We start from the raw sequence: 144,179 nt of genomic DNA, 5'->3' as shown, positions 1-144,179 counted from the left end.
ATAATTAGGTATCAAAGAGGGAATTAAGTAAAAAGAAGAAGGTGAAAAGAGAGTTTTATCAGAAATTCCTCTTCTATATAATGTCAGGAGAACTTAAACACAACACACTCTTTACCACCAAGTAAGGAAGACTTATCTATGCTTGATCCAGTGCAATCACATAGTGTTTGAATGATGAATGGATGGATTATGATATAAAGTTTCTGTGCAAAATGAGAGGAAACTATTAGATAATGGTAAAATTCATAAATTATGAGTCAAACTACATGGGTCTAGTGTCACTCTGACACCCATATGGCCTTGGGAAAATCGTTTGGTGTTCCTGAGTCTCATGTTCTTCACCTGTAAATTAAAGTCTTATTTCCCTTGAATACGTCGTATGGTTGTTCTTCAAGTTGCCTAGTAAAGTGAATAAAATGTTTTGTAAATTGTAATAGTTTGGCTACCATCCCCTTACTCATGGCAGCGTAAGATTTGGACTAATCTTCTTCCTCATTGGCCTTTCTTTTGGAACAATGTGAAGGGACCCTATGGTTCCAATCCCTTGAAGCCATCAATTCAATTTTTCTAGACTTGGAAGAAATGCAACCTCTCTGGAATGAATGGGAAATTCTGAAATTCACTGCTCATACATCACAGCTTAAATGTAGAGGCAGCAAAACGTGGGAGACGCCGGGGATAAGAGCCATCTCTGATCTTCATCAGAGCAGTAGCTCCTTTTTCTTTCTTTTGCTCAGCTATCATCTCATACTGTGGAGTTTGTGCTAGACAGAAAGTGACTTCCAATCTGGGTTGGAAGAGCTCTCTTCCCTTCAGTTTGCCTTCCTTCTTCCCTTCCTAAGATAGATGCTGAGCATCGAATATTGACATGCCATGGCTCAGCATTGAGCTCTATAATCAATGTCCAATTAAAGCTTAGTTTTACTTTACATGTTATATTCACTGATTTAATTTTTTATGAGTTATTAATTGATAACTTTTTTTGTCATCTTCTGGAAAAGTGCTAGCAAAAAATTGGAACAAGCCATGCCTGTTCTGCTTCCAAATCTCTCGGTAAGAGAGATGACTATGCCCACAACAACTATTTCCCAGGAGTCTAATAATCTGATGAATTCACAAAAGTTTCACTTAGTTTACAGAGTGGGACCAAACTCTTTTCCCTTATGAAGTCCAGCAGCTTGTGACACATGCAAGACTCTTGATTTTTATCACTAGAGTTTCCCCAGCCTTCCTTCCTTCTTTCCTACCGCTGAGCTAATAAATATGGAAAGAAGCATACAAAAATATTTAAGCTTTTGCTTCACTGCTGTAGGATCAGACTTGTCCTCTGTAAAATATTTTTTGCAACTTACTGTTGATAATAATTTCATTAGAAAGAAGGGCAATCTGAGAAATAGCTAAAAAATAACTATAGAATCGAATATTTTATTAAATTTTTATATCCAAAGTTAAAAAGTTAAGGAGGATGAGTGAGTAGAAATAACAGTGGCCTGAAGCAGAAGGTCTCAATTCTCTTCTTGACTCTGCTAATTATGATCTTTTCAATATAAAACAAGATATTTATAACTGTCTTACCTTATTTACTGGTGGATGATGCTTATGATATTAAGTATTACGTAAGAAAGTGCTTTGTACACTTTAAAATGTCAAACAAATGTGAGAAATAATTATTAACGAGGAGCTTAGAATACTGTAGGATTGGTCTGCTCCCCTTCCCCAGCCAGGAAAATTTTTGTGGACTTCAAATTTCACATCCATAAAAAAGATGCTTGTAGAAAGTGAAACTAAGGTCCCTTCTAGTTCTAACATTAGATCATTCTAAGTGGGTTGGACATTTCATCCAAGATATTTTAAGGGAATAAAGCACTTTCCTAATCAAAGAACTTTTCAAAAGAGAACACTTTGAACCTTCTTTATGAGTCATTTCACAGTTAGGGGACACCTTCTAATTTTATTTTCAACCATCACCAATCAATCTCTGAAGGAAGGGAAATAACCTCAGTTAGAACTTTTAAAAAGCCTTAACAATTCAGCCTAGCAGAAAAATGTCCATGGCTTAAGGAAATCACACATTTCCATAACATTTGGATGTTCAGACTGTTCACTAAGTTGAGAGCATTTAAGAGGCAAATGCAGCTGAATAATTTGCCAGAAAAGTATGTAAAAGGGATATTAAGCTGCTTCCTTTAAGAGGTCGCAATCAGCCCTGGTTACAGTAGAACTGGCCTCATCTTTGTCCTGAGGCAGCTTTAAAGAAGCCATAAGACTCCCAAGGACACAGTTGAACTGTAACCCCACCCCTAACTTCATAGATAAGGAATGAGAGATGGAAAAGTGATATGATTTGACCAAGGTCATACTGCAATTTGGCAAGAGAAACAAAATTACATATAGGTTATAACTTCAATTCTAGTATTATTTTTCTATACAGCCTTTTTAATAAGAAACTGCATTTCTGGAAGATTCGTATTCTCCACGCATCAAGAATTTGAAAAGTCGTGATAGCTCGGCATCTTAGTGCCTACTGAGCAGTGCTTTTTGAATCATGTGATTTCTATTAAAAACTTTGATTATATCGCCTTTCCTTATATGAATTTGGGGATAATTATAAATTATAATTAGCTGACTGACAGATCACTGTGTTTATAGCAGAATTAAAGAGAACTGTCATCTTTTGGGCATTAGGCCACCATTAGAGCGAGGACATAGGCTCTGCCACCAACCAGCTGTGAAGTCTAATATAAATTGGAAACTCTCCCATTTCCAGTTCTCATTTTCGGTCACCTGTACTTGATATAGAAAGTTCAAATATTAGAAGGGACCCCAGAACTTTCCATCAGTCTGCTGACTCATGAGCCCCTATTTAGTCTTTCAAATCCTATAATTATATTGACACAATTTATCTCTGACTGCAAGGGTTCTTGAGAGACCCAATTCAGGACAGTGCTCAGTCTCCAAGGTTCTTCAATGGCCATAGTGAAAGGATGATTTCTATTCGTGCCCTCCCAGTCTTTCTCCAGAATATTAGACCTGAGGAATGAGGGGATTACACTCTATCAAGGGTCATTAACCTTGCTTTTGGACACCTTTTTCAGAAAGCAAATGTGTACCAAATAAGTTACATTTATTCTATAATGCTTAACTCTTTTTATTTCCATTTGTTATTGGGCAAAGAAATATGTAACTGACTATAATAGCTTCCTATTAGCATGTGCTTTCCAGTCCTAGTCATTGCAGCCAACATGATGTTCCAGTAAATCTGTAGAATCTTGTGGAGAAGTAATGCATAATATCTATTTTAGTATTAGACATATTGAAAATTTCTGTAGGGTCTCCAATATTAGCATTAATGAACCAGGAGAATTCCTGCTCAAAATTATCCCTATGGCCCCCTGGAATTGAGAAATCTATCTCCTGATACTCAATACTCAATGAAAATGCCAAAGTAGATAATTGGACTATCCTCAGAATAGAAGAGAAAATAAGTATCAGGAAGAAACTGAGATATTCAGGTTTTATTCATTTTTAATTAGACTACACACCTCCAGGTGAAATACATTTTCTTGGTTACATTTTGTGTGGGTGTTAATGCATTCTTAACTCATGATGAGTCAAGTGTATATTTCAGAGAAATGTTGAAGTTCTCCCCAGTAAAACTTGAAAACTTAGAGAACCCTGTGGTTTGAAGAGTCTTCTTTTAGAACTCCAGCCTCTAACCATATGGGTTGCTGAGTAATGTATATTTTTAGGAAGATAGCACATACCATATACCATTGCAATTCTGATAAAAAGAAGTAACTAGCTCTTCAGTGTCATACAGCAACAGTAATTAAAAACCCTGTGCTCTAGCTCTGAGGGGCTGCTTCTGCGACTTCAGGAAGCCCTGAACTTCTTCAGGATTCAGTTTCAGCAACTATCATTGAAGAAGTTGGACAAGATTCGTTTGGACAACTTAGGGAATCTCTGAGGTCCTTTCTAGAAGTAAAATTGTAAGAATCACAGGTCTATATAACACATCATCTAGATTTGGTTTTTCTGACATCACAACCTTTGCTTTCTGAAGCAGAGAATCCTTTGATAGACATTACCAGTTCTACACTATTTGCTCCATTTGATTTTATTTCATGTTTTATTTATTCATTCCTTCCCTCAATCATTCAACAGAGTTTTACTAAATACCTACTCCCTGCCAGTCACAGAGCCAGAAACCACAGATAAAGGAATTACAATGACATAGGATCTGTCTTCAAAGCTTTAGGAGTAGTGGTTAAAAATTCCAGTAATTGGGTAATTGTAATTGAATGTGGTTTAACCGTTGTGGTAGAGAGGCCCTGGTGCAGTGGACACACATAGGAGACACACAGCAGAAAGGAATTCCCAGGGGCAACAATGATGCTCAGAGGACACACACGTTAGTTAGATGAAGAAAGGATATGGTGTCATGTGCTCAGCCATGAAGATCTTTAAGAACATGGTATGGAGTTTATTAAAGCTGGAGGGTAAGGAGTGTGATGGGCAGGGTAGGACAGATCGGCTAAAAGTAGAGCTAAAGAATCAGGCAATACATCATCACAAAAAGGGAGGCTTTATGAGTTTGGCAATGAATTCGGATTTCGGCTTGAAGGAGAGAAGTCACTGGAGAATTTAAGTACTGGGTGATGCAGTCAGATTTGTAGTGTAGATGGATCACGTGGGCTGCAGAAGAAAGGTGAAGGATAGGAGAGCAGGAGGAGAAGGCAGAGAGGCTGGCAGCAGAGAAATCAGTTAGGAGCCTTCTACTAAACTTGAAGAGAAGGCCTGAACTACAAAAGCTACGGGAAAAATAAGGCCTTGAAGAAATTTCAGAAATATGAAAGAAAATTGATGATAGGATGTAAGGATGCAAAGGGATGAATGTTATGGTTGAACTCTTTGAATCCAAAATTCAGTCTCAAATCACCTTATAAATTAGAGCAGAAATAATTGACCACATGTTAAGCCTGTAGACATCCACAGGCTGCACTTTGCATCTTTCCCTATAGACCCTCTACTGAGTTTTAATGATTGGGAAAAAGCAGCATGACAAAAATCCTTTACCAGACAAAAATATCCCAAAACCCCATTAAACAGTGTGTAATGAAATGTTACAAATGGAGGATTACAAGGGAAAAACATAAATGACCATAAATCCGGGGGGAATCAACTCTTCTTTCCAGATTATGTTCAACTTTAATAAAGAAACTTAATAAGCTCATGTATTCCTGCCAGCTTTTGATATGGCCACTGCTGATCAATGACATTTATTTCTAGAGAGAAAGAGGGACTGGGGAGGGATGTCAGAGCAGCATGTTGATGCTAAACCTTGTGAGTAATGACACAGTGTGGCGGGTAATGAAGATTTGATGGAGGAAACAGACCAGCAAGCTTGTCTTTGTCTGCATATCAAACTGTGTGCCTCTCCTCCAGATCCTATTAACACCTCTTATTCTACAGTTGGGTTCTGGGCTTCATGTCATCTCAAAGGAAAACAAAAAAGAAAATGCTGTTTATTTTTCCCTGTGTTTATGAACCTAAATAAAATGTGAAGCTTTGAATTTGGAAATGAAATTTTTGTCAGAAGCTGATTTCACCTAAGAGAAGGATGACTTTACAGATAATCAGAGCTCTCCCACAACGGTGTGGGCTGTCTTGGAAGGAGGGGGGGCCAGTGATAGTCTTATCTATAAAAATGTACAAGAGAAAAACAAATGAACATCACTTAGTAACACTGGTAATAGTATTCCTGCATTGGGGCAAATCTTGGCTAAATTAATTCTGAAAGTTCCTTATAAATCCAAAAATCTCTCTTCCTCTTCTCTTTATCTTCCCTTTTTCTCCCCTTCACTCATTCTCTGTTTTAAATATATATCTTGTGGGCTTTTTTCAGAAAAATACTTAAACATAGCTTACAGAGATGTTGACAATAAAACACAACAGAAAGAAAATAAAGAAATGGACGCAAAGTAAAATAGGAAAATATGATGATATTATGAGAAGGATTATAATCCAAAATATGAACCATAAAATGGTACGTAATTCCTGGAGGGGAGCCACAGATTTTAATTGGTGCTTCTTAGCGGCCAAAGCAATTTGACTCTAAGACTAATAAATTAAAGGTAGTAGTATAAACACAATGGCAAAATTCAGTCCTATTGTGAAAAGAATAGCTAGTTACTTAGAAGAAACAACATATGTTCTTGGTTCTAATCTCTGAAATTTCTCTTCGGAGTTCTCATAAAAACAGGACTTTGTGATATCACATCCTCAAAATATTGCTACAACTATTATTACATAATTTTTCTTATGATACAGGATTCTAAATTAAGTTCAACCTTTCAAGACATAATTAACTCCTAAAAACAGGGTTCGTCATTGAGTTATCTTTGTAGTCCATTCAGGACCAACATTTATCCAGCTCATAGCAGTTTGTTTTTTGAACAAGTTGTTTCTTGGATAAACGAATGAATGCAGAAACTAATGAACGAATGCATGAGTAAATATTCATGATGGATCTAGTTGTCCTGCTGTAGTGTGCAATATTTTCCTCTTCCCGCATTAATAGGAAATATTTCCTTTGCATTTTAATCACATACCCCCATTGCTTTTTATTATATTTCAATATTTTACATTATAATGCTACAGCAATAATCTGAATTATCAGTAATTTGAAATGCTTGATGTATATATTTTTAGGAGACAACTACTCAATCTAATTTTTCTTTAGAATGGGCCCCAGATGAGCTGAGATGTAATAACCCTATAGCAAAATACAGCAAAAATGTTTTAGAAGAGAAGTAAGAGGAGGATAAAGAAAGCACCATTGTGAAGAAAATACTAAGTGAAAAAGTTCTAAATTCAAGTATTTCTAGTATTGCTGTTTACCACTTTTGTACTTTTGAATAAGAAAATCAGTCTGAGCTCCAGTCTTCTCATCTCCGCAAAGAAAATGTCAACACTGATTCCCAATTTTGTTGTGAGGCTTAAATGAAATAATGCAAACCAAAACATTTGTAATTTGCTATGCCTCATATAAAGGTAAAGAGTTACGACTGCTATAGCTTTGGTAAGGAAAACAATTTAAAAGTCACTGAAATTCTCATAATCAAGCTAACATTGGACTCCAAAGGGTACATTGACTTTGGAATACAGACAACTTTTTGCTTATCCAGAGGCACTCCATAGTTGTTTCAGGGATGCAGTGGAAAGATAAATTATAGAGGAGAACAAGGGAGTGGTTAGTTTTTCTAGACTTTTCTGAGGATTTCCAAAAAATAAAAAAGTAGTATTTCTCTAGGACTAAATAATCACTGGAAAAGACAATGGGAATTCTGGTTTCACATACTAGTAAAGTAAACACCTTCTATTATGTTCTAGGCCCCATGCTTAGATATACAAAAGAAGTAGAATGCAGGGGAAGATAAAGGCATAAACACATTTGTTCAATAGATATAAAGGTGCACTGATAAATGCATAGATTATGGTGGAGGAATAAGATCAATTCTACCTGAAGTCATAAGAGATCATGAAATGTGATGCAGAAAAGATGATATATAAGCTATATGAGGTGTCATGAAAATTGAACATTAGCCAAGAGGATTGGTATAGGGGTAGATTATTTCTGGTAGAAAAAAATCAACATTAGCACAAGCATTGGATGGAAAACACTGACATGTAATCAGAAACTACAAGCAATTGGATAGGACTGATAAATGAGAGGAGGCTAGAAATGGGGCATGGGGCATATCATGGGGTACTCTGAATGTCATGTTCAAGATTTAGGTGATGTGTGTAAACAATGAGACACCGGAATAGAATTAACCAGGGATGTGATCGGGTTTGTGTTATAAACAGGTCAACTTATGCCAGATGGATGAAAGAGAGAGCAAGAATGATGTGAGTGTGGATGTGTGTGTGTGAAAGACAGAGACAGAGAGATACCAGTTAGAAGGCTATGACAATACGGAAGCAAGAGATGGTCATACTTGTATACAAGAACTAGTAAATAGAATCTCTAGAGCTGGGTGACTTCTTGGACTGATTATAGAGGAGTGTAAGAGAGAGGAAGAATGCCAGGACAACTCCTGAGTCTCTGGTGAGGTGCTTGATGACAGTCACTAAAGAGAAAAAGATACAGAAGGAGGAGTGGGCCTGAGGAGGAGCAGATATTCCATCTGACTGAGCAGATATGAGGTGCTGTGAAGCGCCGAAATGGAGTCATCTCCTAAGCAGCTGGACATACAGGTCTGGAGCTCAAAGAGTCTAGGCTGAGAAAACAGATTTGAGAATCATCAGCATTTGGCTGAATTTCAAGCTATAGTAGAAGGGTCAGTTAGGAGATTGGGGAGGGGGGAATAAATGCCAAGACAGAGCCTTATATAATATATCAAAATAAAAGAGAAGACTCAGCAAAGGAGCCTACAAACAGCAGCAGAGAGAGGAGGAGAATCAATCAAAAGAGATGTGCAAGCTATAGACGGACTGGATCAACAAGGGTAGCCAATGGTATCAAGGCCATTAGAGAGGAGAAGAGATACAAACCAAAAAGAGTCCTATGAGTTCGGCAGTTACAAAACAACTGATAACATTTTTATAAAGGTGTTTCATTGGAGGCAAAGCCATACTGCAGATAAATAAAAAGATTGAGTAGGAGTTCAGGAAGTGGAGACAATTGTTTGGTGGAGGAGCTTGTATCCAAAGGGAAGGAATACAATGGAATGGTGTCTCAGAGAGAATGGAATGCTAAGCAAGAGATCTTTTAAGAGAGATTTATGATTGTTCCTGGTCTGCAAACAAGGAGCAAGCTACAGGGAGAGTTTAAAATAAAGGAGAGAAATATAATAACTCAGGTCATTCAATATTCCAAAGGAATTCAATCTAAACGTAGACGTTGTAGCCTTGAATAGTGTCATTGCCTTATTTTCACAATCAGGCTTTAAGATTTTGGAATCATTCAACTCTTTTTACCTTCATTTATCAGAAACATTTCTTAGTCCATAGTATGTATTCACAAAAAATTCAACAAGAATATTTTACCATTTAATGAAAATTATACTTAAAAATAAATATAAATGAGACATTTAAATTAATAAAGAGAATTTTTATGTCACTCTTATTTAATTGAATGGAATAGGAAATTGTATCTACAATTTTTAGAAAGCCCCCATTCGCATATCAGTTTCTCTAGTGATAGCTCTATTGTAGTTATTGTAGCCACAGCAAGTCTGTAATTGGAAAGTTTGTCCACAGATGAAATTGTATCATTGACCAAATATGTGGACCCTCTTGGTGAGCATTTTCACATGTCTGAAAGGAATCTGTTTGGGTAGAAGGCCATATAGCCAACGTATTCCCAGCTACACTTTCACAGTCATTTGTATTTTGGAACAGTGTTGTCCTTTTACTTAATTCGAACAGTTGCAGAGGAATCATATTTGTCCCTTTGTTGGCATCATGGTGAAACCTGTGATACTTGAATGAAAGAAAAATTAAAAAGCTGACATCATCAGGAAAACTTTTATCAGTGTTTTCTAGTCTTCTTTTTTCCCATACTTCAATAAATTACTGGGTTAGCACTTTGGGTGCACACAATGCCTCATTTACTCTCCTTGGAAGCAACATAACCTAGGGCAGGAATCTACATGCAAATCTGACATCAGAGACTGATGGGATGAAGCGGGTGTTGTGCAAATTCAGGAATCCTGGAAGCAAGTGACCTGAGAAAACAAAGCAGACAGTTGAGAAGGCAAGAGAAAGCATCTGGACTTTGAGAGGAGTCAGCTCTTTGCAGAAGTCTCAAGTGCAAATAAGTTTCTTTCCCTCTACCAGGATTAGCTAAATTAGTAGGAACCCCGTGAGAGTCAGAAGACTGCTCTTTAGCATTTGCTTGGCATTAACCACCAGTGTCACCTTGGCCAAAGTCTTCTCTTTTATAGGTCTATATAGCTAAATAATTGATGTAGAATAAAAACATATAAAGAGATTATATATCCATGCTTTTATTATCAGCCTAAGTTTATAGCACTTTAATTAATGTAGATCAGTACAGGCCATTTAAAGTTCCAAAATTCTCACATCAACAATACATTTCTCCTGGACTTAAATATTGTTATGGACTAAATTGTGTCCCCTCAAAATTCATATGTTGAAGCTCTAACTCCCAATGTGACTATATTTGGAAATAGGACCTTTAAAGAAGTAATTAAAGTTAAATGATGTCATAAGGGTGGGACTATAACCCAACAGGACTGGGGTCCTTATAAGAAAAGGAAGAGACACCAGACAGCTCTCTCTCTCTCTCCACACTATGCACAAAGAAAGAGTCACTTGAGGACACAGAAAGAAAGTAGCTGTCTGCAAGCCAGGAAGAGAGGACTCACCAGAAACTGAGTCTTCCAGCCTCTTGATGGAGCACTTCTTGCCTCCAGGACTGTGAGAAAATAAATTTTTGGTCTTTACGCCACCGAGCGTGTGGTAATCTGTTATGGCAGCCTGAGCAGACTGAGACAAATACCATTACTAGATGCCACCTAATCAATTTAGACATTGATTCATGTTTTGTATGTCAACCATCTTAGCATATTTTAAAAGACCTTTCATGAACTAGACCCATTCTTTCCAGTTTCCTAGGCTCATCTCCTGCCATTGCTCATCCTCTTTATAACTTTTCACCCAATAATATCAAATTGTTTACATATTAAACTGTCCCATGTTTCTGTGGCTTTGCATAAGTTGTTCCCTAAATTTGGACCTTATACCTAGAAAAACATAGAACGTAGCATGCCTTGTTTTAAGTCATAGGTCCCCCTTCTTAGTAAATGTGTGATTGAAAGAGTTACTACTTATCTCCGTGTCTCAGTTTTATCTTCTGAAAATAGAGATAATAATAGCCTATACTTCATAAGGCTTGTATTCTTAAATATTTCTACAAAATAAACACCAATGTCTCAGTAGCTTACTACAACAAAAATTTATTTCTTGCTCATATCATGCTTTCATCTGTGGATCAGTTGCAGTTTTGCTTGCCTCTACCGGATTCTGCACGGCTCTGCCCCACATGTCTTCTCATTCCAGGACCCAGGCTGAAGGAGCAGACAAGATGTTGGACACACCTATTCTCACTGCAGAGAGGAAGGACAAAAAACTAATCAAAACACACTATTGCTCTCAAAGAGTTTTCTTGGATGGGCATAGTTACATCTGTTCATATTCTGGTGGCCAATGCAAGTCACATGGCTAGGCGTAAAGTCAATGGGATGGGGCACTAATTCCAGAAGAGGTGGGCAAGATACATGGTAATGGACAGGAATGTAGGGTGCTCTTACAGGGAGAGGGAGAGTGAATAACTGTGAATAATAATACAATCTACCACAGGGTTCTGACAAGGATTAGCAGAGATGATATTTGCTCATGGTAGGTGCTAAATTATCATTATTATTTTAATTAAAGTCCAGATCAGATGCTATCTCTTCTCATAAGTCTCCTGGACAGATCTCCACCTACTCACAATCACTAAAACTGTCAGTTATTCCCTCTGCACTAAAGTTTTGCATCATACACACACTGCTTTGTAATTCTTTCCTGTCCATGTTTTATTTCTCTTCCAAGATCGAGGGACTCTGTCATCATTCAGTAATTGAATCAACACTGTTGAATGGCTACTATTGTGCTAAGTGTTGAGAGTAAGAGAAGGGGTATAGTCTTCAATGATAAGCCTTGGAATCTAGAGGCAGCAATACACAAGTACACAGATATTCCAAATATAACATAATAAGTGCAATAATAAGGCAGGTACCTGGCAGGAAATATTGATCTAATCTGAATTAATCATATTTCCTCTGTGCTGAGCTGATTCAACTTTAGCTTCTGGGAACCAAATCTCCTCTGTAAGACTCTTTATAACTTTTCCCATTCTTGGTACAAACAAATGGTTCCTGGTACTTTCTGATGTCAAAAATAGGCAGGAGAGACCAAGCTGGGCCGGAGTTGCCGGTACTGGGATTTGAAGGTAATGGCCTTGACTGAAGGCCTTGTGGTGGCGTCTCTTGCTGTTCCTGCAGCCACTGCCGAGGTGTCGGTCCGCTCATCATGAGAGGAGACAGAACCCTAAAGCAAAGAAATCTGGATCACAGAAAAAGTATTCAAAGGTCATGCAAGCCAACTGTAGCCAACTGCACAGTCCTCCAGGAGCTGCAGGCAGTGAGGATGCCTCAGCCTCCCAGTGTGCCCATACAAGATTGACAGAAGGTTCTTGTCTTCATTCTGGAGATGTTCATATCCAGATAAACTCCATCCCTAAAGAATGTACTGAAAATCCAGGCTCCAGAAATATAAGGTCAGGTGTCCATAGCCGTACCCATGGATGTGTACATAGTCGCTTACGGAGTCACTCCCACAATGAAGCCAGGCAGCCTGATGAGACTGCCACGGAGTCTGGAGATCATGGTATTAGCTCCGTCTCAGAATTCCAGTATCTCTTCAAGTGATTGCAAAAAAGTCTTCCATATATTTTGATTCTGAGTGTCAAACTTGTTATGCAGCATATACCAGGAATTTCTCTTGGAATTGGGCTGCTTACAACTTTTATGTATGCAAACAAACGCATTGTAAATCAGGTTTTTCTAAGAGAAAGGTGCTCAAAGATTCAATGTGCTTGGTTACTGGTATTCTTAGCAGGATCTTCTGTTCTTTTATATTACACCTTTCATTCTCAGTCACTTTATCACAACTTAATTTTTTTGAATCCTACTTTGGACCATTCGAACTTCTGGGAAGTACTCTGGATTGTTGGAATTACAGCCTTCATTCTCAAATTCCTCTTCATGGGCTTAAAATGCCTTATTTTATTGGTGCCTTCTTTCATCATGCCTTTTAAATCCAAGGGTTACTGGTATATGCTTTTAGAAGAATTATGTCAGTATTACCGAACTTTTGTTCCCATACCAGTTTGGTTTCGTTACCTTATAAGCTATGGGGAGTTTGGTAATGTAACTAGATGGAGTCTTGGGATATTGCTGGCTTTACTCTACCTCATACTAAAACTTTTGGACTTTTTTGGACATCTAAGAACTTTCAGACGGGTTTTGAGAATATTTTTTACACGACCAATTTATGGAGTGGCTGCCAGCAAGAGACAGTGTTCAGATGTGGATGATATTTGTTCAATATGTCAAGCTGAATTTCAAAAGCCAATTCTTCTCATCTGTCAGCATATATTTTGTGAAGAATGCATTACGTTACGGTTTAACAGAGAGAAAACATGTCCGCTGTGCAGAACTGTGATTTCAGACCATATAAACAAATGGAAAGATGGAGCCACTTCATCACACACCTTCAAATATATTAAGTTGTACAAACTATTAAGACCACAAAACACTAATTTCTTTTGGTTAAAGTAACTGTTGTTAAAGACATTACAATGGATTTTCAGTGCTAGAAATTAAGGAAAATGTTTCCAAATGGTTTTAGAATATTATAATAAGACATAAGTGTATAGTCCAATTTATCAAAAGATTAAATGAAAGAATCCTATGTTTAAAAAAATATATAAGTAATCTTCAACCTAATACATATGCAACAACATTTATTCTATCCTGTTTAACAGGTCATTGCAGTGTTAAATTGTAAATGTGTTTTCTTGTTAATCTTACCAAAACAGCAATTGGCTAACTAGAACTAGTGGTTTTAGAGGAACTCAGGTATTCCTTCCTGACATTGTTTTCACATTAAAGAATATTTTTCATAGTATTTTAAGATACACATAATCTGAAAGTAGAATTTTCTTTAGCATTGACTTTTATAATTCCTATTCTTAAAATTTTCATAAAATTTCTATTTTTAAATGAAAGTTCTAAATGCTATATTTTACCTGTAACAATCAGATTTCTAAGTGAAGATTAATTTACTGAGGATGATATATTTTAATATTGTATTATTCTCTGTAGTGTGATTAGCAATCAATGAGAATAGATGAATTAAATTCATTGTGTTTGTGGACCTCATACGCACAATCCTGCTGTCAGCTTTAATGTTCATGATCTTGCTTTTTGTTTAGTGCCATGGACTATCTTGATGTAACTATTAAAATAATTCGCATGGATTACCAAAAAAAAAAAAAATAGGCAGGAGAGTCTCTTGAGACTGAGGTCAGAGGTAGAAAACCAAAATGTAAACAACAAGCAGTACAAAAATAGGAGTGTACTTTCGAAGGCTTAATGTGAGTTCAGCAGTGCTGCAGGCCTCAGACAAGGGAAAGGGTGAACATTTCAGGAATTCCCTAGCAGCGGATATAACAGAAGGAAATAAGGAGTCTTCTCCCAACAAAGAAGCGGGGAATGTTATGGTGCCTCAGGATAGAAGAGTGATTTTTCAAACTTACTATCAGCAGAAGAAGACATTTTTAAGTGAATAAAATATTAAAGGAATAAAATATATAAAACAGAAGATAAGCATGTTTTTGCTCTTCTTCAGATGGAAGTGAAGGGTCTAGAATCTGAATCACAAAGCTTATCCATCATTCCACGTGGCAGCTACACATGAATGAAAACTGCAACAAACACTTGTTGAGTACCTAATAACTATATGTTTACCTGATTTAATCATCACAACAACCCTAGGGGTTAAATCAGTCAACATTCCCACTTTACTAATGAGGACGGTAAGGCTTAAAAAGGCCAAATAACTAGGCAAAGAAGTGGTGGAGGCGAAGTGGGCACACAGCATTGGTTTTCAGAGTACGTAAATCTACTTATTTTGTGCCTCTCAGGAGCACAGTCTGAAACTACCGTTTGAGAAGAAACCACAGTAGAACTGGATGAGAATCTAGAAAACTTCACTTCTAGTTCAGCTCTGTCAACTGTGTGCAATATAACTTTCAAAAAAATTAAACCCATACCTTGGGTTTCAGCTCTTTCATCGATCAAAAGAGGAGATTAGATCAGAATCACGACTCTCAACATTCTTCCCACCTTAATATAGGTGATGAATATGACATGTTCTCATCAACAGCAGCAGAGCGTCACTATGCCAGTGATTCTCAGGAAAGTCAAGAACGCAAAGCTGTACCAGAAGCACGTGCCGAGGAGTTGGAAAAAGTCACATTTGTTATCGTATGGCTTGCTGATCAAGAATAGCTGGACTAGAATTTCTCCAAGGCTTTTTCAGCCCTAACGTCTGATGACTCTGTCATGTTTTTTTCTGGATGTTTAAACTTTTAGGAAATTATAGGTGATATCAAAGAGAAATTAGGTTACTCTTTATAACATTCCTTCTCCAAACACTGACATGTCCACCAATTATACTATCAGGTTTCAAGTGTCCTGAGGAGATAGGATAGAAGGAAAATAAATGAATATTTTAGAATGTACAAGGTATGGGCATATCCCAGCAAGGTTGATGGCCAAAACCTTCTGATAACCTTTGTTTTAAAACCAGTTTCAAATATGCAATCTCTAAGGATTTGGCGATTTACTAAAGAGGCAGAATTTAGGCCCGGAGACTCTGGAGTGAACAAGCTGTAAACAGCTTGAGTATCCTTCTCAATCTTTATGGAGAAACCACAGGTAGTCGATACTTTCACACCCGCTTAATCTTTCCTAAGGGTTTTCTGACTGTGTTAGGAATGAAACAGATGCGCCATTTGTTTTCTTTTTTCAATAAACTTTTTATTTGGGAGGACTTTGGATTTACAGAAAAATTACAAAGTTAGTACAGAGTTGTTGTGTACCCTTTACTCAGTTTCCTCTCATGTTCACGTCTTGCATAACCATGGTATATATAATCAAAACTAATAAATTAACATTGCTGCATTACCAGTAACAATTAAAATGCAGGCTCTTTGGATTTCACCAGTTAAATTTTATTTTGACTCCAAAATACTGTTCTAAAATATCAAGATGTCTGATTTCTTTTGTTTACTTGTTTTTATTAACTAGAATTTGTATTTTATGCAGATTTCCATAGTTTTACCTAATGTGCCTTTTCTCTTCTATAATTATATCTGGAATATCACCTTACATTTAGTCATCCTATCTCCTTAAGTGCCTTTTGGCTGAGACAATTTCTCAGACTTTCCTAGTTTTTGATGATCTTGACAATATTGAGGAGTGCTGCTCAGGTGTTTTGTAGATTGCCCCTCAGATGAGATTTACAGGATGTTTTTCTCATGATAAGGCTGAAGTTATGAGTTTTCTAGAGGAAGACTACAGAAGGAAAGTGTCATTCTTATCACATCATATCAAGGATATATACTATCTACATGACATCTCTGCTGATGTTGACCTTGATCACCCGTTGAGGTAACATTTGTCAAGTTTCTCCACCGTAAAGTTATTTCTCCTCTTTCAATATTGTATTCATTGGAAGGAAGTCACTATGCACAGTCTACTCTTAATGAATGGGGAGTTGTGTTCCACCTCCTTGAGAGTGGAGTATTTACATATTGTATTTGGAATTCTTCTGCAAAGTGCCAGGTTTTTAAAGAAATAAAATGGAATGAAAATATGTAATTTAAAAAGGAATGGTCCTTACTGTTTTAAGCAGAATAATATTAAATAATCATCTGACAAGAAAGCACAGTAGGTCACAACATTTGGGGAAGAGGCTGAAAACCACAGTAAGCAATAAAGATGTGCCGAGTCCCTTCTATATGGGTGGTGTCACATCACATGCACTGCTGGAGAAACAAAAACATGTACAATGGGATGTCTGTCCTCAAGAAGATTTCCACCCACCACATTTGGCTGAGAAGCAGTATTCTCCATGGGATTAACGCCATTTCATGATAGCATTTGGTCAGTCCCAAAGGAGTAGTTTATGTTGGAAGAACTCAGATGAGGAAGAAATCAATGTAGCCCAGTTCTATTAGAAAAGATTTCTTGAAGGAAAAAGGCTCTAAATGATATTGTGTGTGTGTGTTTGTGTGTGAGTCAGTGTGTGCGAAAGTGCAACAATTCAACCAGTGTATCCCTAATAGTGGGCGTGAGGCTGTACAGCCAGCTAAGACTTTGGAGGGAAGGATAATTTCTTCTTCACTTTGTAAAATGTGTGTTTTTTGTTTTCAGTTTTATACTGAAACAAGAGTGATCTCGAGGCCAGTAACTAAGAACCCCACTTCATTATACTCTTCGAGTCTCAAGACAATCCAGTGAGAGGTAGGGGAGACCCCCAATTTACAGCTGAAAAAATTGATGATGCTCATTGTTAACATTTTTGCCAAAAGCCATGCAGAGGGTAGGCAGCAGAATCAAAGTGCAAGGCTGGACTTCACCATCTCTCTTTCCATCTTACCATTTATCTACCTACAGAACGCAAGATGCGAGACACTATTCCTTCATTAGAGTTGGGCTCAATTCATATTTCCCAGTGGAAGAGAAACTCCATTTGAAAAACCAAGAAAAAAGCACTTAGCTTCCAAAAGAGCTCCCAGCGACATCTGTTTAGCATGATGCTCAACTATACTCACAAACTCTATGCTGTGGGCATCTACTTCTTGATGTTTTCTACTACAGCCTTGGCTAGTTGTAATATCTCATGTTGCTTGTTAGGAAATAAATGAAATAGGGAAGAATTTAACTGAAATGCTAGAGAACATGCACTTCATGCATTTCTTGGGATGAGTCAAAGAAATAATAACTATAAGGCACTTAGCATGGTCCTTGGTCATGGTGAGAGTAAAATAACTATGACTCATCTCCAAAACTCTGCTGTCATTTTGAAGCCTTACCCAACACTCCTGCACTCAATCTGATAGTAAAGCTGAGTGTTGGACACAAACTGTGCTATGATTCTTTTTTCTTGCACACAATTCATTTCTCCTATATGTGTGAGGGATGTGTCTTTATTTGATCATTAATTCAACATTCATTGAGTGCCTAGTACTGTCCTAAGTGCCTGGGAGGGTGAATGAGGAATATTTTTGACTACAGGTCTCACAGTCCCATGAGGGCAACCAATGAGTACATAGATACTCCAAATAGTAAATCTAACGGCAATGATAGACGAAAATACAGTACTCTCAATGCTCCTTCTGGACAGCTTTCCTCTGGTTTCTATGAAGTGGGATTGAAAATAAGGAAGGAAGTCTGTCTGGAAATATAAACACTTCAAGAAAGTTCTCTTAATGTTCATCTCCTCCAAAGTATTGACCACTTCCTTCAGTGCACCCCTTATTGTCTTACACGGCCATCCCTCAAATGGTGACACCCTCTCGGGCAGGCGCTATATTAGCCCTGATACCCTGCTCCTTGTCTAGAATATCAAATCACTCAGGAAACAATGGGTAGATGAATGGATGGATGAATCAATGGGCGACTTAATCTTCTCTGTCTTCTTTCTCCTACAAAGTTTACTGTTTTTGTTGTTGTTCTTGTTTTAGTGAGTGAGCCATACTTATACTCATGTTTTCCACAAAAAAACTCTCATGAATTTTTTAAACTTTTTTTGAAATAATTATAAATTTCCATGCAGTGTAAGAAATAATACAGGTCCAGCCCAGTGGAGTAGTGGTTAAGTTCCCACACTCCGATTCAATGCCCCCAGGTTCACTGGTTCAGATCTTGGTGCAGACCTACACACTGCTCATCAGGCCATGCTGTGGTGGGGTCCTACATGCAAAACAGAGGAGGATTGGCACAGATGTTAGTTCAGTGACCATCTTCCTCAAGCAAAAAGAAGATTGGCAACAGGTGTTCAGTCAAGGCCAATCTTCCTCACCAAAAAAAGGAGAGAAAGAAAGAAAGAAGAACTAATACAGAGAGATCCTGTAAAACCTCTTTCCACGTTTCCCCACAGTGGTAACATCTTGCATGACTATAGCACAATAATGCACCCAGGAAATTGATGTTGATACAACCCACCAACATTTTCAGGTCTCATCAATTTGAGGTGCATTCATGTGTGTATATGTATATTTAGTTGCATGAAAGTTATTGCATGTGCATATTTGTGTGACCACCACTGCAGTCAAGATGCAGAACAATTCCATCACAAAAACTCTTATGTTTTTGTAGACTTCGGTCTCTCCCTCAGTCTAGTCATTCAATTCCTTTTCTTTTCATACTTCCCAATGCTCCCATTCTTTAGAACCATGTGTATCACATCCTGAAAATTTCTCTTGTACATTCCCCTCATAAAGTCTAATACCAAACCAACCTTAGGAAAAATGGAAATAGGTAAAGTGTGTCATGATCGTGGATTCACACCCCTTTTTACCCCTCTACTGAAGTTTTTATCACTACGATACATTTTCTGCTCTAAAAAGAAAAGAAAATCTCAAAGGCTGATATTGATAAGGCATACTAACACAGAACTCATCCCATACATGTTTGCAATGCCTACGTGAGGTTGGGCACTCAGCTAATTCCTGCCCTCATGGTGTTGCAGAAAATTAACTCTCATTTTTATACATTTCTAATACTTCATTCTTTATCCTGTCTCTTTCTATAAGAAAACAATTCCAGCTCTCCTCAGCACACATGCAAATTTTCCAAACTAATTAATTGACCAATGACTTTACTCAGATATGAAAGAAAACCCCAAACTAGCTTTACAGTATGTGTTTGTTTAAAATTGGACTTCACTCAAAAAACAATTGAAACATACTTTAAAAGAAAGTTGTTCATAAAAATTTATCTTTTGAGGTGAAAATGCTGAAAAGTTCTTTAAAATATTTTCAACAGATCTACATATAAAGGTATTTATATATAAAGAGGTATAGAGGTATACAGAAAGTAATTTTTGAGATCATCTTAAGCACCTATATATAACTTTACCTTGAAATCCTTATAAATTGTATGTAAAATCAATGTTTTGAGTCTTAACTTACATATAGTTAGGAATAAAATATTTTAAGAAACCCCAGCACAATTCCTTTCTATAATAAAGAACCCTTTAGTATATTCAGAAGCAGTCATGCTTTTATGCAACAAGATATTTAGTGGGTGCCTTCCATGTGCCAGCAACTGTGAAACGTTTTAGGAATAAAGAGATAATTGAGAGACAGTTGCTATCCTCAAGGAGTTCATAATCCAGCGAGGAAACAAATATGTGCATGATAATGATAATAAACTTTTATGCATAGTAACATAAAAAATACACCAAGGAGAGTGAGGATGGAAATAAGGAGCGGGTACATCTATTTTGTGGATGTTAGGCAAGGAGTCATCGATGTGTCACAAGTTGCAACTTGAATTTTGCTTGGCTACATAATAACTACAGATTTCTCTACAGAGGAAGGAAACCATAAATTGTATTTTTTGGATTTACTTGAATATTTTTGAATCAGGAAGAATTATTGGTTAAAAATGAAAAACGAATTCACCATCACCACCTTCTAGGACTATGTTTTGCAAACTTCTAATAACAATAAAGTTGATATTTATAATGTTTTATAACATATTGATGACTTCCATATATTTTTATCTTATTTAATCATCACAACAATACTGTAAGTTAGATGTCATTATCTCCCCATTAAAGAAAATTTCTTTCTAGCCATAAGCCTTCCAGCAAAAAATAGAGGAGGTTTTGACAGCAGGTCTGCATGATTCTTCAGTGTACACTATCTCTCCAGTCTTATATAATGCTTCTCAGTCAGCTTCTACTGGTGCATCTTCAGGACTAGAGATGAGAATTATTAAAACTTCCAAATTTGAAATAGAAGCAAAAATACAATCCCTCAGTTTCTGAGAGAAGAAGGTAAATAGTAAATTTCATTGGATTTGCAGTTAATGAGCACTGATAGGTTCATTAACTTATTTACATGATCTTTTAAAAATATCAGTGATAATCATAGTAATAGTAAGATGTTATCAACAATATATTAACATTAAATATTTTATCATACTTTGGAGTTTGCAAGTTGCCCTTACATACATTATCTTATTTGATCTCAGTTTTGAGAAGTTGTCCGTATGAGCATTTATATTTTCCATTTGACAGATAAACTCAGAAGGTAAAGTAATTCAGAGACATATATCCAGTTAACACGGCAGAGCTAAGATGGAACTATGATGCTTCCTAAACCTCTGAAATAACTAGCACATGATCATCTTGAATGTAAAACACACAACTTCTTTAAGACATGGAGAAGGTCGAAGACTCACAAATGCAGGGACCGCCCCCTTACCTGCTTATTCTCAGTGCATAATGCAAGGCCTAGCAGGCACCTAGTATTGGTGGATGACTAATAAGGGATTGAGTGATGAACAATGAAAAAAGGCATAAATGCATGCTCCACTCTCTCTTTTAACTAGATATACAAAAATTCTATGATATCCAGCAGTAGTGTAAGCTAAAAGTCAGCAACCTGACGTCTATTCATAATTCATAACTCTTAGCTGGTAATAAGTCCAGTATCTAAAACACACACACACACAAACATATACACACACACACAAATAATCAGGTCACCTTGCACCAAATTCCATTGTTATCAAATCCTCGCTCACGTAAGAGTTTACTGTACCTTCCCGATAATGTGCCTTCCTCTTCAGCATATCACTTTGAAAACAGAAGAGAAACTGGAACCAGAGAGATCTAGGTAGTAATAAAAAGCTCCTAATTAATGGTTGTGTCATTTTGAAAATATCAGTTATACTTTCTGAACCTTAGTTTCTTCATCTGTAAAGTGTTGCTTAACATCTGTTTTGAAGGATTGTTGTAAAGAAAATGTTTTAAAAGCAGTTAGCACAGGGTCTACATATAGTAAGAGCTCAGGCAATGCTGGTTCTTATTAAGCTACAGTTCCTAGAATAGGCTTTTTCGGGAAAAAATAAATAGCCAGTCTTTCCTCCCAGAAGCGTTTGGAAACAGAAGTGCCCGTTACCCATCATAAGGAGAACCAACATACTGCTCAAGAGAGCCAGCACTGGGAATCACTTAGAACATGTGTGCAGTATCAGAAATGATGCCCACTTTACAGGGTGACATCATGCACCAAAAAGTGAAGCCACACCGTCCTGCTAACTGAGACCATTTGCAGCCACCATCAGCCTCAATTTGAGCACATTTCTCAGGCAGGATGGGAACAGACGGTGATATTTCTCAATTACAATCCCACGGCCATGAAACTTGGCATATTCAGGCATCGTTTTCACCCTGAAGAAAAGTGACTTTTAAGGAAATGGAATACCAGCTGTATGAATCCCAACCAAGAGATGAAAGAGGGAAAGAAAGGAGAAAGAATCCATGCCCTGGAGAATCATTTGTAGCCACCACCTCAGACCAGAGCCAGTGCATGTTAAAGACAAGACAGGTGGGTGTTGGAGGGTCATAATACAGGCACTGGAGGGCAGGGTCAAAACGCTGAGAAAGGAAAGGAAAGTTTCAGTACTTAACACATATTGATCCTTTCGAAGGAGGAATCTAATGTGTAAAACCACTTCAGATGAGTAACTGGAATAAATCTGCCTTCCAGACGAGGATTAACACAAAAACGGTGATTCCAAAAAATAATTACTATAAATAACATTCAGAAAGAGAGGAGGAAGCAACGAGGACAAAATTATATTCCTAATAAATGACAAAAACTAAGCTAAGTGCTTTATAAATAGTTGCTCACTAATCTTCACTAGGTAAGTGTTTTATCACCAATAACCAGGCTTTTCTTAACTATAAAGAAGCTCAGAAAGGTGTATTACCTCAACCAAGGTCACACTGTTAAACTTTAGATTTCTGATATTTCTATTGCTGTGGTTCTCAAACTCGAGTGTGCATCAGAATCCCCTGGAGGGCCCGTGGAAACACAGATGGCTCAGCCCCACCCCCAGGGTTTCTGATTCAGGGAGTCTGGGGTGAGGCCCAGGAGTTGACATTTCTCACCTGTCCCTAGGTGATGCAGCTGCTACTGCTGGTTCAAGGACAACACTTTGAGAACCCTTGCATGGTGCTGTAAAAGACCAAGATTCGTTATTTGGTTATAGGCTCTTATTCTACCCCAGATCCAACTAGTCAAGGGAGGAACAGACTGGAATTATGACTGGAATAATTAATCTCTTAAAAAAATTGCTGGAGGGTTTTGGCAAGTCTAATGCATACATTGCAAAGTGTATTAAACAGCTTGCACTCAAACGTATGCACCACTCTTTATGGCTCAGTAAAGACTCTCAGAAGACAATGAAGGAGGCATTCAAAGATCTGATGGAAAAGGGCTGGGGACAGAGGAAATAGAGACAAGGAGGAGGAGCTGGGGAGGAGGCAACTGAGTGCCTGGGCGCATGCACAGCCACAGGTAAGTTGGAGGGAGCCAAAGACACAGGTGCTACAATATAATCAGGGAGCCAGTGATGGCCCAGGGAGGTTCCGGCAGTAAAGCAGGACAGTGAGGATTTCGGAATCAGACTCAAAAGCATTCAAAGAATTAGGTAGGTCACCTGTTGGGTCAAGTAGCTGTCTTTCTATTCTGGAGCCAAACTGTCAGGGTATGGAGGAGAGTGTTGATACTCACCTGACATCTAGTCCCCTCTGCTGTCTTACCACCTGAATCCTGATTCTATTCAGGTGGGACTATACCCAACCTCCACGCATAAATCACGGTTTGTCTAAACAGTTACTTTTCTAGGGGTAAAAATGTAGTACAATTCAAGCCCAAGAGACATAAAACATCTACTAGGTGACTTCCAGAATTTATTTTCCTTTCTGATAAAAGAGATAGTCACATGAGGAGAAGACGCTGTTCCTGTTTCAGAGTGTTGTGTGAGGGCTTGACGCTAGATTTTCAGACACCGTCGTGTAGACCTGAGGGGAGAGACCACTGACATGCTGAAGATGGCAGTTCCAAAGGAAAAAGACAGTTGGGTTCTTGAACTGCCTATCTCCATATTTCATGTAAAATGGAATCATTAAATGCTGTGTGTGAGTTTTTTTTTAATGTTTAAGAAACTAATGATACAAGTGGGAAATGAGATATGATCTTTAACAGAACTTAGCAAAACTAAGACCCAGTCTCTCAACAACTGCAGAGTTTAGGTAGCTAAGACAGATGCTTTTTTTCACAGAACATTTGAGGACACAGTAAGCTTTCTAAATTATTAATCTCACGATACCAGTCCCCTAGTTAAAAGCCTTTAATGAAGCTCCTTTCTCTGTAAGATTGGGTTTAGGTTCCTATGGGGTCCTTCATATTCCCTCCTAGGTCTCCAGTGTATTTTCCTACCACTGGCTCTTCCCCCTTTATGCTTTAGTTATTCCAAATGTCTTGTTTTGGGAGGAGGTCACCAAGTGATTATGCACCTCAGTGTCCTGTGATGCTGTGCCCTCTCCTCTGCCTACGTTATACTCTCCTTCCCCTCACTTGTGCATCCGCACCTAAATAACTTCTAATCACCCAAGACTCAGGTGAGGTAATGCCTCCTCCAGGAATTCTTCCCAGATACTTCTCATGCTGGCCCAGGAGCCCTTCTCTGTGTTCCCACCATATGTCTGCTATACCTGTCATTGAGTTCACTCATCACACCGTACCAAGGTAATCAGACAATGTGTGCATCTCCCCAGTTAGACCACAAGATCTTTTTTTAAAGATTGGTGCCTGAGCTAACAACTGTTGCCAATCTTCTTTTCTTTTTTCCTCTGCTTTTTCTCCCCCAATCCCCCCAGTACACAGTTGTGTATTTTCAGTTGTGGGTTCTCCTAGTGGTGGCATGTGGGACGCTGCCTCAACGTGGGCTGATGAGCGGTGCCATGTCCATGGCCAGGATCCAAACCAGTGAAACCCTGAGTCACTGAGGGCGGAGCACGCGAACTTAACCACTCAGCGACGGGGCCGGCCCCAGACCACAAGATCTTTAAGGGACGGAACTGTATGTTTTCATTTTGTTTTTCTAGTGCCTAGACACATAATTGGATCTTATTACAATTTTTTGAGTGAAAATAAACTAGATTAAAATTGTAAACTATCATGAAACTAAGTTTTACTTCTAATAGCTTGCAATAACAGACACCTTTCAAGCCATAGGGAAATATACTATGATATTTGAGTGTTACATCCTAGGCTGTCACTAACTGAATAATCTCCAGAAGCAGAAGAAAACCATGAGGTTGTTTTCAGCTGTTTCCACTGGGAGTCAAAATCTTTGACCCTTCCAAAATAAACGTTAATAAGAATAATATCATCTGTTATTATAATGTGTATTGTCATTCACAAAGCACTTTGTAAGTGTTTTATATCATATACTCTTCACAAGAAGCCCAGAAGATAAGTATCATCATTCTCTTTTGGCAAATATGAAAGCTCAGGACCTTTACACTCTTAAAAATTATTGAGGACCCCTGAAAGATTTTTTCTATGGTTTATATCTATCAATATGTCTATTAGTAATTATTACCAATAATTACTCTATTAGAAACTAAAACATAGAAAAAATCTTAATGTCATTTATTGCCATTTCAAATTATCATAAAACCATTTCATGTTAAAGTGGTTTTCATAAAAATTAGTGTGTTTTACAAAACAAAAATGTAGGGAGAAGACTACCATTACTTTGCACTTGGGTAGATCTCTTTAATGCCTGGCTTAATAGAAGACAGCTGGGTTCGTACATCAGCTTCTGCAATCCTTTTGCAATATCACATGTCATGTAGATTCTGGGAAACTCCACTGTACGCTCATGAAAGACTGATTGTGAAACAGAAAATAAGGTCAGTGTTGGTGTGGATATGGTTTTGACTTTACCTATGAATCCCAGGGCAATTCAGGGACTCCTCCCCTCCCTAGACCCCCAAATCACACTTTGAGATCTGCTGGATTAGACTGAGAGAGATTAAATGACTTGGGGGAGATCAAATCACTAATCAATGCCTGACCCAGGATTTGAACCTGAGCCATTTAACAAGTCAGCACAGAAATGTGTGGTAGAGTCAGTGATTTCAGTGGGCCACAGGGCTTGTATTATTGTGTTCAATGAAGCGTGTGTATATAGCTGAGATGATGATTACGTAATTACTAACCAATAACTAACACAGGACAAACTGCGCCGCTTTGCTGTTTTACCAATACATCAGCTAAGATAATAACACGGCAGGAGAATCACCTGGGCTTGGTCAGCTGCAGCTGAGGCATTCTTGACGTGTCCGGGATTGGCTGTATCACGCAGGCACAGCTAGGCAGAGCTTAAGTGCACTCTTTCCTGTGAGGTTGAGGACTTTGGGGGACCCATTGGTCTGTTTCTAGGAAATTGGAGCTTATAATGAGATTAACTATGAGGTTCTTGGAAGAAAAAGATGATTGAAAATCCAAGAAATTCCACATACACCGATTATGCAGCTATTTTAATTGTGTGTGTGTCAAACACAAGGAGATGATCCCAAAGCAATAAGATCTGAGAAGAAATCTCTCTAAAACAGCCCCCAGGGCATTATGCTGACTTGTGTGTGATGCCTCTGATGAAGCAGAAAACCCCACATTCATTCTAAGCTTGAGAGCTGGTCTGGGAAATGAAAACATCACTAAAACAGACATGTGTGGGCCAGAGAGCTTAGATGAGGATATTTGATTTCTGCTTATATTTAATTAGACTTGGATATGACCTTAAGTTGAAATATATAAACTTTTTAATTAAGTGGGCTCACTAATAGAATCAATACCCATTATGCAATAAATATTTGAGTAACAAATACAGGCAGCAACAGAGACATTCCCTGGGGATTTTGGGATAAGACAGACACAGTCCCTCTAGTCAAGACCAACAGTTATAATATAATGTCAGTTATAACATGATGAGATAATTATGATGGGATTAAATAGGCATAAGTAGCAGTTAACTCTGGCTGGGTGGGAGAGACATAAGGAATGAAGGCTTGCTTTGGGAAAGTGGGAAGCCTTCATTAATCCTTGAAAGATGAATAGGAGTTATCCAGATGCAGAACAAAGGGACATTTATAAACAACCCATATATTTCAAGGCAAGTACTGAGTGTTCAAATTAACTTGATCTCATTGAAATTTAACATCATAAGCTTGACATCATTTTCCTCATTTTATACATGGTAAGAAATGAGGTACATAGAATTTACCAGCATGACCTAAGGTCGTGCCCTTAGTAAATGGTATAATGAGCATTTGAACATAATGTGTTTGAATTCAAGGCACTTTTCACTGTAGCACAGCAGGATGGCATAGCACAGATACAAAGATATGAGGATGCATGGTGTATTCATTGCCATGAGATGAGTATGTATTCAGGGACAATTGTACATGGAGAAGCAGTGGAAGACACAAATGTAGACCCATGTAGGAGTAGATCCCAGAGGTAATGGGACCTTTCTTCTGTAGGAATGTGGGTGTCCATGTTTACATTTTAGAAAGGCTCTTCATGTAGAATGCAACCCATTTTTAGAATACTTGTTTTACGAGGGCAGTTATCCACTATTTATTATTTATTTGAAACTAAGATTAAAAGCTACAAAAGGCTTAGAGATTTCAAAAGTAACATACAAGGTTTGTAAACACAAACAAGTCAAAGATGATTCCGATGCTCTTTCAAGTTTCAAGAACACAACAGAGAAAACTGTTCTGATCCAAGCTGTAGTTTATAAACTTTCATGATTATGGTTGGAATGGAGATATAAAAAGTTTAAAGAGACTCTCAGCTATTTGTCTGAGCTTTCCCTTTAAAATGAGCTCTCTGCTCACAAGCTTAGGCTTATAAAACTGGCCCGTCCTTGCTGTAACCTTTTTAGGAGGGCAAAGCCACATGGCAAAAGGAGATAAGAAAAGAAACCAGTGGGGTATTCATACGCAGAATAAGGCAAAGAAGCTTAATAACAAGAAATGGGGTCTAGCCAAGCTGCAAATTATGGGTACAAAGTTGTAAGCAAAGAGGAAATAGTCAAAGATCAAAGAAGCAAATACTTCGGGTTGTCAAATTGGAATTGTAACAAATGACAGCTCAGAATAGTGTAAAGGAAGCCAGTACTGAACATGAAGAAATGAATAAAAGTGTGTGGAAAATCCCAATGCAGCTACATAAGATATCCTGAGGAAGGCTGATTTCTGGCATTTTGTATTTTGTTATCCTTTGGGCAGATTCTGAATGGAAAGGGCAAAGCTGTATATCACCCTGAATTTAAAGAGACCAAGCCCACATACTGAGCATTAATTTGGCTGCAGTCAGCTTTGTGCAAAAGGCAGACTACACAAATGTTCACAATCCCAGAATTGGATTATTTTCTCATCCGTTAACCACATACAAATTATTTACACATGAAAAGTAAGTTCTTTCACTCATACAAGAGAGGATAGAAACATTACCCCAACAGCAAAGAGCATACGAAGCAGCCAGATCTGGTTTCTACTACTGTTCCCCAACAAAAGGAGTCAGAACTCCATGGAGAAATGGCTGACTCTAGGACGGGGATAGGAAATACACAAGATGAGCCTGGACTATCTTGCAAGTGCCACAAAGTCAGTGCTAAAAAGAAAAGAAAGAAAACCCACAGTGATGGGAGTATATCAAAGGGACACAGAACCCAACTGAGAAAGCTTTTAGTTTCCAAAGTTGGAATAACTTGAGCAACAAAATAAAGTAGTACTGGATTGTAGCCCAAAGTATAAAACAAATACACATGGAAGGTTCTGGGAAGATGGCACAATAGGAAGCACCAAGAATCTGTCTCCCAACCTAGACAATAATTACACTGGCAGAATCTGTCTGATGTAACTATTTTGGAACTCTGGAGTCTGTTGAAAGCTTGCAACTTCCAAGGGAAGGCTTGGATGGTAAACGGTGGCTAATTTGGGTCAGTTTCAACTTTTAGCACAGCAGCAGTTACCAATCTGCCACCCTCAGCCCCAAGAAAGTCCGCTGTGCACCTTTTCCTGGAGTAGCTTGCACACAGCTTGCGGGACCCAGGGTAGGCAAAAAGGATCCTGTCCTCTAAATATTGGGGATCTGTGCTCTGATCACTGATTGCTGCTTGCTATTTCTGTTTCCAGAGGTGCAGACAAAGAGGTGGGTGGCCATTGTTGCACACCCACCTCCTTAAGGCAAGTCTGTCTCCGTCCAGCCAAAATAACTGCCAGGAGATTTAAAGAGCCAGTGCCCTTTTCCCCCCCTCTTCATTTTTCTTTTTCCTCTTGGTAGCCAGACATTAGAGACATGGACACTCAAAAGCAACTGAATAGAGACCTGTCCAGTGGCATAGTGCTTAAGTTCGTGTGCTCTGCTTCGGCAGCCCAGGGTTCACCAGTTCAGATCCTGGGCGCAGACCTATACGGCTCATCTAAGCCGTGCTGTGGCAGGCGTCTCACATATAAAATAGAGGAAGATGGGCACAGATGTTAGCTCAGGGCCAATCTTCCTCAGCAAAAAGAGAAGGATTGGCAGGAGATGTTAGCTCAGGGCTAACCTTCCTCAAAAAAAAAAGAAAAAGAAAAAGCAACTGCATATATGGGGAAGATTAGAAAGTAACCACTTCTAGTTTCTAATTGAAAGCATGGACTGTGCTGCACACCCTGTGATACATCCGGAAACAAGGCCTACAGCCTAAATTCCAAATATCAGAGACTGAAACCTTCAGCCTTGCCCAAGGGAACTCCTCAACCTTTGGACCTTTATTGTGTTACTTTTTACAGGGCATCCTCTATACTAATTTTTGTGGTTATAAAACAATTAGCAAAACAGCTTCCATTTGTATTTGTTTTCTGTTCCATACCTCCCTGCCCCATGTTTTTTTCTCCTCAAAATCCATTCCTTTAAAAAACAAATAAACCTTTTGGAGAAGTGCTTGTTAAAAAATGTGGTTAGGGGCCAGCCCCGTGGCTAAGTGATTAAGTTTGCACGCTCTGCTTTGGCTGGCCAGGGTTTCGCTGGTTCAGATCCTGGGCGTGGACATGGCACCACTCATTAGGCCATGCTGAGGTGGCATCCCACATGCCACAACTGGAAGGACCCACAACTAAAATATACAGCTATGTACTGGGGGGATTTAAGGAGAAAAAAAAGCAGAAATAAAAGATTGGCAACAGTTGTTAGCTCAGTTGCCAATCTAAAACACCAAAAAAATTGGTTAAATGATTTATGATAAAGGTGCAAAGACCATTCAATGGGGAAAGGACAGTCTTTTCAACAAATGGTGGTGGGAAAACTGGATATCCACATGCAAAAGAATGAAGTTAAGCCCTTATCTAACATCATATATGAAAATTGACTCAAAATAGATCAAAGATTTAAATGTAAGACCTAAAACTATAAAACTCTTAGAAGGAAACACTGCAAAATTTTCATAACATTAGATTTCACAGTCGTTTCTTGGATATGACACCAAAGGCATAGGCAACAAAAGAAAAAATACACAAATTGGACTTTATAAAAATTTCAAAATTTTGTGCATGAAAAGACACTATCAACAGAGCAAAAAGGGAACCCAGAGAATGGGAGAAAATGTTTGAAAATCCTGTATCTGATAAGGGATTAATATCCAGAATAAAGAGAACTCATAAAACTCAACAACAACAACAAAGACAACCTGGCTAAAAGAATGGGCAAGAGACTTAAATAGACATTTCTCCAAAGAAGATATATGAAAGGCCAATAAAGATGTGAAAAGATTCTCAACAGCACTAATCATCAGAGAAATGCAAAATAAAACTACAATGCGCTACAACTCATACCCATTAGGATGCCTACTGTCAAAGAAAATGTTGGGGAGGTTGTGGAGATGTTGGAACCGTTGTGCACTGTTAATGGCAATGTAAAGCGATACAGTTTCAATGGAAAACAGTATGGTTGTTCCTCAAAAAATTTACAAAGGAATTACTATATGATCCAGCAATTCCACGTCTCGGTATATACCCAAATATTTAAAGGGACGATCTCAAATAGATATTTGTATATCCACGTTACTCATAATAGCTAAAGTGTGGAAGCAACCAAAGTATCTGTGGCTGATGAATGGCTAGGCAAAATGTGGTATATGCATACAATGGAATATTATTCAGTCTTAAAAAGGAAAGAAATTCTGACATATGCTACAACACGGATGAAACAAGTACATTATACTAAGTGGAATAAGCCAGTCACAAAAAGACAAATGCTGTATGATTCCACTTACATGAGTTACTTAGAGTAGACAAAATCGTAGAGAGAGAAAGGAGAATTTTGATTGTTGGGGGGTGTGGAAAGAGAGCAGTGTCGTTTAACGGTAGAGAGTTTCAGTTTTATAAACTGAAAAGAGTTATGGAGATGGATGATGGCGATGGTTGCACAACATTATGAATGTATTTAATACCACCAAACTGTACACTTAAAAATTGTTACGATGCTAAATTTTGTTATAAAAGTCAAAAATAAACAAATATACATGAGTTTCTATTGATATAAACAAAGTATTGAATAAATAAATACATAAACAAAAAAATGAAGGGAAAGAGACAAATCTCCCATGCAGAAGAATTCCAAGTAATTTGCACAGATATTCTGCCATGAAGGAGGGGAAGTGTGACTCCCGGTCCTCATGCATGACTTGAGTGTGGTTACTTCCTCTAAATGAGTACAGCATGGAAGGGGGGTGGGGAGGTGAGAGTTTTCGGTGGAAAGATCTGACAAATGTTATCTCAACCAGGTGCTCAAAGTCATCACCAACAGTGATACTCCATGTAGATACTGAATACCCTTGATATGATGTGATAAAAACGGCACTTTACCTCTGTGCTCTTTCTTCCAAAATCCCACAAACCCAGCCAAATCATGAGAAAAAAAAAAAATCACACAAATCCCAATTAAGGTATATTCTATAAAATACCTGACTCGTACTGCTCAAAACTGTCAAGGCCTTCAAAAGCAAGCAAGGTCTGAGAAAGTCACAGCCAAGAGGGGTGTAAGGAGACATGGCTGAAGGTAATGTTAGTATTTTCCATGAGATCCTGGAACAGAAAAAAGACATTAGGTAAAATCTAAGCTCATCTGAATAAACTATGGACCTCGGTTAACAGTAATGAATTAATATTGGTTCACTAATTTCAAGAAATGTACCATATGAATATAAAATATTAATAATTGGGGAAAGTATCTTTGCAATTTTTCTGTAAATCTAAAACTGTCTTAAAAAATAATGTCTAGTTAGAAAAAAAAGAAAGTTTTTTCAATCACACAAAATACTATTATTTTCCTTTTTCCATCCACCTCAATTTTTGCCACATGCAGATAGGCACTTGACTTATAGCTGTAAATGAGGTACAGTTTGTTGGTGATATCTTGCCAAGTTAATTTTGTAGAGTGAATAATTCTCCAAAAATGAAAATTCATCTAAAACACGTTATACTTTTAATGTAAATTCAGGACAAAGAACAAGACTATGAAGTCATTAAGGAATAGTCAAAAGAAATGAGAGGGAGAGGCAATAACCCAGATAACTCAGAGATGCCACTAGAAAAAAGGAAACCTCTCACATTTCTCCTCCTGGTTAAGTCTTCCCCAATGTCCCACTACCTACCGCACGTTCGACAGGATACAGCCCCCTAAATCTTGCCGTCAAAAGCTAAAGGATAGAGCAGTTGATAATGAAGGAGCCATCTAGCGCTTTAAAAATGTCAAGTACTCCACCAGCGTCCTACACAAGTGTGGTTAGATATACCATCTGTTCCAGTCTTCATCTGCTATGGATGGCATACAAAGGAGAGAAGCGCGTGATCCTTCCTGGGCTCAGTAATCACCCCGACTCTTGGAGGGGACTCCTCCCAGGAGAAAAGATATACTGTCTGCACCACAGCAGATAAAGTCTAAATTATCCTCGAGACTGGTCTTTCCACATCTCATAAATATGAACCAATAACAACAATGACACAACATTTAAGAAATATATAAAGGGAAACAGCTACTCAAAAGACAAAAGAGAAAGCTAAGCTAAGAAAATAGAAAATATTAAAATGTTAGACATGAATGAGTTAAAACATTTAAGCAGATACTGAATTGATTAAAGTAAGAGGTGGCAAGTCTGAAAGGGGCAGGGGGGCAGAATGATGAAGAAGAGTTTTTGAAATAGCAGAGTTAAATTGCAAAATCAACAAACAAACTCCAAAGGGCAACAGTCCACATTAGAGTGGACATTGCTGAAAACAAACTTTGTCATTTAGAAAACCAACTCAAATTCCCGGGTTATAACAAAATGAAAAAGAAGGAAACTATGACAGAAAAGACCAGACATGGCTGATAGAGAAGTCACGATCCACAAAATAGGACACCGTAAGAAGGGAAGAGACTAGATGTAGTGAGAGCAATTATCAAAGGAATAAAAGCAGACAAGTAACCTGAGCTGGTGAAAAGCTTGTCTTCACTGGAAGGAGATCTTCATCTATACACATCCTAGGGAATTTTCCGGAATTCTAAGAATAAAGGAGGAAATCTTTTAAACCTCTAGACAGAAAAATATATCCTTAAAAAGTAGATTTAGTTTTTAAATAAGAATAGCAAGTCAAAATAAAGCAAGATGAATAAACCAATAATGATAAGAGCAAAAGTTAAGATATTAAAAGGCAAAACATGTAGAATTAGAGATGGTTAAACTAGAGATAGCTCTTCTAAAAGATTGTTAAGAGAGAATGACTGCCTATGAGTCCGAACAATTACAAAGCGCAGCTAGCCAATACTAAGAATGAGAAGAAGATACAACCCAGACACAAAAAACTTTATTTCAATAAGGGAATATTATGTACTGTTTTATAATAAAATAAAAATAAAAATGAATTAGATAACTTGCCAGGAAAATATAAGATTGAATTCAAAAGAAGTCTAAAAAATAATCTTGATAGACAAATAAGCCAGAAAAATTAAAATTTCAGGAAGTAAATACACGAACGTTTAATTGCTGTTCACTTCCAGTGAGATTAAGAGGGAAAAGGCTTCCACCTCTCACTTTGTACGTAGGGATATTTTTAAAACACAATTTTGTCTTTATCTGCTTTATTTTTATTTTATACTTAAAGAAATAAAAAGAGAGAAAGTACACAATCATTATTATTCATTGAAAGCTAAGAAATGGGTTTATTTCCCAGTTCATATATATTTATTTATTTAGCATATGAATTTATATTTAATATGTGAATATGCTTTAATATAAAGCATATACTAATTTTACACACATAATTATGTAATGGGTGGCTTTAACATATAAATATTTATTTGAAATTCATACCATATTTACTTTCAATAGATTTGTCCATGGAATTCCTACTGAGGACCAGCTACGTAATTTGTGGCATCCAGTGCAAATAAAAACATGAGGACCTTTGTTAAAAATTATTAATAAATTCAAGACAGCAGAGCATTAAACCGGGAGTGGAAGCCTTCTGAGCATGAAGCCCTGCGTGAATACACAGCCAAGAAGGGGGACCTCTTCCTGCTGATTCTATGTCAAGGCTCCATTCCATTTCCACCTCTTCCATGAACTCTCTCTCCCCCGTACCCTGTTTGAAATAGCTCTCTCCCTCCTCCGGTGCTCATAAAACACAGCCAAGTCTGTCTTGAGTTATGAGTGCTACCTGCCCTGTCTTAGAGCTCTTTCAGGTTGAAGCTTTCATCTGAGACATCTGAATATCCAGGTGGCACTTGCCTGAAAAATGCTGATCAAAACTGAATATCAAGAATCATTTATTGAATTGAAGTAAACATTTGGAGTCAAAAGACTAACATTTAAACTCCAACTTCCCCATTTGCTGATATATAATTTTAAATAATTGATTTAAGCTCATTCAGTTGCAAAATCTTCATCTGCACCTTTTCAGGACTGGCAGTAGGCACTTTATTTATAAATAAAGGGCTTGACAGATTTTATAAACTGAAAAATGATTTGCAGATGCCCATGATTTCTCTGTCAGTTATTTTCAATCAAAGGAATTTCCAATCACAAAATCCTCCAGCATTTTTCTGCAAGGGTGTATCACAAGTTGTTTAAAATAAGAATTCCAGTTAACACCAGCAAAGTGATTTTCCCTATGGCAGCTTTTATCAGAAACATATGTAACTATGTATTATTGAGTTCTTAATTGTAGATAGCAAAATTCATTCTATCCATTTCAAGTAAAATTAATAAAGAGTATTAATCATTAAATTTCCAGGAGGCCAGGAAACTAGGCTTGTATGCTACACAATCAGAATACTGCAGCCAGGAACCACATATCCAGAGACATACCCAATCATGCCACAAGGATGTTATAGTAGACACATCATTTTTGCCATAAACTCTTCTTGGCATCAGTGATGCTGGGGCCTGGACACCCGAGATTCCTGATCCAGAAGAACCTAAGCCTCTGTCGCCATGCTTTCAGAAGCTGTGATCAGCTGGAGTATTGCTGTCATCCCACATGACTAATTTATTTAACCTCCAAGATTTATGTGGGTATAGCTCTTTGAGAAAACCAAAGTCACAAACATAAACTTAGCTGGAAGAGAGTCTAGGAAATAGACATCTTAGCTTTCCAGGCTTTCTGGTATAAACAAGCTATCAATAAAGAGTTTGGAGTGGGAGCTAATCTATAGTATCTGCAAACTAAAAACTGAGCAAATGTGACAATGACAAACAAAGAGAATGAGTTTCCTCTTACCCTTTTGCTCCCTCACCTTCCAAGCGCCGAGATCATACCATTAGCATTTTAACGCTGGTAACACAGCTTTCCTTTTTCTCCACACACTGGCCATTCCTATTTACATTGATTGCATGCCTGGAAGAATAGTCCTCAATTTAAAGTGAGAACGAACCATAACTATCCATGGTTTCAGGTCACCTCTGATAGAAGCTGCCTGAGGGGGATATGCAGGTAGAATTGTACAATGTGGTGCTTGAACGTCCAAGGCAAAATCTTCTTTATACACATGAATTCCAATCAAAGTGTGAGTTATTAAAGAGGAGGAGCCAAATATGTATAAGGTACAATGCTGGGGAAGGATGAAAAGGGAAGAGCTCCTGGCCTGTGCTGAGGTTGTGAAGAAGATGACAAGAATCAACAAGAGAGCTAGCCTGAGCTCTGCCGGTCCCTGAGCATGGACTTTGGGCAATCCTGCCACTTCAAGGAGGTAATGGTCCTTATTTACAAAACAAAGGTCTATCTCTCTGGTCTTGTTCATTCAAATTAAGGGAAAGGAAAGAGAAGTGACGTTTACTGGAGTCCCTTTGTGCAAGAGGCTGAACTAAGATGCACAATCATCAGAAAAGAAAATTGGTTTACAAATCCCAATCATTTCAAATTGCTCCTACCTCGCAATGAGTTCACAGTGTATACAAGGAATAATAAAATTATATAAATTAGTATGAGTCATTAAAATTAGAAGTTGTGTTCACAAACAATTAGAAATAATTTAGGATTTTCTGACCTATATGAAGTTTATTATAAAATTAATATAAACATCAATATATACTAAAATCTCCAATTGATATAAAACAGGATATCTTTCCATATACATTCACTAAGGATTTAGTGAAAAAATTTATCTATCTTGACCACATCATATTATTATTAATAATAATAATAACAATCAAGTCTCTCCTGATACATTCTGGATTTCTCTTCTTCCACTTTGCAAATCCTGAAAAATTCTTCAAAGTACAGCATATTACTCTTGCCCCATATTCATACATGATGAAATTCTGTTTCATGTGAGTATTTGTTCACACACTCATTAGACAAAAATTTACTCTATGACGCCTATGTGCTAGAGACTGGGACAGGCCTTATGAAAAACATCAGAGATATAGTCCCTGTCTTGATGGGGCTTATACTCCAGCAGAAAGGAAAAGCAATGGTCCAGTTTTGAACAGGCTTATTCTGTCTGTGTAGCCTCTGAACTATGTTTAAAGTCAAGTGGAAGGAGATAGGAATGAATACAATCAATTATGAGATAATTGTTACATTGTGGGATATAATCTCACAAATATGTAAACAAACACTATTGGACAATAAAAAGAGAAAAAACTTAATTCCAATTAAACAGAATGAGATATACTAATAGAAGAGGTGACACTGCAACTGGCTCTTAAAGAATAGGTTGAATGACACAGAATTCAAGTCACAGACTACATTCTTAATAACTGTGTATTGAATAAATAAATGAATAATGGGACAAACATTCTAGGAGCACAACACTGCAAATACAAAGAATTGAGACAGGAATGTATAGCCTACCTTGGAATAAATGAATATTTTTTTTTAATTTTGTTAAGTGCCCTCATGATACCCAATGTCAGTCAATATGGGAGACTTTTGAGAGGAAAAGAAAGACCAAGGCACTAAAGGACAGTATGGTTAATGATAACAAATAGGCCCTTTCTTAATCCAGGGAGATTAGAGAAAGTATACTTCATAATTCAAGGTTACATAAATGAAAATATTCTGGTTCCAAAGAGTGTGGAGCAGCTCACCTGTGTTTCACATATGTAACTTCCATTAAAGACAAATTAAGTTGTTATTGCCACTGTTAATGACTTTGACCAAACTCAAGGTCTAATTTTAGCATTATGTGATGGGTGAAATATTGAAAGGAAGCTCATAATTTCCTATGTCTGCTTGAAACCAATTCTAAACACATTTATGAGGAATAAGTACGAAAAAATAATCTATAGTTACCTGCCTATCTCAGCGGCACTAGGTGTTTCAAGTGAGGAAAATATAGAATCAACAAGAAGTCAAATGTAAGGTAAGGAACTCCGCAGACTTATCCCCGAGTACCCATCCCTCCAAACCATGGGCACTTGGGCCCTCAGAAGGGAGATCACTAACTTGGAGAGTGAGTAATTTCATTCTCAGATACTAAATTCATTGTGCAAATCCTGAGGAAGTGCTCCCATGTGAACCATCTTATATTTGCCCATAGGGGAAGGGGAGGCCTGAGTTTTTCAAAAGAAGAGATTTCCCTCCTTGGAGGTAGGTGTCTTATGAATTTAAGAGACAGGTATCAAAATAACAGCAAAATATAGAACATGTCTGTGTAGCACTATATAACCTATAACACTTTCACACTCATTTACCTCTTTAATTTACCTAAAATTATATACTCTTGAGAAAAATGAGACTTTGGTAATTAAATAATATTCCTAAAGTCACAAAATCTAAAAGTAACAGAAGTCAGACTTAAACTCAGGTCTCCTGGCTGCAAGCCCACACTTCTGTCAACTCTACAGCTCCACGGCGGCTTCTCATTCCACTAGCATCAGCTCTTCACGATTCCTTTGGGTAGAAAACATAGGCCCATTGTTGCCAAAGGACCAGAGCAATATTTGAGGAAACAGAAGTTGGGGGACTAGTGCATATTTTTACTTGGAAGACCTAAAAATGAGAAGCTGGCCAGTGCTGCCCTGACAGTAGGATGAGCAGAGGAAGCCCTGTACTTCATCTCACAACTGGATACATATTTGTGAGTGGATCTGTGGGAGAAGGTCAGGATGCAGTCGTATGGAAAAAATTGTATCCGTGTGGGCTTCCCGGTAGGAGTGAATCAGCTCCAGCAGACAGAAGCTGGAGTTGTACCACGAGATGAAGAAGCTGAGGAAGGAAAGCAGGCAATCGGCAATCATCTACAGACCGTATCACTGATACTCTGGAGGGTTTCACTGGAAAACCTCCAGCAAGGCGATCTCAAAGGAACCCATAAAAGCACCCCATAAAGGAAACATCCAATAGTTGGCATTTGTGTACATGTAACACCCAGAAGGCATCAACGCCTAATTAAGACTGTTCCATTCAAGTAAGGTATTTGATGACCTTTACCATTCTACTTTCCCCTGTTTTGAATCTGGATAAGATGGATGGAGGAATGGAGATAGGCAGAGGAATGGAGGAGTAAAGTGAGAAAAAAATGCAAAAGCTGACCTCAACCCTCCCCCAGACTGAAGATATACAAGTCTAAGTCAAATCTGAGTCGCCAGTGGGGAAGAGGTAGAAGTGAGAGGGAAGCTTTAAGCTGGATAAGAAATGGAAGTTTTGATTTGAAAACAGGGCTGGGCTTTTTTTGTACCCCTAAGGTCTAGCTTAGAGAAGACAAGGGAGACGTGACAAAGCCCAATTGAAAGGCAGTTGCAGGAAAAAAACAAAGTTGTTTCCTTTTCTCATTTCACTAAGTCCAGATCCTTCAATAAACTGATGAAAATGCATTCTATTACCTAAATATTAAAAAATTTAAATCAAAGCAGCATGACGTGGCCCTTTTAAGGATTTGAGATAATTATGAGATTTATTATAGAGCCTGGTAAACAGTGTGCACAATAAGTCAGAACTGTCATTATTATTACAACCCTGTATGCGTTATTATAATATGAGTTCTATACAAAGGACGAAGAGTTACATAGTTACCAAGTGCCAAAATCAGAAGTTCACTCAAGTTAGCTTGGCTTCAGAATCCGTGCTTATTTCGGAACCCTGAGTTTGCTCCGCTAAGTGTCTACTTGGAGAAAATTGCTGTCTTAGGTCCTGGCATGATAGAAAAGGTAACTCACTTTTAAATCCTGCCACTTGTCATGGTAGGAAATTATACATTACCAGGAAAGATAGCAATTTATGAATTCTGCAGGGTAGTCAATGTTGAGAGTAAAATGAGGTTTACAGCAGTGTCGTTTGTACTCAGGAGGAAGGGAACTTAAGAGGGAGCAGGAACCAGGAAATATTTCCCTTTCCTGGTCTACAGAACACTTTTGGAAACTCCACTAGTGAAAAGGGTGCTCAAAAAGATTAGCGCAAAAAAGACCTCAAATTGAGTCCGGCAAGACAGCCTCCATAAAGGAAGAGGTGAAAGGTTAGTGTTCAAGCTGTCTGCATGAGGTTTAACAGGGTTATCTCTGAAGAAAAACCATGGCCCCATATAACATCAAAGCTCTTTGCAAATGGGGAGTACCATTTTTCAAGAATTAGAGATGAATCATCATTATAGCTCTTCTGCTATTAAAAAGCCAGTGTTAGAGATGATAAAGTTTCTAGAGTCAGCAGTGCATCAGATAAGATGTGGCCTGCTTTGACCAAGTAATTCTACTACTGTGTAAGAATCAGAAAGTGAAAAAAAGGTTTACGTTCAAAGGTGTTCATTACAGCCTTTTTATAATCGTGAAATATTTGCTAGAAACCCAAGTCCAACAATATGAAAATAGATAATGAAACTATGGAAAGCTACTGTGTAGCTCACACTTCTGAATTTAGACAACTATGCAAGACATCATAGGACAGGTATGCAGTGAGTAGCAAGGACACTGGAGGGTGCAGACTCAAAGAGAGTTGAGTCTTCTTGGTTAAGGTATTTGGGGATTCCCACTGGTCCTTGAAGGATGCATTTGATTTATTGGTGGGAAAGTTTAGAAGGATGGAAATCTAACCAATAACGAAACGTACAATCGTCTTCTAGGATAGATGGTAGAAAGAATACCTTCATACACAATTTCCTCCTTGAAAACAATTAATTATTTTTTAAAGATGTAAAATACAAAAATAATTTCTATCTAAAATGAAACTAGGATGTAATTGTAATCATTTCCTGTTGCATCTTCCAGATATAAAAAAATAGACTAAATAAAATTTGGTAAACATTTATTCAATAAATTGTGCTAAGACCTGAGATGCAATGATAAACTGGGAAGACATGACCTCTAATTTCATTTGGCTTATTTTGAAGCACTAAGTTCACAAACTAATAAATGAGCTGTAACGGATGTCATAATAGTAACAAATGTCATAGGAAGACAAAGGACTGAGTTAGAGAATGATTGCAAGGAGACGGCGCCATTCTGAATAAGCTAATCCAGAAAATATAATCAGAGGAAGTGACATTTAGGCAGGAATTTGAGCATGAGAATGCAAAAGAGGTTTGTGTAATTTATTTCTGACTTCTTGTGTGATTTAAATTCTCAGAATTTTAGGGAGAAAAGATGAGAACTGTCTAAAGTAGTAAATGAATGTGCGTCTTGAGAACTGAAAGAAGACTAATCAGATTGGAAGTAGCATGAATGAGGAGTGGAGTAGTGGGATCAGATCATGCAGAGCGTTATGGTGCCTTGGTCAGGAATTCGGATTTACTGAAGAACAGCGGAAAGTCACTGATGGAAGATGTTTTGCACTGGAGGGATGGGATCTATATTTTAAGATTGTTCCTACAGCATACGAATATGGGAGGCAAAGCGGAGAGTCTGCTCAATTTGCATACATATTTTTATACATGTACTTGAACTTCCATGTAATATCCATAACAACTTTATATTTTTTTCTGTAAAACTATCCTTCAAAAAAACAAATACAAACTCTCACTTCTCCCCAAAAAGGGAAGACAGAATATATCAACAGTCACCGAATTCCAATCTGAGCAATAGTCAGAATATTCCCTGCTGGGCAATGTTATTTACTCCTCAAATTCAAAGTCCCACTTGAATACCCTGCAATCTAAAGACTAAATTGTGGAGTAAACCATCACCAAAATTCTTAATAGAACACAATGAGGAGAAAGGAAAAGAGAGGAAAGTGATTGATTAATATTTACAAATGTGTATACATTTACATATAAGTGAGTATATACAACTATATGTCACACGTACATATACAACAAGCAAGAAAGAAAATATGCACAGTTGCTACAGTTCTCTTTACTGCAACTGATCATGAAATCTCAGTTGATAACTGTAACTTCCTTCTTTCACTATCAATTCCATGTACCCTTTGTTGTCTCTCAGCTCCTCACATGGTTAGGGTTCTTTACCTGAAGGATCTGAAATCACAGTAGTCTTGATTTTGGGGGTTTTGTAATTTTTCATTAATTTTACCATTATATATAGGAATACTAAGAGACACACCAAGGAATCCTCTGGTTCCCAATAAAGGTCTTCTTGCCCTAATTAGATAACAAAAAATCAACCCCTCGTTGGTGAGCAGAATCAGTCCTTCCCGGCCAATTCTTGGTCTACCGATTCAGTGATATCTGGAGTTTAAAATGGCCAGAGTGGGCAGTCTCAACTTTCAAACTAATGGAGCTGCTGTTGAGTCCTTTGTTGGAAGCATTCTCCTCTGGAAACCTATGGACTACAAATCAGAAGAGCTCAAAGCTGTAAGAACAAGAACAAAAATTTAGCAAATAATGAAATAAATCACTACCCCTTCTCCCAATAGACTCCTAGGTACATGTTTCTGGCTCTTGGAGAAGTAGTGCCATATATTAATGTCTGATTAAAACCACATACTACATCCTCAGGAATGTTCTCTCACAATTGCCACTGGAACTAGACCTTTAGTGATCCATTCTGTGTCTATCAGGCCAGATGGGTGATAGGCTACATGGAAAGAGCAGAGAATTTTATGAATGTGAGCTCATTGCTAGATTTCTTAGACCTTGAGTCCCTCGGTCAGAAGTGATAGTGTGTGTAGTACCACGTCAAAGAACAAGGCATTCTGTGAGTTCACGGATGGTAAGGCTGGAATACAAATCACAGTCAAGGACGGCAACTCCATGTCCAAAGTAGATGATTATTCCAGTAATAAAACATAGCCACTCCCTGCTGGATGGAGTCCGCTATAATCAAGCTGTCACTAGGCAGCTCACTGGTTCTCCTTGGGATTGGTGCCACTTATCAGGGCTCAATACTTGTCTCTGCTATTGTAAAGGTAAGCAATCAGGACTGGTAGTAGCCCTGCCATCCTTGGTGAAGGGAAGTGCATGTTGCTGAGCTCATGCATAGCCTCCATCTCCTACTCCATGACCACTGTGTACACAAGCCGAGTGAGCAAGCACTAAGTTGGTTAGGGCAAGAGAGTAACCAACATCCACATGAAGAGTCACCTTGCCCATTTGGTGATCAAGGGCTTTTAATACAGTAGATACCTGGGATGAGCAGTCACACAAAACAAATGTCTTCACGCTTTGTGCCCATTCCAAAAGTCCATCCTTAGGATACTCATCACCCATATACATCCTTCTGTACACTTTGATTTTTCATGATACAACAACAATATCACACTTTCACTTAAGAGTATGCGAGTATTTTACAAAGAGTTTCTCAGAACCAGAAAAGAAAGAAAACTATACATTAGTGCAGAATATTTGGATAATTTACATAGAAAATCCTAAACTAATAAAAGAATTTAGAAGTATTACCAAATTCTAGATAAAATCCAAAGAAAAAAGTCAATCCTATAGACCAACAATAATTTATTTTATAGAAGATGATATCATTCATAACAGCAACTTAAACTATAAGCATATGGAAAGAAACCAATAAAATATGCATAATACCCACATTAAGAAAATTATAAAACACTATTGAAGGAGATAAAAGAAGATACATGTAAACGAGTGTATGAGAATGTATAATTTGTTCACAAGAAGGAAATCTCACTATCCTGAATTGGTCAGTTCGCCCCCAAAATCATCTATATTTTCAAGACTATTTAAATCAAAATCTCAACATGACTTTTCACGGAACTAAATAAACTGATTCTAAAATTATTTGAAAAAGCAATTATCTAATAATTTCCAAAATAATTCTAAAAAACAAAATAAATCAAGGCAACATTCCCTATTAGACTTAAGGTTTTATAAAAGTATGATAATTAAAACATTAAGGCGGGGCCTCAGAAGTAGACAGATATAGGAATACTAGAAACAGACTCGGGCACATGTGGAAATCAGTATCTGGTGTGCACAGTGTACAAATCCTGTGCAATGGACTATGTAACAATGGATATAGTGACTCAGCTGACTTTCCTTATGGAAGACAAAATCTAGAGCACTACTTGACATCATACAAAGAGTAAATTGCAAATACATAAAATATCTAATTTATAAAATCAAACTTGTAATGCACTTAAAAGAAAATATAGAAGAAGGTCTTCAGGACTTTCATAAAATGTAAATGTTTCTGAGATAAGACATTGAAAAGCAACAAACAGAAAAGATCAATAATTCTAATTATATCAAAATTTAAAATTTCTGTAATATAAACATACTATATACAAAGTTTGAAAAGGGCCAAATTTGGAGAGGATATTTCCCTTAAGCATAACAAAATCAATATTTAAAACAAAATAATCCAATAGAAAAAATGAACAAAAGAATTAATTGAATTGAACACGCAATTCCAGAAGAGGAAATGGTCAGCAAATTGGAAAACATATGCAACCCCACATGAAATTAGGAAAGTATGAACTAAGGCAATGAGAGGTTAGTGTACATGTACAGATGACTGGCAAAACTCAGGAAGTTTGATATTGCAAAGTGTTGGCAAGGATGAGGGCAAACCAAAGTTTTCATACTCTCTGTAGCATGAATATTAACTTATAAACCAATTTAGAGAACAATTAGAAACCTAGTGAAATTGAAATGAACATATTCTACTACACAGCAGTTCTGATCCTTGGTTTATACTACAGAAAAACTCATATACTAACAGAGTAGATCTTAAGCTTTCCAACCACAAAAAGAAAAAAAAGGTAATTATGTGAGGTGTGGGATAATGGATGTGTTAATTAACCTGATAGCAGTAATCGTCTCACAAAGTATACATATGTGAAGTCATCACTGTGTACACCACTTTAAATATACAACCGGGCATTGCTTAACAACGAGGATATGTCTGAGAAATGCTTCGTTAAGAGATTTTGTCATTGTCTTAACATCATAAAGAGTACTTACACAAACCTAGATGGTATAGCCCACCACACATCTAGGTTATATGGAACCATCGTCATTTACCAAAACATCATTACATGGCATATGACCATATACAACTTTATTTGTCAATTATACCTCAATAAAGCTGAAAAAAATTAAAAAATTGACACATTTACCAGATAAAATTGAAATGACATAAATGCCAAGTAATATGGTATAGTCATAAATAAAATACTATAAAAATTAAGATAAACAAACCAGATTTTTGTTTATCTTCACAACGTTGAATCAAATAATAAATTGTGGTGTGACATATACAACATGATAGCATTAAGGCAAATTAAGGAAAAAAGCACACCTACAAAGTGGTGTGGAAGGATACACCCAAATCGAAATAGAAATTTGCTTTAGGGAGGGGGCCTTAGTAATGCAATTGAGTAACAAAGCAATTTTTTTCCAATGTATTGTATAATTGGAGCTTAAGTGATAAAATATTTTTATTAATTCTGGATGTTGTGTGTATTGGTGCCTGGCCTTTCCTTCTGAATATTTAATTTTTCAAAATTAAAACACACACACACAGAGCACTCAGTGATGATTAAAGTAAGAAACAGAAGAAAGATGGATAGAATGACTTTTGGAAATTTTGATTATTAACATGAAACCAAGAAATGGGAGAGTGACTGGAGTAAATGTGTGGGAAATACAGAGTTAAGGGATTTTTTTTTCAAGAGCAAAAGGAGAAGGAATGCTCCTAAGATACTGAGATTCACTAAGAAACTAAGATTAATGATGCAGTAGAAAGAGTGACCAGCCAAAGACGGAGGCTGGTGAAAAGCAAGAGGGAGAGACATCTAATGTAATTGTCTAGTCACTGAAAGGGGAAGAGATGCTTTCTCTGTTGAAAATAGAAAGAAAAGACGGCGCAAAAGGTTATACAGATTTGGTGGCGTGAAGAATGTTAGAATCGTCCCCAATCTGGCCTGCTGTTTCTCCTGATAGATTTGGGGAAATCAACTAGAGTAGTGTCTTCTAATCACCAGGGGAGGCCAGAAGCTGCCCAGTTCTTCTGTGATTATTACTGAAGGCCATTCTTGGTAGGAGAAACGAGTCTGCAGAGATTCTGTGTTGATGTATAATATATTGCAGCTGCTAGAGAAGGAAGCTTCACAAAGAGGTAGTGCTGATCTTAAGCTGCATCCTACCCCCAAGGTCAGGTTTTACACCTGCATGCAGGTGCTTTTGGCTTCTCGTGTTGTAATTATTCTCTCTTCCAAATATGTTCCTCTGGCAAAAGATTTCTGAACAGAGAGCAGGGAACATCTGCACCAACCATTGGAGCAATGAAAGTTAAACTCCATTTCTCCTTTCTCAGAAACTTATCTCAAAAAGAATGTTGAATGGGATACATAAGCAGCTTGGAAGTTGTGAAGAAAGGCATGTCTTAGTTTTAAAATTTATGGTCCTATACTAGATACCTGAGAGATGAATGCCAGCTGTCACACAGTATATAGTAAGAGAGCTCCCATGCCAAACAAGACAAAGCAATTCACATCTGATGACTTCAGTTTTCAGTTTGAAATATGAAGCTAGGTCATCCACTGAGAGTGATGAAGGGATGGCTTGAGGAGAGAATTGGCTTTGAGATAGTCACCTTAGACCATGATAAAAAGAGATGTTAGAGACACTTGGAAGGATTCCTAGGTACTTCTCCTTTCAACTTAGTGATTGTGTAGGGAAAACAAAATCTGTGAACTCACTTGTGTGGTGTTCCGCAGCCAGGATGGGCTTCTCAGGTGCAGAGCCCAAGGATATGGATCATAATTTCCATGTGGGTAAATAAAAGAGAGGAAGATAAAGACAAAGGAATTGACAGTATTTTCAAGGAAGCAATAATAATAATGAATCAAGCAGTTCATGACCAAACAGCTGAAAAGTGAGGAATTCCTTGACATTGAAGAAGTGATGGAGTCATTGGTCTGAAATCCTTGATGCGGTTAAAAAGAAAGGAAAAAGGGGCAAAGGGAAAAATGGAGATTCCTAAAGCAAGAAAAATAGGAAATAAGATGTTTACTACTGTAACTTCAGAGGTTATCTAATGTTAAGTGCTAACAAATTCTGCAGTGTAACTTGTGACTAGGTTGCAAATAAGATTGCCTAGTCCAAGACACAAAGATCCAAGAGACTGATGGATGACTCATTCATGTAGATGTTGAAGTCCCTGACAACAGGAATTGAGATAAAGAGAAATACTACAATCCTAGAGGTAAAAAGAAATGAAGAAAAGGCAAGGTTATTCACAGAAGACAGGAGGGAAGAAGAGGTCCTAGCCAAATGGTAGGAGCTTCAAAAGAGCAGGAGATCTGTTCATCCTGTCCACACTCGCCAAGGGTGAAAACGATGTGAGAGTGGCAATAAGGAGCAAGTGGATACCTAACCAAACTCCTGGCTCTAAGATGAGAGGGGGAAAAACAAAGAAAACCCCACAATTAGCTTTATTTTGAAAAGACAAAAAGGCAAGTAGTGTCCTCATGGGGCAGCCTTATTTTACTTAAGTCAAAGTTGTAGCAGGAATATTCAGAAAAGATGTTCAGAGTATAAGAACGTTGACAGATTGCAGTCCAGACGTTCCAGCGTGCCCAGTAGAAGATTTGGAAAAGAAGAGTGGAAAATTGCATCAGGTGAGGGGATGTGTACAGAGCAGGAAGGGGAAGACAGCAAGTGTAGGAGACTGGAATTGGCCATCCCAAGATATGTCTTTTTGGTATGAGGATTATTTTGGGCTGGTTACTTTTAAAAAATGCAGACATGAGAGAAACTGAAAAGTACAATTTACTTACACTTTGTTAAGAGACATTTACATTTGTAAAGGAAATCTCCATCTGTAAAGGTATTTCTCTCTGAACCAGGAAGAAAGGAGGAGTACCTTATCTCTAGAAACTCTCATCAGTCTGGAAGGCAAGGACTTAAATCTGCATAATAACCTGACTCTTGTTTATTGTGCTTTTCTGGTAATCTCCTATAACTGACTTCCCCCACTCCCAACATCCTCCTGTGTTTAGCTGAGGATGGTATTTAAGGTAAGAGCTTCCGCCACTTTGGCAAGTTGCTCAGTTTGCCTGAGTCTCTCCCACGTATACCTGTTAGAAAACTTTGTTTGATCTTATCCTGCTATTCTGTCTCATGTGAATTTAATTTGCAACCCAGCCAGCAGAAGGACCTAGAGTGGGAGGAGGAAATGTCTTCCTCATTTACACAAGTGTGGTAACTGCCCACCTATGAGACAAGGACTTCAGCACAAACCCAATCAGAATTCCAGCAAATTATTTTGTGGATATTGACAAACTGATTCTAAAGTTTATATGGAAAAGCAAAAGCCCCAGAATAGCCAACATGATATTGAAGGAGAAGAACAAAGTTTGAGGACTGACTCTTCCCAACTTCAAGCTGTATTATAAAGCTGCACTAATCAAGTCTAGTGGTATTGGCAAAAGAATAGACAAACAGATCAGTGGAACACAATAGAGAGCCCAGAAATAGATGTACACAAATAAGTCAACTGAGCTTTGACAAAAGAGCAAAGGCAAATCAGTGGAGAAAGGATAGTAAGTTCAACAAATCACGCTGGCACAACTGGACATGTACATGCAAAAGAAATGAATGCAGACACAGATCTTACATCTTTCACAAAAGTTTACTCAAAATGCAAAATTATAAAACTCCTAGAAAATAACATAGGAGAAAATCTCGATGACCTTGAGCTTGGCCATGACTTCTTAGATAACAACAAAAGCATGATAAATGAAAGAAAAAATTGATGTCTGATTTCATTAAAATTAAAAACTTCTGCTCTGCAAAAAATGCTGTTAAGAGAATGAAAGACAAGATACCCACTGGAAGAAAATTGATCTAAACACCTCATGTATCCGTGTGATGGGTATCCACAACTGGTTTACCACACTAGCTGATAGATACGTACCTGCACAAAGGACCTTAAAGTGTTTGGGCAGAGGTGGGAGGGGAACAACAGCACCACCAACAACAAAAAGTCATGCAAACGCAAGCATAAAAGGAGCAGCAGTTTCAACGCTAATGTTAGGAATCACAAAAAGTAAAATAAAAATAAATCTTTACTTTATAACTATTAATGGGACAATCAACAAAAAAACTATGACTGACTTATGTTTGCATAAGTTAAGCAATAAAGGGCAATAATTATACTAAGCAAAAATTAAATAATATTAAAAATGATGGAAATGTAACATGAATGAAAATTTTTGAGGTATTTTTCATTGTTTACAGACTAAAGAGAAACAATCATGCGTAGGTATAGAGGAGGGGTTGGCAAATATTTTTTGTAAAGGGCTGGAGAGTAAATCCTTTAGACTTTGCAGCTGCATGATCTCTATTGAAACTGCTCAACTCTACTGTTGTGTGAACTCAGCCATAGACAGAGGGTAAACAAATTTGCATGACTGGGACCTACTCAAAGTTTATTCATAAAGCATAAATCTGTTAGCAGCTCGACTTGGCCAGCAGACATTACTTTACCAACCCCTGATAGAGACTATCTGAATAATATCCATAAAAATACCTACATCAAGTATAAATCAAGTTATCATATAAAATTACATACCCTTTACATGGAGGCTGCATCTTCTTTCCAAACACTATGGTTCATATACAGCATTTTAAAGAATGATAATTATTTAGAAATAGAAGAGATCATATTTACTCAGCACAATTTAATAAACACATAAATAGAAAACGTAGAAATTTTAAAAAGCAAGAAATTATTTAAGAAAATGTTTCTCTTCACCACTCTTGGGACAAGCAAGTTCATGCATCTAATGCAGAATATCTAGTAAATAATGTCAAAGATATCGTTGTAGTTCAAACTGTATAGATCAAACCAGCACTGAATATCTACGCTAGGAGCTAAAGCTTAGAATGCTCTAAGAGAAAATTCCAAAGCCTTAAATGGTTTTGTTTTTAATCAAGAAAGAGTCAATGAAATAATTTCACTGAGTCAATTACTATGTACAAACTGCTTGCCTGGGCAGATCCTATCTAATAATTGCAGAATAGACAAGCCAAGGAAGCAGTACCATGACAGAATTAGATTATTTTGTATGAAATAAATCTATTTCTGAAAGAGTATGCTGTTTCTCAGGACTATGTGTCTAAAAGGAAGTTCAGGATTTCACCCTACTGCTCACTACAACGGAACTCCTATCCTGAGACACCTGGTAAGAGAGTCAAAATGATCTATGTATGTGCTGAGGGGGATCACAGCAGCTAGCTGTCAATACGATCAACACAGATTTCTATTTGTAAAAGTGAACAGACAAGCAAAAATCACCAGACATATGAGGAAAATAAGCAGCTCTAAAGAAGGTTACCTCACTGAGAAGTCATAGTAAATATTGCCCAATGAAAAAGACCTTGTTTAAGACACAGGAAATCACAATGGGAAATATGTATTGATCTATTTTGCAGATTTGAGGTGCTAGTAGAGTACTAACAAAATAAGAGCCAGCTTCTTTGGACAAAGGAGAAATTAAAAGAAAAATACATCAAAAATTGAAATTACAAGAAATAATTAAGGAGTAAATACCATAATGGACAGAATTGCAAACTGAATTATTGAAAAGATAACCAAAATTCTCTCAAAACTCAGAGAAAAAGATAAAGGAAGAGAAATTATGGAAGATGTATGCAATACAGCCCGAAAAGAAATTTAAATATAACTCTGGATTCTTGGGGGAAAAGGGATTATGAGTCAAAAGTTCTATTGTAAACTAAATTCTTATTTATTATTAAAGGAAAAAAAAGACTTTAAGCCATGTAAAATGTCAGAAGAATACGTTCACAAATCTTTCTGAAAAAATTACCTCATGTTAGTACTTGTGAAACATCAATAGTATATACGGTTATAGTCTATTTTGGCAGTCTTGGGGGAGACTGTAAGGACAGGGGGAAAGTAGGACCACTTTACCCTATAAAGCTGATCGTTCCATGAGGTTGAGGTTACCCTCACATTGACTAGTTTAAGGCAAGAACCAGCAGGAGAGAAGGGTAGCCCCCATGGGGCTGGAAATAGAATTCAAAAATGACAACAAATTCAAAGAGCTCAAGAGACATACTAAAATCACAACTTTAGTTTACTCTAATGAATGACAGGCACTCTTTTATAAAGAAAGGGGAAACCAGACAATCTAAAGATTATGAATGGATGAATGGATGGGTGGGTGGATGGATGGATAATCCAATAGATGTACATATATGAACATTAATAGGAAACATTCTGCATCCAAAAATTAGATATGATTTATGAGGATTTCTTTTTTAGTTTTAAATCTCTCTATTGCTGAACAGTTGTATAATAAGCATTTATTTCTTTCATTATAAGAGAAAAGCATGTTGATAGTTTTAAAACAGTTAATATTTCCTTTCTCTATATTTTAAAAATTACATTAAAAGTACTCCTCATCATCAATTTGATAAAGAACATCTATAGAAAACCTACAGCTAATATTACACTTATGAAGAGAAACTGGAAGCTTTCCCACTAAGAGCAGGAACAAGGCAAGGATTTCCTTGTCACCACTCCTAAACATTATACCAGAAGTCTTAGCTTATGCAACAAGACAAGAAAAGGAAAAAAGAGGTACACAGGCTGGGAAGGATAAAAGAAAACTTTGTTCACATGTGGCATGATTATGTACGCAGAAAATTCAAAGGAATCCAAAAAAAAACCCTCCTGGATAACAAGCCATTATAAAAAGGTTGCAGAATACAAGGTGAATACACAAAAGTCAATTGCTTTCCTATATACCAGCAATGAGCAAATAGAATTTGAAATTAAAAACACAATACCATTTACACTAGCACACCAAAAAATGAAATATTTAGGTGTACAACTAACAAAATATGTACATCTGTATGAAGAAAACTACAAGTCTCTGATGAAAGAATCAAAGAAGAACTAAGTGCATAGAGAGAGATTCCATTTTCATGGATAAGAAGACTCAATAATCCTAAGATATCAGTTCTTCCCAACTTGATGTATAGATTCAACCCAACCCAATCAAAAATCCAGTAAGTTATTTCGTGGATATTGACAAACTGATTTTAAAATTTGTATGGAAGGCAAAAAAACAGAATAGCCAACACAATATTGGAGGGGAATAAAAAAGTCAGAGGACTGACACTACCCAACGTCAAGCCTTGTTATAAAGCTATAGTAATCAAGACAGTGTGGTATTGGTGAAAGAATAGACAAATAGGTCAATGGAATGGAATAGAGAGCCCAGAAGTAAACATACACAAATATAGTCAACTGATCTTTGACAAAAGAGCAAAGGCAATACAGTGGAGCAAAGACAGTCTTTTCAACAAATGGTGCTGGAACAAGTTGATATCCACATGCAAAAAAAATAATAAATCTAGACATAGACTTTACACTCTTCATAAAAATTAAGCCAAAATGAATCACCGACTTAAACATAAAACACAAAACTATAAAACTCCTAGAAGATAATAGGAGAAAACCTGGATGACATGGGTATGATGATGACTTTTTAGACACAACACAAAAGACATGGTCCATGAAGAAAATCATTGATAAACTGGATTTCACTGAAATTAAAATCTTCTGCTATGTGAAGACACTGTCAAAAGAATGAGAAGACAAGTCACAAACGGGAAGAAAATATTTGCAAAGGCACACCTGATAAAGGACTGTTATACAAAATGTACAAAGAAATCTTAAAACTCAACAACAAGAAATCAAACAACCCAATTAAAAAATGGGCCAATGATCTTAACAGATACCTCACCAAGGAGGATACACAGATGGCAAATAAGCATATGGAAAGATGTTCCACATCATATGTCATCAGGGGTATGCAAGTTAAAACAATGAGATACCTCTACACACCTATTAGAATTGCCCGAATCTGGAACACTGAAAGTTACAAATTCTGGTGAGGATATGGAGGAGTAGGAACTCTCATTCTTGCCTGGTGGAAATGCAAAATAGTTCAGCCACTTTGGAAGACAGTTTAGTGGTTTCTTATAAAACTAAACATACTCTTACCATATGATCCAGCAATTGCACTCCTTGGTATTTACCCAAATGGATTGAAAACTTAAGTCCACACAAAACCTGCAACTAATATTTATAGCAGTTTTATTCATAACTGCCAAAATTTGGAAGCAACCCAGATATCTTTCAGTAGTTGATGGATAAATAAACTGTGGCACATCCAGACAATGGAGTATTATTCAGTTCCAAAAAGAAATGAGCTGTCAAGCCATGAAAAGGCAGGGAAGAAGTTTAAATTCATATTACTAAGTGAAAGAAGCCAATCTCAAAAAGCTACATATGGTATGATTCCAACAATATTACATTCTGGAAAAGACGAAACTATGGAGACAACAAAAAGGATCAGTGATTGCCAGAAGTTGCAGGGAGAGAGGAATGTATAGATGGAGCACAGAGGATTTTTAGGACAGTGAAACTACTTCGTATAGTACTTTAATGGTGGATACACACTATTATAAAGTTGTCCAAAGCCACAGAATATACAAAACTAAGAGTGACCCCTAATGTCAACAATGAAATTTGGATCATAATGATGTGTCATGTAGATTCATCGATTGTAGCAAATGTGCTACTCTGGTGGGGAATGCTGATGATTTGGGAGCCTGTGAGTGGGAGTGGATAGGAGGCATACGGGAAATCTCTATACCTTCCACTCAATTTGGCTGTGAACTTAAAACTACTCTAAAAATAAAATATATTTTTAAAAAATCCTTCTTATCAGATAACTCAGTTACGACATTAAAGAGAGTTAATCACACAACAGTAAGAAAAACAATTACTCAATAACTTAAAAAATAAAATTCTTGTTTATGTTCTGATTCAAAATAGTCATATGGCCAGACCTGTATGTACTAAATCCGTAAATCTAAACATCTTTATTGGGAAAATCTCTTCCTTCACTTCATGTCCCGTTTTCAACTATTTCTCATTTATCTTCTATTTCTCTCTCACATTTTCTTTTTTGAGAGGGCTAGCAAACAAGCTCTCCTACTTTAAAGGTTTGGAAGAATTTACTCCTTGCCAACTCAAGCAAAGAATTACTCCAAAATTGGTAGAAAATCCATTTTTGCTGAATGTGAAATTTCTTCTCTATTCACAAGCTTAAATATTTAGTAAAGCAACTCACAATTGAATTAATCAAATGCAAACTGTAAGAAAGTGAAGCATTTTCTTTTTTTTTTTTTTTGATTGGCACCTGAGCTAACATCTGTTGCCAATCTTCTTTATTTTTTTCTTCTTCTTCTTCTCCCCAAAGCTCCCCAGTACATAGTCATATATTCTAGTTGTAGGCCCTTCTGGTTGTGCTATCTGGGATGCCACCTCAGCATGGCTTGACAAGCATTGCTACGTCCGCACCCAGGATCCAAACTGATGAAACCCTGGGTTGCCAAAGTGGAGTGCACCAAGTTAACCAGACAGCCACAGGGCTGGTTCCAGTATTTTATGACTTCAGGTTATACTGAAAAGTTTTGCATAATTTTAAAAGGATAAATAAAGTATCACAATTACATACAAAGCTAATGAAAGGAGAATCAGTGTTAATTATAGTGAAAGGGATTTTTTTTTTTGTAATTCGCATGATAAACACCTTATGCCTTAGAAAACTGTGCTCAGGACACCCAACTGAAGGTCAGAGCAATGTCACTAGAAGTGAGTTTGATCATATTTTCATTTTCCCTCTTCCTGGTGATAGTAACTCATACGCACAGGCTTCAAAGTGAACTCTTGTCTCTCTCAGAGCCCTCCCACTGCTTCTCTGTAGGGCTAGTCCACATGTGCAGGCTCTCCTATCGCTGCATGAAGTACTCTGCCCATGTGAAAGGCAATGTGTAATTTTCAAAGTTTGGATGGAAGGTAAAAAGTATGCTCAATATAAGACAGATTATTGAGAACAGAAATATGAAAGAAGGATCGTGTCTTATATAAACAATGTTAAAGTCTCCACAAACTAAGTATGCAAATAAAATCATGATACTTTTATTTTTTTTCCTACTAACCAGTGGAACCCCTATTCCTTATTAGCAGGAAGTACAATAATCCCCCCTAAACATTAATACTTAACCCCTATGCCTTTAACTGCTCAAGAACCCCAGTATCAGGGTTGACCCAAGGAGCTAAATCTTCTTCTAATGCCAACCATGGAATAAAATGGACTCCAGCTAGCCTATCATTATCATTGATCCTTATCACACAGTATCTTTATTGAAGTTTATCCTATACAATCTAATTGATGATGTTTACCCACTGTAACAATGATGTTTCTGCTTGTTGAATCCCAGGTTCATCATAGAAAGACAATCTATTTTCCTGAATGCAGGACCCAACTTGACCCAAGTAGGAATCTTAGCCTACGTGTTCCAGAATGAAAGCAGCACAGACACCTCAGATCAAGTATCTGGAATTACTATGCCTCTTGCCTCCCTAGTTGTCAACTCCCCAAAACACTGAGTCACCTCCTTTTTTAATTTTCTAAAAACAAGACACCTTATTGTTCCTGGACAATTGAAGATATTCATTCTCCACCCAGCTTCATAAGGGAGCCTACACTCAATAATGCCAAGATGAATCGGCACTCTAAGAAGGTATCCTCAGGAATTTCAGGGTGATTCTCCACTCTGGCTCATATCAAGAAATACAGTACTTCTGTTGCTAAACAAAGAAAATAAAATGTTGATTACCTCCAGGGCAACCTTCTGGCAAAGCATCTTGTTACACTATGAATAGACCAATGCATTTTTCCTTTCTTCTGAAAAGATAGTCATTTATCAAAATGTTACTCTCTACTTATTGTTTTGTACTATACTCTCACTCACCACTTATTTTATCAATCTGTTATACCCCTACACAATAGAGGGAAAAACTCATAGTAATTGATGTTTCTATTTAGTGCCAGTCGTTTGACTTACATGATCTAATTTGATCCTCCCAAACAATACTGTAAGGTACCTTTATAGATAAATGGTGACTTGTTAAGTTTGAATAGCTTGTTCCAAAACTCCAGCTGTATGGGTTGTAGGTAGGTTTGAACCCAGGTCTATTTGCATCTATGGCCCATATCCTGCCTATTACCCCAAACTGTATAATTACCTCCATTTGAGAGGTAAGGAAAATAAATCTCAAAGATATTAAATAACATCCCCATACCAAAGTTTCGCGGCTGACAAGAGTCGGAGTTAAGAGTCACATCCTGCAAATGCCGGGCCTGTTTTTCACAGCATTTCTCTCCTTTCAAGGACTAAAAACAAAATCACATTGCATTAGGAGTGGCGTCTGGCTCTAAGACATTTCCTTACCTTCTGTCAGCATCGGAACGGAGAGAGGCAGACGCTGGTGAAAGCCATCAGTCATTTGGAAGAAGGCCTGAATGGAGCCCATTAGCCATAAAAACAGGATGTTTGGGGGCACCCTTCAGAAATTCTCTTCCAAGGACCTTCACAATACAATTACGACCTTGTCTCTGTTATCAAAGGACTGTCAGCAAGCACTTAAGGAACTCACCTGCCTGCTAAAACGCCCCGTAGGCCAAGGGAAAATTCCTCTAGTCAGGAACAGAAAGTCAGAGGCTCTTTCTGATTGCTACAAGATCGGAGACAGCCTGGCACAGGTCATTCAGGGCCCACCTGCCCACCCCTCTGATCTTGCTAAGAACAGACAAAGCCAGCAGAGGATGAAGAATTTAAGGAGGTAACCCCTAAGGTCCTTCCATCCATTGCCTCTGAGAATATTCAACATTTTCACTTTCAGGTACAAAAACAAGACAGAAAGTAAGCAAACAGAAGCCTTCCTTATTTTAAGGGCAAGTCATTCCTCCAAAGAAGACTTAGAGGAAGTTGAAAACTTTCAATCAAATAACAAATGTTGGACTCTACCGTTATCAGATATTGTGTCATATGCTTTATATAAATGATTGTACTTCAGCCCTTAGGAAAAACCGCAGGCAAGGATCCTGGGTTTCAGTGTGTGTGAATTGTTGAAAAGGCTTGTCCTAACATCGGCAGCTAGCTGGGCGCAGAGCTGCTGTTTTCGAGGCACAAGGCTCTGCCCCAGAAACACCGGTACAGTGTGTGAGAATGAAACGCCGCCAAGTACGGCGGGGAGTGCCAGGGAGACTGAGAAGTGCAGGACGTGCCCCCAGCCCCTAAGGAAGTGCAGTCCTAAACTCACACTGCCTGGGCCAGCCCCCTCGCCTTTCTACATCCAGAGTGAATTCGAGTCTAGTGAGTGGAGAGGCAGCAGAGGAGGGGCATGAGCGCTGGTGCCCTGGCTCAGCCAAGAGCAAGCTGGTGACTCAAGACAAGCTGCTCACCCTCTCTGGGCCTCAATTTACACATCCATAAAGGGGGCTTCTTTAGTCTAGGATATCTCCAGACCCTCTACTTTTAATGCTCTTCGAGTCCATAATCCCCAACACAACCACACTGTAGGTACACGTAAAATATTCAATTGACTGATTCAATAATGAATGAATGGAAGTAAACAGCATGGTGTGTCACTTTCTCAATAACCTTTGACCTAATTCATTGAGGATTAGAGATGTATCAAACTCAATATATGGATGTTTATGCTACAAATTGTTTCTGTTTTTGGAAGGGCCAAGGTAAATATTAACTAATTTTTATAATATCTTACGGTTTATAAAATCCACATACATTATGTTATTAGATATTCACGAACCTCTGAAGTAGACATTAATGTTCCCAGTTAAGATCTCTAAGACCCACAAAGTATAAATGCGTTTGCCCAGAGGGACGGGGCTAGCAGGTGGCAAAGCCAGGACTGAAATCCTTGTCTTGACTCCAGATCTCATGTTCTTTACACGTGCACACTTTTCCTTAAGATTAACAATCAATAAAATCCATTTTTACACTACAATGAATTAAAATTCAACATTTCCCCTCAAAGACATCACTGGATCTATTTAATGAATCTGTTTGGAAGATAAAATTTCTGAATAGTTTGAGTTTATTTATTATGGGGTGGTAAAGTTGCAGCCTTTCATTTTATAACAGCAAAGATGAGTAGGAAACAAAAGATGGAATATTTCTATAGTTTGTCACTGAAAAGTTAATCATTTTTTAAATTAGAGGCTTGCTCAGTGCCCAAACACAGGTTTGACTCACTCCTGAACTGTCAACACGTATTCCCTCCCAGAGGCAAAACTGTTCCAAATGTACCTTTCAAACATTGTGACCAAACTGACAAAACTATTCAAGGTCCTCCGTTGTTTGAATGAAGCAAAAATATTATTTCCTGAAAACCAAAAAAGCATTAAAATGTCATAAGTCTACTTCCCCCGCTAAGGGAAGGAGAATTAGCCCCGGGGAGATTTAAGTGGGTACCGGTTCATTTCCTACAGTACAGAGAAGTCTTGGTTACAGTATTCAACCTGTCAAGGTGCTCTCTGGGGGAGGGTCAGAGGTTGCAGAGACCCTGTGTGACAGGAGCTGGAGCGTGGGCTCTCCCTCAGGCCCTGGAGCTGGCTGGAGACACTAGCCCCATGGAGTGACAACACGGGAGAAGGAGCAGACTGAAGCCTGGAGTTCTGAGCGGGGGAAAGCAGAAGCAGAAGGAGTCAGGCCTTCTGTGAGTTGGTGCACACCCACGGCAGAGGATGCAGGGCCTGGACCACCGTTACTGACAGGCAGGGAGAAGCACCAAGGCTGAGCAGGGCTCACAGCCCCCACAGTCACCAAAGCCAAAGGAGAGAACAGGCCCTCTGGGTCTCCTGCAGAGACAGGGAAGGAGAAGCAGAAACTGTTGAACTTTGGTGGGCACCCACTCCAAGAGTCCTCTTGTCCCCACTGCAAACCACATCCCCAAACATGACCATGACTGTGAGGGTCAAGACGACCACCTTCTGGTCCCAGCTTGTGACATTAAGCAAGGAATACCTCCTTTTGAGGGCCTCAGATTCCTCAACCACATCACGGAGAGGAGATCACTTGCCACGCACCCCCGTCTGAATTATTGTGAACGTAGCCTGAAAATGAACTCTCGAAAATGTTTGGAAAGATGCAGAGAGCACTGTGCCACAAATGTGAAGCTTCAAAATAAAAATTCAATGTGTAGTGCAATGATGTAGTCAAAGTTTATGTAAAAAAGGACTCTATTTGAAAAAACACAGAAACCCTGGAATCAGGGCTTATTCTTCTTCCTCTCAGGGACTGTTTCAAAACACTGGGCTGCAGACCTCGTCGTTATCAATTCAGAGCATAAGCAGCTTTCATAAAAGCGCCCCTTTGAGTGCAGCAGGCTCCAAAACCCCATGAAATGTTCTTTAAAGTTTTAACAGACTGTAACTAGGTCCCTGGGGAAGGATTAACCAGTTCTCTCTTAAAAAAAAAAAAACAAAAAAACAAAAACATGCGAATTTATGGTAGAGTGCTGCATCTAACCCTGATCTCACAGAAGAATTTTGCAATTTCACTGAGACAATGACCAGGAGAACGATGTTTAAAAATAAAACCTTTGTCATTTCCTCATGTTCTTAATTTGATTCTGCCCTACTCTGGCCCCGTAGAAACTGGCAATCAAACCTTCTAACCAAACTCTGCTGATGATAGAGATCAGAGATCCTTAGGCAAATCTAGCGAAAGTTGTTAGGCCCTTCCGTGTATGTGCATTTTCTCAAAAGAAAAGTGTATCGGATTGCTAAAATATCGCTATTCTTTTATGCTGGTTAGTTAATAGCAACTACACTGGGCTCACTGAGCTAAAATGGGAAACATTTCCAAACTAAATACCAAAAATCATGTTGAATCCCCTAATGGCCAAAGCCCTTTTTATGTCAGATTGAGGAATGTCTCTCCAAACAGTCTGGTTTGATTCTCTGGGTGGCTGTCTGAAGCCTTCTGCAAATGTAAGGAAGATTTCTCCCTGGAGAGAGAGAAAGACAGAGAGAGGGAGGCCAGAGAGAAGGTGATCACTGATAGTCTGTACCATATATAATTTACATATTTAGTTACAAACATATATTTATAACTATATATATTTATGTTTCATATCCATTCCACAAAGCCTGGAAGCCGAGAGAATGACAACGTTCATTCACTGTTGTATAATTGACAATGTTTGAATCTATCTGACCTCATGTGATCCTCACAGCAGTGCTTGTGGTTTATCCTCCTTCATTCTACTGATGAGGAAACCAGTATTCAGAGATGTAACTGATAATACCGTATCATACGCAAGAAACTTTGAGCCAGGAAAAAACAAACAAACCCTCAATGTCTCACTAAGTATGTCTCACAGACGATCTGTATCAGAACAATCTCGAGTGCTTACTAAAATTCAGATCCTGGGCCTCATTCCTCAACACCGGAGTCAGAATCCTCTTTCCTGTTCCATTATTTCATCTGTAAATAAAGAAAGCACCAACGATCATAGAGACGTTATAAATACTAAATGAGATCATTTATATGGGTTCCTTGTATAGCACTTGGCATTAAAAAGAACCTTATCAAATGTTTGTTGAATCTGCTGAATACCTCACTTTCGGCCACATGTTAACAGTTAGGAATATACCAATCCCCTTAGCAAGGTGTTCATGGCCTGCTTCCCACATGCCTCCATGAAATGACTTTCACTCTTCCCCTTCCTTCTCACCTACTCTTTGCTCCCGCTGTACTTCAAGAAGAGCTCATGCCTCTTCTCACTCAGGGCGGACCCATCCCCTACATACGGCAGCCACAGTGCATAGGGGTCCATGATACATTTAAGGGCCCAAGAAAATGTTTTAATTTCTTTTAAAATGAGAATAGTTAACGTAATGCAGCCTGGATTATATTCATCTTTATACCATCACAGTTACGTACATATGACCGAGGGGGCTGCTGATATTTGTGAAGGAAGGAGCCTACGAAGACGAAAATGTCTGGGGCCCACAAAAGTCACAATGCCACCTAGCCCACTACTTCCCCAAATGCTTTGCATAGTTACCTGCTACCCATCATTTCCGATTCAGCGAGGGGTCAACTTCTACAGTAAGACTTCTTTGAAATAGGAAAGGGAAAGCAAGAGAAACTTAAAAACTAGAAATCAGTTATTAGACGAGGATGGAGCTCAAGCCAGAATCACTTGCATCAGTACCATGATGAGAGAATGGGAAGCTTCTGTCCTTGCAAAGCAGTCAGGACAGAAAAATGCAAAATGAGCAAAGCTGTATATCCAGGCAGGCGTCAAATCCAAATTACTTTAGAAACATAATGAGGAATGAGAGAAATCTATAGAGTCTCATTTCCTCCCCCTGCTTATAGAGAACACTTATTTGCCAATCAATTCTAATAATTGATTAGCTAATAAGACCTGAATTCACAGCTGTAGGCGACAGTGGGTCCACGATCACTAGAAATAGCTTCCCTACAGGGAAAAAAGGAGCCAGCAAGGAGAAGGAGGTGGCAGGAACATCCTTCCATCAGGAGAGTCACTTGAAGAAAGAAAAACTCCCTATTTTGTTATGACAATGCTTTTGACTTTTCAAGAATTCAGACTGGTTTCTTTGCAACTCATCCACTTGAAGAACATTTTCCTGGAAATGCAAAAACAGCTCTGCTTACCATTATAAGTTCAGAACAGATCAGTTACTTCTGCATTCAAATTTCACCATCTCGTTTTTTTTTACTGGAAAAGAACAAAAAACGTAAAAGAAAATATATTTAAATTAAACTACCAAAATTAAGTACCTATATACTGAGAGTATTCCTGAAAGTTTTTCATGAATAAATAAGGTTCACTTATAATTATCACTTTTCTTTCATTTATTATAGGAGCTTAGATAGAATTCCTACTAACTCTTCAAGCACTCTCCTATGTATTATGTTATTAATTTGTTAAAGAAATTGAGTTTTCCTAAGTATACTTAAGCATATAAGTATGAAGTGCATAGGTTTTGTCTAAGTGGAGTAGAGATATAGATGGTTTCATAGTATTTGTGATTGCTTTTAGGATAAATCTTCAAAGATTTCCATCGGCAATTTGTTGCCACTCATAATCTTGGTAATTGGCTAGTGTCTGCTGAATATCAGGAAAACTAGAGATTAGGAAATCCAAATAATGTAACCACAAATGAGTAGTTAACAATAGTTTAAACAGCAAAGTCTCATTGTGTTGCTGTAATTTTCTATGGCTGTAAACTCTAGTAATTTATCTAATTTCTCCTAGTTTCTCTCATGTTGAAAAGACGGCCAATAGTTACTCATCTATATGGTTGTCACGAGTTGTAAGAGGTGATGATTATTCATTATCTTAGGAAACATTCATCGAATTTCTATTTCAGGGCCTGTTAGATATATCAGACACCTATCAGTACCTAGAACATATTAGATAATACCATTATTATAATTTTGTATGGGATAGAGGAAATGACCATAGACTTTTCTAGGCTACATTAACTCAAGAAGTTATTTTCTCCTACCTAAATCAGAAGCTTTATAAAGTTCTTCTCATCAAAATGGTACTGAAAGTTTGGCCCTTTGCAGCAAGACAGACATCCACACAGAAAGAGAGACACCTCCTGTCATTTTGTATATTTGCATCAATGTGAAGAAGGTCGATAAAATCAACTAACCAGAGCAATCAATATGCAGTTAAGGAAAACTCGATTTTATTTTTGGTTTTTTTTTCCTAGCTTTATTAAGATATAGTTAACATATAACATTGTGGAAATTTAAAGTGTACAATGTGATGATTTGATACACATATATATTGGAAAATTATTATCACAACAAGGTTAGTTAACACTTCCATCACCTCACGTAATTACCTCTTTTTGTGTGTGGTGAGAAGATTTAAGATCTACTCTCTTAGCAATTTTCAAGTATATTCACTATAGTCACCACACTGTCCAGTAGATCTCCAGAACTCATTCATCTTATAACCAGAAGTTTGTACACTTTGACCAATATCTCCCCTATTTCACCCACCTCCCAGCCCCTGGCATCCACCATTCTACTCTCTGTTTCTATGAACTTGGCTTTTTTAGATTCCACATATAAGTAAGATATTATAGGAAAACTCCATTTTACAGTTCGAGCCTTTGCATTTGGAGAGACAAAAACTTTTATAGTCCATATAGATATCATGAACAAAGTCCAAAGTGGGCTGATATAGGACACTGAAATAGACCAGTCAACCACAAAATCCAAATGAGAACAGAAGAAAATCAAAACCAGAACAGAGAAAGACTCACCAACCGTACTCAGCTAAAGGTTTCACCAATACCCTAATTTGGAGAATTTGATGAGACACGTGAGAGATATTCTTTTGTACTGGAGGAATATCATATATTTATGTTAATAAACTGAAGAGAACTCATTTCAGAGCATGAGTTCCTTCTACACTAATTTTTAGCTGACCTTAAAGCCTTTAGTTAATGAACCATCCACATACTGTAAAAACCATGCAGGTAGGATCACCAGCAGTTTGTTGCACGAAATGAGTTCACCAGTAATAAATGCCTCTTACAAGATTGGAGAAGAAAAGGTCAAATCCCACTCTGTTTGGAACATCCCTAAAAATAAATGTCGAGAGGGGCTGGCCCCATGGCCCAGTGGTTAAGTTCGCGCTCTCTGCTGCAGGCGGCCCAGTGTTTCCTCTGTTCGAACCCTGGGCGCGGACATGGCACTGCTCATCAAACCATGCTGAGGCAGCGTCCCACATGCCACAACTAGAAGGACCCACAACGAAGAATATACAACTATGTACAGGGGGGCTTTGCGGAGAAAAAGGAAAAAATAAAATCTTTAAAAGATAAATGAATAAATAAATGTCGTGAGTTTAAACACTGCATATTGAAGAAAGAAAACTTACAGGCGCACACTTTGTTGGTGCTTTTTTCACATGTGACTCTTTGAGGAATGCATTACTTTCTGACTGGTCTGCTTTTCCTTTTCCTTCTTTTTTTTTTTTTCAATAACTCTATTGTAGGTCAGAGGTGATTTGTCCCACACAAAATCCAACTGTGCTTACAATAGGCTACAAACTTATTGGTAATTGCTTTTATGCTTATAATTTCCTTTTATAAAATCAAATTCTGAAACCGTTTTACCTCCTACCACCAAATTGGTTGTTTGTTTTAGAAAACATCTTCGTATCCATTGCTTAATTTCTGCTGGAATTAGACTGCATCAGATTATAGTTTAATTCATGTCATTAAAGGTTACTAACAGCTTAAACCCTTTCACTAGAAGTATGTTATAGAATCATTGTTTTTAAATTCAATGCATTTTTTAAGAAGCAAGGTTTTGCGTAATTTCAAAAAACTAGGTAGGGTTAATTTTTTGGACACAGTTCAGTTTGATTTTCACTGCTGTTTCTAAAATAAGTACCATTCAACAGAGCTCTCAAATCAATGCAACTCTCTTCAGGGAATGCTTTGTATTCATGCTCTATCTTTTGCATTCAGTTACTAAGTACAGCTCCATATTTCTACAGTAATCATACTACCACTGAACAATTACATCGATAGTACTGTAGACATAATTGCATAGTTTCAATTTCAAGCAGAAAATTACAAAAAACGATATTTCCATAATAGAAGTAAAACTGTGGTGTTTAACTAAAATAGCATCTTTTTAGGTATTAATTCCCTTAGGTCTGTCAAATAAGGAAAGCCCATGCTTAGAACAAGTGAAGCAAAAAAAGGCACTAGGATTTGGTGAGAAGGGTGCTACCCACACTCAGCTTCGCCTCTCTTATTGTGCAGCCTGTGTAACAGACAGAACTCTCTGAACCTTAGGTGTATAATAATGGATCTGGTCCAGGGAATCTCCCAGATTCTTTCTGCTTGTGGCATTTTATGAGACCAATGACATTTTACAATTTTTATCTTTAAAATAAAATTAAGTGTATCATAAGATTTGGATGTCCTGGGGAGGAAATATCTTAGTCACATATGTATCCATTGCTGGGCAGAAGTATGCCAAATTTTGTATTCTGAAGTTGTAATTGAAGCACATGATGCAAATTTAGAATATATTAGGAAGTTTATTAAATAAAATATATCAGCCTGTTATGTGAAGACTGTCTCTGAAAACACTAGGACTCCAAGCAATTGTTTGATAGCACTCTCTCTACTGGCATGCAGCATGGAGCTTCCAGATCAGCTGCTTACCATGGGGAGGCCAATGAGCTCAGTTAGTGTAGCCCTGAGAAAATGAAAGCACTGCCTGCCAGTATCTTCACTCTACCCTCCATCAACTGGGTACCAAAAGCTACAAGGAGAATTCTGTTCCCTCACGGCACTTCTGGTAATTTACAATCTTCCCTGGGGCAGTTCATTCCATGCATCTTATCTTTGGTGCAAGTGTTTTTCATTTGAAAATCATGAACATGTCGCTAAACTAACATATCAGGTCTCTAGGTGGGTCACCTTGCCCACTCCCTCAAGATCTCTCTCTTATCACCTTGGTTACTGCTGCTGAATGATGCTTTCCTTGTCTTCAGCCTGCTTTTCCCCGCAGGGGGTTTTCCTGAAAGCCCACATCCTGACTAGACTCATTTACCTATTGCCAGGTGTGGGCTCTCCAAATCCTCCCTTTACAGCCCCGCAGGACTTGTAAATAGTCACCATGCCTTTATCTGCTTCACCCAAAGCTGCATGTAACAGATTAAATTCCTGTAACCACTTCTCCTGTGTCATTCCTTTAATTGTTTTACTGGTCCACTTTGCCTTTGTGGTATTTATTGCTACCATTTTCAACTTCCTTTTCTTTGTATGGGAAATGGCATCAGAAGCAGCACCAGGTGAGGCAGAGTTGTCTCACCTACCCTCGTGCCAAGAAAGAGACCTGGAAAGGAAGTGAGGAAAGTGGGAGGATAGCAGAGTTCCTGCCAACTTCCTGTGTGACCTTGGACAAGTCAGACATGTGCTACCAGCCACAGTTCACTTAAAACCTCTTTGTGTCTTTGAAGAAGCGTGGAATAGAATTCTCACCAGAGAGTTTCAGATAACAAGTCGTGGAATGCAGATGCATGAAAATCAATCTGGGGAACGGATTCCAGCCATAATTATTTATCTTCAATATTTAATTTTCTTTTTAGAAATGACCTCAGCATAGATTTCTCCATATCACAGTGTGCTTGTTTATTTAGCCTAGTAATTAATGTACATTTTGGTATCCGCGTGTTGCTTCCTCAAGGAATTGAATCAAAGGCATTCCACTAAATGTGGAATCATTCTCACCATCTTGCTCACGTTCTTCAAACTGAAGGAGGGAAACAAAAGGCTTGGAAACTATCTTGGAAAGGTCAGTCAGCTTCAGTTTAAAAAAAAATCTAAAGAAAAATGTGCGAGAAGGAAACCATGCTGCCTTATTGATAATTCAAGGCTGTTAACCAAAGCCTTCACGCCTGCCTCTCTAATCGCTGCCTCCCTCGCCAGCTCTCCATCTCCCAGGCATCAGAGGAGGGCAAATGAGATCATATATTTGAAGTACTTGGTCTCCTTGTAGGAGAGGGGCCATATAAATCCTCAGTGTTGTCACTTTCTATTCTTTCCATGTCTTTGACCTTAGCTCACTGAAAGTAATTTATAACTGGTTTATAAGGGCACCTGAGAATAGCTCCATCCACCTCACAAGCAAAGAGGCCTGAGGCAGGGAGCACGTGGAGGTCTCACTCACTTGACCACAGGACCCCTCCACTGCTTGAGTAAACATCATTATAAAGACAATAGCAGCTGTGACATGCCAGGTAGTGGCAGCGGGTAAGCTATTGCCAGATGAAGTGGGGAGGCTAAATCAGAATGCTGCCCAGGCGTCCTCCCTTCACCCTCTAAGTTTACCAGGTGAAAGGAGAGTCAGCTTTGTTCGAGTGAGATGGACTTGTGGACGCTTAAGATTCTGCCTTTCACAGAGCCAGCTCCATTGGAAAGTGTTGCTGCAATTTTTTTTTTCTATTCACAGGGTTCAAGGACTCAGGAAGGAAAAGCAGGTACAGACAATTCCCCTGAGAAGGCAGATAAAATAAATAATTAAGAGAAAAGATCAGGTATATTAATTCCCAGAGTGTCAGCATTTTCACCCAGGCATACAGGTCAGAAAATTCCATCTTCCTCACCACCCACAACCAGTTACAACTTTCGATCAGTTGCGTCTCCTGAATATTCTCCAATTCACCCCCTTCATCTGTTTCCTCCAGCTGGAGCCTGTTTTCCACAGCTCACCAGAAAACTTCTGTGTGGTAGGATTTCTTCTGGTGCATCCCTCTGACCAATCCCTTGTGTACGTCAGGAACCAGAGAAATTCTAAAGGGTGAAGACAAGACTGAATGGTCTGGGGCGCAGCAAACAAGTTAGGGATGGCTGTGAAGAGGAAGTAGAGGCCAGAGAGCTGCCTGCTGTGTAGGCACAGGGGATGGGCGTGAGCTCTGGCCTCCGGGCAAGGAAGGAGGTGTTAAGTGTTATTGCTAACCAGACACCTGCCAGAAGTGTTTCCAGGGCTCCCAGGTGTGTGTCCCAGGTGTGTCTCCTCATGAGACATTAACTCTCAAGATCTAATCCCCAAGTACATTTTCAGCCTCACCGTTTATTTCTCCCACAGAGTCACCCAATACTCTAAACAAAATTTAAAGCTTACTGTCTTCAAGACTTTTTTGCCCACATCACCCTCATTCCCAGAAATACTGTTTCACGCATCCAATTGGCAAATTCTACTTGGTCTTTACAATTTAATTCAAGGACAACTTCCTCGTTTGAGGTCTCCTTTATCCATAGACACCTGCCTCCATACTTCTACTTATGCTTTTTCATCTAAATGTTGTGTTTTGTACATGACCATATTTTAATCATTTCTTCATGTGTTGTTTCCTCTGCTAAACTGAGATTTTCCTCCAGGAAAATTGTAAGTTTATTAATCGTTTTATCCCTAACACCCAGCACCATGACTGGAATACAGTTGCATAACACATGCTTTTACTTAAAGCAAATTAAACTACATGTAGTGAAGGATTACAAAGAGGAGGCAAGGGAGAAAGAGAGGGAAAGCAAGCATAAACAGTTTAAGAATTAAGGATTATTTTCCCCATTATTCCATGCTGTGAACTTATGCTGCACAGTGAGGAGATGGAACGTACAATGTGATGTGATGCTGGGATCGGTCTCAGGAAGGTATGCAAATATCTTCAGTATGCCAAATCACTATGCCAAAATCCCCACACCTTTCCCCATGCCTGCCATTGTATCTCACCAAAAGAATTTATTCAAGCATATAGTAGTCCCCACTTATCTGCAGTTTCACTTTCCCTGGATTCACTTGTGGTCAGCTCCCATCTGAAAATATTAAATAGAGAATTCCAGAAATAAACAATTCATAAGTTTTAAATTGCACACTTATCTCAGTAGCATGATGAAATTTCGCACCATCCCGTTCTGTCCTGCCAGGACATGAATCATCCCTTTGTCCAGTGTATCCATACGCTTTCTGCTACCCACCTGTTAGTATAGGAAAAATCATGGTGTATATAGGGTTTGGTACTATCCACAGTTTCAGGCATCCACTGTGGGTCTTGGAACATATCCCTTGTGGATAAATGGGGACTACTGTACATCGATTCCAATCACACAATACCAAACCAAAAGTGGTTCTTAGGAACACTTCATCAACAGGCGCTAGGGGCAAGGTTTTCATAGAGAAGAAACAGAAGTAAAGCAAATAAATTATTTGATTGGTTATAGCTTAAGTAGCTGTCTTATGTGGGAAAGCCTAGTTGGCTTTTTGTGATTGCTTGTTCCTATGTTTCTCTATCAGATTCAAGTGCACTGACTGTGGCTTAAGTTTTGGCTTGCTTACGTTAGCTACCTGGGCATTACAGCCACCCCAGTCTAATGGCCCCCTTGTTTAAAGAGTAACAGTGCCTGTGTCCTATATTCAATCTAGAATTATCTTTCCCTTTATCTATTTTAAAGCATCCATTGCAATAGAACCATTTTAAGTTTATAAAGTAATCTACCAGAATCTGAAAGATCAGGGAAATTAAAATTTCCTGTGGCCAAAATTTAAGTTGTCTGGCTTTAGTTGGGTTTACCATCCAATCAGATTTTTTGATCCTAATCTCCACTATTTATAATATGCAACATGTGGAAGGTATTATAGTAGATACTTTATATGAAATATTTAATATAAAATTTCTAAATGATGATGAAGGGAAATGGAGGTACTATGGACAATCTGACCGGAGCAGCATCTGGGCAGATGTGACTCAGCATGTCTGCTGCCGGCAGCACATGTGCCAACCATTTCACTTGAACACCTTATATAACCTGCATAATGTAAACCTTCTATGTCATCTGCCGGCTGTATGCCACTTTTGTCCAGTAGTCATATAAAAGTGGCCATAAGGGGAGCTGCTGTGCTCCCACTGTCTCTTGGCCAGAGTGAATAAAGAGTATGTCTGCTTTGCCATGGGCTGCTTGCAACTTTTTCAATTCCCCGAGCCCCATGGTGCAGTCCTCGGCTGTTTCTCTCCTGCATACAGATGACAATCTCAATCTTTATACAAGAAAAACCAAAGTTCACAAAGATGAAATCATTTGCCCAGTTTTGCACAGTCAGTAGCAAAACCAGGAATCAAACTCAAATCATTCCCAGCCCAAATGCTGTGTTTTCCCCTTTCTTCCCGCTGCTTCCTGTAACCAATGTCAATGCCAGCCCTCATGTCTTCACTCTTCCAAACTCACACTCACTATCATGATTCCCTTAAATTTCATTGTTTTTTAAAAACGCAGTTTCCATGGAAAAACTTTCCTCTCACCCACTCCAGGATTTATAATCCAACTTTCAACCAAGGCACATTTTTCTTAGGCAAATTAACTACAAGATTTGATTAAGGGCAACTTAACATTTCCTGATCCAATCTGCTTAGCAGGAATGTGCCATGTGGTTGGGAGACAAGATCAAGTAAATAGTTCAAGGGTTTTGAATCACTTGCCCATTAGCCAAAGTCACTAAAAAGATGGAGAAATTAGTGCCTAGGCACTTTTCTAAGTACTTTGCAAGTTCGAGTGTATTTTATTCACTTAACGTATATTTTGAGCTATATAGACACATTTTAATTGACAATGTCAGTGAAACCTACCTTCCCCTTTCTATCTCCATTGCTGTGGACTTAGCTCAGAGTCTTCCCTCTTGGATGGGCAACTGCATTTATCAATCATTAATTTACATAGCACCAGTGTTGAAAGCCTGCTTCCTGTGAGGCATTTTCACACATCCTTTCCCATTTTGCCTTCAAACCATTGGGAGAGATGCTCCTTGCTTCCACCTCCATTTTATAAATAAGTATATTGAAACCATAAAATAACTTACCCATTATCACTCAACCAGGTAGAGGCAGCACGAGATTTGAGAACAAGCATTCTCCTGATTTTTCTTTACACTGTGCAGCTGGGGAGCTCTGAGCCCCTGACAGAGGGAGGAATCCATGCAGTGAAGCAGAAGGAGAAGAATAAACCCAGAATCTACCTTCTGCTGGTGGCGATAGGCCATACCAGTGACCTCTTTCTCTGGTGGTCTCCATATTTCCCCTTACAGGCACAACTGTCAGAGACCAGAAGAGGAAAAGATCTCTGAAGGCAGAGAAGGCTAGGCCTTGGAAGAAGAATGAGATTTAGAAAAGTGAAGAGAACAGCAGCAGGGGAATTTGACTTGATGGAGTGTTCACAGAAGGGAAGTGACATTATTCAGTGTTTATTGTCTTTAGAAGCATTCTGCTAGACACTATCACTTGCATTATTTCATTTAAATTTCACAAACCCGCCATATGATCAGTCCCACTTTAGAGATGAGAACACCAAAGTTAGAAGAGAACAAATGTCTTGCTTCAAATCACACAGCTAGTAAACGGTAAAAGCAGAAGTAAAATCTGAGTAATTGAGTGCCTACAAGGAGTTCATTTCTGGGTACTGAGGAGAAAGAGACAAACGGTACTAGGAAGCTTTGTGTGGGTGTTGGGGAACAGAGGAAACAGACAAATACTCTCAAAGAAGCAAGCATCATTTCCTAAGAAAACAAAGAGCAGGGACTCCAACCCAACTGAAAAGTCATGAAAAGCCTCTTGAAGTAAGAGGTGATTGAGCCCGGTTGAACACAACACAGAAATGAGACATGTTGACTTGGGTCAGAGAATCACGCGGAAGACCCAGGAGCATTAGGGAGCTAGTTTGAGCAGGGTTTCTAGAGTTTTTAATCCCTTACTAAGAAATTTGGATGTAATTCTGTGGGCAATGCAGTGGCCTTGAAGATTATGAGGCAGGAGAGGGCCTGAATCCATCAGATATTCTGATTTAGTATCTTAAGGGAACAATCTAGTTCCTGTAAAACTGAGGCAGGATTCTAGGACGGAAAACATAGTGACGCAATTTCAGACTCAGCATTCAAAGCAGAGGGTGCATGTGATAACAAAGAATGCATTGGACATATTTCTTAATGTGCCCAAGATAGTACATGTATATCATTGGTGCTTTTTAAATGTTAAGGTGATTTGGACAAAAATATGAATAAGATTTGTCTTACTTTGGGTCCCCTAGAAGCAGACCCAGAAATAAAGTTCCTGTTCAAGTGATTTTTTGGGAGAATTCTCTGAGGAGAAGGGGAGTGAGGGAAGCAGGGTTGAGAAGCAGCTAAATAAGGATGTGGTTCCAACTGGAGATGGGCTTCAGTCTGGCCCCATGTGGAATCGCCAGAGTACAAATTGTAACAGTGTACTCCACCTTCCTGGAGGCAAGTGTTTGTGTTTGGCTGAAGGCAATTTAGAGAAGGGTCAGCTATGAGTTGTTCTCAGCAGCTAGGAGATGGGTGGGTAGCTGGTAAAGGATCTGGATGGGCGTTGAGAACTTCTACTATAACGGTGGTTTTCAAGGTGCACCACACTGGGAATATCTGAGAAATCCATCTTCTCAGGCCCCACTCAGATATGCTGAATCTGAAACTTTGGGAGCAGGGCCCAGCCAACTGTTTCCTCATGCCCTCAAGGGGATTTGGATCACTGTAAAGTTGGAGACACACTGCACTACAGGATCCTGTACTAGGTTCTCTCAGACTTCCCCTCCTTCTGGGGATCACATGATTTTCTGCTCATGTAGCCCCTTGGAAGAAGAAAATCTGACCTTGACCTAATATGGGAAGGGAGGGACATAGAGTAAAGGAGATGTCACAGTAGCACTGGGTATACTCAATATTTATGAATTTCTGGACTTCCTCCATAACAAAATTGTTATAGGATTCAGTCAGATTTAAGAGCCTAAACTTTATTAGTAGGAAGGAATAAACTTTGTATAGCTTAGAGAACAGAGGGAAGGCTAGGGGATAAAACTTAGGCTTTACACAAGAAAGACTTTTTAAAAATCAAAGCAACTATTTGAAGCGACTATTTGTAGTAAAATCACTGCAGCTATCTATCATTCAGCGAGCACCTTCTATGTGCCAAGCACTTAAGCAGGTAACACACAGACATCAGTGCCCTTAGCTGGATCAAAGAAATATGAATTTGCCTATAATTTTAAGAATGTGTCGGACATTGGTATTGAGTTTTTAAAAAACTAGATTTATATGAACAGAAGAGTTTGCAAACAATATGATCTATATTACATTTTGGGTGCAGAAATTTATAAGAATCTTTTCAGTCTCAAAAGAAGGTCCTCATGATATTGATGAGAATAGATGCCCAAGGGGCATCAGGATTTTATATGACCTGGGGTCACCAACTGGGCCAGGGCCTGATCCCAGCAGCTGGCCTGATGGCATCAGTAGGGATTTCTGCCCAAGCTGATTGACAGCAAACGATGTGGAAGCCTACTGATATTGAACTATAGTAGAGGTACTGCGGGGGAGCCCCCGATCAGCAAGTTATATGAAAACTAAATCCGGACTCCCCCAGAGGGCCTCAAGGAGGAACAAGGGCACCTCTGAATGAGGAAGGGTAAGACTCTGTGAGGCTGAGGGATTACCCGGACTTTACTCAAGTATACTGTAATCCTAACCACTATTCCAGATTAAGAAAAAAAAAGTGAAGGCTTAGACGGTTGTATTCCTGCCCACAGCCACATAGCTAGTTAGCACTTAATCCAAAATTCAAATTAAATTTATTTGGAGTCTTTTCCCTGTGCAAGTGTTCCTCAAAATGCAGGCACTTGAGTACTTGCAGCTGAATGACCTACAGCGTCTCTAGACCTTGAGCCCAGAAATCCGAGCTCGTAGCAAGCTCTCTGAGCGACACTGCGTTATGAATGCTATATTCTGAGGACCACTCATCTGTTCCATATCGCTTCTCTAAGTCTCACAACAAAACTGGGAGTGACAGAAGCATGTGCACCTTTGAGAAGATGCAGTCCAGCTGGAGATGGACGACCACAGTCCACAGATGTCTGGGAATGGACTCCCGCAGGAGAGATGGGCAGGAGGAGGTACTTGATTCGATGACCTCTTAAGGCCCTGCCAGACGATTCTGTGATTTTATAAGCCAAACGTCTCAAAGGTACTGGAGAGCTATTATGGGTTGAATTGTGCGTCCTAAAAAGATATATTGGGTTCTAACTCTCAGAACGTCAGAATAAGACCTTATCTGGAAATAAGATCACTCTGGGAGTAATTAGTTAAGATGAGGTCATGCTGGAGCAGAGGACTCCTGTCCTTATAGGAAGAGGGGAGACAATATGAAGGCAGATGCACGGGGAGAACACCTGAGGGCAGAAGTGGAGATTGGAGAGATGCAGTTGCAAGTCAAGGAGGATCAAGGATTGCTGGCCCCCATCAGAGGCTGGGGAGAAGCGAGGAAGGATTCTACCCAGAGTCTCTGCGGGAGCATGGTCCCGCTGGCTCCTTAATTTTGGACTTCTGGCCTCCAGAACTGTGAGAGAATGAATTTTTGCTGTTTTGAGCTACCCAGTTTGCGGTAATTTCTTACAGCAGCCCTAGGAAATTAACGTAACAGCTAATGATGGGGAAATTTAGTGCTTCCTTTCCTCCTTCTCTGGAGCTTAAGCCATTCTTATTTCTTGATAAAGAGAGCCTGGGTTTGAAGTCTTTGGGACTGAACACCTGCTATCAAATCAGAATGGTGTCTGTCTTCAGAGAGTGTTGATGAGCGCTCCTTGAATCCTTGGGCCTCCCCCTCCGCTGTCAACTTTCGTATCTCTTTGGGGGATGATCTGTCTCTTTCCTGCTACCTTCACAGTGAACAGAAGTTCCAAGAGACATGCACCCCTGCTGTATTCCTCCTCCAAGGGTGCTGCAGCCCACATACCAAATTGCAGCAAAACCAGCAGTTTCTGGTTCAGGAAAGGTTATCAGTCTTCTACAGAAAAAAAAAAAAAAATGTATATATATCTTACATTTTAAAAACACTGCCTCTGAGTAGTTGCCGCCAGTTGGAAGGGCCAAATCTCAAGGTCAGAAGCCTTTTGTTGAAGTGTTTGTGTTGCCTGATGGGACCTAAACATTTCTAAATCAGAGATTGAAGCTAATACTGATCGCAGGAGGAAAGGCTAGGCCAGACTCCCACTTCCTCAGCTCAGAATAAATGTCAGTTCTTCCAAAGGCAAATTTACAGCCTGCATCCTGGGATGAATCAGACCAAGTGTTCTTGTTTGGATAATAGTGAAATCAGGCCTTAGAGAATTGTCAGTCAGCAAAACTCAATTTTGGTAAGGCCATGCTGTGGGAAAGGAAATGAAGAGACATGAAACCAGATTTAGACCTGCCAGAGACCAAAAACAGCAAGGTGCAGAGGATGTGAACAGAAGGGAAGCTGGAGTAAGCAGCAGGAAAAGTATTCGCTCACTTTGCAAAGTTCTGTGAGCAACTTCCAACTACGAGATCAGGATCAAAACCCTGTCTTACGCTGGTTTCCCCGGCTGCAGTCTGCTTCCACTTCACCAACGACCTTCCGTTTTCTCTCAGCCATAGCTCCTCCTTCAGCCAGCCTCCTGGCTCATCCACATGGCGGTCAACCCCTCACTCCATAGTCTCGGAAGCTGCAGCCCATTATGTCTTGCCTACTGCCTGGGTCCTTGCCTGCAGAGGTGAGGTGACTCTCCAACAGAGCCCCTGGAAGGTGGGGGCTGTAACATCTTTTCCTAAATCTCCTTCAGTAGGATGATGGATTAAAAACAGGCTTTGGAGGAAGGGAGGCACTGCTGCACATCCCGTCTGTATCGGTCACCAGATGTGGGACAAAAGAATTTTCTGGCAAGAAATGTTAGCTCTGTTGCCTTTCTCTTTCAAGAGTTCTCCCACCCTCCTTGAGTATTTCTGGTAATGAACGACAGACGCTAAATAGCCAGTAGACAGGAGCACTGATTTGTATCTTTAAAATGACTTTATTTAAATTCTTTCTAGTTCTAAGACAGATTTCTTCGGATCTGGCCTCACTTCATCTAGTGCTTTCCTTCACTTTAAAACTCTGACAGAACTCACTAAGCAAACAACACTGGCTCAAAATCTTTAAGAACCTCCAAAATTAAGTACATTCGCTGTAGAAGGATAGATAACATCCTCATTCTTTCAAGTAATTATGGTAGTCTCTATCTTACTTTATTGAATATATCTGCAAAAAGGTAGGAACTGTAAAGGACAAAAACTATTTTCATTCTGCTATTCTCCAATCAGAGTATCTTCCAGGCACTGTGCCAGTCTATGGGAATAAAGTCGTGAAAAAGACCCTGCATTTGCCCTGAATGTGCAAACATTGGTGGAGGAGAAACACACAGAGAGAAAAGGCTCTCAGAGAGAGCACTAGGATGGAAGTGAGGGAGAGAGCGCAGAGGCAGGAGGAGAAGCCACTCTGCTTAAAGATTCACAAGTGGGTGGGCCTGAAAGAGGACTGAGAGTTTGCCAGGTATTGACACTTAAGAGGAGGAAAGAGGAGAGATGTGTGCTGGGGTGTGGGGTGAAGGTCGGGAAAGACAAGGGAGAGGTTGGTTCTTAGTCAAAAGAAGGAGCAAAACCAATGGCATTTTCAGAAAATAATAAAAAGTTCAATGTGAATGAGGAAAGACAAGCGCTCGAATGTGAAGACTACTTTAGAACAGCAAGGGTAACTTTTAACCTGCAGCGGAAAGCCGTGGATGGGCTGTCAACACAGGAGTGAAGGATCAGATGAAGTTTGCACAGTTTCTCTGGTAGCAATATGGGGAATGTTTTAGAGGGAGCAAACGGGGAAGTGGGCTGGGGAGATTTGTTTAAACACTGTTGCAATTATCCAAGGAGCAGAGGATACATGTCTGGGGGGTGGGGCAGAGTGGTCTGAAGAGGCAGTGACTTTAAGCCTGGCTCTCTGCGAACACTGTATAAGACTAACTGATGTAGGATAGATCTGCTAGTTGGACTTAAAAAAAGAAAAGAAACAAAGATATCCTGAGAAAAATGACTGCTTTTCTCAACCCTCACTCCCGCCTAAGCAAGTGACAACACTCGCATGAATAGAAGGCTAGAATTAAAAAAAAAAAATCTTGGATAGCATCCAAACCAATTTTCCCATGTAGAGGAAAAACAGTTTTAAATATTAATTGTTACTCTTTCCTGCTTGGTAATTTTCCTTACTTGCCATCATTCTACCATTATATTGTTTGTGAAGCTGAGATGTGGTTGCAAAAAAAGGGAAGTCACAAAAGATGCCAGTGAGAACCACCGGTTAAATCCTTGACTTGACTTCCTAAATAGGTCTTGAAACCCTCTGGCGCAGAGGGAGTAACGAACCCACTGTTGCCCGGTCTGTAGGAGAATGTTTTATTCTTTTCCATATATATTTCCAGCTCTTTAATGACAATTCAAGCATATCCATGACTTTATGGCCACTCTTGGTTTTAAGAGCAAGTCCTGTTTTAGTAATTATGACTCCCTTTTTGGTACTACAAATGTCCACCTGAGAATAAATCAAAAAATCCTTTCTCTCATCCCAATGAAAGGTTTGTTCCCTGCCCATCCCTAACTCAGCTCAGGGACTTACAGTGGGTAGAGAGAGCAAGGAGCACCTTCCTCTCCCTTGAGGCTCTTACTGGAATAGGTTAGAGATATAGCAAAGGGGCAAAAATTCATCTTTATCATTTCTTATGTCCTGCCCTCATGGTCCTCTTTGGCTAGTGTGGACTAGCCAGTGATGTCCTCCATGTGGCAGGTATCACATGCTTGTTCTTCCAAACCCAACCAATATGTGGGTTTTCCAGATCCCTTATGAGAAGCTTGTCACTGAACAAATTCCTGTCATTGACAATTGGACCATTAGTCCATCCCTCTCTCCTCAACTTCTGCCATAGAAACACATCCCACAGACTCTGCTGGCTTCCCCTTGTCCATGAAAGATATTCTATTGGATATATAAAGATGGCTCAAGTCCAGCTGCTTTCCATTACATCTGTTTGGGCCATTCTCAAACATCCCTCTGCACCAAACAGCAGGAGAGAAGCCTGCCCTTGGCTGCCCTGTTCCCTTGTCCTGCTATCATGGTGGCTCCAACCACGTGCTGCTTCTGGACTAGAAGCAGACACCCATTTCTATGGTTACCAGGCCACCTGTGTTAAGCTCCCTAAGAACAATCTCAGAGCACTCTACTCTGATGGGTTGCACTGCCCTGACTTGTGAGTTTTGCAGCTCAGCAACATCTGCCTGGGGAGAGTGGTCTCAGTCTCTTTCTTGCTGACCCCCTAGAACTCTCTGGGTGATTCTGTTGGAGAACGTCTCCTCTCTCCCTAGGCAAGAAAAAGGAAAAGCCTTAGATATGACTACTGCTTAAAAGTTTTCTTGTCCTCTAACCAATTCCCTTGGAATTCCTAATCTTCTATTTGCATGGGTTGTTTGGGGAGGGGAGGATGGGCGATCACAAGATGGGTCTGGCAATGTCTTCACAAGCACTGGGAGAGCAAACTGGCAGCAACTTGGTGCTCTATTTAGAATGTCACAGTACTGACTGTTCCAGGTTTGGAGCTTCAGCCAAAATTCCAAGACAATAGGAAAAGCCTCATTCAATATCCTATTTTAACAACTCTGAAAATTGAAAAGGACTTTTGTCATTGTCATTGTTGTTGTTGATTTTAGCTTTTTAAGAACTTCTTTAGTACTCAGAATACAGAGTTCTGCTATCCACCACGGAGTAGGGAAAAGGAAATGCTGACCTAAGAGCTGTCTACCAGCTGCACATGGAAACAAGAAGATAAAGTTCTGTATTGGACACGGGTGATGGGGAAAGCTTAGGGATGAGATGTAAGCATATCTGTGTGTGTGAGAGTTGGTTGGGGGGATTATGTCATGCTTCACTTTGGGGGGCAAAACCTTGGGAGTGAAGGGTAGTAGGAGACCTCAAATAACTTTGCAGGATCTCAAAGCTGAGAAAGTTTCTCTCTCTTGCCTTAGGGTATAGCTCGGGGCTATCACAAACCACATAGGGAATACCCGTGCTGGAAGAAGCCAGAGGGTGGAGGAGCAACAGCTACAAGGAGACAGAGAAAAAGCACTTTGGAGACTCCTGCAGCCCAACTGTCACAGAGGAGATTCCAAAAGCATCTGGAAGTGCTAGCAGATGTGAAGAGCCTTCCAGGTTGGGACAAGGAGGAGAAAGAGTGTGTTACAACTAGAGGCCATGGTGAATCAGCAAGCAGATGATACAGACCCAGTAGGAACAGGGTTGTGACTGAGACCTGGCAGAATGAGATACACCTTAGTGGTGCCCCGTAAGAACACGTAATGGGCTAGGACTCAGGCCCACCTCCTTGCACAACCCGCCTCCACTCCAGCCAGGAGCCACCATAGACTTCTGCACCTTGATGCTGCCCCAGAGGAAGAGAAGGTAAGGGGAGGTACTGGGAGAAATGGAACCGACGTAGTAGTTACCTAAATGAGATTGGATTTTTAAATAAAAATCATTTACCTTAGTTTGCAAGATTTATTTTCTTGCATCAGAAAAAAATATGTGGCTCATAAACTAAGTTGAATTCAGATATTGAGAAATGTAAAGGTGTCCTTTGTTCACAACAGACTATATAACTAGGCAGTTCCACTTCACAATCAGTTTTAATGATAGGTGCATTGAAAACCAAGGTGGGGTGGGCTGCCTTAGAATCTAAATAGAGTTTGTGATGAGCCAGATCTCTATCCTAATTCTAATCATTGCCTTGAACCAAAAGGGGTACTTTCCAGAATCATCATGGGCTGATTTGGAGCATTTAAAGAAGGAAGCATTCTGCCAACACATTTCCTTTGGATGTGATGAGTCCTGCCCTGCCACAGCCAAGCCCTGCAAACAAAGCCAAAACCCAAATCTCTAAATAATGTGTTCCTTTCCCTAATCCCCATCTATTTGGACACACATCCATGTGCATTAAAATTGGCGTCAGAATCCTTGGAAGGTTTATAAATCTCATTTGCAGTGATGGAGATAAACTGCTTAGTTATGAAGGCAGCATAATATATGGTCATTTATCAAGGAGGCTCCACAGCCAGCATGCTGGGGGTCAAACCCGGAGTCTAAATTTATAAGATATGTAACCTTGAGCAGATTTGCTTAAATTTTGCATGCCTCAGTTTCTCCTTTTATAAAGTAAGGATGATTATGGTATTTCTCTCCTAGTTGTCATAAAACTTAAGCCAATATATCTACATACAGGAGAATGGGTATAGGAGTGAGTTCTCCATCAGTTCACACACTCAAGTTTAGGCTGGACAGCCACAGGGTGGGGATGTTGCATTGGACTGATTGCTGAATCCCTTCCAACTCTGAATATCCTTTGAAAAAGAAGTCTCAGTGCCAAACAACAGAGGCCACTTTGATATAAACCCAGCTGATGGTTCTCACTTGGAAAAAGAGGCCAAAGACATGCAATCTATTTAAAACCAAGATAGAAATAGGCCAAGTCACCCTCGCTGTTGACTCAGCAGCTGGAAAGTCATGGAGAGTGCGCTGCTGATTTAAAGCCATGAGACCTGGGCTGGAGTCCCAACATTCTTCTCAGCTGTGCAGTCTTGGGCAAGTCAAATAATGGATACAGTTTGCAGTTTCTTCACTTGTAAGATGGGTGTAGAAAGTTGTTTTTTTCTCAAAATGTACTCAGGATTAAATGAGCCAACATGAAATTCCTTTGAAAATGGTAAATCATGGAGAAATATAGGTATTATCACTTCCAAAGCTCAGATTACATTATACAACATTACTTCTGAAAATAACATGTATAACCTGGCTGAGACTAAGCTATGATTTTAAACATCAAGATGCATATAGAAGCTGGAAAAACTGACATTTCAAAAGTTTTTTCATATTTTCCCGACTACTCAAGAGTAGAGACTCCAATTTACCTTTAAGGCAGGCAATGGCTTTGTTCTGAAAAAAAATAAAAACAAAACAATAACACAGCACTGGGCCATATATATTTATGCAAATATAAGTCAAGTCTCATCTATAATTTTTAGGAACAATGAGGTCATCCTCAACTTGAATGTTGATGTCGTAGACCAGGTACTTCACTCTTCCTAATTTATATAAATCAGATGTATCTTTTATCAGAGCTTTTCTTTACAAATTTTCACTGAAATATCTATGGACAGTACCTTTATGTCAGGCAAGTTAGAGTGTTGACAAGTCAGGTATGCTCCTAATGGTGTTCACAAGCTATTACGGGAGACAGAGAAAACAAGTAAAATATTGCACAAATAATTTATAAAAATAAGTGTCCTAAAGGCAGTGAGGAAGTAAAAAGTGCTGTGAGAATCTGTAAGAAGACAACCTCTAAACGTGGAATTGGAGAGGTTTTTGTGAGAAAGGAATATTCAAGCTGAGCCTTGAAAGATGAACAGGAGTTACCCAGGTGGGAGACACAAGGAGACGGCAGAACACCAGGAAATATTTCTTTGTTGTTTCTTTGAAGATAAATGTTTTTTTTCTCTGGGTGAATTTAGACTACTTTGTCTATAAATAATTGCTTATTCTTAGCAAGTTTTGTGTGTTCTTCTCTGGATAGATATTATCAAGAGAAGCAAGCTGAGATGAAAAGGACTCTATAAGGGCAAGGATATACCACCATATTTTCTATCTCGCCCTGGAAGAGGTGCTGTGAAATAAACAAGATTGGGCTCAATATTGGCTGGGCATGAGATACTTCATATGTGGCTTTATAGAATGTGGTCTTCTTGGTTTGATTATCTCAATAGCTTCACCTGGTGCCCAGAGTCAAGGTCACTCTCTGAGTAGGGCTGGGTTTTTACCTTATTGAAGTGTATAATCCCACAGTATCATCTTGTGAAAATGTTGATTCTGGGACAGGAATGGGAGAGTCACTTTTTGCACCTTTAACTAAAGGGTAGTCTGGAGTTGAACCTGAACCTAAAATTAACCATAATCAGACATGGTTGTTACGAGATGGTCTCTGTGATGTGCTTTCCTTCTTTCCTCCCCCATCTTTCAATGCATTCTTACTGAAATTCAAAGCCTGTTGAATCAATGAAACTTTCTCCTTCCTACTTGGGAAGATCTGGCCAAGAGGAGAGTCCCCTTCTGGAGCCTAGAGCAGTGGCCACGGCAGTGTCATCGATAGAAGCCGAGTGTGTCAAGCAACATAGTGATTACACAGCAGTCAGAAGTGTGGTGACAACATTGGATATTAGCCTAGCACTGTGATCTTGTCAAATAGCCATGGCTAGGAAACTTCCCAACCATTCTTCTGTGTTCTAGAAAACAGTTTTCTGCAAAGAAGCATCCTTTCCCAAATGAATTAACTAAGATTCACAGATGCTCTCTTATTTACATGTAAGACCAGACACAGAAGCTCCAAATTCCCATTCTTTATCTCATAAACAATTGGCTATGATGCTTTTCCCCAACAGTCAAGATGCTTGTTAACTGAACTTAAAGTTTCTTTCCTCCTCTCAAGGCCCTGAATTCTGACTGCAGCCTGAGCCAGCACACAGCCTCTCCTTAATATCCAAACCCCAAAATTAGGCCGAGCTCAGATTAAACCATTCTCTGATCTGCTATCCCATCCAGCCACCCTTTCATCCCATTTCCACACACCTGTTTATTTCTAGCCTTGTTTATTTCTCATAAAAGAAAAATCTCTTTCTGCCTAAACCTTGATCATAAACCTTGTTGATCGTGTGGTCGGAGAGTTCAATATTTAGTGTAATAGTAGAATTCTCTGACCACACGATCAGAGATACAATCCTTGAACTGATCCTTTCAAATAAAGTCTGTCTTTACTAAGTCCAGATTTGTTTTTTGTTTGACAATGGTGAGATGAAAGTAAGTCCCACGTGGAAAAACATGTGGGACCCCTTTCTGAACACACATGACTTAGCATCCTGGAGACTCTCACAAAGAGTAGGGAGGATAGTACAAAGGAGAATTAGGGCAGAAGTTCTCATGTTATTGTAACTTTGTCATTAATTATGAAATGTGCTCTTATTTTGTGGAGTTTTTGGAAATAGGGCATTTGGGTTACATATATAATATTTTTTTTTTTAAAGATTGGCACCTGAGCTAACAACTGCTGCCAATCTTTTCCGTTTTCCCTGCTTTTTCTCTCCAAATCCCCCCAATACATAGTTGTATATTACTTTTTAGTTGAAGATCCTTCTAGTTGGGGCATGTGGGGTGCCACCTCAATGTGGCCTGATCAGCGGTGCCATGTCCACACCCAGGATCTGAACCAGCAAAACCCTGGGCCACAGAAGCGGAGTGCACGAACTTACTTAACCGCTCGGCCATGGGGTCGGCCCCTAAAATAATTTTTAGTGAGAAAAGCAATATCCAGTCAGCTTAGAGCAAGAAATTCTTTCTCAGATATTGGAAATTGCTATAGAATTAAAATCTATCCTATTATGAAGAATATGGAGTTAAGAAAAAATGATCTTATCTCCATAGGCAAAGATTCTGCCTTTGGCAGAGCATAGCTAGGAATAACTCTTCTTTCCCCAACAGCCAGGAAATGTGGTCCCTAAACTTTTTCTCAAAGTTGACCTCAAACACCTTTCAGAAACCTAAGAACTCAGTAGATTCTTTGTTTCATGACCACTTCCTGTGTTCTGACCTCTCCAGACACTGAAGTTGTGTCAATCTTCAATAAAAGCAGAATTATTCATGCTTTAACTCTTGTATTTACTTATCAGTTAAACATGCAATCCTTTAGAGTAAGAAATGGTAGCAATAGGGAGAAAAGGCCAGCCTTTGGCGTGAGATAAATCTAGGTTCAAATTCAGGCTCTGTCACACATTTGCTCTGTGACCTTAAGAGCAAGTAATTGAACTCAACGTGGTCATTGCTAAAATGGAAATAATGATAGCCATCTTAGAGCACTATTATCAGACTTGATAATCATGGAAGACATTATGAAAAAGTGCTTGATCTCGAGGAGATTGTCATTAAATATTATTTCCTTTCCCCTTTACTCATGCTGAGCACATTTTCAGGCAGGTCTTTCATTTTCTCTATTTCAGGTCCAACACAATGATTACTATCCATCGCTCATTAAAGCAGATTATTTAACCAATCTTAAAATTATTGTGGTTAGAATCTACATATGAAAGAACAAAATTAAGCTCAAACAATAGAGAAAAACTTTTAAGTCCAACACCAAATCAAAAAGATTTCTGATGATTTTCTTTCTTTCTTTTTTTTTGTCTTTCTCTTCTTTCCTTTTCAATTTTCTTTAGAAATTATATGTTGGTTCCCAATCCTTTCCTTCCCATGAGGCATCCAGGGCTGCCAAGCTTGGCTAGGCAAGGGCCAAAGAGGCAGCCAGGGCTGGAGAGGAGACCATGGCTGTTGAGACACATGAGACCCCGGCCAAGAAGTTGATGGAGACCAAGGGAGTAACCGGACTTGCGGGGCTAAGGCTGAGGAGGCAGCCATGAGGTCAATACGTTGATTACAAAAAGGGGGAATGAGCAAATAAATAAAGATAATGGGAGCCATGTTTCTTACCACAGGAGAAGGGAGTTCAAACAACATGGCTAAAATAATTCCTGTGACTTTCGGATTTGAGTTGAAGGCATTGGTGTAAATTCACCTAGGAGCAAATGTTTGGCAAAAAAACAGAATAATTTTTCAAATATTAATTGAATCATCTCAAAGTTGGCTTGCCGTGAGGTTTCCTGTCAAAGAGATCTCTTGCTAGCACCAAAGGAGAGACACCCTGCTTTCTTATCACTTTGCCCACATGCGGAACAGAACAGGAAGAGAGAAGAATGAGGCTTCCTGTCAAAATATGGAATCGGAGTCTTTATTACAGTTCACCCCTGATGTTTGGTTGATGACTAAACTGAACCATGTTTGATGTAATTGAATTTGAACTTGTTTATGAAAGCCATTATGGCACTCTATGAGGCCTGAGTGCCTGCTAATGAGAGGAAAATTCTGTGGAATACCTTGCTCAAGAGCCTATCATTGCATATTCTGAGAAGTGAAATGAGTGCCTGAGTTGTTATCAGTGATGTTTGGAACACTGAAGGGGGTAAGCGTGTTTGGTGAGGCCTTGTGGTATAGCTTGCATATGTGCATGGAAATATGTGACCTTGAATTTGTATCACTGAGGCAAGAGACTCCTAGAATTATTTACCCTAATGATGGAAACTCTTAGACAATAGCCTAAGAGTCTGTATATAACAAAAACAAAAAGTGCAGATGGGGCCAATTATTGGACAGAGAACCCTGTGCTAATATTATTGTCTGAAGTTTGGCCAATTGTGCTGACCCTTGGGTCCCATTCATTATCAAGGATGTTCTGATTAAGCAATAAAAAGCAGCAGCATTCCACTGAGCTCCATCAGATGTGATGACAGTGATACTGTCTAGAAAGTGTACCAGCTCCCATTGCTATTCAATCAGTTCATACCAAGGGACTCCCCAGAGAGCAAACAGGTCTGGGAGAGTGGTGACCTCATCTAGAAGCATGGGATCTGACAAAAGACTGAGGACAGGGGAGGCCACGCCCTCCTGTAGGTGGGATATACGAGTCAGATTTGGTTCAATCCTGCAGCAGGGAAGCCTCGGCAGCTATGCCAAGCTTGCAGGGTGCTGCTTATATGATCTGAGGCATAATGAGTAGCTGAAAACAGAGAGTCACAAGTTCAGGTCCTATGAGAGCTTCTATTTCCAGGACATCCCAGTATGTGATCACTAACTGCCTCTCTAATGGCGCATTACATGAGTCAGAGGAAGGCAGTTTTTCTGTACCAGAAGTCCTTAGGAAACTTAGGGCCTTCAGGGCCATAAGACTTGATTTCTTTCACAAATTTGCTTTAACAGAAACACCTGATGCATTGTGATTTGGAAAGATTCTAGAGTCTTTTGTTGGAGGGATCTCCATTCAAGATGGGCCAACTTGCAAGTAACAGCATAAATGGACTTAAATAAAATTTGTAAATGAGGAATACGTTGCTAATAGGGCCCCAAAAGGCCTAAAAGACATTGGGCTTGCTTTACTGTTGTGGGTGCTGAGAGCTATTTCTTGACAATGTAAGGGATGGAACATGCTAGATAGGTCTGCCCTGATCTGTCCAGAGTCCTCAGTTATATAAGTCAGTCATTTCACACCCTCTTGATGTGTATGTGACATCATCAGTCTTGACATCTGAACCAGATTTGGAGTGGGATTCCATCCTGCCTCTGCCCTTGCGTCATGGCACTTATAGTGGGGAAATTTGGCAGACACCCCCTTAACCGAGAGATCTAATTTAACCTCATCAGCAATGGGGCAAATCAACATCATGTGCCTCCTGATATGATGCACAGAGAAGGACACAATATCATTTCTGTGATATTCTTGCCAAAAATGCATACCTTCATCTAATCATCAGGAAATATCAGATAAACTCAAAGAGGATATTCTATAAAATAATTTGTCTCTCTTCTTCAAAATATTATCATGAAAGACAAGAAAAGATTGAAGAATTATTCCAGATTGAAGGGGACTAAAGATATAAATAAATGTGGCCTGCAAATTGTATCTTGGACTAGAGGAAAAGTAGGTTTTGCTTGTTTGGCTAGAATTGCCCCATCAGTGGCACAACTGATAAAATTTTAATGGAATCTATGTATTAGGTAGTAATGTATCAAATTCTTGATTTAGATGGTTTTACTGCGATTATGTAGAAAAGTACCCATGTCCTTTAGAAAACACACATTGAAGTACACATTGAAGTAGAAACACACACACACACATAGTACAAAAAATGGTAGAATGTTAACAATCAGAAACTAGGTAAGGGTTTTAGGAGCTTTTTTTTTTTTTTACTATTTTTACATTTTTTCTATAAATTATACTTATTTCAAATGTGAAAGCTTAATCTCTATTGAATAGATATTTAAATTCATCTGAATTCCTAACTCCCAGGAAATATATCTTAATTAAGCTGTCTATAAGAAGACCATGTTAAGCAAATATTCTTGAGTAGCACCCCATAAAATGAAAAAATGATGAATATAACTTTATTTTTTTATTATTTTTTATTATTGAGTTAATGATAGGTTACAATCTGGTGAAATTTCAGTTGTACATTAATGTTTGTCATTCGTGTTGTAGGTGCACCATTTCACCCTTTGTGCCCACCCCCCACCCCACCTTTCCCCTGGTAGCCACTAATCTGTTCTCTTTGTCCACGTTTTTAAATTCCTCATATGAGTGGAGTCATACCGAGATTGTCCTTCTCTAACTGGCTTATTTCACTTAACATAATTCCCTCAAGGTCCATCCGTGTTGTTGCAAATGGGATGATTTTGCTCTGTTTTGCAGCTGAGTAGTATTCCGTTGTATATATATACCACAACTTCTTTATCCATTCATCTGTTGATGGGCACTTAGGTTGCTTCCACGTCTTGGCTATTATAAATAATGCTGCAATGAACATTGGGGTGCATAGTACTTTTGGAATTGCTGACTTCAAGCTCTTTGGATAGATACCCAGTAGTGGAATGGCTGGATCGTATGGTAGTTCTATTTTTAATTTTTTGAGGAATCTCTATACTGTTTTCCATAGTGGCTGCACTAGTTTGCATTCCCACCAACAGTGTATGAGGGTTCCATTCTCTCCACAACCTCTCCATCATTTGTTACTATTAGATTTAGATATTTTTGTCATTCTAATGGGTGTAAGGTGATATCTTAGTGTAGTTTTGATTTGCATTTCCCTGATGATCAGTGATGATGAGCATCTTTTCATGTGCCTTTTGGCCATCCGTATATCTTCTTTGGAGAAATGTCTGTTCATGTCTCCAGCCCATTTTTTGATCGGGTTGTTTGATTTTTTGTTGTTGAGTTGTGAGAGTTCTTTATATATTATGGAGATTAAGCCTTTGTCAGATATATGACTTGCAAATATTTTTTCCCAGTTAGTGGGTTGTTTTTTTGTTTCAATCCTGTTTTCATTTCCCTTGAAGAAGCTCTTTAGTCTGATGAAGTCCCATTTGTTTATTCTTTCTATTGTTTCCCTTCTCTGAGAAGACATGGTGTCCAAAAGATCCTTTTAATACTGATATCAGAGTGTACTGCCTACGTTTTCTTCCAGAAGCCTTATGGTTTCAGGTCTCACCTTTAGGTCTTTGATCCATTTTGAGTTTATTTTGGTGAGTGGTGAAAAAGAATGGTCAATTTTCATTCTTTTACATATGGCTTTCCAGTTTTCCCAGCACCATTTGTTGAAAAGACTTTCTTTTCTCCATTGTATGCCCTCAGCTCCTTTGTCAAAGATAAGCTGTCCATAGATGTGTGGTTTTATTTCTGGGCTTTCAATTCTGTTCCATTGATCTGTGCACCCATTTTTGTACCAGTACTATGCTGTTTTGATTACTGTAGCTTTGTAGTAAGTTTTGAAGTCAGGGATTGTGATGCCTCCCGTTTTGTTCTTTTTTCTCAGGATTGCTTTAGCAATTCAGGGTCTTTTGTTGCCCCATATAAATTTTAGGATTCTTTGTTCTAATTCTGTAAAGAATGTCATTGGGATTCTGATTGGGATAGTGTTGAATGTGTAGATTGCTTTAGGTAGAATGGACATTTTAACTATGCTTATTCTTCCAATCCATGTACATGGAATGTCTTTCCATCTCCTTATGTCGTCATCCAATTCTCTCAGAAAGGCCTTGTAATTTTCATTATATAGGTCCTTCACTTCCTTAGCTAATTTTACCCCAAGGTATTTTATTGTTTTTGTTGCGATTGTGAATGGTATTGTGTTCTTGAGTTCTTTTTCTGTTAGTTTGTTATTAGAATATAGAAATGCTACTGATTTATGCAAATTGATTTTATACCCTGCAACTTTGTTGTAGTTGTTGATTACTTCTAACAGTTTTCCAATGGATTCTTTGGGGTTTTCTATATATAAGATCATGTCGTCTGCAAACAGCGAGAGTTTCACTTCTTCCCTCCCTATTTGGATTCCTTTTATTCCTTTTTCTTGCCTGATTGCTCTGGCCAGGACCTCTAGTACTATGTTAAATAAGAGTGGTGATAGAGGGCATCCTTGTCTCATTTCTGTTTTCGGGGGATGGCACTCAGTTTTTGCCCATTGAGTATGATGTTGGCTGTGGGTTTGTCATATATGGCCTTTATTATGTTGAGGTAGTTCCCCTCTATGCCCATTTTGTTCAGAGTTTTTATCATAAATGACTGTTGGATCTTGTCAAATGCTTTCTCTGCATCTATTGAGATGATCATATGGTTTTTATCCCTCAGTTTGTTGATGTGGTGTATCACATTGATTGATTTGTGAATGTTGAACCATCCCTGTGTCCCTGGTATGAATCCCACTTGATCATGATGTATGATCCTTTTGATGAATTGCTGAATTCTGGTGGCCAAAATTTAGTTTAGAATTTTTACATCTATGTTCATCAGTGATATTGGCCTGTAGTTCTCTTTTTTCGTGGCGTCCTTGTCTGGCTTTGGTATCAGTGTGATGTTGACCTCATAGAATGTGTTAGGAAGTGTTCCATCCTCCCTAATTTTTTGGAATAGCTTGAAAAGGATAGGTATTAAATCCTCTCTGAAAGTTTGTTAGAATTCCCCAGGGAAGCCATCTGGTCCTGGGGTTTTATTCTTTGGGATGTTTTTGATTGCTGTTTCAATCTCTTTCCTTGTGATTGATCTGTTCAAATTGTCTGCTTCTTCTTGAGTGAGCTTTGGGAGATTGTAGGAGTCCAAGAATGTATCCATTTCCTCTAGGTTATCCATTCTGTTAGCATAGAGTTTTTCATAGTATTCTCTTATAATCATTGTATTTCTGCAGAGTCTATTGTTATTTCTCCTCTTTCATTTCTGATTTTGTTTATTTGAGCTTTCTCCCTTTTTTTCTTTGTAAGTCTGGCTAGGGGTTTGTCAATTTTACTTATCTTCTCAGCGAACCAGCTCTTTGTTTCATTGATCCTTTCTACCGCCTTTTTCATTTCAATAGTATTTATTTCTGCTCTGATTTTTATTATTTCTCTCCTTCTGCTGCCTTTGGTCTTTATTTGTTCTTCTTTCTCTAGTTCAGTTAGCTGTAGTTTAAGATTGCTTATTTGGGATTTTTCTTGTTTGTTAAGATGTGCCTGTATTGCGATGAATTTTCCTCTCAATACAGCTTTTGCTGTATCCCATATGAGTTGGTACGACATGTTATCATTTTCATTAGTTTCCAGGTATTTTTTGATTTCTTCTTTAATTTCTTCAATGATCCATTGCTTGTTCAGTAGTGTATTGTTTAGTCTCCACATCTTTGTGCCTTTCTCAGCTTTTTTCTTGTAATTAATTTCTAGCCTTATAACATTATGATCAGAGAAGATGCTTGTTATTATTTCAATTTTTTTACATTTGTAGAGGCTTGCCTTATTTCCCAACATATGGTCTATCCTTGAGAATGTTCCATGTGCACTTGAGAAGAATGTGTATTCCGCTTTTTTAGGATGAAGTGATCTATATATGACTATTGAGTCCAATTGTTTTAGTTTTTCATTCAGCTCCACTATTTCTTTGTTGATTTTCTGTCTGGATGATCTGTCCATTGATGTGAGTGGGGTGTTGAGGTCCCCTACTATTACTGTGTTGTTTTTAACATCCTCCTTTAGGTCTGTTAATAGTTGCTTTATGAACCTTGGTGCTCCTATGTTGGGTGCATAGATATTTATAAGCATTATTTCTTCTTGATGAAGTGTCCCTTTGATCATTATATATTGTCCCTGTGTGTCTCTCTTTACCTGTCGTCTTTTGAAATCCACTTTGTCTGATATAAGAATTGCCACACCTGCTTTTTTTTCCTTGCTATTAGCTTGAAGTATTGTCCTCCACCCCTTCACTCTGAGCCTGTGTTTGTCCTTGGAGCTGAGGTGTGTTTCCTGGAGGCAACAAATTGTTGGATCTTGTTCTTTAATCCATTTTGCCACTCTGTGTCTTTTTATTGGAGAGTTCAACCCGTTTACATTGAGAGTGATTATTGATGCATGTGGACTTAAAGCTGTCAATCTATTGCTCATTGTCTGGCTTTCCTGCTTTTCTCTTCCTGTGTGCTTTATCCTACCCATTTGATACTGCAATTTCTTATGCTGGGTTTCTTAGATTTTTCCTTATTTATGTTTTGTGTCTCTGTTCTGTTGTTTAGTTTAGTGTCTACCATGAAGTTTGTATTTAGAATCTCTTGTATAATATAGTCTGTTCTCTGGTGGTCTCTTACTTACTTGGCCTAGACTAATTTAGTATTAAGAATTATTCATCAAAAATTAAGAAAGTGAATAGCCAATCTATTGATAAGGGGAAGACAGTCACAATATATATTTGACATAAAATTTGTATCTAGAATATATAAAGAACTCCCTACAAATCAATAACAAAATAGGTAGATGGTCCAATTAAAAATAATTGAGAATAATTTGAACAAACACTTCACAAAATAGAATATCCAAATTGCAGAGCTCATTAGTAATCAGGGAAATGCAAATTAAAAGCACAACTATAAATATCACTACACACCCACAAGGATGGATAAATACCAAAGACTGACAATAACAAATGTTTGTGAAAATGTAAAGCACTGAAACTTGCACAAATTGCTAGTGAGAGTATAAATTTGTCCACTACTTTGAAAAATACATTTGGATTATCTACTAAAACTGTAAACATGCATCTCTCCTATGACCTGGCAATTCTATTTTTAGGTATATACCCAAGATAAGTGAGCCCACATGTCGACCAAAAGAGACATATGAGAATATTTGTAGTGGCTTTATTAATGTTATCCAAAAACCATAAACAATCCAAATGTCCAACAATATGAAAAATAAATAAATTGTAGTATAATTATTAAAAATAAAACACAAAACGAATTACTGATATATACAGAAGCATAGATTAAACACAAAGACACCACACTGAGTGAAAGAAACCACACACAAAAGAGTACACACTGTGTTACTCCATTATACGAAGTTCCAGAATAAACAAAATTAATACGTAGTGATAGAAGTCAGAATGTTTGTTACCTTTAGAGGGAACTTAAGTTGGAAAAGGCATGAGGTAACCTTCTGAGGCAATGAAAATGTATAGATCTTGATCTGGATGGTGGTAACAAGAGTAATTACATTTACAAAAATTCATTGACTTTTACACTGAAAGTTAAAATACCTCAATAAAAATAATATATCACCATAGGACCATCTATTTTAAAGGCTACTGGTTAACTGGAAACTTTTCTGAGCTTAGAAAAATTATCTGCTTTGGTTTGACCGTATTTCATTTCCTCTATGTATCTATACACTTCCTCAAAAGGTCATATGAATAAAATCAAATCCTCATAAAAGATTGAAAATTCAGTCACATCTGGTTGGCATTATATATCATCTGTGTTGGATAATCTACATTTATATGTGTCGTGCATGGCAATAAAGAAAATGAAAATGGGCTACATATTGCTAATCGCAGAGTCAGAATGTGTCTATTTAAAAAGGTAGCAAAAACAAAGCTGACTTGAGCCCTAATAAAGCCTGGACTTCTGTACAAATTAACAGCTCAAGAGATGGAGAATTCAAGATGTCCTTTACCTGAAAGTTCTTTCCTGCTAATATCTCTACTTAATTCTGCCCCAAACAAGGTATACTTCAAGAGCCTCCAGCAACATTTGGGCCAAGAGTTAGCTGTTCTGCCCTGAACCTGGCATCTGGAGGCCTTGGGATGAAACCTAGATGTCCTATGTACCTCCTGGCCCAGTGCAACCAACCGAGATTATACCAGGTTCTCATCTAGGATGAGCGTCTGCTTCACTGGAGCCCTGAAACTTGACCAGCACCTGCCAATCTCTCCCCTTGGGAAAAAAATCCCATTCCTCATCTTCCTGGATACTAATGTCATATTTTAAATTGACATATTATCCCCCAAAACAACGACCTTTCCTCTGCCCTTACACATCTAATAAGCTCTGTGCTCCTTGCACTGCTGCTCTGATCACACAATGGGTTGGACCTCCTTGGACAATAACCCTGTCCTAAAAAAGTCTCACACCACTGGATAACATGTATTAGAACATTGTCAGGACATAGCTTTTGAGGATAGATTCTATAGGCAAATCATTTTTCTAAAGCCCACTCCACCCAGACATAGCTTCTTCCTGTTCATCATCACATTATTAATTGACATCTTAGTGTTCCTTGCAGCAGTGTCCACTCCAGTTACATCAATTGTACACAAAACATCAAAAACACCTGGGAAGACCATCAATTCTCTCTCAGAATCCCTTGCACCAACTATTTGGCTAGGCCAGATGTTTAGATAGCAAAATGACAAAAACCTTGTTAGAATGGAAGGAATCCTAGAGAGAATGATACGCTCATAACAGCAGAATATTTATTCTCAGATGACCTGTAGCCTTGGGGATTTTACAGTAAGTTCTAGAATAGCATTCTACAGCTTCTTATGCTTGAGGTTAATGTTCTCTAACTGTTATTTATTCTGTTATAAGCTGTAGGAGAAGAGAGAGAGAAAGAGAAAGAGGAGAGAGAGAAAAACCCACTCACCTGTGTACTTGCTAATGGGAAATAACTGCTGAGTTGTGGATGGTTACTAAAAGTCGAGTTGACACGGGCAAGAGTGTGAACAGGAATGCGTAGCAGTACTTAGCGTCTTAGAGTGGGTGGCAGTAAGGAATGTCTCCGTGTTCTAAAGTCTCCCTTCTATTTTTGGATTACATACCTTAGATTGCCAAATTCTGGTTTAGAATTAATCATGAGGCATTATTACAAATAAAGTCCTTTTGCATAGGTGCAACAGGGCAAGGGCTTGCAAACGGTTATCAGGTCCCTAACTGGCAAACTAGCACCAAATTCTATTGTCCCTATCTCTCAGCTCAGTACCCACTCTCTTTCCCCTTCTGTTTCTGCCTTTGTTTAGAACCTCATCATCTCTTACCTGGAATATTGAAACAGCATCCTAATTTTCCCTCTTCCCAGGCTTTTTTCCCCAACCCATATTCAATGTGGTGGTCATGTTGATCTGTCTAATATGAAAATATAACCACGTTACTCTTCTTATTAACATCCTATGATGGCTTCCCATTGTTTATAGGCTGACATACAAGCTCTTCAGCCATGAAAGGCCCTCTATGATCTGACCCTTTCCAGCCCTGTGGGCCGTAAGTCCATATGGAGACTTTACTCGCTAATCAGAGCCTAATATTAAGTAGGCAAGTACTCTGTAAATGTTTGGTGCATAAATGAGCAACTAACGAACAAGTAAATGTATTGATACAGTAAAAGTCATTGATGCAAGGCCAGTTGAATATTCAATGTTTTGAATCAGTTAGTTTGCAGCAAAGGATTTAGAGAACAAGGAGTCCCTCTGACTAGATGTGTGCTCACTATTCAGCATTCACATGGTTGGAAACAAAAGATTATTTTGCTGATATCTAAGTTTGCATGCAGACGTTGGCTTCAGAAAAGCTTGCATAATAGAAAAACCTTGAGGCTAAGTCTGTTGCTTAAGTTTCCCTTTGTTCATATCTACATCTGGACAGAGACAAATATGCCTTTTCCCCACATAAACATAACTCCCAGGGAGGAAATGTCCTCCTCAATTGATTTGAGACCATAGCTATGGAGAAGCTGTACAGTAGTTCATTAATGCAGTTTCCATCTCTCTCTTACTCCCAATACGTCTAACAGATAGTAAGATGGATCTTCCCATGACACCAGTCTCCCTAACTCCTCCCTCATCTTGCTTTACTAGTCTCCCTCCCAGTTAACATGTTAACATTTTAATAGGAACATGCTAGTATTTAACAAGAACCTTTCATTTTTAGCCTACATTAGGAATAAACAATGGTGCAATTTTAGGAACCATGGAAAGCTGCTGTAAGAAATCATTAGAGACAGAATGGTCAGAAAAGGGAACTTTTGTGTCAGAATACCTTGATTTTCATTAGTTATTCTTAGCACATTTAGCTATTTACATGCAGCGAGTCTTCTCTGAAAACTAGAGAAGCAGCATGCCCTCGTTTAACAGCATGAATGGTGTTAGCTTTGGTGCCCCTGCACAACTGATTCTTCCCCACTAGAATATGGACCTGGTAATAAAAATCTTATGTTCTGGGCTATTCCGATTCTTTCTGAATGTTGGCATTTGTTTTGAAACCCATCTTTCTGAATGCATCCAGAGCTGCTACGTTTACGTATAACAGGGAATGAGAGAGGTAATAAAGCCGAGATCGATTGCCTAGTAACAGCCAAGATTCCATAGACATTAAAGGGTATTTGTAATTTAGGCCCCATAATATGGCCTAATGCCCTATCTTGTGTAGCTATTGATCTTTTAATAATAGGACGGCCCCAGAAAACCTTTCAGGGTTAAGTTCTCCCTGCTAGCACCCAGTAAAGAACAAAAACATGTCTCTTCTACAGGATCCCAGCCTAGAGAGATGTCTTCTATTCTGAAAGCTGCAAGGACTCTCGGCTTTTGAACTCACTTTCTAAAGGGGTTCCTGCATACTTCTTTTTCTCCAACTCCTCAAACATTAAAAAAGTTAAAAAGCAGTGTTAAGAAGAAGGCTTCCATTATTTAGCAGCTGCCAGAGAGGAAGCTCCAAAAAGCAACAGCCCGCCGCCACTGACTCCTCCGACTGGGAATGATGTCCTGAAATGACCCATCACCTTTGACACGTGCCCAGGACCTTGCTGAGGGGACCCAGCAACTGCCAATGCCTCAGAAACCATGAAGACAGACCGTGGCTTTATGACAGGTTAAATCTTGCTAAGTGGCAGCCTTTCAGACAAACACGTACCTCCTGAACCTCGCTATTTCCACTGAGTTCTTCAACAGTATGCCTTATTGCTGCCATTTCAGGGTCCCAGGTCATTTCCTTGTTCTGAAAGGATTTTACCTATCCTTGAAAGGCTTGATTAGCTCCATTCTCCCAGAGCACTTTAATCACACAACTCAAGCTTTTTGGCTTCTACCTTAGACTATTTAGATAAATAATATATTAAGAGCTCTAGGTCAATGACTCTGTAATAAGTAGTTCTTGCTGCTACATCCATGCTGGCCTTGATTTGTGTTTCTCTAAATGGGCCCTTGTCCTATTTTTGTACGAGGAAACTTTTACTTTTTCCTATAACATTTTTAAAAACCCATAAAACACAGGGAAACAACATAAATTCTCATTCTGACACTACTTTTGGCTACGGTCTGTGACCATGGGTAGGACCTTTTAACCTTGATGAGCATGATTTCCTTCTCTGTAGTAAACCCTTCTCTGTCTAACCCAAAAAGCTGAAGCCACAGTTCCCAAATATTTGTTCTCAGGAAGCCTGTAAAAATCTTAACAACTGTTGATGACCTCAAAAAGCTTTTTATTCTGTAAATGTGGATTTTATCTATCAATATTTAATTAGAAATCAAAACATAAATTTTTAAAAATATTTATCCATTCATTCAAAAATAAAAATTTCATTACATGTTAACACAAATATTTTTATGAAAATAACTATTTTTTTAAAAAAACTAATGAGAAGAGTGTCATTGTTTTATGTTTTAAAGCGTCTTTTTAATGCCTGGCCTAATAGAAGACAACTCATTCTTACTTCTGCTTCTGCCTTCAGTCTGTTGCAATATGTTTCTTTGGTTGAAGTACAGGCAGAAAACTCGCTCTCTCCAGACATAAGCTGAGAAAGGGTGGGGTATTTGAACAGCCTTTGCAGACAATCATGGACGTTCTGCTTTGATACTACATGAAAACTGGAGAAGTGGCAGCTTCTTAAAAGATTTGTTGCAATATGGAATCTGAAGCCACATCAAAGAACTTTTTATAATCTGGTGAATTAACGTCTATTTCTCTATTTGCACTTTGAATGGATTTTTTACTCACACATCTTTTTGTTACATTGGTCATGTGGAAAATATAGGTTCCCTGAGTTATGCAGATTTTCAAAATGTTGACATATTTCAATATACAATATTTAAAAATCATACTTGTTAATATCACTATGGATCTCATTAACAAAGTCTTTAAATATTGAAAAGCTGTCAAACTCATGGTGGTAGATACAAGTTTTGCAAATTCTAATATTTATCTGAACACTTGAATTTTATCATTGGCCAAGAATGCCATCAATTGTATTGGATGTAGTAAGTTCACTTCATTCATTTTGGAGAAAATATCTGCTAAATACCCAAACCTGAACAGCCATTGTCTGTCTGTCAGTTGTTCTTTCAAGTAAAAATGGTGTTCCATGATAAAAGCAGCTAGTTCAACTTGCAGCTCATGAAATTATACAAGTGTTTTTCCTTGAGACAACCACTCTACCTTACTATGCAGCAGAAATGCTTTATGCCCACATTTCCCAAACTGCATGCTGAAGCACCCCTAAGGCACCACCAAGGACTCACAAGAGCTCCGCAGATATTTTATGTTTTCAAGGGAGACACAGCAACATCTATTGGACATCCGGCAAAACTCAACATGCTACAGGAAAGGAGAGTGCCATCCAATCTGATTCCAAGATTTGAAAAATTGGTGCAGTGACCAACAGGCACACCCCATTAGTAAGTATTTGATTTCTATGAATGACATAATATTATTATTTCTTTCAACTTATATATCTATACAATGCTTTCAAATGGCTACTAAATTGTTTGTCTCTAATTGCTAAATAAATGGAACTGACAGTTTTGTTTGTGTGTTTTGATCTATGAGCTAACACAGAAAAAATCACCAAGACGCTAATGGAGAAAGCTTAGGAACCTGAGCTTTATGTGCACTTCCCACTTGATCACACAGAATATTAAACAGCTACATACTCAAAGGTTAGATATTTAACAAAAGTAATATTTTTTACCATTTCATCAAAGACAATCTTAAGCAAAATTACCTCTTTTTTTTCTCCTGAGAGTGCATGGTGGCGAAAACTACAATAATTACTAGAATAGTTCCTTGCCTCTGCCTTGATTCATGCTAAGGTGCCCATAATTTTACCCACCAGTGTTTTAGCTCCACCGGTAAATGTCAACACGATGAAATAGGCAAACAATTTCTCTGTGTTGTTATGAAAATAGTTTTGACCTTACAGACCCATTGAAAAAAAGACCCCCCATGGACCATACTTTGAACACCACTGAATTAAAGGAATGCTCAAATATAATCAATGTGAGGATACTTCATGTAATGTGAAATGCTGGACACATTCTACTTATTAATGTCTTGCTCTCTCCTACCTTACTGCGTAAGTCTTTACCTTAGAAACCAGTGGCCCCATCCTGGGTTTAAGAAGTTGTTCTCTGTTCTTAGTTCTAAGGACAAATCATCTCCTCTTGCACTTAGACCCAGGCTTCTTGCAGGCTACTGAGAGTGGCCCTGGTTTTCCATATGTTTGTCACTCTCAGACTCTTATCACATAGATCCACTGAACGAAGCAGAAATCTTGATGTCAAATAACAGAAGATAATGGCTAAGATAAGCAAAAAAGGAATTTATTGAAAAGGAACCAGGTAGCTCACAAAACTTACTAGAAGCCTGGCATGAACCAAGGGTGGAAAAGCAGAGACAAGCTCATGCCCCAGACAAGGGCATTTGGAATGCCCCTGCTGCCCCTGGACACACCCTCGCATCACTGAATTCTCGATTCCACTGTAGCTGCTGAAGGTAACCTCTGACAGATTCTACACCTCTGTGCCATTCTCGCAAGATTCGGCTTCCTGAGTGGAAGCAAGTTATTGACTGTGGTTTAGTCATGGACCTATGCACTGTCAGGAGGCAGGGAGAGTAAGTGTCTTTCCCCTTCAACTTCTGACTCACATCTATTTAGAACTTCAACCAAGACAGAGAGGGTATTTGATGCTGAACAGTTAAATTGACAAATGTCAATTGTGCTCACTCTTTTGGCGAACAGCATCCAAACACACGTGTCATTACAAAGTACAATTTAAAGAAACCCTTACCCCTGACAAAAAATTGCTCCACAAAGAAAGACATTTCAAAAATGTCATTCATTATTCTACCTAGCTACAAGTTCAATACATCCTGGGAATATTTATTTCTCCTATAGGTAGTTCTTTGTGATTTTACATATTCTGTAACAATCACACTTACACCCTTTATCAAGTAGTTGGGGGCAGTTGAAGGAAAAGACATTAGTTAAATTATATAGCCACATAATTATAAAGGAAGGAAATGTAGGTAAATGCTACAGTGTTTAAATGTGCAACTGTTTGCTATACACATTGTAATCCATGTTTGTGACTTTTCTCTTCATATGCGTTCCCCTTACGTTCTTCAAGTTCAGCCAGTACTTTGGTTCTTCAGAGGCAACGTGCAGCAAGTGACTCAAATCCTTTATGCCCAATGGGTCTGAATACTTGAGGTCCTGACAACATAGTGCTGAGTTGTTTACCCCTAACTTTCAACACCAGTAGTACTAGGAGGTGTTCTTTGTTCCAGGGGAACAGGTGTTCTCTGCATGCCATTCACACGCTTTGTCATCTCCATTAGTTAACAACAGCCCTCTCTTCCCTGGTAAGCCAATACCATAATCTCTGTTTTAGCTTGTTTTCTAAGTGATAGGAGGAGCCTTACATGATCTGTCAGGACCAGTGTAACTGTTATTGGAGTCCCTGCTAGATGCATTCTTCCTTTAGTGCTGAAATCTGTAAACCAGTAGAGGCAAGGGTAGCAAGGATGGAGAGCAAAAAGTATGTAAGTAGTTAATAAGAAGGAATTACAAGAGATGCCATTCCCAATTCTGCCTCTGAGGTACCTCTTCGATGATTTATAGCTACGGGGGAATCATCAAGACATATTGATGATCTGTTCAGAACATACCCTGTATCTCAAAGGAAAGAAGTGTTTTTCCAGCTAGCACCATAACTAATCTTTAAGATACCATTCCACCGTTTTACAGTGCCAGCTCCTTCAGGATAATGGGTTATATAATGAATTCACTCAATATCCTTTTTTTCCTATAAAGTGAATTTGTTGAAAAAAAAATATTGTATAATTTACTATGTGTGGAAGACCGCAATGGTATAAAAGGCATCCAGTAGGTCCTTGAATTACAGTACTGTTAGAAACATGAGAAATAGAGAATGCAAATTGAAAGACAGTTACGTATTTATTCCAGTGAGAACTACCTCTTCCAAGATTGTGGTCAAATGTAATCAGTCTGCTACCAGGCAACTGATTGGTTCTGCAAGAATATAACAGATCACCTGGGGCTCAGAATTGGTTGCTGCTAATGAAAGATTAGGCACTCAGCAGTGGAAGAAGATAGGACAGTTATTATGAGGGAAATTGTGGACACATAAACAGCCTCCATCCCTGAAACTATTGCTACTTAGTTGAACCCATTGGGGAACCACTTGAGTGGCTGGAAAATAGGGCTCATCCGTATCTATTCTATTTGGATAGTGAATTCCCTTTCCAGAATGGTTTTTATGTTTTGACATTCATTTGTTTTATTTCATTTTTGGTCAGCATTCATATAGGACAGAAGTATTCTTCCTTTTCAGGGCTATTCTGAGAGATTTACCCATACACCTTCTGGTCAGATGATTAGACATTGCCAATGAATGGCTGTAGGTTATTACTTCAAGCAATCTCTTCTTCAAGAAAAATGAATATTGAGATATATTTCCAATGGGAGGAAAAGTTCCCTCCCCACTCTTCTCTTATGTCTTCTCTGAGGGAGGCTGTAACACTCCCATTGTCCGCTTCCGGTTATACCAATCTTTTATGCAGAGCTATGTATAAACTAGACTTGATTAATTTTCCTCCTGAATTAGCGATTTATGGTTAACTTTCCAGGTGACCTTAGATGAGAGTAATAAGAGTGACACTGCAGATAAATAGGACGCTGGAAATGTGCAACAGCTCATGCAATTTACCTGAAAAATCAGAACCTGCATAATCCCAATTCTGTAAACATACTTCCAATTGACAACAGAGTGCTGCTAGGAACTCTCAATTTCATGCCAAAGTGAATCAGATAACACTCAAGACATGACAGCAAGCCTAGTTAGCACAGTTACCCGGTGACCTATAACGAAGCATCTCGTCAAGAGGTTGGCAAACTTCTGTAAGAGCAACATAGTATATATTTTAGGTTTTGTGGGTCATAAAGTCTGTAACTTCAACTCAGCTTTGCTGCAGTAGTGTGAAAGCAGCCGTAGACAATAGGTGAACAAATGACTGTGTTCTAATAAAACTTTATAAACACTGAGATTTGAATTTCACGTAATTTTAACGTGTCATCAAATATTATTCTGCTGCTTATTTTTTCCAATCCTTTAAAAATGTAAAAACCATTTCTAGCTCATGGGCTATACAAAAACAGGCCAGATTGGTTTAAGGTACATAATTTGTCTGAATCCAATCTAGAATCTACTAAGGCCCAATAAGTATCCAAAAACTACTTTGAAACGGAGAATAATTGCTTACCCAAGGGGCTGTAAATTTTCTTCAAAACCCTAAAGACTTTGCAGTGATTGGACCTTCAAAGGCTTGCCACAGGGTACATACAGCTTCCTAGTCTGCCACTAACACTGAGCAATATGGGATATGCAAGTTCATAAGAGCAACAGTGGATGAGCGGCTTTGCTGCAGCTGGAATCTGCTGGAGGGTCATTACCTGATATGAGCTCCCCTGAAAAAACTGGCAGTCTTCTAGGTCTCCCAGTAAATTGGTGGGCAAATCACACCTAACTTTGCTCTGCCTTGTGTCCAAAATCTAAGAGGGCTTCCAAGTGCTGCACCTCTTTTGTAAGGGACCAAAAAAAAAGAGTACCACCCAAAAAAGAAAAGAGATGAAAACCTATTTACCATAGTCATGACCCAGATCCTATTAACTCTATTAATTCACTCAGTAAAAATATGGCATCTGGAAAAGCAGATGTAGAATATGCAATAAATTTCCTAAATCTTAAGTATACAGGTTGATAATTTTTTACACCTGTGTACACCCATGTAAATACCATCTGGATCAATATATATATAATATTTGCATCTCCCTCGAAGGTGCCCTCAATCAAATATCATCAACATTGATCAGTATGGCCTGTTTTGAATTTCATTTAAATGGAATCCTATTTGACTTCTTTAACTTGACATTAGGCCTATGCGATCCATCTTTGCTGGTAAATATCACAATAGTTCATTTTTTTAAATTGCTGAGTAAAACTCCATTTCATAAATATGAAATATTAATAAATTAATGAAAAGTGATCAAGATATAAATATTCTGGTGACTTAAAAATCAAATGAAGAGAAAATCCAAAAGACAAAAAATTAACAAAAATTAAGTTAGTTCCAGACTTCTCTTCCTAAACACAAAACAAGGAAAAGAACATCTACAGAGCTTTTTAAGAAAAAAAAAGTTTGTACACTGAAAATTCATACTGTGAAAAAGCAGCAGAACAAAATACCACAGATATGCAAATACTCAGTCACTATGTCTCCAAGAATCAGTTCACGAAATATTAAATGAAAATAAAGTTGGCTAACTGGATGTTGAATTAAAAAACATTAAAGAATGGAAAAATCATGGCTAAAACACAAGAAATAGGTCTGGTGGATATTGAAATCTACTGAGAAGAGTTAATTATAAATAATTACTAGAAATATGGTTTAAAAGTATTGGTACATAATATTAATTAACTGCATCTCAAATCTTAGACTGCATCAACAAAATTCTAGTAAGGATGGAAGACTTATACGGATGAAGAATGAAAGAAGATGATAGTTAATTCCTCAACCAACATATGAATGCCAACTGATGTTATCTCAACATCATTGTAGCTCATCAGAGCCCAATAAGCTTAATTAAAATACTGTTGAAAACAAAAGTTAACTAGTAGTAGGATTTAAAACAGAATAATTTGTACAGATCAATGCGTTTGGTGAGCTTTCTATTTCAGTACACAGAGGTCTACTTTATTTTTCTCAGTCCCTGCAGGGTGTTCCCTAATGAGGATATATTATAATTAATTTAAACAACTTCTGTTGAAGGACATGTGGATGATTTCCAATATTTGCTATTATAAATGATGCTGCAGTAAAAACCAAAAATTTATGTGACAATATTTTTTAAAGATATATATTTTAAATCATGGTACATAATGACAAATTGAACTTCCAAATAGGATTCACTCATTGAAACTATTTTTAACAGTTGGTAATGTCACATTTTTCTCGTCTTTGTCAATACAATATTTTTAATGTTTTTTCTTAGGGACCAGATGCATAAAACGTGATATCCCATGAATATTTCATTGTTATTTAACTTGGATTTTTTTTGTATTTACCACAGAAATTGACTATTTTTCAAGGTTGTGTTTGTTCTTTCTTCCTGGAATTGCCTGTACATATCTTTTGACCATTTTTATTTTAGTTTTTCTTTAACATATCACTTTGTTTAAGCTTTTTATTCCAGATATTAATCCTTGCTTTGTTAAATATACAGAAAATATTTTTGTCCAGTTTTTCACTCGTCTGTTAAGTTTCATTATCACGTCTTTTGTTTGTATAAAAGCTTTCATAATAACATGTCAGTATTTTCCTTTAGAGATTCTGGACTATGTCCTGCACAGGAAGACTTTTTCCATCCCAAAATTTTAAAAATAATATTGTGCATTTTCTTTTTACAATTCCAAGGAAACTCTTTGCTTGTTTATTTTCATATACAGCTCTTCAATCTATCTGATACTAGTTATTGGTGTGAGGTAAGAATACATATTTATGGTTTTCCAAACGACAGCAAATATCTAGAAGCAATTTATCAAACAGGTCATCTTCTCCCCACAAATTCGAAATGCCAACTTCATCTTACATAATTGGTTATTATCCATCCTTACATACACGATATTATACATATATATATGTACACATATATAAAAGGAAACTATACACAAACCCACACATATGTTTGTATATATATATTCCATTTTAATTAACCTAATTTTTGGTACATTTAAAACACTAGTAAGGCAAATTCCTTTTCTTTTTATTTCAAAATTTCCTTTGCATTTATGATATATTAATTTTCAGGTAATGTTAAAATCAGCTTATCAAACTTTATGAGAAATCTATTTTATTTTAATTGGGATTATATTAAGATTTGTAGGATAATTCAGGAAGACATTTAATATACTCTGTATTCTCATCCAGGAACACAGTATGTTTCTCCTTTTATTTATTGTTCTTGTATCTCTTAAAGCAAAGATTTATAGGTAATTTAAAACCTTCTATTTCTTATTAGGTTGATTCCTAGGCAATTGACAGCTTTTGCTGTTACTATGCCTATAACCATCTTTCATTTACATTTTTGAATTGGATGTTACTGTGTTAAAGGAAGACTATTGATTTGTGTATAGTAATTTATATTCTACCAAATTAGTAAACTAGATTATTAGTTCTAATAGTTCTTTTGAATTTTAGGTGTAGAAAATCACACTGTTTGCAATTCATAGCGAGTTCACAAGTCCCTTCCATTATTTATATTTCTTCATATTTATCTTTCCTACCCATGCTTTAATCAGGTCCTCCAGTGCGATACTGAGTAAACAGTAGCAGACGTGAGAGTCAAGTTTTATTGTTAAGTAGGAATTCCTACAGTATTACTATAGATGTTCTTACCAGGTGAGGCAGGTTTTCTTATTCGCGGTTTGTCAAGGATTTTTATATTATAAATCAGTGTTGAATTTTATCAAATGACTTCTTACACGTGACTATATTTTCTCCTTTTACATTTGAAGTAGAGAGTTATATCAACAATTTGCCTAATTCATATCATCTTGAGCAAATCTACTTAATCCTGACAAAATTTAACTATGTAACTCAATAATATTTTTGCATCTTTGCCTCTATATTCTTGAATAAAATTTGTCTATGGTTTTCATTTCTCTCTATGTGATTGATTTGCTTTTTAAGAATAATGATCTTGCCAAGTTCATAGAATGAATGGGAAAGTTCCATTGTAAAGTAGATTCATGTCTCCTGTGCAGATTAATAACTCAAATAAGTTAGAAGTTACCATGAATAAATAGGTTGACAAAACTTGCTAATGAACTGATTTGAACCTAGTTTCCTTTCATGTGTCAAGCCTTTGACTGCTTTTGTTTTTTCATTTCCTAACGGTTATTGGTCTATTTAGTTTTTCTACCTCTTCTTGAGTCAAATTTTATAATGTGTATTTTTCATGGCCATCTTACATTTTATTATGATTTTAAAAATTATTTATATGCATGACACAAAGTGTTCTGTCACAAATTTTTAAAATACATTATGTTCCTGTGATTACGTTCATTATTTTTGCTAATAATTTTCACTCTCGTTTCTTTTCTTCCCTTTCATCAGACTTACAAGAGAATTGTCTATTTAATGACTCTTTTCAAATAACCAGCCCTTGGTTTTTATTTATAAGCCTATCTTTTATATGGAACTGTAATTGCAAGAGTATAAGAATTAATCTTTCACCAGAGAATATAAAGTGAACAATCATTTCATTCTATGCACTTCCCAGTCCCCCTCCTCTCCCTACTGGAAACTATGATTAACTCTTTGGATTGTGTTCTTCCAGAAGTTTTTAAATATTTTAATTGCATTTAAAAGATGTGAATGGACTCATATAGTATATGTTGTATTGCAACTAAATTTTTGGAGTTTTTAATTTTTTATGTTTTTATTGAGCTCATAATAGTTTACATCAATGTGAGATTTCAGTTGTACATTATTTCTTGACTGTCACCACATAAGTGCTCCCCTTCACCCGCTGTGCCCACCCCCCACCCCCTTTCCCCTGGTAACCCCTGAACTGTTTTCTTTGTCTATGAGCTTGTTCATATTACACACATGAGTGAAATCATCTGGTGTTTGTCTTTCTCAGTTCGGCTTATTTTGCTCAGCATAATTCCCTCCAGGTCCTTCCATGTTGTTGCAAATTGGATGAATTTGTGTTTTTTCTGGCTGCGTAGTATTCCATTGTGTATATATACCACATCTTCTTTATCCAATCATCAGTCAATGGGTTCTTGAATTGTTTCCATGTCTTGGCTATTGTGAATAGTGGTGCAATGAACATTGGGGACTATATGTTACTTTGTATTATTGATTTCAAATTGTTTGAGTAGATATGAGTAGTGGGATAGCTGTTTCGTATGGTAGTTCTATTTTTACTTTTTTGAGGAATCTCCATAGTATTTTCCATAGTGGCTGCACCAGTTTACATTCCCACCAGCAGTGTATGAGGATCCCCTTTTCTCCACACTCTCTTAAACATTTGTTATTTTTAGTCTTAGTGATTATAGCCATTTTAACAGGTGTAAGTTGGTATCTTAGTGTAGTTTTTTTTTTTTTTTTTAAGATTGGCACCTGGGCTAACAACTATTGCCAGTCTTTTTTTTTTTTTTTTTTTTCTGCTTTATCTCCCCAAACCCCCGCTGTACATAGTTGCAGGTCCTTCTAGTTGTGGGATGTGGGACGCTGCCTCATCGTGGCCTGATGAGCAGTGCCATGTCCGCTCCCGGGATCCGAACCCTGGGCCGCCAAAGCGGATGTGTGAACTTAACCACTTGGCCACAGAGCTGGCCACACTTAGTGTAGTTTTGATTTGCAATTCCCTGGTGATTAGTGATGTTGAACATCTTTTTACGTGTTTATTGGCCATCTGTATATCTTCTTTGGAAAAATGTTTGTTCATATCCTCTGCCCATTTTTTGATCAGGTTGTTTGTTTTTTTGATTGTTCAGTTGTGTGTGTTCCTTATATATTATGGAGATTAACCCCTTGTCAGATACATGATTTGCAAATATTTTCACCCAGTTGGTGGGTTGTCTCTTTGTTTTGATTCTAGTTTCTTTTGCCTTGCAGAAGCTCTGTAGTCTGATGAACTCCCACTTGTTTATTTGTCCTTTTGTTTCCCTTGCTCTGAGAAAACATGGTATTTGAAAAGATCCTTTTTAGTGCAATGTTGAAGAGTGTACTACCTATATTATCTTGCAGGAGTTTTATCGTTTCAGGACTTATCTTCAAGTCTTTGATCCGTTTTGAGTTTATTTTTGTGTATGGCATGAGATAGTGATCTACTTTCATTCTTTTGCACGTGGCTGTCCAGTTTTCCCAACACCATTTATTGAAGAGAGTGTCTTTTCTCTATTGTATGTTCTTGGCACCTATGTTGAAGATTAACTGTCCATAGATGTGCAGTTTTATTTCTGGGCTTTCAGTTCTGTTCCACTGATCTGTGTGCCTGTTTTTGTACCAGTACCATGCTGTTTTGATTACTATGGCTTTGTAGTACATTTTGAAGTCAGGGATTGTGATGCCTCCAGCTTTGTTCTTTTTTCTCAGGATTGCCTTAGCAATTCAGGGTCTTGGGTTGCCTCATATGAATTTTAGGATTCTTTGTTCTATTTCTGTGAAGAATGTCACTGGGATTCTGATTGGGATTGCACTGAATCTGTAGATGCTTTGGGTAGTATGGACCTTTTAACTATGTTCATTCTTCCAATCCATCTGCACGGAATTTCTTTCCATCTCTTTATGTCATTATCAATTTCTTTCAGTAATGTCTTATAGTTTTCATTGTATAAGTCCTTCACCTCCTTGGTTAGATTTATTCCTAGGTACTTTATTATTTTAGTTGCAATTGTAAATGGAATTGTATTCTTGAGTTCTCTTTCTGTAAGCTCATTATTGGAGTATAGAAAAGCAACTGATTTTTGTAAGTTGATTTTGTACCTTGCAGCTTTACTGTAGTTCTTAAGTATTTCTATTAATTTTCCAATGCATTCTTCGGGGTTTTGTATATAAAAGATCATGTTGTCTGCAAATAGCAAGAGTTTCACTTCTTCACTCCCTATTTGGATTCCTTTTATTCCTTTCTCTTGCCTAATTGTTCTGGCCAAAACCTCCAGTACTAAGCTGAATAAGAGTGGTGATAGTGGGCATACTTGTCTTGTTCCTGTTCTCAGGGGGATGGTGTTCAGTTTTTGCCAATTGAGTATGATGTTGGCTGTGGGTTTGTCATATATGGCCTTTATTATGTTGAGGTAATTTCCTTCTATCCCTATTTTGTTAAGAGTTTTTATCATAAATGGCTATTGGATCTTGTCAAATGCTTTCTCTGCATCTATTGAGATAATCATGTGGTTTTTATTCCTCAATTTATTGATGTGGTGTACCACATTGATTTGCAGAGGTTGAACCATCCCTGTATCCCTGGTATAAATCTCACTTGATCATAATGTATGATCTTTTTGATGTATTGCTGAATTCAAGTTGCCAAAATTTTGTTGAGGATTTTTGCATCTATGTTCATCCACGATATTGGCCTGTAGTTTTCCCTTTTTGTGTTGTCCTGGTCAGGCTTTGATATCAGAGTGATGTTTGCCTCATCAAATGTGTTAGGAAGTGTTCCATCTTCCCTAATTTTTTGGGATAGCTTGAGAAGGATAGGTATTAAATCCTCTCTGAAAGTTTGGTAGAATTCCCCAGGGAAGTCAACTGGTCCTGGGCTTTTATTCTTTGGGATGCTTTTGATTACTGTCTCAATCTCTTTCCTTGTGATTAGTCTATTCAGATTGCCTGTTTCTTCTTGATTCAGCCTTGAGAGGTTGTAAGAGTCTAAGAATTTATCCTTCTAGATATTTCCTCTAGATTATCCACTTTGTTGGCATATAGTTTTTTGTAGTAGTCTTGTATAATCCATTGTATTTCTGTGGTGTCTGTTGTTATTTCTCCTCTTTGATTTCTAATTTTGTTTATCTGAGGTTTCTCTCTTCTTTTTCATTGTAAGTCTGGCTAGAGGTTTGTAAATTTTATTTATCTTCTCAAAGAACCAGCTCTTTATTTCATTGATCCTTTCTACTGTCTTTTTTGTTTCAATAGCATTTATTTCTGCTCTTATTTTTATTATTTCTCTCCTGCTGACTTTGGGCTTTGTTTGTTCTTCTTTTTCTAATTCAGTTAGGTGTAATTTGAGATTGCTTATTTGTGATTTTTCTTGTTTGTTCAGGTATGCCTGTATTACGATGAATTTCCCTCTTAATAAAGCTTTTGCTGCATCTGATATAAGTTGCTGTGGTATGTTATCATTTTCATTTGTCTCCAAATATTTTTTGATTTCTCCTTTAATTTCTTCAATGATCTATTGCTTGTTCAATAGCATGTTGTTTAGTCTCCACATCTTTGTCCCTTTCTCAGCTTTTTTCTTGTAATTAATTTCTAGCTTTATAGAACTATGATTGGAAAAGATGCTTGTTATTATTTCAATTTTCTTAAATTTATAGAGGCTTGCCTTGTTTCCCAAGATATGGTCTATCCTTGAGAATATTCCACGTGCACTTGAGAAGAATGTGTATTCTGCTGTTTTTGGATGGCGTATTCTATATATGTCTTTTAAGTCCAACTGGTTTAGCTTTTCAGTTAATTCCACTGTTTCCTTGTTGATTTTCTGTCTGGATTATCTATCCATTGATGTGAGTGAAGTGTTGGGGTCCCCTAATATTATTGTGTTGTAATTAGTATCTTCTTTTAGGTTTGTTGATAATTGCTTTATAAATTTTGGTGCTCCTGTGTTGGGTGCACAGATATTTATAATTGTTATTTCTTCTTCATGGCGTGTCCCTTTGATCATTATATATTGCCCCTCTTTGTCTCTCTTTACCTGTCTTATCTTGAAGTCTACTTTGTCTAATATAAGTATTGTGACATCTGGTTTCTTTTGTTTGCCGTTAGCTTGGAGTATTGTCTTCCACCCCTTCACTCTGAGCCTGTGTTTGTCATTGGAGCTGAGATGTGTTTCCTGGAGGCAACATATTGTTGGGTCTTTTTCTTTAATCCATCTCACCACTCTGTATCTTTTTATTGGATAATTCAACCCATTTGTGTTTAGGGTGATTATTAATATATGAGGGCTTAATGCTTCCATTTTATCACTCGTTTTCTGGTTCTCCTGCATTTCCTTTGTTTCTAGTCCTGTGTATTTTTGTCTACCAATCGAGTTATGCAGTTTTTTATGTTGTGCTTCTTTATTTTCTCTTTATTTGTTATTTGTGTCTCTGTTCTGGTTCTTTGTTTAGTGATTACCCTGAGGTTTGTATTCAAGATCTCGTGGATAAGATAGTCCCCATTCTAATTACCTATAATTTTCTTAGACTAAACCTACTCAGTCCCTTTCCTCTTCTCCTCCTAAGATGTTTTTCTCACACCTTCTTCCATCTTGTGTTATGAGTTTGTGGTTCAAATGACAAGATTATCTTTGTTTTTGTTGTTTTCTTTCCCTTTGTCTTTAATGCTGTACTTGACTATTTGCCATCCTGCTTTGATTCTGTCTATCTGTTTAACTCCTTACTCTGTGCTATGTAACCCCTTTCTCCATCTTTTTTTTTCTGAGTTATGAGGGCTTTCTTGAGGATTTCTTGTATGGGGGGGTCTCATGGCTAAAAAGTCCCTTAGCTTATGTTTGTCTGGGGAAGTTTTTTCTCCCTCATATCTGAAGGATATTTTTGCTGGATAGAGTATTCTTGGCTGAAGATTTTTGTTTCTTAAAGATTTGACTATATTGTTCCAATCTATCCTAACTTGTAAGGTTTCTGCAGAGAAATCCATAGAAAGTCTGATGGGGATACTTTGTAGGTTATTTTCTTCTGCCTTGTGGCCCTTAGTATTCCTTCTTTGTCATTCATTTTTGCCAGTTTTACTTCCATATGCCTTGCAGTAGGTCTTTTTCCATTGGCAAGTCTAGGAGATCTGGAAGCTTCTTCCACACATATTTCCCTCTCTTTCCCTAGGTTTGAGAAGTTCTCTGCTATTATTTCTTTGAACATGTTTTCTACTCCATTCTCTTTCTCTTTTCCTTCTTGAATACCTATAATTCTTATGTTGCATTTCCTCATTGAGTAGGATATTTCTCAGAGAGGTTCTTCATTTATTTTTAGTCTTAATTCTCTATCTTCCTCTGTCTGGAGCATTTCAACATGTCTATCTTCAATTATGCTGATATGCTCCTCTATGATGTCCACTCAAGCATTCAGGGAATCCATATTTTGTTTTATCTCTTCCTTTGTGTCTTTCATCTCTAATATTTCTGATTGATTCTTCTTTATAGTTTCAATCTCTTTTGTGAAGTAGCTCCTGAACTCATTGAATTGTTTCTCCACATTCTCTTTTACCTCGTCAAGTTTTTTGATGATAGCTATTTTGAATTCATTGTCATTTAGATTACATATTTCTGTGTCCTCAGGACTGAATTCTGGGTACTTGTCATTTTCTCTCTGGTCTGGAGATTTGATGTATTGTCTGATATTGCTAGAGGAGGTGAGTTGGGTCTTATGCATTCTGATATTATTTGGTTGCAGTTACCACCTATTGCCACTGAGTGGGGGTTGAGAGCTGTGTATTCTGAGCCCTCTGCCTGCAGCTGAGATCCCATGCAATGAAGCAGACATGGGGCGGGTGGGGGGTGGGGCACTATCTCCTGCCTGCTCTCCTGGCTTTCTTGCTCTGCTCTTGCTATCTGCTCTCCTGTGGTGTTGGCTTGATAAGGTCACCCCCGTTGAAACTTTTGCCCCATTAGAGGGCTTCCCTCTAGGTTGCAAGGGCCCTAGGGAGTCCTTGATGTTCCCATGAATGAGCATCCCCTCCCCAGTTCCTTCCCTCACGGACCCTCACATGGTCATGGATTGCAGTCTTTAGGGGAGGGAACAGAGTTCTCTCATACCCTGTTCCAGCTCCTTAAAGGGAGGCTCCAGCCTCTCTGCCCTCCATCATATGGCTGTGTGTCTCTCAAATGTTTTTGTGCTGTGTTAGGATGTCCTCTGTTGGAGTACGGATGCCCTTTTTCATTGTATGTTGGAGAGGAGAGAGTTCTGGGCAAGTTCATTCCACCACAATGCTGATGTCACTCACATCATTTATTACATTTTTTAACACAAAAATCTCAACTTTCAAGAAAATACAATCATTATAATTAGCAATAATCATTATAATTAATAAAATAATCATGTAAAATTTTATAATCTTATACTAGTAATGGCTTTATTTATGATCCACTTGTTTATTACTCATTGATAATATGGATATATCCTTTCATCTACTGAAATGAAACTCAAATACTTACAAGACCAATGATGATTTTATTCATTTACTTATACTTGCTGTACATGCAAACATTTTATAATGCGAATATTGTTTATAACTATAAAAATATATTTTTTGCATTTATAATTTTTCGCTTCAAATGTCGTTCATTTATTATTAGTCAACAAATATTTATCAAGAGTTTACTTTGTCACAGGCATTGTTCTAAGGACAGAGGACACACCCAAGTCAATTAAAGAAAACATTTGCCTATGGCCTAGTAGTTTACACTCAACTCACTCTTCATTATTTTTCATACTTGAGTGAAAATTAACTCCACTATTACTAAGCTTACTCTTTTATTTACTACCCACTTCCAATAACTTTGGATGTTGCTTTTCATAATCATTATTAACTTTTTCTGTGGTTTGGCTCCTGACTGGTCATTTGGTATTGAAATAATTCTGCTTTTTTAAAGCTTAAAGCACAGGATAAATTAGGAAGAAAAACAATTTAGTAACCACTATCTGGAAAACTAGGCACTAATAGGACCAATGGACATCATAAAGGTCAAATATATATGAGAAAGAGATTTAATTACCCTAAGAATAGACTAGAGGACAAAATTACTGAAAGAGAGATATGAGAATTCAAACAAGAATTTACCCTTTCCCCTCTAGAGATCTTAAAGGTGAGATTATTGAAAAAAGAAAAGCAAAATATATCCAGTTCCCACTATGGCTTCAAAGTCCATTGGTTTTTTTCATATACTTTACTTCATGGGGACAAGAAATAGTTGAGAGATAATCACATATATTTTCATTTGAGAAAACTGAGGTTCAAAGACGTACATGCTGTGCTCCCAAAAAAGGCAAGAATCCCACGAGGCCAACCACATTTTCTGATCACGGTGACAGTCTTTTGAAGCTGTTTCTACTTCTCCATAGTTACCTTCACTACTTTTGGTCCTTATCTTCCTTGAATTTCAACAGGCTTTTTTGAGGGGGTGAGGTAGGTGGTGGTGCATTTCAATTAACATTTAGGTAGTTATTGGCAATCCAGATGATAGACAAGCCAAAGAGAAGTTTGTCATTTTCTACTTTGGCTGCCATACCTGCTCAGCCTTAAATAATATTTCAAGTATTGAGTAGTCTGAGTAAAGACAATTCAGGAAGGGAAAAAACTCTTAAGTTTTATTTAGAAAAGCAAAGAAGGGGAGAAAAAGCAAAATGAACTTTCATCTTGAGGCCTAGGGATTTGGAGACATAGACCATACACCTTCAAACAGATTCAGGTTAGGCTCACAAATCCCCAGTCAATATGGGCTTGCTCTGTGTGACCAACGGAATGATGAAAGTCAAAGAAAATGCACAGATCATTTTCTCTCATGTGAATAATAGCCTCGGTATTCTGCTGTCCAAATGGGAGAATATAGCATTCAAAATACACAAAATAGAGTTCATCCAGATAAATAAATAAAGAGCACTGCGAAACACAAATTACTTCACTTCCAAGGTCCCTTGGGAAGGCCACTGGAAAGTAGACCAGGAAACGCACCAGTTTTTACATCAGTATATGCTTCCCCACTCTTTGAGCAGCTATGTTGATCATTCCTTGCCATCCCATGTGCAGCAACCAAAATGAAGGGATTAAATTTTGATCTAATTAAGACTTAAGAAATGTTCATGATTAGAGAAACTATCATAGTGATGTAGTGTACTATAATGACACAATGTAGGGCAGTAATGCTTCGTGGTAAAGAACATGTCTGTATCTGAATTCCTCTTGAGAGTTTTATAAATGACTTGAGACAGCCTTTAATCATTAGAAATTTGTGAAATTTCTAAGCAGCCAAAATGGAAGTTCGCTTAAATTTTCTTTTGTTATTATTATTTATTCAATTATACTTTATTACGGAGGAGGGACAGGGATAATTTGGGAATTTAATTATGTTATCACAACACATGACTGACATTTTCAAGTCTCCATATCTTTGTTCATGATTCCCCTTTCCCTGGAAAGCTCTCCCTCCTCTTGTCTGCTTAGCAAATTCTTAAATATCTTTCAAGAGTCAAATTATGTTACTTCCTCCATGAACTCCTTCCTACCCTCATTTACTTTCCCTCCCTCCCAACTCACTCCCAGGTAAAATGGATCATGCCTTTCTTTGTGCCTCTCTCTACCCTGGACTTTACTTGTTTTCTTGTCTGAATCCCTCTCTGCACTCTAAGCAACTTCAATATGTAGATTACTTTACCCCTCTGTAATCAACCTCAGTGTCTAGCACAGAGTTTTGGCCCAACAAATTGACAAATAACAGAGATGCTGATGATGTCCCCATTCTCCACTGAGCCTATTGCCTGATGGTTCTTAGGCCCTCGTTATGTATTCCGTTCCAAACTGACAGTGTATTCTCTTCAATTGTAAGAACAAAAGAATTTAACTCTACATACCCTCTCAAATCACACCCATTCTCACTTGCAGCACTGAGCATTCTATGTTTCTTTCATTGTCACATAGGTTAAATGAGACCAAGTTAAATGCATACTGGACTCTATCTGACTCATCTATTTATGGATTGCTTCAAACTTCAGGCTAAGTCCACAATGCAATGAAAATGGAAGGGAAGATAAAAGTGATGGTTTCTTTAATTGCTTTTTTATCTTCTTGCTCAAACTGGAAATTTAAAAGGAGAAACTTGACAAAAAACTTAAAGATATTGAGGAAGTTAGCTATGCATATCAATCAGGACTCAAATCATATAAGGCCTTGTAGATGATTGTAGGAACATTTTTTTTTTTTTAGGCTTTACTTCCCAAACCGCTCCCCCCACCCCCCTCCCCGCCCTGTACATAGTTGTATATCTTAGTTGCAGGTCCTTCTAGTTGTGGGATGTGGGACGCCGCCTCGAGCGGTGCCATGTCCGCGCCCAGGATCCAAACCCTGGGCCACTGCAGCGGAGCGCGGGAATTAACCACTCAGCCACGGAGCCGCCCCTGAACTTTCTTTTGCTTTTATTCTAAAAGATATGGAGAGCCCCTGGAAGGTTTTGAATAGAGGAATGGCACATTTAAACATATATTTTTTAAAGAGTCTATGGTGGCTGATTAAGAACACCGTGTAGAGATAAAAGGGTGAAAAAATGAGACAGTTAAGAATCACCCAGGGATGAGCATAGATGAAAAAGATAGAGAATGTGAAAAGCTCCAAGGACTGAGCCCCTGAGAATCAAAGAGATCTGGATTCAAATCCCAGACCCTGGCTCTGCAGCTATACGGATTTCAGAAATTCATTCCAGTTTCTTGATCTGTAGTATGTAGTTTTGTAAGGATTTGTGTCCATACTCTTCAGACATCAAGTACAATGTCTGTCTCACAGCAAATGCTTATTAAGTTGTAACTGTTTATTATTATTATCATCATCACTATATAATATATATTATAAAATTATATATAATTGATACATAATAAATATTAATGTATAATATATAAAAGTGGTTTCCAAAGGGTCCCTTGACAGTGTAATCTACATTTGGAGGGGATCAGATTATGAAACCCCAATCTGGCAAGAGCAGTCCATTTTAAAATATTCCTGCTGAGCCAGGAGAATGAGAACAGGAGGAGATGTGAAATACAAAGCTAAATTTGAAGAAGTTTCTCAATCCTGACCTTTTACCTCTTGGTAACATGTGACCCTGTTGACAACTCCCTTCTTTTGGAAATAGGTCTTCCATTAGACTTCCTCAGATCAGAGTTCTATGAATTTCTATTTTCTCTTTGACTATCTTTTAAATTCTGGTGTTCTCAGAATTCTGCTCTAAGTCTTCTTAACTGAGATTAGCCTCTGAATACTGATGGATCTAAAGTATCTATATGCAACCAAGATTCCTTTGGACTCATATGCTTGAGCACCTCCTACTTACCAGATATGCTTCTTCTTGCCCAAGACCTTTGTGTGTGTTATTCCTGCTGTCTGGGACACTACTCCTTACTCTCTTTACCTGCTGAATAGTACCCATCACTCAGCTTGGAAGTCATTTACCCCCAGAACATTTTCTGACACCTCAACTGCACTCTCATGTGTAGGTGCCCAATACACCATAATCAGAGTCAGGAGCCACCCCACCTTCAGTATTTACATATAGCTGACAGTGGTCTTGAGTGAAGGAGAAAATTCAACTTCATGCATTTAAAGAGAAACTTTACATTGTCTACAATTATCACATGAACTACAGAATTAAAAGAAGAGTTCATTGTGGACCAGAGGGAATCTGAAACAAATAGAAAGATGATGTAGAAACAGCCAAACCAAACAAGCAAGCAAGCAAAGAAAAACATCAAGACCACAGAGTCACGAACCCAATTAATACCGGCCGGTGGCTTTAGAAGTACTCTCTAGAGATGAAATCGGTAATTAAACATTGCAGGCATATAGTTCTATCTGTTTGTACCTCTATGTCTGTGCATGTCTATACGCATACAGACAATTTAATAAACTACATTTAGTTTGTACAGTAATTTGGGCGCTGATTTTCAAAATACATTTTTTATTGTCCTTCTAGACTCTTTAATTAAAAGAATATATCTAGGTCTATTTTTCAAATCTTCAAAGAGAAATGAAAAGATAAAGCTTATGGGGACCTTGTGCTATAGTGTACAGAAGTATTTACCTCAAAATGGTCCTATTAATATAATTTCATATAGATATACACATAGATATAGACATGTGTGTATGTATATCACTCATTACACAATGCTAGTTCTAGTGTTATTTGGCCTTTAAGGTTAAAGAACAAAATCTTCTGAGGTTCTGCTAAAGTGAAAGAATGCTGAATTCTCGTACTTTCACAGCCCAAGCTAAGTAATAATGTACAAATCACTCAATGAGTTTAACCAAGAATTCACAGGGTAATCAAGGGAATGTAAGCTTTTAATCACTGCCATCTGGTGCCAACTAAGGAAATCATGTTTGCCAAAGCTTATCACTAACCAGAAACATCATTTATTGTTTTCTGTGCCCAATCCCTCTTCCCTTCTCCAGGGACAGTGTGGTTCTTCTGGGAATGGTCCCTCCCTCTGTCATATCCATTAAAAGCTGTTGTGTTGTTACAGAATCCCACACTAGCCACGGTTGAATGATCCAAGACTTGGCACTTGACCAAAGCTGTTCTTTCAAATGTTGGGTCCAGAACATCAAGTAGCCTCTTTCAGGGCTAAAATCATAGCATGTTAACACTTCAAAGCAGTTGGTGACCATGGAGAGCACCATGGAGGTTGCACTCACAGACACACGAATGAGAGATGGGGACAGAATCTTAGCAGCAGGTGCATCACTGATCCTGAGGACAGCTCCATCTCTACCCGCCATGTAGCTATTGCTCAATCTTTCCTTGGAGTCCATAAGCCAATAGAGACATTTGGCTTAGGATTGTTGAAGTTGTGTTTCTGTCAGTTGCAAAGAGCCCTCATTAATAAACTGAACACAGTAGAAACCTAAATTTATATGACCTTGTGTAATTTATGATCTCTATCTAAGCTTTGATTTCTCAGTCTAAATAAACTAGGGATTGGAGACGGCAACATCTTAGAATCATTTCAGATTTCATATTCTATGAGACAAGGTCACTCCTAGAACTTATTTTAGTTTTTCTCTAGAAAATGTCCTCTCTGGGCTCCACTGATATGCACCCCATGTTCACTGATGCAATAATCACATGGAATTCAAAAGAATAAGCACATACTTCTAACCTAAAAATCCTTTGAGATGCACCCCATGAGGCATCAGACAGATTCACAAGCTTTTAAATCAGAGAAGAAAATAGAAACAATTCTGAGAAACATAGAAAGGAAATAGGCAGCTATTACAATACTTCTCAGTCAGCCTTTTAATGATCTAGAATTTTCAAGCCTACTCAAAACACCTACTACTTAATCACCAGTAGTTTAGGAAATTGGGACATATGGTTCTTTTCTGATAATCTATTAGAGGATTTCTTCCAATTATTATATAATTACTTAAATTTGTTTAGCATTCACCAGTAATGAGCCCAAAGAATATAAACAATCCCATGGATAAGTGTAAGGCAAATTTTTTAAAAAAGAAAGAAAGAAGAAAAGGAAGGAAATGAAGGAAAGGAGGAAGAGAGGGAGGCAGAAAAGAAAGAAAGAAAGAAGACATAAATCACAGAATAAAAAAAATTCTATGGGATAGAAGCTGAAAGAACTGAAATGAATACAGCAGGGAAATAAAAAGGTGAGACGTGATGTGGAAGCTGCTGAGATTTACTGAGTAGTATTACACTGGTTCCAATTTCACTGGGGTATACCAAGACCCCAAGGCCTTATATTATATCTTTTTGGGGGGCACCATTTAAGGCACCTCTTGTGTCCAATCCTACAATTCTGCCTCCAAACTGCAAAATGTGACATAGTTTATTTATCCAGGGCCATCACGATAATCTTTAAAAGCCCATTGTATGCTAGGCATTGTGATAGAGTCCAACAGATGCAACAGTAAATAAGTCTCTAGTTTTCAACAACTTAAAATCTAGCGAAGGAAACAAACAAACACATAATTAACTTTCAGACAAGATAGGCTGTGATAAATACTCAAACAGGAGAACATAATAGTTTTTAAATATAGGACCGAATAAATAGTTCTAACTAGGAGCAATATAGAATGGCTTTCTGTCAAAGGTGTGATTTTAGCATGATCTTATATGATCAAGAGGACCCCAGCAGAGCCATGCTGAGGGGAGCCAGGACAGGAATAAGTAGGGAGCAAAGGTGGTTAGCACAAAGTATCGAGATTAGGAGAGGCCAATTCAATCTCTTCACTTTCTACCTGATGTTCTCTTTCATCCACACCTCCTGAACATCGTCACTTCCTGTGGGAAGCCTACTCTGGCTAACCAAAAGTAAATAGATTCCCCTTTTAATCTCATTCTTTCCACCCTGAACTTTCACTTCTCTGCATTGATTACAATTGACATCTCTCTACCTTTCAAAATCTCTTTCCACATCCTCCTGTGAGACTGTAAATTCATCAGGACAAGGACCACCCGGTCTACTTTGTCTACCTTCGTATACCTAGCACATAGCACAGTGCCTAATCTATAGCACGCATACAATGAATATTTGCGTGCTAAATGTACAAGATGAAAATGTGGGTGTAATCATTATCGTGAGGGGGATAAAGATGGTCTTTGGAATCAGACAGACCCAGGTACAAATTTTGGCTCTGCCTTTTTTTAAACTGTGTGATCTTTGGCAACTTTCTTAACTCCTCTGTTCTCAAGATTTTTCTTTTTAAAATCGAGATAAACTTACTTTACTGGAATGTTATAAAAGTTAAATGAGAAAGTATATTTAAACTACTTGACATATAAACAGCATTTAATAAAATGATAACTTTAATGCCACATAAAAGGCATTATCTAGAAGACAGATAAGATCTAATATAGGTTATCAAATGTGGAGAGAAAAAAACAAAGACATTTAGGAAGACGAACTGTGCTATAAACTCTACCGCCCTGTCCATTCCCCCATCCAGCGATAGCTCACTTAGGGTGGGACTAAAGATACAATGTGAGGAAGTAAGGGGAAGAGGAAAGGAGGTAGGAAGACAGAAGAGAAACAGAGAGATGAAGACAAGAGTGGGAGAGAAAGGGCTTCTCGGGTGTAGCCCCAGCCCTCGGTTGCAAGGGACTTTTCATTGTCTAAGGGTGTGTTATGATCACCCCATCACCCATTTGACTTCTCTATTCCTACTTGTTCTTTATCCTCCCATTCACAGTTTATCCATCTGTAAGTACTGGATGTCTAGTTCAAGGTAAGTGACTGAACATAGATGTTTACATACAACACAGGACTGAAAGGAAAAAACCCACGGACAACAGAAGTAACAGAGTAAATATAAGAAGTAGAAGATAATTTTTTGTGGCTATTTAAAAAATAGGATCTCACTAATTAACTGATCAGTAGTAAAGTAGTCATGCCTACATATTAAATTTCTGAGTGAAAAAATTGAAGAGAAGTACTTTCCCCTAAGACAAAGATAAATGATTAGAGAGAAAAAAATAAAGGACACAAAGGAAAAATCCAGGAATTTCAATAGCCATCTAAAAAGAAACATAAAAGGAGAAAGAAAGACTGGCAGGGAGGAATTAAATTAATTGTAAAAGGGTAAGGTGATCAGACTGAAAAATTCTAACTGGTGTCAAGCGGAAATAGTAAAAATATAACCAGAGTTTGACACATGCTAGTAGGATTTTTTGAAGCCTAAGGATGTTTCTAAAAACCATTTTAATCCCAAAAGTTTCTGGAGAAAAGCATCATATGCATAGAAAATAAAGAGTATCATACTGGCATCAGATTTTTCCTTTGTAAAATGCATACCAAAAGAATATGCAGTGATATCTCAAACTTCTGAGAAAAAAATATTATTTTCAACTTGAAATTCTAAAGCCATAAAATTTATCAATCCTATATTTCCCACAAATGAGAAGACAAAATTACATCAATAAGTTCAGAAGTAATTACTACACAATTTTTATATGATTTTAAGGAAATGGTTCCTAATAAAAGAAAGGTATAATATTAAATATTCTATATAATAATTTGCAACCATTGCTAAAAATTTTCCTCTAAAATCCCAGTAATATTTGGAAGGCAGCTTATAATAGTTAACATTATGTAGTATTTACTGATGTTCTAAGCAATTAGAAATGGAATGTAAACACACAAAGAAAACTCCAGGTCTAAGTGGATTCACTGATGAATTTCACCAAGCATTTAATAAAGACATTAACAAAATCTTTCACAGACTCTTCCAGAGAGCTGAAAAGAAGAAAACAATTCATGCACAATTATTTATGAATTTTGCATAATTTTGATTAAAACCTAAGACCTTAGAAAAATATAAAATTATAGCCCAAATTCTTCTATAAATATTGATAAAAAAAATCCTACACTGTGTATTAGCAAACAAAATCCAGCAGTATACAAAAATAACAATACACAGCCAATATTATAAAGATGTAAGGTTAGCTTAAAATGAGAGAGTCAATCAATTTATTACACTATATACACAAAAAAAGGGAAGAAAAAATCACATGACTAACCAATAGATACACAGAATGCATTCAATAAATTCCAATACCCACCATGGTTAACAGCTCTTAGTAAACTAGGAATAAAAGAGATTATCCTTATTCTGACAAAGGCGATCTACAAAAAATGTACAGCAAACGTTAGACTTATTGGTAAAACACTGAATGCTTTCTTCCAGAGATTGGCAAAGAGACAATCATGACTTCTGTAACCATTTCTATTAAACATTCTACCAGAGGTCACAGCCAGTGCAATAAGTCAAGAAAAATAAATGTAATTTATAAGAATTTGAAAGGGAAAAAGAGCGCAGCAATAGATATTCACAGATGACATGATTGCATTTGTAGAAAATTCAAAATAATTTAAAGAAAATCATGAGAATTAATAATTGAATTTAACAAAATCTCTAGACACAAGATCAAAAAAAATTCAGGGATGCTAATCTTTCCAAGATAACTTTCACATAGTATTTGTCAAACAAACTGATATAAGTGTGGATCTTATTTCTAAACCTTACTTTAAGTCACTACTTCATAACTTAGAGTATATTTTCTCACAAACGTGTATTAACAGTAAACTGAACAGCTGCATTTACGAACTGGACATAATCCAGATATTAACATACTAGGTAATTCCTCTGTTCACTTACAGTGGTATTGTCCTAAAGATCATTAGTATTGTCCTGAAGATATGTTTTTAAACATCATTTGGAAAATTATGTGGAGAAATCATGCTTAGGGATGCACAAATAAACCCAGTTCTTAGCACTCCCCATTTCCTAAACCCTAGTTGATGATATCTCAATGGATTGCATGGTTTTTGGAACCTGTATCTGGAGTATAGCACCTCATCTTCAAACCCAGCCATGGTCTAATCTCTTATCAGGAGTATGAGCCATGTTGTAGATAGGCGGTAGCTTAGCAGTAGGAGAACTGGTTTCTAGTCTTGTCTCGGGAAATCTCTCATTGTGTGATTTATGAAATTCACCAAAATTTCTTAAGCCTCAGTTTCCTCATGATTCTTGAGGTTCATATATCTGAGGTCTCTATTGAGAGGGCATTACATATCATTATCTCCTCTCCACAAAGGCCTACAGGCCGGTGGGAAAGCTGCTGACCAGCAAGGTCACAGGCTCCCTCCTCTCTGCAAGTAGTCTCAAGGCCAAACACAGGCTGGTGGAAAAGCTCTGACCAGTAAGGCCATATGCTCCCCCTCTCCTACCTAAAACCCCAAATAAAAACCCTTCCTTTTAGCTTTTCGAGGAGTTTGGGATTTCAGTGTTAGCTGCCATTTCTCCTTGCTCAGTGCTGTGCAATAATAAAGTCCTACTTTCTTCCACTACACCTGGTGTCAGAGATTGGCTTGCTGTGCAACGGAAGAGCAAACTCACTTCAGGTTCGATATCATTTAGACTCCTCATAAAACTCTAAAAGATGTTTCTTTTGATTTGGAAATACCATATCTTCACTCACTTAATAGATTATTTGTAATTTATTTATTTTTAGGTAAAATGAATGGCCATTGATGGGTACTCTTAATTTCCCATGAAAGGGCTTATGTGTTTTGAGATTGGATCACAGAACTCAGAAACTGGGGCAGGATCCTCTCAGCCATTGGTGGGCTCAGAACCAAAATGTGATGATGGCCATGCTAGTGTATTAGTCTCAGGAGGTGTCTTAGGGGAGTGGAGAGCAAATGGGAAGCTGCAAGAGATTTGGGCCTCAGCAAAATTGCTCTATTTTTAAAACCTGTTCAGTTAAGATTTTTAAAAATATGATGGAATTTCTTGTTGGGGGCCTATTTATAAAAGAGTGAGCCAGGTTTTGTGGCTATGATTTCTGGAAAATAGTATTTGCTGCTAAGAATTTATTTTCTTAAGGAAGAAGTGGGGAGGAACATCAGATGTTGTTCTGGGGAAAGTGGGTGACAGAATTCTCGCCTCTCAATCCTAACAATGCATTTTTTTCGTTTGAGCAGCCAAATTCAGGGTAGCCAAGAGGGCAGAACACGCAGATGAAGCTGGCACAAATGTGGGAGATTCACAACGTGTCCTAGAGGGGCAGTGAAGAACACTCTGCTTGAGGACCTCGTTGAAGATGAATGATGCAGTGTCCTACAGCTTTCCCAGGACAGTATGTTCAGAGACCTGGAGGGATGTGGGATTCTTACTTAACCGGTATCCAGGTGCTGGGTTCTGAGGATAAGATGTCGTCCATGACTTTGAGGAACTCACAGTCTGGATTCCATGCCCCTCCAGTGACCATTAGTGGAGAAGAATGCAAAAAAGAGTGCTCATCAAGTGCTTCAAATGTTGCTTTCTCATTTCTCACTGTGAACTCTCTAAAGGCAACGACTGAGTCTTGTCCTTGTAAACGGCACATTGTTGGTACCTGGTAAAGAAATAAAAGAATAAGGATTCTAATCTGAAAGGAATTTTAGCATTTATTTATTTTGGGTTTTTTTATTATTTTTTTCTATAATCTGATTAATGGTTATTTTAAGGAGATGAGTTTATGCTCGTGGTCTGGAATTGAATATTCTTAAATAAGTTGAATTGATGCCATGTGAAAAATAATGCCCTCTCAATAGAGACCTTAGATATATGAACCTTAAGAATCATGAGGAAACTGAGGCTTAAGAAATTTTGGTGAATTTCATAAATCACTAACGAGAGATTTCCCGAGTCAAGACTAGAAACCAGTTCTCCTACTGCTAAGCTACCGCCTATCTACAACATGGTTCATACTCCTGATAAGAGATTAGACCATGGCTGGGTTTGAAGATGAGGTGCTATACTCCAGATACAGGTTCCAAAAACCGTGCAATCCACTGAGATATCATCAACTAGGGTTTAGGAAATGGGGAGTGCTAAGAACTGGGTTTATTTGTGCATCCCTAAGCATGATTTCTCCACATAATTTTCCAAATGACGTTTAAAAACATATCTTGGCCATTTGTCTCCATGGCGGATAGTGGATTCTGAAGCCAGGAAGCCAAGGAGTAAGCAGGGAATGAGTGCTTTGGTTTTAACCCCATATATGCTGGGTTTAATGTAGGGAAACTGATATCAAGGCCGGTATCATAAATTCAGTATTCTGCCAAGAAATTTGGCCCTCATGCTGGCGAAGTCAGACAGTTCTTGCAGCACAGGTATGCTTGTCAATGACTGAAGTTCGTACACATTGTGGGGGGGCTACTCTATCAGAGAGAAAGCAGCAAGACTGTTATGAGGTAGTTGTGCTTTTCAATTACCACTATTCTTGCTTTTAATTAAAAATTGCAGCTAATTATCCTCTGACATTGCCAATGTTCGTTATGGGTTGTGTGATTAACTCTATAAGGTCTGGTGATACACATTTAAATCAACAATAATTTGGGCTTCAATTTGCCTAATGACTCGATTTTATAACACTGTTTTCACTGTGGTTCATTCATTCACAAAATATTTCACAGAGCACCGTTTTTGGGCCAGGCTCTATTCTGAGCATGGGAATGCAATAGTGAGCAAAGCAAGCCGAGGTCACTGCCCTGATGGGTCTTGCATGAGTCATCCTGACCCTATTGTTAAAGCAAGTATATGACAATCCCTCCTAAGGTTTGCTTTTATTTTGACTTCATTTTGATAACTATCTTCTTTTTCAACTGGAGGAAAGGATGGTACAGGTGATGTCCAGAGAATTTTCCTCATCAAAGTGAAATACAATCAAAACAGTTTGACACCTCAGCACTAAGTGATGTCTAAGTTCCTGTGGATATGTTCTTCAGGGATGCTGCTCAGGGAACTCTGTTTTGGACAAGACATTAAACAGTATTCTTCAAATAGTTTCAAACTAAAACCACAAAATTCTGCTTTATGACCTGCCTAAATCTACTGATTTGGATCCAATGTTCCCTTAATAAACTTAATTCAGCATAGTCATCACACAGCCCTGCATCCGCAGCTGAGCTTCTGAGACCCCCTTTCGAGCATGTGCCACCTTCCTCTGCACTATCAACATGGGCTTTTGTTTCCTGATGGGTACTTTAGCTAAAGCCTTGCTGCGTGTTTTCTGGGCAGTAAATACAATTCCAATATAGGTAAGCTGGCTCAGTGGAAATCACTCATGGTTCAGCATATGTGGGTTGCATAGCACAGGAATAGGCATTGTAATCATTCCATTCATTGGTCTGAGCTGAACTTCTGATGGGAAATTGCAACGAGGCTGTCGAAGTCATTGCTACTCTCCAAATAGCCGATGCATCTTACAGATGGGGAGAAGAGAGGTATTCTCAAAACCATTCCATTGTTTTGTGTATGCGTATGTGCATTTTAATTCCCAGAATCCATTTTATTGATTTTATTGAGTGCCATCCCAGGGAAAGAGCACAAGCTTTGAGTACCTGCTTTCTATTGAGGTTCGACCTCCTATTGGCTGTTTGATGTGAGACATTCTTATCTATCCAATTTGTCACATGTAAAGCAGGAAAATTTATGTCTATGCTGTAGATTTTGAAATTAGAGATAAACTAAGTGAAATTTCTAGCACTTAATTGACACTTAGTAGGTGCTCAGAACACATATTAATTGTTCTGTAAATGGTAGTTTTCTGCCCCTTCATTTCTGAATTTAAATAAACTTCGAGTCTGTCCCATTTATAATAGAGCAGTGTTATATATGTCTCCTAATGTGTGTATATTTATGTCAAAAACTCAGACAGTGGGAAATGAAAGGAGCCTCATAGATTAGCTAAGTTCGTGGCTTAATTTGTTTAATGTACAGAATATTTTCTTCATATGGAAGCTCCTTTGATATTCTGATATGAATAGATGAAAGATAAGCTTTGCCAGTTGAAACAGGAGAGGAAGTCTGGAATTGCATCTCCCCTCAGGACTGAGCCAGAAGAAATTCACTGAACTTCTTTGTTTCCAAGAAGCCTAGTTTGAAAGCTACTAACCATATTTTCTATTGTATAAGATAAGGTAGTTTAGAACTAGAGTAGACAAAAGTTTTTCCCAGGATCACATAGACACTAGCTAGGATTAGAATCTGGTTGTGCAGCTCTTGGGTCAAAGCTTTATGTTCAATTTATTTTATTCATTCAATAAATAGGTACTGAAAACAGACCATTGTGCCAAATTTTGCAAGAATTAAAGGTGATAAATTCTCAGCCTTGCTCTTAAGCAGGCAAACTAAAGAGGACGCAGTTGAACACACCCCTAAAGAAGTTCAACATGGATTACAGGAATTTCTGATAGAGGGAGCACAAAATATCATGGAGAAGTTAAAAGAGGAGGAATTTGTTTTGTTGGAACATGACGCTGTGGAGGCGAAGAGTAATTGCTTTTAAAGAGGGCCTTTAAAGAATGGAATAATCACCAGGCAGAAATACAGAGAGAACATGCCAAGAGGAAGACAGAGGATGCACAAAGGTATAGAATCAGTAAAGCATTTCTAGGAATAATGACTATTTCGAGTTTGCTGGACCATGATTGCACAAGGGGGAGGGCTGAGACATATAAATTTTATTTTAATTTTGTTCAACATTATGTAGGGTCTTGAATATCCGGCCAAGAGGCTTGGGCTTGATCCTGCAGGCAGTGAAAAGCCACTGAGAGATTATGAGGACTTGAAGGAAAAATTTGGGGTTGTGTTTCAGGAAGATTGTTCTGATGTTAATTTGGAGCAAAATCTGCCTTTAACAACCTGAAAATAATTTTGATGTCTCTGTTGCCTGTTTTAATGCATATATACTCATGAGTTAAATTCTCAGTAGTCGGTATTTCCTGTTCTTTCCATCAACTAATCTCTAAACATGCATTTTGTTTAAAATCTGGGGAGAAGAGAAAGACTACTATTTATTGAGCACTTACTACCTAACAAATGCTATTATATATTCTACCTTTTCTCAGTGTGGGAATTATAACCACCAGTTTTCAGATAAGGAAACCAGTAATTAAATATGTGTCCAAGTCATAAAGTTAGGCAGGGATAAAGGTGAGAATTTAACTTAGATCTGTGTGACTCTAAAATGTGTGTTTCTGCTCTATGTATTGCTAGAACAGACTATGCAGTTAGAGTTACAGCTGTATCAAGCAGTGTCTGGAAGCTGAGAATGACCCGGGAGCAGGGAACAGAGTTTCTCTTGATAAGGAAAATGCTTCTTTAATAGAGGTTAACAGGAATACAGCAACAGTGTTAGTCACTGAAGATTCACATCCTCCAAATCCCCTTGTGAGGTTGCATGAAGACCTGGGAACATGTGCAAGATTCTGAGAATAAGAAGCAAAATAGGCAGAGCCAACGCCAGGGGAGCCTAGGGAACAAAACAAAAAATAACCTTCTTGGAAATACACACAGGGAGACTAGCACTCTACTTGAGAATGCTTTGAACAAAAGTGCGATGACTTGAGTCTAGACCACAGGGTCTTCTGCTAATATGGTCTGAGTTAGTCTGTTCAGGGAAGGGTTAATGCACGTGGTGAGGGGACGTTTGGACTTGGACTTAAACCCATGAAAAGAGAAACACATAAGCTCACGATCCAGTACCACCTCTTTCTCATCTCATTCAGCTCTCCAGCAAACAAAATTTCATCTATATCGACAAATTGAAACACTGAATTGTAAAATTTTTCCCGTAAGTAGAATTCTCTCACCATACCAGCATGAGATCTTCATGAGACCAGGAGCCTGAGTTCAATTTTGATCACCTGAATCCAAAAATCAGCTCTCATATTTGCTAGTTAGATGATTTGGGGCTTATTGACTAACTTTGTCTTCCCTCAGTTTCCTCATCTGTAAAATAGGATGCTAAAACTTTTTGTCTCATAGAATAGAATTAAATAATATACGTAAAAACACTTAAAACAGTGGCTTGTACATAGTATGCATTATATTACATAAATATTTGCTATTATTTTTTATTACTATTGCTACTAATGACGTTATAATTATAATGATAATGATGATGATTATGATGTATTCTCAATGCCCAGAACACTACTGCACCAAACAGGTACTAAACGATATTTGTTGAGTGAACGGATGGATTAAAGAAAATACTACCGAAGTAATTTCTACCAGAAATTTAATTAATTTTTACCGAAGTAATATCAAACCACAAAGATCTCAGGATTCACTGCTCACTGAGGCAAAGCTAAGCATTCAGTAAATTAGGATTCTTGGTACTCAAGATGCAAGATGATTAGAATTCATATTCTTCAGAACTTTTATAAAGTAGTTAAATTGAAATTGATGTTTGAAGTAAGCACTACAAATAATGTTGCACTCTATACAACACTTGAAGATTTCCAATGATGGACAAAAATAAGAGTATAGTATTGATTTAGCACTGTTAATTAGCAACAAAATCCTTAAAAAGCTTTTTTCCTTTGATCTAGTTGCTCCCCTTACAAGATAAAATAAATACACCCACAAAAGAAAAAGCTTTATACACAAAGATGCTCAACATAATATTATTTATAATAGAAACCAAACTCAATAGCTAAACATCTAAATACAGCAAGATTAATAAATAAATTGGCAAACATACCACAAAAGTCATAGTAGCCGGACTTTTTAAATGCCACATGCTAAGAATTTTGGTCATGTCAAACAAAGTTCTTTTAGAAGATATTTGTATCGGTATGTAGGAATGATTGCCAAATTCTTGAAGGACAAAAAACACACATATCTAAAACATGTTAAACTTAACCTACGATCTGTGAAAAGATGGAGAAGTTCTTTGAACTATGTTTATATGGGTAGTATCTATCCATGGTTTATAGCAAATTCTATGTCTACATCTATGACCACTCAATAAGGTAAGAACCAGTACTTGGGAACACCTCTCCGACCAGATTGATGGACCACCAGTAGATCAGCTACAGACTCACATATTAAGAGAAGACAAAATGTATCTGATATCAATTCTATAGGCATGTCACTCAAAGACTCATAGAGGGATAAACAAACTATGGCCCAGGAACAAAACCTGGTTCACAGACATTTTTGTATGGCCCATAAGCTAAGAATGGTTTTTACATTTTTAAAGAGTTATGGAGGGTAGGGTAAGGAAGAAAACGATGAGAGAGAGATCATATGTGACTTCCAAAACCTAAAGATTTATTCTTACCCTTTACATAAAAAGTTTGCCAACCTCTGTGATTAGAACAATGCCAACATGCAGAAGAATTTCAACAAACCTCATGTCCATCCTTTAGTTTGCACATAAAGTGAAATTTAACATAATTTTTTCTCAAAATGGTTTGAACTTGATAATCAGACAATTTGTAAACAGAAATTCAAGAATGACATTAAAGGCCACTGAATTGAAATGTCTGAAGTTGAATTTTCCTGAGACAAACTTCACTGAATCTTAGACTGGAAAACAGAAGGGAGATAATAAAGAGTATTATAATTCATTATACAAATATGAATGTTTCCACGTACAACCTAACCGAGTCTTTGGTTTGGTCCAAGTAGAATCTTCATTGGGTAACACTGTAAGAAGTCAAAAGCTAGTGACTTTGTAGAATGGAAAAAATTAAGAATTTTATTTATATTTAGATATTGCATAATTCAGACTAATTTATCACTTAGCAAGGGATTCAAGCCTAATAAAATACTTGGAAATACATTGGCGTTATAGTTCAACAGATTGCTGTTTGTGCTTCTTCACACTGAAGAGGTCTGTCCTGGTTTTTGGGTCAAGGTTTTGTTTGGCTCAAATATCTTATTTTGATAGGCCTTCACTGATTCACTCAAATTAATGAGGCTTTCCTGTATTTGGCTAATGAAAGACCTTTGCAAAGCCTATGAGTTCTGCTCCACTTGTCAAATGTGACCAGAAGATTCCTAACAACTTCAAGAGAGAAAAGAACATCCTTTGATGGTACAGTTTGGAGGATATTTCAGGAGAAAGCAATCTAACAGAGCGCTGTGGAAACTTTTGAAACTGCCACAGACCCAGGGATTTTCTGGGGTCTTTGTCCTTTCATGGGTAAGCCAGTGTGAGGCAGCGGAAAGAAGGATAAGTTCTCCAGACCCAGCACTGCCTCCATCTGTGTGAACATGAACTTAGCACTTTACTTCCTTGGGCCTCAGTTTCCTTAAACGTAGATTGAGGGATGTGTTGGGGTTGGGTTGAATGATTTAACAATCTCTAAGGACTCAAAGGTCCCTTGTTGCTTGGATTCAGTACTGTTCTGAGACTATCCTAGGATCTCATAAAAAACTAGTAGCAAAACCATGTCCAGAATCCTATTTCTCTGGCCCCAGGCCAGGTCTGAGCTCTAAGTATTGGTCACTACATATCAAGGATTCTATCTACACATCAGTGCTGTGGTATTTCTTCAACAAGTTGGCCTCCCCCACACCAAACCTGGAGATCGTCATATTTGGCTCTATTCCATGATGTCTCTCTTCTTTAGTCCACTTCAGCCCACATCCGTTCTCTGTTCAGACTTTTCCTGAACTCTTATAGATTTTAAAAATAGGATGAATCATTCATTTATACATTCGTTCAATCTAATATTTTTGAAATATCAAATAATCAGTACAATTTAATCAACATTCATTTTTGTCTCAACTGCTATGTATCAGGCTTTTGAAGACTTGAGACTTGCCCTCATGCTGTCCTCAGGACCAACAGAATCCATATCAATTTATTCAGTCTGCTTCCATACTTTGGCCCCAGCTGACTAGACAAGCTGGACCAAGTGGAACTCCCTCACCTCACACTGAATTAACATGATATGAAAGCAACTATACACCAAAATGTTGTTTCACATCTTGGGATTAGTTACTCTGCCCCATGACTGTCATCCCAGGTTCCTCCACATGTTGTTGATCCTTAAAGTCAAATACTCTCTCTTCACTTTGCTCTATACTTTCCTAAACATCCTTCTTGGGTTCTTTCTGCTGCTTTATGTGAATCTACATTTTTCTGGTGAAAAAGCTTGCCTACATGGGTAATTACTTTGCTATGCATCTCCTCTGAGCTAACCACAATCTGCCTCAGCCCTGAGATTCCACTTCCCCTATAGCTCTAACAAAAAAAACAAAAGGTCAGTGTCCTTCCCCCACCCATATTGTTCCAGATGTTTCTTCTTCATCCTTATGTAAAGCTCTGCCCCAATTGGAAATCATACATTCACCTCCAAACCGATCACATGAAATAACAAAGTTTATTTGCTTTTAACTGGAGAGTCACAGTGGTTATCACAATTTTACCAGAAGCTCAGATTAATGATTTAATATCTCCTTGTTAAAACAAATACAGGAATATGAGCCATTACATGAATATTAAAATTTGCTTGGCAAAAGTTTAAAAACAAAGAAATTCATAAGGGAACAACTTAACAAAAAATGTTCTTAGTAGTGAACGTTTGGGAACCAGAAACTTCAATTTCACCATGTTTACTTATTCAGGACGACCTGCGTGTATAAAGATCTATCTACCTACCTCAGCAGAGTGCATGAGCGTTAGAAAGGCTGCCAGGAAGTTTGGGCAGGAGCCAAGGTGAGATTCTAGGCCAGGAAAGATATCAATCAGGTCAAACCCGCCTGTCTGGTTTATGACTTCTGGAAACTTCCAAGGCTGATGGTCAACACACTGACTCTCAGACAACCACTACAACTTTCCTTGCCCAGAAATTAGAGAGTTGGTGAAACTGTAACATTTATTTAAAGCAACTCACCCACTTTTCAGGTGAAGAATTTAATGCATAGAAAGGAGAAATGATTTGTTCAATGTCACAAAGACATTTTGGGGTAGAGAGAAACTAAAACTCAAGTCACTTGTTTTCTCAAGTGTTTCTTTTATGCAACATGATGATGGGTCAAAATAGCAATTTTAAAAACACCATCATAAAGAAACCAAAATTAATCACTTAATAATTAATTACATAATGATAAATATTATAAAAATATATAAATACATATCATATATAAAATATATATAATATATAAAATAAATATAATTATACACAAATAGTTAATAAATAAATAAAAGAGTAAATTCATTAAAAATAACAGAGTCACTGCAAAGATAATTAAGAATAGATATAGTAAAATACCAAGGTCTGAGTTTACCCAGTAAAAAAAATTAGTTTCCTGTTAGTATTTGTAGGTGTTCGTCTTACACAGAAAGTAAATACTAAACCTTCACAACAGGAAATCATCCACATTAAACCTACATGTCTATTTTTTAATCATTGCCAATAATGAAATCCCGTGATTTGCTTTCCTTGTGAAAATTTTTGAAATGACTAGTTGCTCATTGTACTTTATGTGCAGAGTTCTTAACCTATAATTCAACTGAGTTAAGTATATCAAGATGCTACATAAGGATCTAGAATTTAAGGGAACAGCTTAAAAAAAAAAAAAGCAACCATCCCTGGATCCCTGGTCTCAAAGACTTCTCACGTGGTGTGGAAGAAAGACACAAAACAGATCATTCGAGTATAAGGCCGTCATTGCTGGGAGAGTTTTATGTACAGGACATAGGACATGAATAGCTCCGGTTGTACAAGTGGGAATAGATGACAACCAGGTTAAAAAAAAAAAAAGGAACTTAATTATAACCTGCCTTTCAAATTCCAAAAGGAAAATGCTGTGAAGCGTATCTTCCCCTTGAGTATCCCAAATAGGAGACAAGGTTCCCATGTGTATTACATCATGGGCATCACAGCCGTGGAATTCACTAAGGAGCTGACTTCAATTAATAAACAAGAGAAGAATTCTCCTCTACCTGCTGAGAGGATTTATCACCCTCCATGTTCTGATTCCCTTTCCCAGCCTTCTCGGGAGAGTGGAGGTGGATGCTTCGGCTGTATTTGTGTGTTTGTGAGGAGATGCCAGCTCTGTTATTGGCACTTGTGATGTGGGGGTTGAATGAGGACATGCAGTAACTTGGTGCTCATAATCTCCCAGCAGCCTGATGAAGTGGAAAGAACCAGGAGATTTAGAGCCAAGGAAAGTTCTATAAAAATAGTAGTCTTTTGACTTGAAGCACATTATCATACTTGTCCAAGCTTCAGTTTTTTCATCTTTCCAGTAAGGATGATGATATCCACTGCACAGGATCTCCAGAGGATAAAATAAGATCATGTCTGTAAAGCATTTGGCACTTAGTGGGCCCACTCACTGGTTCTCATGCTCTCTTCTCTTACTGCTGGATCAATAAAACGACCTTCCCAGCTGGACACCCTATTCCCTGTCTCTGTCCCCCAGCACTTCCTGTTCACCACAACCGGTGCCCCTCAGCCAATGCTTTGAACCTGCCATTACCTTAATTTTTGTTGTTGTTGTTAGGTTTGTTTGTTTGTTTTCTTCTCCACAAAGCCCCCCAATACATAGTTGTATATTCTAGTTGCAGGTCCTTCTAGCTATGCTATGTGGGATGCCGCCCAGCATGGCTTGATGTGTGGTGCTGGGTCCATGTGCAGGATCTGAACCGGTGAAAACCTGGGCACACAAAATGGAGCACACGAACTTAACCACTCTGCCATGGGGCCAGGCGGCCATTACCCTGATTTAAAAAACAAAAAAAGAGAACTTTTCAAATGATGCCTTTACCTGTAGGACCAGGCATAACCCCTTGCAAGAGCACTGAAGGCCCTGTCTTTCCAACTCCTTTCTCATTCTTCCCATAAAAGGCCTCAATTTCATCCATGCCTACTTAGGCGATGTATGTGGATGGGCATGCAGCAGCCCTGTCACCTAAAATACCCTTGTTATTCTCCTCTACCCCTTTACAGCCTACCAATTTCTTTAAAGTTCGGCTTACACACTCACTGCTTTTTAGAACATTCCCAGGTAATTTGGGCTCACAGTGGTAGCACACTCGATTATGGTTTGTATTGTCCATACCATTAATTTAACAGATTCTCTTTGATAGCCAAATAATTCTCAGTTCCTTAATGTGCTAAGCCACTGTGGTAGGTGCCTTAAACAGCCCGGAATTCTTTCACATGTGAAAATCTCTTCTCCCCAATTAGATGACAAGTTTCTCAAGGGCAGGAGCCAGTTATCAAACGTGTTTAATATCATCCACAGGATGTATGAATTGATGTGGTCTAGAGAGAAGAAAAAAACAGTATTCTCGTCGAAACAGCATGCACTTGGGTTTTGAGTACGCTGGTTATATTTAATTAAAATGGTTTATATGAATGAATAAATAAATGCATGAATCTTCTCACTTCTAGCTTCTTGGGGATAAAATATATAGGTCAACCATAAAGGATAGGATTCTATTACTTGTTGGTTCCTTGTCCCCAACCTTCCCTTCCAGATGAGTGCACATAGCCTCAGAAGGAAAGCAAACTCCCCACGGCAATTTACTTTAGCAAAGTTTTGACAAACTGGTATGCTTACCACCCTTGTCAGTTCCCAACACAGTGTAAGGTCACCTGAGCAATGGACTTGAAACACAATAGAAACAAACAGAGTAGATGGTGAATTTCTAGCCCGACTGCTCATAAACCTATTCTTTCCTGGCCTCACTTTGAAGTTCTGCAAAAATAAGGCTGATAGGGGAATTCTTTCATGCTTCCCAGGCCCCATGAAACCTACCATAACACCTCCCACATTCTGTGCCTTTTCAGAATCTACCTAAGGAAAGCAAACACACATACATGCCCCCTAGAGTTCTCCATCGCTGCGTGGGCCTTTCATTTGACAGTCCTCTTGAAAGTGTTATTTGTGAAGCTTAAAATATGTGAGCTTGCAGGGGGAGGAGACAAGTACTCTGGAGAAAATAACACACCAGGATAAGCCACATCACATTGTTTCTTCTGGGACACATTTTGTTCTGGGAAAATGTCCTAATAGCCTCTGATTTCACTGTTACTGCATATCACAGCACTGTGCCTCGGAAAATACAATGACATTTATATGATGATATTGTAGCGAAATAGTAGTTCTTCAGTATCACAGGCAGGAGATTGATAGGCACCATCTATTAGAAACAGTGAGCATTGAATATCTAATCCATCAAATGGCTCTGGGTAGAGGATTGATCTCATGGTGATGGGGGTAGATTTCATAAACTAAGGTGTAATACAAATTTTAGTGCAATGCCAGCTGCTTTCTTATTCCAAAATGAAAAAAGAGAGGTGCAGCTTGTTAGAGAGACAGTGCTATATGGTGTACAAAACACAGGCTTGGGCCACAAAGACCTAACCATCGATAGAGGCACCATGATTTCTGTGTTCTGCACCTTTGAATGAGTCACTTAGCTTCTCTGTGTTTCAGTTTCCTAACTTTTAAAATAGACATAAGAATGCCTACTTTCTATGAATTTTTTTCTTTCTTTTCTTGGTGCAGATTAGAAATAATGGATCGCTCTTGAAATATACTGAACAATTAAGCGTCATTATTGTCATTATCTGATGAAAGTGTTAACAAATGTGCAACATCTTACAGAACTGCTACCACTATGTGTCCCCATCAGCATTAAATTTCCCTCACACACAGGGAAAGCAGCATCGCGACAGGCCCCCTAGCATTTTTGTGACTTCTGAAGACACTTGGGCTTTCCCTGAAGTCTGCTGATAAGATAAAGACAAAAGACGAGAAACATATAAGCTGTTAGGATTTACGTGCCATGAGAGCTCATGAGCTCCTCCAGAAATCCAGTTCCTTACTTTACAAGCGATTTTGTTTTAACTATTAATATGATGCCCTCTAATCAAAACTCCAGACTTCTGGCCATGAGAAATGCAAATTCTTTTCCTTCACTGTATATTAATTTTCTATTGCTGTTGTAATAAATTGCCACTGGTTTAGTGGCTTAATCCAACACAAATTTATCATCATAAATATCAGTTCTGTCAGTCAGAAGTCTGACACAGATCTCAGTGGACTACAAACAAGCTGTCAGTAGGGTTGCGTTCCTTCTAGAGGTTCTAGGAGTAAATCCATTTCCTTGCCTTTTAAAGTCTGTAGAAGTCATTCACATCCCTTGGTTCATGGCCCCCTTCCTCCAGCTTCAAAACCAGCAACACTACATCTCTCTCACCCGTCTTCTGTTGTCACATTTCTTTCTCTGACCTTCCTCTTCTGCCTCCCTCTTCCACTTTTCAGGACTCTTCTGATAACGTTGAGTCCACTTGGACACTCCAGGATAATCTCTCTACTTTAAGGTCAGCTAATTAGCAACCTTAATTGTGTCTACTGCCTTGACTTCCCTTTGCCGTGTAACCTCACATATTCACAGGTTCCAAGGATCAGGACATGCACATCTTTGGGGCAGCCATTATTCTATCTAATACAGTTTGACTTTAGATCTTTTTCCAAGAAAAGAAACAACCTCAAAGAACCAGGTTTTGCCATCAGTGAGAAGGCAACTAAACACTTCTTGAGCAGCTGTCATATGTCAGTCACTTTACATTTGTTCACTCATTTAAACCTCAGAACAACACCCTCTGGTGGGTTAGTAGAAAGACCTCCCTATTTCTGTAACCCTAGCATAGACCTTCATTGTGTCACATAAATTCTGAGACCCTAGAAAAAAAGAAAACTGTGAGAGAACAGAAAGCAGAGAGTCTGTGATAGAGAAAGTTGAAAAGTACCTTTTTTAATTTTTTTATTTTGATTTAATTAATTAATTAATTTATTTAAAAGCTGGCACCTGAGCTAGCATCTGTTGCCAATCTTCTGGGTTTTTTCCCTTCTTCTTCTCCCCAAAGTCCCGCAGTACGTAGTTATATATTCTAGTTGTAGGTGCTTCTGGTTGTGCTATGTGGGATGCTGCCTCAGCGTGTGTTTGATGAGTGGTGCCATGTCGGCGCCCAGGATCAGAACCGCCAAACCCTGGGCTGCTGAAGCAGAGTGCGTGAACTTAACCACTCGCCACAGAGCAGGCCCTGAAAAGTACTATTTTAAGTGTGATATATTACTTCTAATATTTATTGATCAACATATATTTATCATTTCCTGCGCTACATACTTTTTATTTATGCATAATATTAATTAATTCTTACCAAAACACTAATTGGTAGTATTATCTGTGTGTTAAAGAAAGAAAAAAATTCAATAGGGAAATATGTTCAATGACATATCCTAATAATTGGCAGAATTATCATTTGAACCCAGTTTTCCTACTTGAAAATATATGTGTTGGATCATTAGGTAAACTGTCTCTGATATGTTGGGCCACAGGGCATCTAGTGAAGACTAAAGCTTGAAAGGATTTTAATTTAAATTTAAAACAACATATTTCAGCCATATCATAAGCTTTGTTTGGCCTCCAATGACAATTTCTTTTAAGGAGAAAACTCTCTTTTGGAAAGGCAAGCATAGGATATTCACGGGGGAAAAACAGGGCTTTTAGCCCAGCCGAGGGGCAGAGGTATGCATTTGGGAAGAGCTGATGACTGAACAACCAGGAGGAAGAAAGATACGTGTTCCAAACAGAAAACAGCATGCAGAAAGGCACAGAGATGTCAACCTCCATAGAATATGCAAGAAACTGCAATGTTAGTACTAATGGAAAATCAAATGTGAGAAAGGAAATGAAATAGGATGGGTAGACAGAGACCAGAACATTTAGGTCTTTGAATATCGTGCTTGCATTTGAAGGTTCTGAACAGAGAATTAACATGTCCAGATTGATAGGTAAAAAAAATGTCGGGCAATTGCGATCGAGGGAGATTGGGAGTTACATGCCATGAAGAGACCTATTAGGCTGATGCCAGGGCCTAGAGAAGAAATATTAAAGCTTGAGCTAAGATGAGTTGGCAGTGGTGGAGAGAAGGGACGAAACTGGGCACCATTCAGGGAATTTTAGAAGCTCAGCCCCTGAATCAAGCTGGCCTCCTCCTGAGGCAGTTGGGCTGTTCTGTTCCCGGGATAAGTGGCAACTTCTGTGAGCAGGCTGGTGCCTGCGGTGAGGCACACTGAGGTGACCTCACAGGTCCCTTTTTTCCTGAGACTTGAATTGAATTGCTCTGAAGTGCCAAACCTCCTCTGAAGAGGCGTAATTTAGAGCCTGTCTTAGCCTTGCAGCAGTCCTCGGCCTTTCTAGAGGAAGATTATATTTTCCAACTGAATTCACTAAGGGTTGTTTTGGTTTTTACGTCAGGTCCATGATGGAAACTCTGGGTAATGCTCTCATTCTCTCACTGGATTGCACACATTTCACACTTTGTTTTTTGTTTGTTTGTTCAAGGAGAAAAACATCCTTGGAATGGGGTGGGGGTGGCACACAGGATCAAGCTAAGTACATTTTTACATTTCCTTGCTAATGGCTTGACAGCTCTTCACAAATGGATAAAGATTTTACTGAAAACAAAAGGACAAGCTTTGCCCTTCAGCTAAACAATGGGGCAGACCTACCATTTTACAATTTCTCTGAACATGCAATTATTTAATCACTACCTAGTTGCACAATCAGTATTTACTGAGTGACTCATTCAACGAACAAACATGTTTTGGACCCTTCCATGAGTCAAACTCTAGGGAGGGAGTCAGTAGTTACACGGCTAAACCACACATGTGACTCAGCCTCTGATCTTCAGTTCCTTCTCTGTAAAATGGGGATAATATGAACTAATGTAGTAAGCACAGTGTCAGGCAGAAATGATTAAGTAGTGGCACACCCGAACCTACGACATTGGGCTGGGAAAGGTTAGAGAGAACGTTTGATTTAAATATTATTGTAAAGAAGGATCAAGGCATCAATTTTCTGCCCAAACAGAGTTCGTTTCTGTCTGAAAGTGGAATAAACCCCCCTTTAGACACAAAGCACACAAGCAGCAGGTGGTAGCACGGAGCATTCAAAAAAGAAAGGAGCAGCTGTGGGATTTTGCAAAGGTGAGACTTTATGCCCAAGGCAATGAATAATTAGAGACAAGCATATATAATTCTTTTTGGAAAGAATAGAAATAATAGTGTGATTAGCGACAATTTGCACATGTTGAGAGCTGTCTGTATGCCAGGCACCATGCTAAATTCTCCTCCTAGAATGATTTCAATTTTAATCTTCACAATACTTAATCATTATTAGTTTCTCCATTTTACAGATAACTGAAGCTTAAAGAGGTTGTGTGCTTGTCCCATGTTGCACACCTAGTGTGTTAATATGAGTTGCGTTGGTGCTCTACAGGCCAACTCTAGAGTGTGTTGGTCACCATATTTTGTAATATAAAACCTTAGCTATATTCTTGACTAAGCTAAAAAGACTAAACGTTTCTTCAAACGATCCAAAAAGTGAAAATAAGTATACACAGACCAATGAGGAGCAGCAACAATATGAAACACATGCAAGAGTGTGAGTAGAATTGGACAATGCCAAAAATGAAGTGAAAAAGAATTTTCTTATCATTTTCATCCATTCTTTAGTGAGGAGCTGTTTAGAAATTGGTAACAGACTATTACCTCACAATAGATTTTGTGTATCTATGTAGTGCGTGAAGATGTAGAAAGACAAATTTTAAAAAATAGATACGTAAACCAGATCTGATTGTAAAAGCTTCCCCCTTGGAATATTTCGTGGGTCAGTGTAGGGACAGTAAGTACATACAATGGCCAGTTTCATATCTTTGCATAGATAAGGACATATGGGAGAAGTAGACAAGGCAAAATTTTCCTAAGTACTTGTGGGTTTGCCAGGCTAAAAGATGGGAAAAGAGATAGATAGCCTTTGCTTTGCAGAGCACATACACGAGCCATTTAGAGAAGGTGGAAAGCTAAATTCTCTCTGTAAAAACAATGAAGGGGACTGAACTGCAAGGAGGCTTTGAAGAGGCATGGTGGGCCTGAGCATGGCTGGGTCCTCGTGCTCTGAGAAAGGCAGCAAAGAGAAGGACTTTCAACTGGTGAGATGCCAGAAAGAGGGGCATCTCACGATGTTAAGGAAAAATACATGATATAGAGTGTAAGACAATTTTGATTTTTATTTTACTTCTGTATTGTTTATAATGAACTCTAGCTACTATATTCTTCCACTAACTAAATTTATATACTTAATTTTATGGTATGCCTAATATTTAATTTTATGTTGTTTGCAATGCTGCAAATTAAAATCCAATCACTGCCCCAAGTCTGTTTTATACACACAAACATCTCTTCAGAGAAATCATACAGCACAAATCGTGTCCCACTCCTGGAGGGGTGAGGAGACAACAAACATGGGACATGAGGGTATAGTGCAAGCAGAAACTTGGATCAGTTTCATCCAAATCTCAAAGGACAGATGACCACAGCTAAGATCTGTTCCCCACATTAATTTCACTAAATAGCTAAATTACATGATAAACGTCATAAGATCCAAACAATCTTTTTGTCATATTCTTAAAATCCTAAGCAGAAAGAAACTTCCAAAAATTATTTTACGCAGGTATCTAAAGAAACTGACTTAGAGCACTGAATAAGAGAAGCAACTTTGAAGTCAGAGAGTCTGGGATTGCAGCTGAGCAATTCCGCTGGCTAATCCTGTAACCTGGGGCGAGTTATTGAACTTCTCTAAATTTTAGTTCCTCATTGGTACAATTAGGTTACCAGTACTTCTATCACAAGGTTATTGTGAGAGTTAAATGACATAAGAATGTAAATTAATTAGAACGAAATATATTGAAGGCACTATTCTAGAGAACGGTACAGAGATTTGGGTAAACCAAATTATCAGCCCTCAAAACAGTATAAAACCCAAGACAGCTGATGTGCCCAAGTAACAGGAACATCCCAAAGTGCTCAAAGGACATGTGTGTGGAAAGCATTTTGTCAACTCTAAAATATGTAATTTTTAATGCTGCTCCTTTCTAAACAATACAGGGCTACATTGTAAATTCCTTGAGACATAGAGCTATATCTGTTTTGTTCACCATGAAATAGCCAGAACTGTTAATTACCCAGGAAGGATTTTTTAATTCAATAAAACTAAAAAGCAAATATCTTCAGTGGACAACGGTGGCTGAATTTAAAGTCTCTTCCTGGCACTCTAAAAGAACTGAATGGAAAAAAAAAATCATAAAGCATTTAGAGCACCATCAGCCTCACAGAAGAGAAGAAATATGGGAACGGGTTTTCTGGAAGAATTGCCCTTCATTGCTGAGGATGATGAATGACAAGGCTTCAGGCAGATCGGATAACCTGTACCAAAGGGAGCAGTACCAATATGCGAGGGTTCATTAGTGAGCCCATGGTCCCATCGGCACAGCATCACATGTCACAGGAGATGTCACAGGTCATGAAATATAGGCACTTGCAATTCCCCACTGAGATTGTGTTTATGTTGAATTATTTACCACCAGATTTCCTGACAGTGGGAATAGGTTAATAATGTGGTTTTTGTATGGGGGGGGCGGGGTCCTCAAATTGTAATTAATCCATCTCTAGGAGATCGAATGGGTCTGACAGAGCCACAGTCCATAAATTACTACAATTAGTGTCTTTATGGCATCATGCAAGTTTCATGGCATGAAAAACCACATTTCCAGAAAGAACAGTGAGTGAAAAACACTGTGGAATAGATTGCTATGATTCCTGTTAAGGTGGCATTTCTTTTAGGCTACATTAGGTCCAATCATTACAGTGAATACTATCCACTGGGGATATGGATGACAGAATTTTAAAGTAGGCAAAAGTGAGATGGCTTTTCATCCAAGAGTGAGTTCTAGCCCCAGAAACGATACATAGAGAAAACAGCTATGTGAGAAATACGATTTGAGTATATAGACTCAATAACTCGTGACCTTTCAAAGATTTTCCTTGTCACCTTTGGGATGGAGCCCAAACTCCTCAGCCTAATGGAGAATGTAGGGCCTTCACTCTGCTGGCTCCTGCCTCCTTCTCCAGCCTTATCTCTCAGGGTCCTCACTTAAATATTGCAGTCTCGGTTGTACCAAACTGTCTGCAGTTCCCAAAACACACCATGTTTTATGTCTGGGGTCGTTTATCTTCCTGTCTCCTGTGCCCGGAATTCTTTCTTTCCCGTTCTGCCTGGCAGAGCTGAATCCTTAATGATTCCATTAGAAGGTTGCCACCTCTGCAAGCCTTTCCCAGACCTCCTCAGGAATGGCTGCTCACTCCCTCCTCTGTGCCACCGGTTGTCTCTTGACTCACCTTTCTTATAATTCCAGTACCCTGCGCTGCCACTGTGAGGGTTCTATGTCTCTCCACCATCAGGCCATGAGCTCTTTTAGGACAAGGACAATGTCGCATTCTTCCCTTTTTTCTCAAAGCCTGGCAGAGGGACAGGAACATGGCCGGTGCTCTGACGATGTGGCTCTGATCAACATAGGGGATGCCACAAATCCCAGGAACTCTCAAAATCATGCATACCAAGTAAAACAGATATGAATCCCAAATTAGACATGAAAACACAGTATTGATTTTGACATAAGATGAAAGGACAAAAGATGCAACAGAAATGCTAATTTTGTCCTATAGGGCTTGAAATGGCCACTATCATTGAGCAAGGTATATATCAAACTCATGACATATTTGTGGGTAATTTGTGCCTTCTATCTGGAATTTTCTCACCTCTGCATGTCCAAATGTCACCCTTAAGTCAAGGTCCAGTTCATTTACCAGCACCCTGTGAGGTTTTCCAAGTCAGCTTCAGGAGGACCTCATCCTACCTTTCTCTGGGTCCTTTTGGTACTTTAATTGCTTTTCTCCTGTGGCACTTATAGCTATCACCCTTACATTGTAATTATTTATGTAAATTATTAAGACTGATGTCTCCCACTAAATTAGAACTTAGTAAGGGCAGTATTCTGTGTGCTCTGCTTTGATTATCTATTACTGCATGACAAACGACCCCCAAAAAGTTGCTTAAAACAACAACAATCATTTATCTTTCATGGTTTCTAGGGGTCAGGAATTTGGGAATTGCTCAGCTGGGCAGCTCTGGCTTGGAATTTCTCATGTAGTCATAGGCAGAAAATGGCTGGAGCTAGAGCAGCGGAAGGCTAAAGCAGCTGAGGGCTCATGGGGCATCTCTGCTCTTCAGGTATTCTTAGTACCTCTACAGGTGTTTTCTACACATGAGTTAGTTTGGGCTTCCTCACAAGATGGAAGCCTCAGACTTGTTAAATGGCAGGGCAACACTGCCAAGGCAAGTGTCCTAAGAGAGCCAGAAGCTGTATTGCTTTTATGACCTAGCCTCAGAAGCCAGAGTGACTATACTCTATTAGCTAATTCAGTCACAAAGACCTAAATTCAAGGGGGGAGGGTATACATTCTACCTCTTGACAGGGGAGAGGGAAAGTTCTGGAGGAACATGTCGGTCAGGACATATTTTGTGGTCATTTTTGGAATATGCAATCTGTTTCATGCATAGTTTTTATCCTTATTCCCTAACACTGGTTCTATGTGCCTGGACTTGCCCTCAATAAATATTTTTTGAATGGATGATTTAATGATTGCTGAGTTACAATAACATTGACTGGTACTAATTATTTGAGCCAACCTATTTCCCTTATCTAATTCTCAGCTATCATTCAGCTGCTTGTCCAAAAGAAGGAGAAAAGCAGAAGATGAATGTTTTATTGACCCTAGTGCTTAGGAAGAATTGAGTATATGTTACTTCTCCCAAACAAATTCAGGTCAGGTCAAGCAAATGTCAACTTCAATTATTTTAGTAGTTATTTGAGCAGCTATTGAGAAAAAGTAACTGTTTATTTTTCCTCTCACTTTCCTAAAAGAGGAGTTTTTTATTTACAGTTCTAATATCTACCCAGTTGATAGAGGCTTCTAAGTATATCAGCAATTTTTTATTACTTAAGGTGAGAATTTCCATAGCTGAAGTATTAATAGTTGCGTGTATAGGTGTGTATTATGTGTGTGTGTGTATTAGTTGTTAAGGCAAACATTTTTTCCCCCTCTGGTAAGAGTAGAGTTCATTGAGTTCAAGAATGTTCTGCATAGTTCTTCTATGTATTGAAACACATATTTGTGTGGTATGGGTGGGGGTGTGTGTATTTGCGTGTAATTTTAGAATCAAAGAAACATATTAAAACACACAGCATACATATTTGAGCATAAAACCTAAAGTAACAAACTCTTGTACTGTTTGTTTACAATTTCTCTGTCCAAGACTAGCAATTTGAGTAACTGACCACCTTTTACCAGAAATTACACTAAAATGTTGTCTCCTCTCATAAACTGTCAGTTTCTTGAGTGCAGGGATTATGTCTGATGTTTGGCTATCACCTGCGCAGAGTCTCTACGCTGAGAGCCCAGCTGACCAAATAAGCATGAATGCAGGTGAGACCAGCAAAGCCCCCTTGGCATCTGAAAGGACAAAGATCACAAAACCCAGCCACGGGTTGTTGATGAATTATAACAGACAAAGCCTTGTTTAACGCTTTGGGACTAAAGGGTAAACACAAACACAATATAATATTGTCTGAATGTTTACCTCTTATTGTAAATTTCTTTTTCTACCATGGACATCTTGAAAAAGGTATGTAAAATTTAGCGGGCAAACATTACGAACTACACATCCTGTTCCAGGAGATTCCAGTCCCTTGTTCAAGCGGGTAAAGGAGAGGGACCCTTCAGGATGGTACAACTCAACACCAAGTTGAGGCTTAGTCTTCAGACAGGTAAAACTATCTAGCATTTTCTACCTCGTAAGATAATTAAAAAGATGAAAACATGTAATATCTACAAGAGCACTTTAAACTTCAGTGAGTACAATCCAAATATAAAAGATTGTCACGAAAGATTAAAACTGTATTTGTCCTGCACCAATTTTAAGTACTGCTAGCTAGCACTCAAGACCCTCTGAAATCAGACCCAGAACTGCCCACCTATTTTTATTTCCACTCTGTTCCTTTGGTTCTAAAACCAATTATTCTCTCCCACATATACCAGGTTCTTACCCAAGTCCTGCCCCTTCCTTCCACCTCTCAGTTTTACTATCTGGGATTTTCTCCCATCTTTCCTATGCTGATGGAAATTCTATCAATTTTACCAATTTTTTAAG

General features: G+C 38.2%; 1 protein-coding gene and 2 long non-coding RNA genes across 3 annotated transcripts; 2 read left to right on the top strand and 1 right to left on the bottom strand.

Moving 5' to 3' along the window:
- Positions 1 to 11,989: 11,989 nt before the first annotated feature.
- LOC100072218 (E3 ubiquitin-protein ligase RNFT1) lies at positions 11,990 to 13,542 on the top strand. Its single transcript, XM_023618439.2, is given in 1 exon segment — positions 11,990 to 13,542. A coding segment is annotated over 1 exon segment (1,248 nt). The 5' UTR covers positions 11,990 to 12,164; the 3' UTR covers positions 13,413 to 13,542.
- A 64,049-nt stretch (positions 13,543 to 77,591) lies between these two features.
- Positions 77,592 to 96,762, top strand: LOC138917913 (uncharacterized). The gene is made up of 3 exons (XR_011426578.1): positions 77,592 to 77,863; positions 78,014 to 78,446; positions 94,494 to 96,762. It is a non-coding gene; the product is annotated as an uncharacterized lncRNA (long non-coding RNA).
- Positions 96,763 to 119,921: 23,159 nt separating this feature from the next.
- Positions 119,922 to 132,123, bottom strand: LOC138917912 (uncharacterized). Its single transcript, XR_011426576.1, has 2 exons — positions 131,994 to 132,123; positions 119,922 to 122,654 (listed from the first exon to the last, which is right to left on the bottom strand). It is a non-coding gene; the product is annotated as an uncharacterized lncRNA (long non-coding RNA).
- Between the last annotated feature and the right edge of the window lie 12,056 nt (positions 132,124 to 144,179).

This window comes from Equus caballus, chromosome 15 (genome assembly GCF_041296265.1).
Source record: "Equus caballus isolate H_3958 breed thoroughbred chromosome 15, TB-T2T, whole genome shotgun sequence".
In the NCBI taxonomy this organism is placed as follows: domain Eukaryota; kingdom Metazoa; phylum Chordata; class Mammalia; order Perissodactyla; family Equidae; genus Equus; species Equus caballus.
The sequence above is the reverse complement of the archived record's forward strand: the minus strand, read 5'-3'. Positions and strand labels throughout refer to the sequence as shown.